Raw genomic sequence first — 144,179 nt, 5'->3', positions numbered from 1 at the left:
TGAAGCCAACGAATTCAGACCGGACGGGATTTCTTGGCATGATCTAGCCTGGTTCGATGTGCAAGCACCTGCACATCGGAAAGCCTCGGGAACCAGGCTACCCCCATAAAAAATTAATACAGAACGAACGATTTATCCAAAATATGTGATTTCTTGGTTCTATGTTTATTTTTTTTCATTGTGTGGGGTGGGTTATCTGAAGTGAGCTTTTCTGATCGCCTGTTGTCCGTCGTCTGTTTGTCTGTAAACTTTTTACATGTTATGACTTCTTTTCCAGAACCACTGGACCGCGTCTGCAAAGGGGTGGCGGTCGCCGCCCCAATAATTTTGCAAAAAATGAAATAAAATAAAATGAATAAAAATAAATAAAAACAAAATACAAAATTAAAGATTTTTAACGACGATATCTACTCATTGTCCAGAGCGGCGAGTATAACGGCGATCTGTGGTCAATGGAGCTCCAAGTGTGAAAGCTAACTACACATACCAAATGGGATGTACATGTATGTATGTATGTATGTATACCTGTACCTGGCCCCTGGCGAGTGTAAACAATAAAAGGGACTTCCTTGCTGTAAGTGCGGGTGTGCTACAAATTGTTCATTGGTCGATCGATATTTGGAAGCTATAATGATATTAGGTTGTAAGTAATTAGATAGAAAATTATCGAAAAATATTAGGAATGTATGAGCATATTTATAACTCAAAGGAAAATACTGAAAATTAGTTAAAATTTAACGTCTAAAACAACTTGTTGAGATATTTTTTTTTCTTTTACCTTTGTCACACATATTCCTGCATTTCAATTTAAAAAAATGGATGGATTAACAAGTATCAATAAACCTGTTTATCTTAATTTCCTTGTCTCGGCAAGAGGAATCCAGAATTGCGTTCTTTCAACACCTCTTGGTTCCATACGTTCTGTATGGTACGAATGGTCACATTATGACGAAGTATCAAAATATTACATTATGTCTACTCTATGATATTTTAAAAGGAAACAAATCTGATTTATTACATGTATTGTTTCAGGTAAGCTTAATTCAAAATCTGAATATTGCGATAAAATGATTGACAAGTCAATGATTCCAAAATGGATGAAATTGTTATTCAATATTGCTTCTTCAATTTCTAGTGTCTGCACATTAAGAGTTTCAGTTAAAAAATAATGAAGTCTGAGTTGTTACATGATACTGGGATCTGGCTTATAAGTATTCCAGGTGGTGTCTTTACGACATTGACAGAATGGGGGAAAGGGTATATCAAGATTCAGGTGGTAATCTGAATTTAAGTCAAAATATGTTACATGTAGTTATAGACCCCTCTTTTTGATCCAGTTCGTTTCTCCAGTGTCAAATACTTGCCGACGCCCCTGAATTATAATCAAACTTGGCCAGAAGCATCCTTGGGTGAAGGGCTTTCAAGTTTGTTTAAATGAGGGGTCATGCTCCCTTCAAAGGGGAAATAATCACAAAAATGCAAAAAATAGGGTGGGGTCATTTAAAAATCTTCTCAAGAACCACTGGGCCAGAAGAGCTGAAATTGACAAGACAGTTTCCTGACATAGTGCAGATTCAAGTTTGTTAACATCATGGCCCCCGGGGGTAGGATTGGGCCACAATTGGGGATCAAAGTTTTACATACAAATATATTGGAAAAATCTTTTAAAATCTTCTTGTCAAGAACCAATGAGCCAGAAGAGCTGAGAATTCCTTGAAAGCTTTCTGACATAGTACAGATTTAAGTTTGTCCAAATCATGGCCCCCGGGGGTAGGATGGGGCCATAATAGTGGATCAAAGTTTTTCATACAAAGATATATCGGAAAAATCTTTAAAAATATTCCTCTCAAGAACCAATGAGCCAGAAGAGCTGACATCCTGACATAGTGCAAATTAAAGTTTGATAAAATCATGCCCCCGGGGGTAGATTGGGGCAACAATAGGGGATCAAAGTTTTACATAGAAATATATAGGGAAAATCTTTAAAATCTTCTTCTCAAGAACCAATGAAGTTGACATTTAAATACATGAAAGTTTTCTGACATAGTGCAGATTCAAGTTTTTTAAAAATCATGGCCTCCAGGGATAGGTTGGGGATTGGGGCCACGATAGGGACTAAGGTTTTCTGTGCAAATATATGGATACGGAAATATATATATATATATATATATATATATATATATGCATGAATTTCAGAGAGCGATACAAAAAATGTGGACATTTTTCTAACGTAAACTCCACATAGCATTTTCAAACTAACCCATAATGCAATTCAATTCATTTAGTTAAATGGTCAGATAGCAAGTCACATGGGTACTTCAGTTAGCATGCATTCTACTGTCAGAGAACATAGTTTTCTCAACCTCATAATTAAATATTTATATCACGTGATCACTCATATAAAATATTACTTTGTTAAACACTATTTTGATTCTAGGCACATATACCTACATTGATTTAGGTTTTAAATTTATAATTAAACGATGCTAGAGACCCTCATTATACCTCCATGCAACGAGCTGCGGAGTGTATAATGATTTTGACCCGTCAGTCATGTTCGTATCGGCGCTACTCATCTAAAGCCGATGAACAGAATTTCATGAAACTTTGTAGTTCATAAGGACATACTGTGTAGATGTGGATTTCGATTTGATTTTTGTTCTGGAAGTTATATATGCTCCCTTTGAACATAGAAATGTTTGCCTCCGCCAATCCTGTTCCGGTCAGCATAACTGCTCTGCCTGAGACCACTTCACAGAATTTTACAAAAAAAACTGATTCATGCAAGTGACGGTAGTACATGTAACTTCTAGGTAAGGGACCGGTCAATATTTATTGGGGGTTGGGACCGGTACATTCCATATTAATATTTCTAAGAAACCCTGTATCCTATCTTCTAAGAATACAAAACAGTTGCTGTCGTATATCAGATGTGGTTTGTTCAGTTTGTCTAGTGAGGTTAAATCTCTTTATTTTCATCTTATTTTTGTTAAATTGTTTAAAGTGCTACATTTTGCATATTCTTTAACTACCGTTTTACTGAATTCTTGTCTCAGGTACTTTCAAGTATTTTGCACATCTCAGTATTCTCTATAAAAGGTGAAGATAACGAACAGTGATCAATCTCATAACTCCTATAAGTAATACAAAATAGAGAGTTTGGCAAAACATGGACCCCTGGATATACCAGAGCTGGGATCAGGTGCCTAAAAAGAGTAAGCATCCCCTGTTGATCGGTCACACCCACCGTTAGCCCCTATCTTGATCAGGTAAACGAAGTTATCCGTAGTCAAAATCAAAATTTATTGAAACCACATGTCCAATCAGTGAGTGGCATTTACATTCTCGATCAAGCGAGGTGACGCGCTTAAAATTATTGGAATGATAGTGTCATGAAACAACAGAACAAATTACTGTGTGCGAAAAGGTGAAGAAAACGAACAGTGATCAACCTCACAACTCCTATAAGGAATGCAAAATCAAGAGTTGGGTAACCACGGACCCCTGGACACACCAGAAGTGGGATCAGGTGACTGTGAGTAAGCATCCCTTGTCGACCGGCCATACCCCCTGTGAGCCTTATATCTTAATCAGGTAAACGGAGTAATCTGTAGTCAAAAGCAGTGTGTAAAATAGCCTAACAATTGGTATGAAACACGTCAGACAGCACTTGACCCAATGACAGGTTGCAATGGCAAATTAAATCGGTATAACGACCATAGAATTTGCGAAATGCCGACTTAAACGAAACTGTTGAAACCCCTGTAACGTCAAGTTGTTTGTCAGTAACCTACCTCAATTTAAAAACTGACCATACACAGAACAAGCTCTAAACACCATTTGAAGTTGATGATGGAATACTGCTACATAAATATTAAAAGTTGACGATGGAAAAGCTGAAGTTATCCCGTTGAGTTGTTAGTTTGCCGTTAACATTTAATTTCAATTAAGCACATAAGTATGAAACAGATGTGGTTAAACCCCTAGATTTCAACTTAGAGAAGGACTACATGACTGGAGTGTTATGTCATCTTTACGGAATAAATTCTTAAATACGCGAGGTCCTTTGATCATTGCCAATTGCAAGAAAGAATGTGTTACACAATCGTCAGCTTGGAATTATGATGGAAGAACAGTATCTACTATTATTGGATTCTTGGAACATTGTATACAATCAAAATACAGACCTTCACTATTTAACACCAATCTTTGAATCAAAATTGAATCCCCTTCACCCAAGGATTCTTTGTGCCAAGTTTTGTTGAAATTGGCCATGTGGTTCTGGAGAAGATCAAAATATGAAAAGTTTACTTCAACACCAAACAATTTTGGATCACAAAATCTCACTTGAGCCATCACGCTAACAATACATATTTGAGTACTCCTCTTATTTGATAAGGTGAAGAACACTGGATTAAAACACTAGGCATTGTGTAAATGAAATGTGGATTCTAAAAAATTTCAAAGAAATTTAGTAAATTGGAAATCACAAAACTTTCAAAACTCTATTTCAAATGTTTATTTCTGTCATTATTTTTGGTACATATTGTTATTAAATATCAAATTTACAAGATGTATTAAATCCATTTTATAATATCATGATTAATGATTGAAGAATATTTCAGTATTTATACTGTATTGTATAACAAAGACTGGTGTCACACCACATGGTGAGTATTTTATGAATCAATATTATGGAACTCAATGAAAACTGTTTCCCAGCTCTTGGTTTGGATTGAAAGTAACAGGACGTGATTTTCTTAAAATAAGACACATGTACATCAAAACTGTAGAGAGGAAATCCAGTATGCCTCAAATGTAAATATACAACTGGTATCAAAATGGTATAATAAATGTAAATAGATGAGGTACACTTATCATAAATGGAAATGTTGAATATCATCAGAGAAAGTTAAAACATCCAAGTATAGAATTTAAACTCTCTTAATGCTGGACAAAATCCTGTAGAAAATAAATACAAAACATAACACATATTATGGGACTAAAAAATGCTACCGGACTTGAATATCTAAACGAATGAAATATGCACTTTGCAGCTTGCCAATAAATTAATTTAATGCTCCATGCCATTGGTTAACGTTTGTATCTAGAATGTCTATATCATGTCTGACACACTGACACCTGATGTTTAACTTTTACTGAAATTCTCACTTTATATCTACCTAGACACTAACACTGGACACACACTACACAGTCCAGAATGTCCTGCTTCTGAACTCCAGTGAAACTGCCCTGTCACAATGCTGTTTTAGATTTGTCAAATAAACATCTCTTGGATTCTTGTAATTACATAAAGTTAGGAATAAAAAAATTTGTGTTTATGCAAAATATCTAATTCATTGTGAACCTTGCTGCATATGAAGAAATTGGACATTCTTGTGCATATGGTATTGAAACACTTTGATCACCAAATTATGGTCTCCAATGACTTAGACCTCTGAAGATGGGACAAAGGTTTCCGTTTCCGAGGTGGTGTTTTAGCACCCATGATTGGTAATGGTAATGAATCAATATCTGTTTCCAGAAATTCTTTCTGGAGCTTTGATTTAGGATTTCCAGAACCATCCGCAGACAAAGTGACTTTCTCGCCCATTCCTAATCTTGATTCTGAAATTGCAGGATGCTGTTCTCCCTTTCTCCTCTGCTTTACTTTCTCCAATTGTCTATTTGCTGGATCGACACTGCTGGTGTCTTTATTATCTTTCCCTCTGGGTTGTTTGTTTTCTTCTATCACAAAGTTCCGAACATTATGGAGGCCATTCCTAATTGTCATGGTAACTCTGAAATCATTTCGAAGTTTTGGAATATTTCTTGGCATTATCTCTGGCTTTTCCTTTTGGTTACTGTTTTTATTTTCTAAAGATGGAAATTCATCTTGTTGTTCCAAACATCTCTTTAATGGAACAGGCTCTTTGCTATTTTCAGACATAAGCATCTTTTTCTTCGGTGTAGCAGCACGCTTTTCAGGTGTTATTAAGTACTTGCTGAAAGAAAATCGATTCTCCCTCGTTGTTTGTAAATTTTCAAAATCTACAGGTTTCACCTCTGAATCTGGAGCAATGGTTGGTGAGTCACTTTGAAGCTTTGCGCTGCATGTGTGTAATTTATCAGCCGATGCTGTGGAGAAATGATCATCAATCTCTAGATCTCTTGTTGATTCTTTGTCTACAGCAGATTTCATTTCAAGTGAGTCAATTTCTGCATAAATTTGTTCTTGAGGAAAGAAAGTTTTCCGAATTTTGACTGGTGGACTAAAAGGCTTTCCCACAATGGGGCTATGCCATCCATTTTCTTTTGAGATTCGATGTCCCACTGTATTGTCCTTATCCACCTCCATAACACTACAAGTTTCAGACACACCAAGTCTGCTACAAGTCTCCTGCCCGCAGTCGTTTATATTTCCTGGCTGTGAAACAGTTTTTGTCTCACTGGCTTGTTGGTTTTGAGCAGTTTGTTGTATTACTTCATTTTCTTCCCCACTCTGATATGATTTTGGGGGAACAGGTGGTGGGGGTGGGGAGATATCGGTTTTGTCGACAACAGGAGGCTTCTTCCTGGGTGTAGGTTTGGGTTTCCATGGCACAGCATAAACAGGGGACTTCTCCAGAACAGATGATGTTGGTGTACCTGGCAGTTCACCTGCAGGAAACTGCTGAATCCCATGGTTACTATAAAACGGAGATAAGATTGTGAAATATTCTAAACATGCATACAAATGTTATATTCATACACCCATTAACTAGCAGCAAGAAAACTGTGTTCAAAGTTCATTTCTTAATGTGATATCTCATTTTATCGATGGTATATAGTCTAACATCCCTCTCGAGAATCTTTCACTCATGTGGAGACGTTGAGAACTTGAAGGTCAGCGATTACACAAAATCAGAACAAAGACCTACATGTATGTTATCACATTTTAAAATCATAAATACCCAAAATATATTAATCTCATGGGAATCAATGAGGGGATAGTTCTATTGCACGCAACATATGATGATTCAGTTTCGGGTCATAATGCAAGAGTAACAATGGATTCAAGAAGAAAAGTTTGACAGATTTGTGTTTTAACAATACAAAATCCTGTACAGACCACAGGACCTCCCAATATTTAAATACCCTTAATCAATAAATTATTGTACTTATATCAAGAGTACTCAGATGTTCGGAGGGCCTGTGGTGCAAATTATTTCACAAACATAGAAGAAAAGCTACAAACTGACTTGCATATTACCTGCTCTCAGACCTCAGTACAGATTGTCCAGCATTTGCCATTGGTAATGCATTTTTTGGTGTTTGGTAGTCTCCAAGTTCCTGTCAAAATTATTTGTTAAATTGCATTGACATTTTATACCTGTGCATGGTATCCATGATATGTTATCAAGCATGGGGTTCTTTGCATGCAAATTACAACCCAAAAAACAAGAGGCCCATCAGTCACAACACTCATGAGTCACAGACTCATCATAAGCTTTAATCTGTAGCCCTAGCTGTGGTCCCAAAGTAAACAATTAACTATTATTGGACAAATTGCTTAAATATAGATATATGATGTTAGCTAAGGTTTTAATAATAAAAGATCTAACACAAAAAGATCCCCCAAATCTTTCAAGTCCCCACCATCTTTCAAATTTCATACAAATCTGGTTTTTCAATGTAGCCAAAATATTAACAAACACCATTTATCATAATCATGAACTAGGAAAAAATATTTAGCATTGATATATGTGCATCTGTAAAGGGGAATTTCCACATTAAAGAGGAGGGAAAAAAAACGTCTGTAGAAAAAAAAGAATACACAAAAATTTAACACCAAACACATACATGTACACAACAATCTCAAGATTCTGATTCTTTCAAAACTTGTACAACATATAAGCATACCAAAGAGGACTGTGACTCAAACAAAGATAGGTTTGATGTCTGTAGATTTTTAGGTGGTGTCTTCCCAAAAGTGGAGAATGGTGAATCTGGTGGTCCCCATGGTTCAATGGACAACCGCTTAGACTTGGGACGTGTGAAACTAACAACCTCTTCCGTATCAAAGCTGAAAGTTCTCGTAGGATGGGCGGGGCATGGACTTTGGATCTCTGCACTCCCTCTGTAATATTTCTATTTGTCCAAAAAAGTTAAAAGATTGTTGTAAATGTACCTATTTGGCACAGTGTCTAATCAAGATATATAGCAAAATTTCAATTATAGGCATTTTAGCACAATCCTAAATTCACAACACATTTGAAAAGATGCATTGATATACAGTGTATATGTTAACTATTTTTTAGTGTATATGCAGTAATATGTTTTTTTAAAAAATTAGTTTGTATAGTAACCATGTTCATCTGATGTTCTAAAAATACATATTGAATTAGATATTTCTTTAATGTTCACTTTCTTTGCGACTGTTTCGTTATCATTAGGATAAATGTTCTGTCTTTATAAAAACTAAATCTAAGTATACTACATGTATATGTACCTTTATGTTTGATGTTAAATGTTAATAGTAGAAAGTAAATACAATAAAATTCATGATGGCCATAATTTGTAAAGATATAGGATGTAAGTTCTTGAAAGTTTTAATTACATAAAACATAACTTCATTTTGTAGTAATATAGGTTGTATATATACACATATAAAGGCCAAAGGGTGTCCCTAAATTTGTAGAACAAGACTAGTATCATATGAGAAAAAAAGAAAAGAAAGATCACTGCTCAAATAAATTGAAGTGATCGTGGCGATGAATAGAACATACAAAAAATGTACATGTGTACAAGACATTAATTATTAGTACACTAAAACTGATTGACTTTAGACTTGTACAAAAACTTTAATAATCTTAGAATCACATCTTGTATACATTTTTCATAAGATATTACCTGTAACTTTACATTAAGATGGCCACAGTATATGACAAAATCTTACAGCTTGATCTCAGAGTTTGTTGAGCATTTACCTGTGGCAGTTTTCTTTTGTTCCAAAGCTTTAGGAAAGTTTTGAAGTAGGCTTTCCTCTTTGGTGAAGACATCTCCTTGGAGTTTTTGTGTTTCTGTGGCAATAAATAAGACATGGCTGAATCATAACCAATTCCTATTATTGAAAATGAGACCGCAAACCTGGTAACATTTTATATTTTCAAACAAGGTTTCTAATTACAAATTCTAAGCTGTCGACCAAAACTATTTTTAATCATATCTATCTATCTATCTATATATATATACACACACACATACATATATACACACATATGCAACACTGAGATAGATATTATTCTTTTAATTTCACTCAAATTTCTCCACTAATTCTCCTTCGAATTTGATGAAGTACTAAAAATAAATTTGGTTTGTATATAGTTCATTGAAATTCAGGTATATTGATAAGCATTCAAGGAACCGTTTAAGTACCTCTGATGATAAAAGGCAGTTGTAGTAATGCAATAGCAAATTGTTGCAGTAGTCTTAACATTGAGGTAAGCTCCAATAATTCATATCCCCATGATGCATTAAGTCTCAAAATATGTGATTTTTAAAAATGTCATTGCACATTTTCTCATAAAATCAGATAAATATCTCTGTAATGATAGTGAAAATGGGGCTTTACGTAGTAAATTTTCACAGGTTATTGATTTTAATTTTGACTAGATCAATTAATCTGAGAAGATACTGAAAAATTATTGAAATGGTGTCCATTGCCTATATTTTGAATGAATTTTATACTGAAATTAATTTCAGAGACAGCTTGAAAGTACTACGAAGTAATGTTAATATTAAGTTTTCACTGATTTTCCAAGGAAGGTAACTCTTCCATGCCCACAACTCTTTTCAGTGATTAGAACCTTCATATGATGTAGACATTTCTGTATTGAAGTCCCCTATATTACGATTTCACAAAGTATGAGGAAAATTCATCCACATATAATATTTTCATAACACTACCCTGCCTATCCTTAAAACCACCTATTTTCTGAAAGAAGGGGACTTGTTTTAACCAGACTTGTACTTGCAATTCGTATGTTTTTATAAGGTCTCATGAGTTATCCTTAGTTAAAAATCCACATCTAGCCTACCTCTTCTTCAAGCCATGTGATAAACTCTATTTGTTTACTCAAGAAATCATCCATTGACAATTTGTCTGCAATGGAAAATATATTTTATATACACTATACAAAAAGCAAAAGCAACCATTACACAAACTTCTTCAGTTCAGAGTCAATATACTACTACTTAGTTCTACATGTGTACATGATCCGTTACACATTACTGTAATTATATCCGCTTCTACTGGTGAAAAAACAACATATCAAATGATTTTTCTGTTAACAATAATTGTGCTCCAATTGGATTTATGTATATATGCATCACTTTTCTCTTTTCTCTCTTGTTTTTCTTTTTCTTTCTTCTTGTCTCTTCTGATTGACTTCTTAGCAATAGACTGGAGTTTACGGCTTGCTTTATGAACATCATCACAGGATGACCCAGACACTAGGTAGAAAAATGACATAAATCTCCTTGTAAAGAAAATCATTATCTTTCACAAGCTATAATTCAATAAAATTTGACATAGTAATGATTTATCAACTTATATCATGTTTTAAATCTAATCATGATGTTCGTAGAGAATTTCAGATTGCACATCAATAAAGTATGACAACTTTCAGATTTAATGATACACTGTACATGTATTCTAGATATTGTACCTGCTGTCTCGGGTTCCGAGGTGTACGGTAACTTTCTGTTTTACAGTTTTAGTGATATTCTAGATAATGTACCTGCTGTCTCGGGTTCTGAGGTGTACAATAACTTTCTGTTTTACAGTTTTAGTGATATTCTAGATATTGTACCTGCTGTCTCGGGTTCCGAGGTGTACAATAACTTTCTGTTTTACAGTTTTAGTGATATTCTAGATATTGTACCTGCTGTCTCGGGTTCTGTGGTGTATGGTAACTTTGTGATATTCTAGATATTGTACCTGCTGTCTCGGGTTCTGAGGTGTACGGTAACTTTCTGTTTTACAATTTTAGTGATATTCTAGATATTGTACCTGCTGTCTCGGGTTCCGAGGTGTACGGTAACTTTCTGTTTTACAGTTTTAGTGATATTCTAGATATTGTACCTGCTGTCTCGGGTTCCGAGGTGTACGGTAACTTTCTGTTTTACAGTTTTAGTGATATTCTAGATATTGTACCTGCTGTCTCTGGTTCTGAGGTGCTCTGTCCAGATGTATCTCCCTGTCCCACTTCATCATCGGTCTCTCCATCCGAATCAACACCGACTTTGTTCAAGTCTATTTTTTCCCCCTCGAAATTCCTGCACTCTGATTTTTCTCCCTTGAGGTAAATAAACTCATGTTTGTCTCCCTTATTCCGTTTTTTGTCACCTGATGAGCTCAAGGAATTGGAGATAGCAAAGAAGCCTCTTTTCTTTGCCCTGTTTCAAATATTTAAAATATATGAAATTCATGTGTACATATCATTATACTTAAAGGGGTATGGACACGATTTGAGCTGATATCTTTAAAAAATTATATTTCTGTATAATTATTGTTTACAATGCTTAACAAAAGTATCTCTTTTGGTCAATCAAAATTTGAATATCAGTTGTTGAGTTACATCACTCACAATTCTTTGTTATGTAAACAAGGCTCGTACCATGTTTTTGTTTACAAATATTATTTAATAGAAAAATACCATGTTACAAAACAACATGAGATGTGCCAAACACAAGAAACTATTTCATTGTACAGAATTAACTTGTAATTTTAAAAATCTGCTTTAAACGAAACTTTTACTAATATATCTAACATATGCAAACAAAAACATGACACGAGGCTTGTTTACATTTCAAAGAATTGTGGACTCTGTATCCCCTATGTACCTTGACAACTGACATTCAAATCCTTGCAGAAAACTAGAAATACCTTAGTTAAGCATTATAAACACTAAAAATGGAAAAATAGAATTAGAAATTTTTCAGCTGAAATTGTGTCCATGCCCCTTTAATCGTGAACATGAGGAACACACATAACTTGTCAAACTTATTTCCTGAACCAAATTAATCATCATGAAAATGCATGCAACTTGTTACAGCTAAATACAGATTGGAGTTGCACCATTACAAATTTAGTGCATGTTCAATTCCATGAAAATTAGATCCTTTAATCTGCTCATCTACTATCGCTAGACATAGACCATGTGTTGCAAAAGTAGATGAGCGGATCAAAGAATCTAATCTTAATTAGATTGAGTGCATGTTTTATTTAAATGATGCAAGAAAACAAAATCATTAAATGCCTGGACTGAATTGGCACAGTTCAAAAGAAAAAATTTGATGCTCAGCCTACCCCATCATCAGTTCATATTCCACTGAGAAAGAATTTGATACAAATACGCTGATAGGCTACAAGTTGTTTGTAATTGTAGATAAAACTTATCAGACAAACTGTCCAATAATAACAATTACTTTTTATAACACAGTACTATCATGACTATCACTTGTGATGAATGTATGCTCACATAAAAGCATATAAATTTCATAGCCAATTAGACTTATATATTAAAGGTGCAAAACTCTAAATCCCTTTACGCCCAAGGGCATAGAATGATCAGGTAAATTACCATAAAGCAATTGCTAGATTTGATGGACAGGTGCAGTGTTTGTTTCAGACTACATTTTTTATTTCAAACATCGAAAGGTATGATTGCACTACCAAAAACAAAACCATAACTTGTCAGAATGTTATTCCTATAATGATATTTTGTATAAATATTAATTTCTTTTCTTTTTAAAATCTCACTTACCCTTAATTACTATACCAGGATGAGTTTGAATTTAGAAGAAAAGGGGAAGAAAAAAAATTCAGTGGTACATTACCCTTACAGCTGTTAAGACACAATTCCAGAACTTGATGAATAAATTTCTATCATGGTCAATTCAATGGTCATGAATTCAAAGTAAATGCCTGGAAAAATTCAGAAAGAAGAATAGTTTTCGATACTTTTGAAAGTCATGGATATCAGGATGTTGAATTTCTTTGGCCCTCGGGCTGATATCATATGGAGCCACTCGAGCTGATATGACATACGATATGGATATTAGCATGTATTAATATTCTCTCTTTAAATTAATGAATGAAATAGATAACTCGAAATTTAATATTTATTTAAAGTGGATATACTTTCGTAGATGCATGGAAATTTTTAATTAATACTATTTTGAATGTAATTCGCTTATCACATTCCTGAAAAGTGCACAAAATCCTGTTCTTGAAAATACCTAAAGACAATAAATATCTTCTTAGGTAGCTTCACACCTTCCCCATGAATAATCTAACTGTGTCTCAGGACAGGCCCTCACCATAGGACATTATCATTTTAACGATAGAACATTCTATCTAGGTATCACCCTGAACCGAGAATGGGAGCCCAAGGTGGCCCTCATCATAGTTCATGCCTCGGCTGATAATGTTTGGCCTCTTAGGGCCACTATCCCAACAAACCCATTATCCAAAGTCATGAGTCTGCCCAGGCAAAGGCTGATAGTGATACCGGACACTGCAGCTGCACACAAAATAATCGTGTATCCTGCTTTATTATATAGCTAATAAATAGTCTATCATAAAATCTGCGTAAAATCTAGAGAAAGTTAGCGTTCAATATCCTGAGAATTTATTGAACGCTAACTTTGCATTGCGTAAATTGTATGCGCCCGAAACATTCCAAGTATGAGCGTTCAATATTGACGTTACCGTAACGACGTAAACAAGCCAAAATGGCAGACGGCGGTCCTCCGAATCTGACAGAGCCGGTATTTGATATTTACTTAAGCAAATGTTTTACTGTACATAAATTATAATGTCCCCATTCACAAAATCATTTTGCTTCATGCATTAATGACGGATTAAATATTGAACAGTTAAGAAATGCATGCCGATATTGCACACCTTCACCTTAGATGCCAATATTGATGAATTCTCGTCTATTTTGGAGTAGTTTGAGTGAAAAGGGATATAATTTAACAACTAAACACTTTAGCTATATAATAAAAGGGTTATTGAACTTATATAGGTGAATATTGACACTCGTTGGCTGTCAAAATGCACTCGCAAGCTCGTGCATTTTGACAGCCAACTCGTGCCAATATTCACCAATATAAGTTCAATAACCCTATATTACTGAAGAAAAACAATCCACTGCACCTCTATCATATTTTGGTGTAGGCAAAAGAAAAGCACTGTGTATTAAATATAAACAAACAAAACCTCTGAATAAGGAGACTCCAAACCGTTATATATGTGTATGTAGTATTTTTTTTTTCTCGATCTCCTTTTACAGTTTAAAAACAGATATTGGGACCAAAATGTCGCAAAGCTATCTAAGTCGATATATATCGTGGGATGTTGTACCATAAAGTCTACCTGAATTTGTCCATGTTTAAATCAAATACGTATACGATAACTAGCTAAGTAACATTCCATTCAATCCCTAGAGCTCTTTTATTCCTTTGAAAATTTTGATTCCGCCGCCCAGTCTTACTCAAACTTCGGCGCGACGGGCCGATATCGATATTCGTAGTCACAAACGCTTGAAAGACGTAAAGACATATGGAATGCAGAATTACCAAAATTTGCAAAAGAAAATCTTTCTGTAAAAAAAAAATGTATATTTATTGCTTATTAGATAAAATCATGATAAAATAAAAAGAAAATTAGGCCTAATGAAGTAATTTAATTCTCTGTCAAACGACATTCACATGATCAGTAAATGCGCAAGGTGAAGGTCATTTTCTTACTAGTTAACAACTAGCAACTGGGCTGTGTATAGGATATAGATCTTCAAGTTCGTATCTATACCCACAATCATTATAAACTAAATGAATATGTTTTCGAAATGGAGAACTTTACACAAAATAATCGGGAATCAGTGTGCTGTTCATAAAATTAAATGCAAAAACCTATCCGGATATGGAGGCAGAAAGTATGGAAGTACGCTTGTGTCACCATTAAAGAAAACTCCAACTGTGACAGATTCCGCCAAAGTTAGGGAGATCATAGACTCCTACGACACTTTTCTGTTAGATTTGGACGGTACATTGTGGGCGACTGACCACTACAACTCTATCCCAGGAATTCCAAGAGCCATTGAATTTTTAAGGAAACTGGGAAAGCAGATTCTTTTTGTAACCAACAATAGCTTTCACTCAAATTCTCATTACCTTCACAAATTCAAGACTCAAGGCTTTGAGGCAGAGGAAGATGAAGTCTTTGGAGTGGCATATGTTGCGGCCTTGTACCTTAAAGATATTCTTAACATTACAGGCCAAGTCTATATGATGGGAACACACGGCATGGCAAATGAAATGGATAAAATTGGACTGAAATATTTTGGTTTAGGACCCGATCCTGATATCTCAAGTTTGCATGTTGATGACCTTCTTAACATGGAATTCAGAGAAAATGTCCAGGCAGTCCTAATGGGATTTGATAAGGACTTCCATTACAACAAAATTTACAAATCGGCAAGTTACTTAACAGACAAAAACTGTCATTTCGTTGCGACCAATGACGCAGAGATTGCTGTCAAAATTGCCCCCAACAGACTACAGCCGACAACTGGAAGTCTTATTCAGTCTGTAGCAGTGGCATCCAAACGAAATCCCAAAGTTGTTGGTAAACCTCACACTCTGATGTTTGAATGTATTTTGGGAAAGTACCCCGGAACGGACAAGAAGAGGACTCTTTTTGTAGGGGACAGTTTGAAAGCCGACATTAGATTTGCGAATAATGTTGGGATTGATTCTGCCCTTGTACTGACTGGTGCAAACAAAGTGAAAGATATACAGAACTATCCAGATGCCGTTCCAACATATGTCATGCCATCTTTTGCAGATCTTTATATACGTTAAACATATACATGTAATAATCAAATTGGGTTGGGTTTGATTTGTTTTGGTGCTGTTAGAGATATAGTGACTTTTCACTCTGATGTCATCATTTCCCATAAGCAATGTTTGCTTTCTCTTGAACCTAATTATTCGGGCTACACAATATGTTCCATCTAATTTAATGCATATCAATTCTTGATCACAATATGTGATCTGTCTTTGTGACTCTGATAGAACCTGAAACATTGCATTTTAAAAATATTAATGATTACAATTATATAAATACAGGGCAACAAATGTTGTAAATGCATTAAATGGTACATGTATGATCAGGAAAATGAGACATTGCACCGAATGGTTGTATCAGGAGGTGCTATTTTTTTTTAAAGAGTTTACAACCATCAGCTAATAGATCCATCAACAGGGTACCAATCTATGTATGAATGAGTACATTGCTTCTTTGCAGGCTATTGTCAATTACTTTTCATGGATATCTGCTAAGAATATTTTTTGTTTTGTATCTTGCTTCTAGTTTTCAGCAAGCTTTCATCCACTGTGTACACTGTATCACATGACATAAACTGAGACTAATACACACATGTATTTATTTTTATTGAACTAATAGCACTGTAATCTCGATAACACTAAACATGCTAAACAAGCAGTTTTGTTTGTAATAATAATGCTTTAAATTCGTCAGTAAAGAAAGTGATGGCTACTTCTGACATTTGTTCTGTAATGGATCTAAGCAGATGAAGATCTGTCCATTGTAACAAATATTTTTGTCATGTAAATGCCCACAATATACCTGTTGTAGTAAGTAAAACTAAAAACAATCGCATGAAGTATATATATTACAAATCAATCATCAAATACAGAACCAAATGTTCTGCTCGACAAGTCCATATACTTGTCAACATCCTAATTGTTGCCTTATAAAGAAAAATTACAGCAATAGTATATACAAAAAGTAACATATGGTACATCTAGAATTATCATATTTTATCACTAATTTGTGTCAAAGTCCAATTTTTATTTCATAAGACAAACTTGCTATTTTGTTGAAATAGATTGATTTTACTCTGAATACACATTGATATTAATTTAATGGAGAGAAAAATTCCTTTAGCAGTACAATACGCTTAATATAATCCATGTGTGAATCTAGCGGGAGTTGGGACCCCCACCCCCTGCAGGGTATATACTTGTATCATCATGATTTAAGAAATGAAAAAAAAATTAGTATTACAGTTGTGTGCTAAGTATTAAATAAGGACAGAACCAATCACAATATTATCATACAATAATCATATACGAAGTATTTTCAAAGGAATGCACACTGAAATAATTTGTTTGATATTAATTTTTTCATTTACAATTTACATCATTACCAGTGATTGATATAACAATTTTATACAATTCATGCTCAAATGATCTATGTTTAAACAAAGTTAGGATTCAACATATTAATAATTTACACCTTTCACTATTTTGACAAAGACAAACTTCTGGACAATTTAAGCCTTTGACTAACAGCATTATATGCTATTTATTGCATTATAATTAATAAGTAACTTTAGCACAGTTAAACTCTCAAGTCTTCGTTCATCATTGGCAAAATCATTTATCAGGCAGGGAAACCAAAGATTATATAATGAAGGCTCTGAATCGAATTCATGCACTAAAGCCCCCCCCCCCCCCCCCCCCCCCCCCCCCCCCCCCCAGCTTTGGGTTTAATTAAACTCCTGACAAAAAGTTCAACAACATGCACTCTGAGAAAAAAAATCCTGGATCCACCCATCAAAGTATATACAGTACATGATATGGTCAATTTCTGCATTCATTATAATATACAGTCTTTTAAAATAATAGCTTCTGTTTATAACGCATACCGGTACATGTATTGTGAAAAATCACATTAAGAAAATAAATTTCATTTATGCTAGGAATAATATAAATAATAAAAAAAAACCAAACAAATTTAATTCAAAATGTGCATGTAATGTGTGCATGACAGTTTGATCACTTAGTCTACATGTAGTACATGTGTACAGTTTTGGATTCATATTATATCACAGTTCAATATTTCCAGTGATAAAAAAATTAACAAATCTCATAAAGTTATGGGAGATTTACTGCCTTCAAGTTCCTTTAAAACACGTATATTTATTCAATTTTACTCACTGGACTTTCTTGTGATTATATGCCTGGTAATGGAAAAAGAACAAAAATAATAATTGTGTTTTTGTCAACATCTAAGACAATACTAATTACCTCTAATACATAAGTACAGGAATTAATTACAAAACAATGTTTATTCAAAAATCTCTTAATAAACTATTTGAAATAATTTTAGGGTACTGGGTATAATTTGGAATAGATTGGGTTAGCAGAGATACAATTTTCATTCTACGTTCTAGGACAGATTACCAGTACAAATCTCAACACTGGGTATATATTCAAAAGCATAACCAACAAACGATGAAAATATGTGCAATGTCATGTATTACAAACTAAAGAATACATTGTGTGCGAAATTCAAACCTGATCACAGAGATGAAAGCTACTTGAAAAAAATATTAAAAATCTTCTAAATTTGTGATGATGTCAGACTTGCATATATACATGTAAAACTGTAATTAATACTAACACACATAAATTATGCATCTCGTATAAATGTTGGCATAAGTTAATGTACAAAAATTGAGTACCTTCTTACAAAATTTTGGTGTAACAGCTACAATAACCTAGAGTAATAAATTACATTTAATGGGCGAGAACTTTTTGAAATGCGTCACTAAGTGTAGTGCACACATTTTCAATTTCATCATTTGAGAGTTGACTGTTTACAGAAATTCTGATGCTTGGCACAGGAAGTTTGTGTTCTTCCTCACTCAAGTACCGAGCTAAAGTTACGGCTACTTTGTTTTCTCTGGAGAGATCGGCCACCTTCTGCAAAATCTGAACATCAAAATCACGATCAGTGCTTGGTTCGGCCAATCTTATATGCTTGATCGGTGACAACGCCTCTCCAACTATAAGGACTCCATTTATCTCTTTCAGCTTCTCGTGGATTTTTTCACAGTTCTCTCGCAACTGAATCAACATGGTTGGTTGATTGTCAATCAAATGCAATGACTGGATGGCTGCTGTGGCCAGCATTGGAGGTAAAGAGGCAGAAAAACAGTACCCCAACCCTGAGAGTCGTTGATGATCCACAATATATTTCTTTCCACAGCAGAAACCTCCAGTTGATCCAATAGCATTTTCTAACGCTGCTGCTATTAAGTCAATTTCATCTTGGGGGATGTTGAAATGTTCAGTCACGCCTTTTCCTGTAGCACCAAGAACTCCAAATGATAAACTTTCTTCAATGAAGAGACGGACTTTGTACTTCCACTTTAGTTCCACTAATTTTGGAAGTGGGCACAAGTCTCCATAGTTTACATAGAGTCCTTCCACAACCAGAAATCTTCTTGTCACTTTGGCTTTCTTGGGGTTTTTCTTATCTTCTTTCGCTTGTTCCAGAAGGAGACGTTCTAGATCATCCATATCATTGTGCTTGAACCACTTGATTTTGCTTCTTGAGGCAATTAGTCCTTTCTGAATAGCAAAGCACACACCCTCATCTGCGAAAATGACATCACCTCGTTTCGAGTAAGCGGGTATGGCACTTGCTATTGTAGCAAATCCAAATGCATACAGAATGGCTTCCTCACAGTTCATGAACTTGGCTATCTTGTCCTCTAGTTCTAAATGGACATCCATAGTGCCATAGAACCCTCTAGGTCCACATGAGCCAACGCCATACTTTTTCAGAGTCTCAATTGCTGCAGACTCAACTGAAGGGTCACCAGCCATACCTAAAAAGTTCAATGTTGCCATATTTATACACGACTTTCCGTTAATTGTGACATATTTCCCTGGCTTTCCAGTTATTATGTTATTCTCCATGGCCTGTAGGACCGGGTGATCCTCTGGAATTTCGGGTGCTAAAGGTTCCGGCTGCCATTCCGCAATCAACTCCTCCTTTTCCTTTTCAGTCAGGACAGATTCTGGGGCATACGCCTTTGAGAAAAACAGTAATTTGAAAATCCAGATAATTAGCAGTGCTTCGAAGAAAAGATGATACGATGGAGCCTGTAGCAGGGCCTGGAACATATCGTACATTTCCCATGTTTGTGGAATGAACGTTGACGCCATGGCGTGATACTAATACTGGTACTCGTCAAGGGAGAACTAGTTTATGTTATGTAAGAAACTAAGGAAACAATTTCACCTGTAAAATGTTTAAAAAGTGTGTTGTGATGTTCAATGGTTACATTAGTATCAGTATCTTATATAAGTTTAAAATATTTAATGCGATTTTATATACTAAAATAAAAACAATTAATATAAAGTCGGGATCGGAATACCACATGAACTTCCTTATTCCAGAAGACGCAATATTTTGATATTGACGTAGTTCACTAAATTGTTATCATGACCGCGATCAATTACAGTAAATGGGACCATATTGAGGTAAATGATGAAGAGGAAATATAATGTCTTAGTTGATCTCTATTTTAGGTTACAAATTGAACGAGAATGAAACTTGGAACAGGTTAAAAGTGATGTTTTCTTTTCAGAATGTTCCAGAAAATGAACATTTTTCAAAAAAGGGGATGATCGTGACTAGGGTTAGAGTTAGGCGACATACATGTTGGCGCCATATTTATAGGTACCAGCATATTAGTAGTAGAAATGTTGGAGCATGTAGAATGTTATCTATGCAGTTTTGTGACTGGGCAGAGGCAACAGTCCAAAATATCCAGCCTCGATGAATAGTAGGTTGTAAGTTTGAGCCTGCTTCTGCCATTGCTGCATTAAGCTAAGATGTAAAAGTAGGTTTAAGAGAGTGTTTTTTCGCCAAACGCTCAGCAGTGAGCATCTAAAAATGAGAGTTGTGGGTCCCTCTGAATTCAGACATGCCCTTTAAAATCAGAAGTCTCTTGTTGCAGCAGGAGTTGGCATGGTTAACTACAGGACTCTGCAGTTTTATGTGTAAAGGCAGGCCCAGCCACAATGTAAACAACAACCAGTGCACTGAGGTTTCTCAGCTGCTTACATTGTAAACCTTTACAGATAAAACTGCCGACTCCTTTGGTTTGTCTAAAGAACCCACACTGCTACAACCTAGAACACAAAGCATAATTCTAAATTTGTAGTACTTCAACTACAGCTGGTGAGTATATTACTGTAAAAGGGATGCATAAAAAAAGGAAGTAACCAAAAAAAAAAAAACCCCACCAAACTAACATATATACGGTAACCCAAAAAATTAACATATATAAGATGTTGCTCTATAAAAAGAATAATTCAATAGGCCTGTCTTTCGAGAAACTGTATTATGGTAGGAATTTTTTCGTCTGTCTGTCTGTCACTCTTTTTAGTGTAGGTCATATCTTTCATACTTCAGAGTTGTACATGTAGGACCATTAAGTTTGATTAGCTGATACATCTTGAGGGAGAGGTGTGTCGTTACCCCAAAATGTGTCACTGTGGCCTCCTGGAATTTTATGGCTACACATAATATGTTACTATGGCCCCATTTAAAAATTTTATGACAACATATTCAGTTTGTATCTGGACTTTATCTTGAGCACTGTGAGGCCTAGGACCATAAAACTTGCTTAGTTGATGCATCTTTTTGGGGAAAGTGTATTGTTACCCAAATTTAGGTCAATGTGGCTTCATTTTGAATTTTTTTTAGCTTTATATAGTGAAAATGATCGTGTCTTACACACATGTAGTTCCAGATGGATATATCATGTACCATAGCTGTGCACTTCATTTTTATTTAGAAGTACATAATTTACCATAAAATGAAAAAAGTATTGAATGCACATACATGTATTATAAACCTTTTTTTCTGAATTGAGGGCTTAAGTGAGATGCAATATTAAGATTCACTTTATTAGTAATTTAACAAAATTTCTTAGACTCAGTCTCTCTCTGTTTTAATAAATTCGATCTTGGTGATATTGGGCATTGCTACTATGCTGATCTGGACATTAGTCCAAATACGTGTACAATGTGTCACCTCCAAGCAACTAAGTTGAATCTTATTAAATTCGGTTAAGTTGACAGTGCTACTATTGGTGCAAGTAAAGTACTTACTTTGCCTGATACATGGTGAACAATTAGATGATTTCATCTTCCATTAGATCCACTAGTTCATCAATTACACCTAATTTGGTATCAAAATGGTTGAAAATCTGTGTACTCAAGTTGGACAGTGATTTCATGTATCTATGATATCCAATTATATTTTTGTGAATGTCTACTCACGTACACCACAAAATATGACATCAGAAAATGATGTATTATAGAAAAAAAACACTGCTTTGATTGTTATACCCACGCTGTATGATTTATCTGTATTAATTGTATGACTGACTGTAGTGAAAATTGTAGGATGATTTCATGAATCTGTATTAAATGAATTTTATTCAATCTATGTGAGCTCTAATACTGAAAAAGAACAAGGAATTCTAACTTTTTTAGATGCATGTATATCAATATGATGCATGATCAATACCCAATGTATTCTGAAATCACATTTCAATAACTAGTCGGAGAGAAATTCAGAAACCTGAAAAGATCTTATTTTAGCATCCACTATGTCATATGAATTAATTTCAGAATATGTTCTTTTCATTATATTGATGTGGTGCTGTAATATTCTGTATATTATTTGCATGTGTGTAGCATATCATTGTCAGAAACCCACGGTCAGTCGCACTCTGTTCACCTCACGGAGTGCAACCCACTGTGGGCTTCCGACGATTGTAGCCCATCTTTTGTAGAAATACACTGCCCGTAATAGTAATAGCAAAATCAAGTATAAATATTTGCATGCACTGATCCAGATTGACCAGGACAAAACATCTATGCTATCATTCTCATCCTACCAGGCCTATGCCCATGTTTTGCTGTAACAGATGTGAAAAAATTGAGTTAGGAGAGTTTTAGATTAATTTTTTTAAAGGATTTTTATTTACTTTTTGATTTTTTTGGCATGAAATTAGATCTCGGACGATGAAGATGACACACATCCCAATGTTGACACAGCTAGTCTCTTCAGATGGCGACATCAGGCAAGAATGGAAAGAATGGAGCAATCAAAGAAGGAAAAAGAAGACTTTGAGAAAGGCTATGCAGAGTGAGTTTTCTTTTTTGAGAGAGAGACAGAATATTTGTAGTACAAAGATTATTATTTCATATTAGGAACAGTTTTGATAGTATATATAAGTGCCAAGACATGCATGCACGAGATATTTGAAATTATATACATATTTATTGTGACATTTTCAGACATCAACAGAAAATGAATGAAATCAAGCAGAAATTAAAAGAGGCAGATTTGGTAGGTACTTTAAAAAGTCTTGTATAATACAACATTGATGTTTTATTGTGTGTCCCAGAAATGATTGCATTTACAGGCATTGTGAATAGATTAAACTATGTCATGTTAGCCTGTTTAATAAGGAACTACTTGAATTTTGAGAAATACCCTAAGATGAATGAAATTGACTGATGAATATGTCTTATTAGTTATTACTGTTATGGTTTTGTGTCATGAAAGTTAACCAAAAGGAAACTCTGTTGCATGTGCACACGTTCTGCATAATAGTGTACTGTAGCGAGAGGAGTGTGTCATGTATTTACAGAGCAGTGATAAAGATGCAAAAACCAAACTCTCTGAATTAGAGGACCAAGAGAAGAAATGGAGAGAAAAAGAAGAAGAATTGAAGAAAAAAGAAAAGGTAGTAAATTAGTGTTGTATTGAGTTAGTGCCTAAGAATTGTGAGTTAATGAATTGATGTTTGTAGGAAAGATATTATATGCATGCAGTTGCAATATTACATTTTAAAGATGTTGAATGACTTTAATCACAATTCCAGTCACTGAATTAGCAATAACTGCCTGTGAAATTTTCTGGTTAATTCAATTGATTGCATTTTATGCCTCTGTTCAAATGGGGGCATGTTGATTTGCATCTGTTGGTCAGTTGGTAGAGAAAGTATTGTCTGCTTATATCTAGAGAACCCTTTGCTTGATCGACATCGAACTTGTTATCCTGGTTTAGGATTTACTTTGACTAAAGGAAGATATTGTCCCCTCAGAATCTTGAGAACCCCTGTTTTGACATTGCATGATGGCTAGTTTTCAATTTGAATCCACAATGTTATAAATGAATTCACTGTCGATACTGCATATTTTTCACCATCATTACAGATACTGAATTTTAAGTTAATCCTTTTCAAAATTGTCACACTGGGAGCATATGTATGTTTCTAAAACATTTCTTGTTCTGAGTTTTGTTGAAAGTATATGACCTTTAGGTCTGAAACCTAATCCATAGACAAAACTTAATATTGAATGCTCAAAATGACGTTGACTTTTGACATAAACTTGTAAGGTACCATGTTTAACAGTTTGACATGCTACAGATTCCATACTTAGGCAATAGGCACACATCACTGAAACCTGCATTTGCCCTTGACCTTGAGACATAGTAAGCATTTGCTTAGTTTATCTTTCACTATTGAGGTGTAGCACGATAAAGATCCCTTCCTGCTCAAAGCCACAAGTGCCAAGCATAGGCCTAAATCTTGCAGCTCTTCACTGGCAATGGTGACATCTCCATAAGGGTGAAAAAATAGTGAGAGGGACGTTAAACAATATACAATCAATGTTTCACTATTTGACATACGCTTTGCAAACTGGGTCCACCAATAAACCTCATTGAAACATAATATTTATAGGACCTCAGATCAGAGAGCTCTATCAATCATCTTCACAGTGTTATCGTGTGTCTTTTGTGTATATGATAATCATTGAAATTGTTATAGAGCAATAAAACACTGATTCCTATGTTTGCAGCTAACTCCATTAAATATTGACACCATATGCCACGATGGAAAATCAAAAACTGTGAGTATTTTAATCAATGATTATACATACAACTGTATATTTTAAAACAGTATACATCAATAGAGTTGATTATTAGGTACAGTTTCTTGGGAGTTTTTTGTTTGTTTATCAGCTTGGTATGTACAGATGTGTATAATGTTTAACACATGTATCATATTTCTTAACAAATCAGGTCATGTTGAATTTTACATTTTGACAAAGGTAAAAATTGAAAATGTTTCAACATGGGGAAGGCTTAGTTTTCGTAATGTTGAAACAGTAACTGACATTTGTTGTATTACTGATTTAATTATTACAGGTGATAAATAAACCAATACCAAAAAAAGAATTAACAGAGGAAGAGAAAAGTCAGAAACATGTACGTACAATCAAGTTAAAAATGTCATTTATAATGACCATTCAGTCCATTGGGAATGAAGCTGTTTAGTTGTATGCATTTTGTATTATATTACCTACCCCTGAATTATCTGAATAGAAGACAAGCCGTGGGTATCGGACGGTGCCCTTTAGTATAGAGAAAAAGAATGCAAGTATTTCAGTTAAATTTGTGTATTTTGACATATTTGCAGAAAGAGTTTGTAGAGAAACATAAAGCAGATGCAAAAAAGTTTGGGATGTTGCGTCGGTTTGAGGATAGCCAGCAGTTCTTGATTGACAACCCTGATTTGGTCTGTGAGGAAACGGCCAATGTCCTGGTCATCTGGTGTATAGATCTTGCTATGGAGGAGGTAAGGGCACTCAACTCCTGATCCACAGACTAAACTCTGCTTACTAGGCCTTCAGTGGGATGTGATGTTTAAAATATTTTTTGATTGTTTTATATATATATACTTAATCTATATATTTTGATGCCTATGCTCTGTAAAATGACCATGTGCAGATCCAGAATTTTTTCCTGGGGGAGATTAGAGGTGGGGTATATGGTGGATTCACCCCATGCAGTTTTTTTTAGGGAGCTCCAACCTATACCATATATGGGTCTACTGTATATTTTTTTGTTTCTGAATATGCATAAAAGTAAGCAGATATGTGCACTTCTCACCAATCTTGGATTGGGGAAGTCAGACCCTTGTGTTTTCCTCTTTAATGATATGTGCTTGAAATTTCAGAACTCTGATTAGAACATTTTATCTTTGGTCTGAATCTATAAAGTGTGATTTATATCAGAGCATTTTGGATTTTACACAACTACTAAATGTATTTTTTTTTCTTTGTAAAGAATGTTTTTCTGTCTTTAAATTTACACTTCGAGACATTAATTCTTTGAAATTTCTTTGATAAAGTTTGAAAAGGTTGTCTAATTTCACATTACTTACTCTTTTTAAACAGAAAACTGATCTAATGAATCATGTGGCTCATCAAACAATCGTAATGAACTTCATAATGGAACTGGCAAAGCAGATGGACGTAGATCCAAGAAGCTGTGTTCGTCCTTTTTTCTCCAGGTAAAACCCTGTGTTCCTGTATAATTTAAGCTTCATCTGTTTACTGTGTGATGTTATAAGCCTTGCTAAATCCTTTGTCAAACAAGTACAACTTTTTATGCATCTATTGCAAAAATTGATCCTACAAGTTGACAAAATGTCATAAACAGTTGCATATCAAGTTTAATATATCAAAGCTCACTCAATTGATGAAAATTTTTAGATTTAATAGAAACATTTCTTGCTGGAGAATCTTGGCATCAGTGTTGTATTTATTTTCTACTTATTATATCATGATTGTCACTGTATCACAGAATCTATAATTCAGTAAAAATGTTCATGCCCTTGCAACTAAAGTGGGGTGGGGGTGGGAAGCATACTGTTTTTTGCTGCCTGTCTGTCCATCTGTACGAAACTTTAACCTTGCTTATAACTTTTGAATGGTTTTAAGACTTTCACTGTATCATAAATTCAAGTATGGCCAGATAGATCCCATAGCTTAGCAATGGGCTAGGCCACAATAAGGAGATCGATGTTTAATGGATTAATTTTTGTACCCCTTTCCCTCATTAGGAATCCTTCCATCTCTTTATCTGCAAATTTAGCATTGCTTATAAAAATTTTAAACAGTTCATACATGGTAGAATAAAAGGTCAAATCTTTGTGTCAGACTGGTAAAGGTCGGTATTATTCATCAAGATGAAGGTCAGATTAAATATGCCCCTTTTAGGGAAGGGGTGGGCAGCATGATGTTTCACAAATGCATCTTGTTTTATAAAAAAAAAAGTTGCTCTAGAGGAGCATTATAACCTTTGGGCATAATATTTAATTTATTTTTCAGGATAAAGCTTGGTGAAAAGCAATATATGGAAGCCTTCAACAGTGAACTGGATGCATTCAAAGAAAGAATTACAAAGCGAGCCCAGGAGAAATTACAGAAAGCCATGGAAGAATATGAAGAGGTATGTTTTAGAGGAGCAACTGGTCAATAACAACGATTGAAGCTATATTGACCTTATACAACTAAAATCTTTTAGAGATTGTAAACTGCTGGATACCTTGGATTGACAGTCCAGATCTTATAGCTTGTGTACATCTTGCTCTTTGCAGAATTTTCATTGATATCAGCACTTTACTTTGTGCATTATTCTGTAAGTGAGCAACTACATGACAGACAGAAACAACAACAACCCCCCCCCCCCCCCCCCCCCTTCCAAATACACAAAACTTGACTGATATTGATTTTGCATATGTTGGAATAGAATCTTCAAATTCCTTCAAATGTTTTATTGTAAGATGAGTTCTCAAGTCTTTATTTACAAACTTGATGAAAATATTTGTTTTAGCAGGATTTTTGGATGTTCATCCAATATCAAATTAAAATGAAATATTTTAAATATAAAAGTGTAAGAAATACAAAACTATAGATAGTAACTTTTTTTTAATGGTATTCATTTGCAATACATATGTATTGGGGGATGATAAAAGTATCATACAATTTATTGTAATTGGGGAAGTTCAAATCAAGGTTTGTATTAATTCTTCCTTTGTTGTCACATTTTTTATATCATTTTTTTTTTTGCTGAATATGAATTTGACTTGATATAGGAGGAGAGGCAGAAGAGGCTAGGACCAGGCGGTCTGGACCCTGTGGAAGTGTTTGAAACTTTACCAGAGGCAAGTATGAATTTATTGTCCAAGGTTTATCTCCCTTTTGGTGGTTTATGCTAGTAGGGTGATTTTACAATTTTCTAAAACAGAAACATAAACATCAAGCATTTATGAAATTTTGTAAGATTGGCTTGTAGTCCAGCTTGTTTCAGATGTGTGTATTTGTAATCCGTGTAATTTGTGTGATTATTTTTAGGTCTTACAAAAGTGTTTCGAGTCCAAAGACATTGCTTCATTACAAAAAGCTATCACAGAGTTGCCCGAGGAGGAGGCGCGCTATCACATGAAACGGTGCGTTGATTCCGGACTGTGGGTGCCCGAAGCCAACAAAGAACCCGAGGGCGCTAAGGAGGAGGAAGTATACGATGAAGTGCAAGAAAGTGAACCCCTGGTGGGGAATGACATTAACGATGTGGACTGAGGCGTGTGAAGTATACCTTTAGACTCGTGCATGCAAAGTTACTCTCATCTGATCTTCAAAGATTCATGTACAGTAAACTGCAACATTTCATGAGGTCGAGAAAGAATGAAAAAGAGATTCATTACAAAGATTCATTCAATTCTAAAATTTGAGGTTGCAAAAATGTTTTCATTTTTGTTAAGTTTGCAAGATTTAATCAGAAGGAGGAAATATCACATGTAGTTTAAAGATTATTTTTAGTAGTTTTGAATTGCTGAATCTCTGAAGAGATCTTTATGAATACAGGAACGTTTTGAAGCTGTGTGTATTTTAAGAAGATTGTGAAAATATTCATTAGATATTTCAACTTTTGAATGAGCCTTTCCATGAGGTTTCTTTGACATGTATGGTCCGACAGAGAGAAGTACAAGTTGTATCAGAATTGCTGTGTTCTTGCTCAGAACTCTATATGTGAGCAAGTCGCAACACGACAGTAAGTAGGCATGTCATAGAATTATGAGATGCGCATTGTATTTCAACAGTAATTGTCTTTTAAATCAATTTTCAGGAAAATTTTGTGTCACTGTTGTCCATTTTACGTGTATTCACATTCATTAATTCATTCTAGCTGTTTTCAGCATTTATTAAACTGATGTGAAAAAATTGTGGGTTTCTCTTTTGTTTTCCCCATTTACAATTATGTATAAAACTGAAAATGATAAATTGTAAAGACCCTTTTGTTTTTGTTTTGACATGAAAGGTGAAGATAACGAACAGTGATCAATCTTATGACTCCTACATGTACAAACTTGGAAAAGAAATTTTGTAAAATACTAATGTTTTCTATGCTAAATCTAAGGGCTATTCCAGCAAAAAAAGTATGGGGGGGGGGGGGGACGCAGTTGATATTTTTTTGGATGGGTGGGGGTGATTTGGGAAAATATATTTGCATGGGTAGTGGTGAGTTGGGGAAAATATATTTGTATGGGTAGTGGTGAGTTGGGGAAAATGTATTTGTATGGGTGGTTGTCTTCTAGGTTAAAGAAAATATGGGTGCTAGTGAATTATGATAAAAATGAAGACATTACAGAGTCTGTATCATGTTTCGAAATTTCTTTTATCATAAAAGAAGAGGAAGAAAAGCGGAGCCATCCTACATTATGTACGAAAAAAAGATTGATAAAATGGCAGATAACTCTATTCAAAGTAAATGTTTCAGTTTGGGTAGAAATGACAACAATAATAAATGAATAAATGAAAACAAAATGTTTTCTGTTGGGAGTGACATGATTAGAAGTAACACCATCTCCAGATGTGATCTATTAAGGGATATTTTTAGTGAACTCGGAAGGGAATGAGAAGAAAATATATGTACGAGTTAACAAAGAAGTTGCAGCCATAAGCCCACTGAAACGTGTTTCCACATTTTTATCAGCCAATAGCTTAGGCAATTATTGTTAGGTCTTTCAAGATAATAATGATATACACGTTCATGTAAAAAAAAAATTTAAAATGCCCAAATTTTCTCACAACGTGATGTGCCACACGTGTCTGAAACACCAACATGTATAACCTGTTTTAACACATAGGCCTATCTCAAGGGCAAGGTTCGAACCTACAACACTGCTAAAAGACCAAATGCTAAACATTAGGCCACTACGGTACTAATAATTTTGGTATGAGCGAACCTTCTGTTAACTATTAAAATCAAATGCTTTAGATGACATTACAGTTGGAGTTTGGCTAGAGAATGGATCACAAATTACAATATCAATGTTAGAATACTTATTCACACTAATGTAGTCAAAATAAATTCGGGTAATTTGTTCTTATAAATCACCACAAATTCTGACTTCTAAAAAATAGTTGCATGCACATAGGATTAAGACCAATATGAACTTGTTGAAATTGAACTCTACCTTTAAAGGAAAATCTTGATATACAAGGTGATTTCAGTATTGAATTCCTAATTCTATTTGTATGGGTGGTGGTGGCTGGGGAAAATCTATTTGTATGGGTGGTGGTATCAGAGGAAAATTTAATTGTATGGGTGGCTGTCTTAAAAATAAAGTGCCTCCCCCCCCCCATATTTTTTTTTGCTGGAATAGCCCTAATCTAATCTAAACATGACTATCAAGTAGATCCTACAGATTAAAACTGTTGATATGTGATATGCTTTTCATATATACATGAAACTCCAAAATGTCCTTATATCCTGATCTCTTTCATTCCTTATTCAAACTTGTTAAAATAATCTGGAAAATAGAATTTACAAATCTTCGTGATTATGAATATATTAAGCTTGCCTACATAATTGCCCAAAGAGCTGTTGTCATACCCCTCTATATGGCGCAAAGCTGTGCATGTATGATGTATCGCAATTTAGACGTGCATCTGACCTACATTTTCAAGAAGATTGACCAGGTTAAAGGTGTTGCAGCAGGTCCATTCCTTACTAAATAATACTGGCCATACTTCACAAGTCCATTTCTTACAAACACAATACTGGCCATACTTCATAATAAGTCCATTCCTTACTAACACAATACTGGCCATACTTCATAATAAGTCCATTTCTTACTAACACAATACTGGCCATACTTCATAATAAGTTCATTCCTTACTAACACAATATTGACCATACTTCATAATAAGTCCATTTCTTACTAACACAATACTGGCCATACTTCATAATAAGTCCATTCCTTACAAACACAATACTGGCCATACTTCATAATAAGTCCAGTCCTTACAAACACAATACTGGCCATACTTCATAATAAGTTCAGTCCTTACTAACACAATACTGTCCATACTTCATAATTAATAAGTCCATTTCTTACTAACACAATATTGACCATCCTTCATAATAAGTCCATTTCTTACTAACACAATACTGGTCATACTTCATAATAAGTCCAGTCCTTACTAACACAATACTGGCCATACTTCATAATAAGTCCATTCCTTACAAACACAATACTGACCATACTTCATAATAAGTCCATTTCTTACTAACACAATACTGGCCATACTTTATAATAAGTCCATTCGTTACTAACACAATACTGGCCATACTTCATAATAAGTCCATTTCTTACTAACACAATACTGGCCATACTTTATAATAAGTCCATTACTTACATAATACTGGCCATACTTCACAAGAATGTGAGCATTGAAGCTTGACAGACTTGCACCATATCTTATCTAAATGTATAACTTCATCCCCACATAACATGACGCTCATCAATTTATCTAAGGAGGCATTAACCTGACACATTAGCTACATTTCCTATAATTATTTTATTTACCTAGCAGGCCCTGCTGTCATCTGACAGTTCTTGGTAGTACTAGTATTTGAAGGCTGCATGATAAAGCATGCAAGTTCAATGACCAACAGAGTTTGGTGTAATTGTGTCAGGTTTTGTATTCTTGTAATTGTGTCAGATGTTGTATTTTTGTAATTGTGTCAGATGTTGTATTTTTATGCCCTGGAGTTGCAAAGATTTGGAAGCCAATTGTTTTGGCTTATCTGTCTTTATTATTGGTTGTAAGATTGAGTTATAAAAGATTTGCAGAATGTGTAATCCTTACCAAGGCCCCTCAAGTATTGCTACATCTGATGATTTCGTGCCTCTATCCTTTCCTTGGATTCAGTATCTTATATTGAAACTGAGCTTCAAGAGAACTTTGATGTAATCCCTTTGCTTTGAATTTTTGATAAAGTAGATATAATTAATATTTCTCCTAATCAAGTCTATGTGGCTTAATTCTATCTGTAAATTTTAGCTCAATGCTTAGCACTCTGTAACATGCCAGTATCATACCTTATATACATGTATATGAAAACGTGACTCTTCATTTAGTGAACTGAAGAGTATCTGTCAATCGGCTCGCCACTAATGTAGCTTCTAATTGATAAAGGTTTTATCAAAACAATGTTCAATTTATTTACAGCAAATGGAACAGGTTTTTCTAGATGTTTTAAGATCAATGGAACATGACATTTGTTTTAGTTTACATGAGGTGAAGGCCATTTGAAGTCGGCTGAACTGGTCAGAATTTGTCTACTTTTTTATCTCACCTGAGTGAAAGCTCAAGTAAGCTTTTCTGATCACATTTTTCTGACGTCCATCTGTACACTTAACATTTGTTTTTACTTCTTCTCCAGAACCTCAAGGTTAATTTGAAGGAAATTTACCATAAAACATCCTTGGGTAAAGGGAATTTAAAATTGTACAAATAACGGTATAAAGGGAAGGTGATGAAGAGATACTGAAAATAGAGCAACATCTTTTTAAAAAGACAAGTTTCCTTGACAAAAGGGGTTTCAAAATTGTTTAAACGAATTTGGCTCCACTTTTTTAGCACGCTGTTTTTGGCTATATTTAGCTCTAAAACTTCATAGTTATATCGGATTTCAAACATTTCGGTTGAGCATCACTGAAGAGACATTATTTGTCGAAATGCGCATCTGGTGCATCAAAATTGGTACGGTATAAGTTTTACATCAAGGCCCTTGGTGGTAAGGTGGGGCCACAATATGGGATACTTTTTTTACATGGGGATATTTATAGTAAATATCTTTAAAATTGTCTCAAAAACAGCAGGGTCATGATTAGTCATATCGATATGCAAGCATCCTCAGGTTATGGAACTACAAGTTTGTTCAAATCATGGTCCCTGGGGGTAGGGGGGGGGGGCAGAATAGAAAAGCAAAGTATTCATAAGGATATCTAGGAAATATTTTTTTAAAAAAATCATTTTCTCTAGAGCAAAAGATATTAATATGCAAGTATCCTCAGGTAGTGCAGATTCAAGTTTGTTCAAATCATGATCCAGGAGTGTAGGATTGGGCCACTATAGGAGATCAAGGTTTAATTGGTAATATTTGGGGGAAAGTATTCTCAAAGACCATAACCCTTGTGAGAAAAGGATATGTCCACATTATGTTAGGAAATATGTAAAAATCTTCTCCTGACTAGCAGGTCCAGGATATGTCATTAATATGCAAACATCACCATGTACTCCAGTTTCTTCCAATCATGGTGGAGGGGGTGTTTAAGATAGGGGATAAAAATGGGAATATGTATATTTTTTGAAAATTTTCTTATAAAAAACCACTGGCCATGACAGTAATATTTTGAATATGTAAGCTTTCTATTGTAGTGCATATTCATGTTTGACTTGAGTTTGGCTTCAATTGGGATTCACCATTTTACATTAGAATAAGAAATTTGAAGAAAAAAATCATGAGTAGCAGGGCCACACTAAATCATGACAATATGCAGTTATTCTCAAGTTGTGTGAAATCAATTGTTTTTATGGACCCTGGGGTTAAAATAGTGAATAAAATTTAGCATAAATATAGGGGGGTCTCTTTTCAAAATCATCTCCAGAACAACAATTTCATGTTAGTCATATTGATATTGAAGCATGCCCATGTTGTGTCAAGCCAAGTTCGGTAAAATGATAAACTCAAAGGGGTCATGCTATAAGGTTTAAATTTGCCATGGGATTAAAGAGGTTAAAAATATATCTTCTGATGAAGAACAGCAGGAGCATGCTGATTCAGGTGAGTGTTGTGGCCCGTGGACCTCTTCTCACATTTCTTTATCTATAGCTGTCAAACCACTGAGCTATTTTCAGTCGACTTGCTACTGATTATCCTTGGGTGAAGGGGATTCAGTTTTATTTTAATGAAGAATCATGTTGACTTTCTGTGTTGGTTTTATTATATTTTTTATGTGCTGCCCTGTCTCCTTGTCGTTCTGAGTAATTGTTTTAATGTATGGTTGCTAGGTGTATATCAGTGCTGTATATTTTGTGCTGCATGTTTTTGTTTTTTGTTTTTTTGTATGTCGGCAGAATTCTCAGAAGAGCTATCCATATGCCGACTTAAAAATAAAGCTTACAGTATTTAGTTAAAGCTATCCTGTCTAATGCTTATTTTAAATGATTTGCCTCCGATATATTTACAGTTATTTGCCTCTCATATATTTACAGATATTTGCCTCTGATAATTTTTCAGTTATTTGCCTCTGATAAATTTTCGTTTATTTGCCTCTGATATATTTACAGTTATTTGCCTCTCATATATTTAAAGTTATTTGGATCACATGGATTCAAAAGTGACACACTTTGGCAAGTTTACCCAAACCACGTTTAAAAAAAAAAGATTTGACAAAAATGTTTTAATGTTGAAAATTAAAATTTTAACTCATTTAATGTTGACAACCAAGCATTTGACCTTTCTTAATGCAAGGGAAAGAACAATATATTTTCGTCTTAACCACAGGCCCTTTTTTTTCTGTAAATAAGTTATGACCTCTGTATTATTATTATACAGAGGTCATAACTTATTTACAGAAACAAATGCCTGAAGTTTTAACTTTGTGTTATGTAAAGAAAACTCGAGCTATTCTTTTTTTCTTTCTTTCTTTTTTCTTTTTGTTTTGTTTACATATGTCGTAAAATGTTAAGTTTGTGAATTAAAGCATCCAAATTTTGCGCTGTCACAAATCTAAACTTTTGAATGACACGTTTTACCTAAAGGATACTTGAAATGTGATATATAATACATGGATAAACTTAGATCGATAACCATACATCTTCAGAACTTTGTATACAATAACATACCTCAATCTTTGTTTACATAACAAATGGCAAACTCTCCATAATAAATTTATGTTATGCTGTATTATATAATAAGATTTTGTGAAACCTTTTAAATACATTAATCGAGTTTGATTATTAAGAGTGAAAAACAAAGTTTTTGTGAAAATCGTGAACCAGTCCCTTTAAAATGCTTACAAATAGTGCGTTTTCTGATAAGGTTGTCAAAGTATGGGATCAATGTTTTCTGAAAGTCGAAGAGGGTTGGAAATGTGGAAGAATCCAAGTCAGTATGTCTTAGACCCCATTCACACTGGACGGAAACTGTTATTATCTAGTAAATTAGCTTCATCTTGAACGGTTTTCACAGCGTCGTGAAGATGTGCTTTAATTTGATGATTATAGCGACATAACATGAGGGGCGTTGAAGAAGTGCAGCGACAACCTGTGTTTCATAGCAAAGACGTAGGGCCCGCGTAGCCTGATCGTCAATAGTACATATTATGTATGTTTAAACCACTGACTACACTGGCTTCGATCACGCTGGAGCTACGATCCTTTCATACTTGCACTGAGACGAATGAACTCCAACTATGCTTGCTTAGTGGAGCTTCTTCCCGTCGGCTCTCTTGTTGTGATCACGAGATCTGTGGTACGCTCTCACGATTCGAATTCCACGACCATTCAACGTTGTCAACGCGACTGTGAATACTGCTTCTTGGCAAAAGTAATCGGAACCCCTCGAATGTTTCGCGCACTCAACATTCAAAGGGTTCCGAATGAGGCAAAAGTCGTGGAAATAACGTGGCGCATGCGTTATATCTGTGGTAGTAGTCTTAGCGTATTATGATATAAATCTGCACGCGTATTTGTAGCCTGGTACCTGAGGTGCACTCGGGTACTAGACTAGCGTATCTGTACCGTGACGTTCTAGACGTCAAGTAATAACGCATACTCGGAGCGTGATCTTGAAATATCACGTCGGGAACGTATTGCTTACGTACAGGGAGTGATGCAGTCGTAGAAGAACGTTTCGTGGACGCGGAAACGTCGAAAAAAATACGGTAGGAACGTCGTGTTGTTGTAAAATTTGCCTTCACAATGGAAGCAGTATATTTCCACGATCCCGCCACAATCGTGCAGTGGCGTAGCTTCCATTGAGGCAACCGAGGCAGCTGCCTCGGTAAAAAAAAAAACAAAAAAAAAAACAACCCCAAAACCCCCACCTTTTACGTTGTTAAAATGTCGATAGCTTCTCGGGGTCTGCGCTCCCCAGACCGCCTGCCTCGGTAATATTCGAACCAAAGCTACGCTTATGATCGTGTAAATCGCGGAATCTTCTTGTTGTGTGATAGGACGACATTTAGGAAGTGATCTCATAGGCGTAGCTTGGGTTCGAATGGGTCTGTGGGGCGCAGCCCCCAGAAGCTATCGGCATTTTAACAACGTAAAAGGTGTTGTTGTTTTTTTTTACCGAGGCAGCTGCCTCGGTTGCCTCAATGGAAGATACGCCACTGGATCTAGGGTTGGTAAAAGTTTTCTTACATTGACACTAGAACATACAAATCCATATTTAAAAAAACCCTGACCGATGATTTAACCCCCAAACCTGACATAACTGGGTGATATACATAGTTTTGGTAAATAAAGAGAAGAATCTGTCCAAAGCAATCCATCATGGTGATCTCCCGTGGTTTTGTTTATTGTTCATTATTGACAATGATGGATTCACCTACATGCATTTTATCTAGATGGCCTGTATTCGTTTGAGAACACCTACCGATGGTTCATTTCAAGATCTGATATGTCAGTATTCATTTACCTGATTGTATAAAAATAGAATTAAAACACACTAACTCTTTTCGTTTACATGCACAATTTTTCATCATTTATTTTGACCTAGGCATCAACAGCATGCCCCGAGAACTGGACATGCATTGGTTTGTCCGTAACAGCAGGCCTACTTTATCCGTTTCAAACTCGTACATGTATATATATTGTATGGAGTCTATTTTTTCTTCTTTTATTAACGAAATATCTTGCCTGTAAATGTCGTATCCTTGAGTAATACAAGATGGAGAGTTTATACTTGGTAAATTGACGGGGAAAAGCCTTACGTCAGGTCACGTAAAATATTTTATACCATAAGTTATAAATTGCACTGGAAAAGGTCGAGGTCATATGTCACATTCAACCTTGCTTTACTCTATAGCTAAGTCAGATTCGGAGGTCTTTGCGAACAAATCATTTGTACTATTCAATTTAGTCACTCAGGTGACCTATGGCTACATCTCTGTGTCCGCTCGTCGTCGTGCGTCGGTCGTAAGTTTTTGAACTCTTCCAGCTTCTTCTCGTGAACGACACATCAAATTCTGTCTAAATTTGTTACAGTATATAGCATCTATGGGTGAAGGGGGACAACATTTGTAGATTTCATGGTGACTGCCCTCTGGGGCCTAAAGACCATCAAAATTAATGCAATCTTCAGAAATCTTCTTTACTTCTGGACATCAAGCAGTCAAACTGTTTGCATGAATGGGCGCTATGTACACTGTTGTCAAATTCATGGCCCCTTGGTACAATAACCAGGGGGACAGGGTGGTGTTAACTTTGTCACATATTGAAACTTCTTCAAATATGTGTATCGTAGGTAAACTTCTTAACTTCTAGACATCAAGGACGTAAACTGTTTGCATTATTATAGAGCAATGAATCGCCTACTCAAGTTGTGAAATCTATGATCTCAGGGTTCAGGCTTTAGGGTGGGACTAAGTTGGTCACATATTTAAAATACTTTATATATCTTAGAACATCTTTTTCACTTCTGGACATCAAACAGCCAAATTGTTGGCATTATCGTAAAAATTGATTGATTGTTTTCCACCACAATCAACAAATTTTCAGTTATATGGTGGCGCACAGTTTTTAGTGGTGGAAGGGAGAACCCAGATACAATGTACCTGGGAAGAGACCACCGACCTTCCGAAAGTAAACTGAACTGAGAAACTTTCTCTCTTACCGGTGTGAGCAAGTTTCGAACTGTGAAATTTATGACCCCTGGGTTTAGGGTTCATGTCTCTGGGTAGGGGCAATTTAGTCATACATTGATATGCACTATATCATAGAGAACCTTCTTCTTTACTTCTGGACATTGATGAGGCGAGATGTTTCCTGGGTTATGATGAGCATTGATTTCCCAACCAAAATGGACTCCATTATCCCTGAGTTCAAGGTTCAGGTCCTAGGGCAGGACTGCAGTTGGTCACGTATTGGAAAAGCATCACATCAAAGAAAATGCTCTTTACCTCTGGAAATCAAGCAGTCAAACTGTTGACATGATTAGAATGAGCATTGAACCTTTTACCAAAATTGTGAAATTGATTACCAATGGATTCAGGTCATAGGGTGGGACTAAGTTGGTCATGTATTGAAAATGCATTCTATCTAAGAAAATATTTTCTCTTGGACATTAAGCAGTCGAACTGCTGCAATGAGTCCTATTCTAAAACTGAAATTCACGATCCCTGGATTCAGGGTTCATGCTCCAGGGTGGGGCTAAGTTAGTCATATTTTGAAAATGAATTTATTTAGATCTCCCAAAGAATTCTTCTTTACGTCTGAGCATCAAGGAGTCAAAATATTTGCATGGCTGTAATGAGCATTGAGCTCTCTACCAGAATCGTGAAATTCGTGACCCCAGGGTTCAGATGCCTGGTTGGGGCGAGATATTGTTCATATACATTATATATTGAAAATGCAAATCATCCTTACTGCTGGACATCGAGCACAGAAAGTGTATAATTATACTGAGCAGTGTGAAATTCATTATACCTCTGGCATGGGTTCCGGTCCAAGGATGGGGATTATATGGTCATACGTTAGAAATGCAACATATTTTACACTCTGTAGAAAAAAGATTACCCTTGGACATCAAGCAGTCAAACTGTTTGCATGATTACCTATAATGAGGAATGAAAACTGCAAAACATTTATTTGCCCTTTTAGAACTCAAATTAAAAAAGAAATGGCATTTTGTTGTGATGTAATAAAACTCTCCTTTACAGTGTATGGAAGAATTCCAAATTATCAAATGTGTATGATAATTATTCCAATATATCTACCATCTTACACAAAATATGAATATGGAGAAATATAAATAGCACACAGATAACACAATGATTTCTAAAGACCAAAAAATGTGCATGCCCAGGTGACCTTTAAGGCCCATGGGCCTCTTGTCTTAGTGAATTCTGAAATAATATTGAATCGAGATAGACCATATATCTGTGTGTGTGTGTGTGTGTGTTTATATTTTACAATCACTCAATAACATATATATATATACGCACTAAATAATCACAACTAGGTACTGAAAATTTTTGCCCCAGCCCGGGCTATATATAGATAGATAGATAGATACTAATATATGAATATATAATACTGTATGCATTAATTACAAGGTCGTGAGGAAATCCAATTGCATGTGTAAGTGTAGTTAATAAGACAAATGTACGTTATCCAGAATGCGTTAAATCTAATGACTTTTTAAATTTATGGCTATTAATAAAATTACTAATGGTGCCGATAAAATAGATGCGTATACATCATTTATGGCTTATATTTATATTTTGTAAATGAACTCGTTTGTTTTTATGAGATGTAGGTTTTTGTGTTTAAGTTGAAGGTCACTTGCGTGTTTATCGATTAACAAAGACAATAAAACATCAAAGGTTTATGTGTCGCTAAATATTGGTAAATGTACATATTCTTCAACAAACGCATGTATACTTGTATTAGTAAGTGCATGTATCACTATTCAGAAGTGAAAAGGCTTTAGTTCTTTCGTGTTTTGCTTGTTTGCTGGAAAATTAATATCTTTCTCTGCATTGCTTTGATCAAAATGATACACGTTTTCGCAATTAGTTGTTTAAAAATAGATTCCTCTGAAAATAAAGAATAAAAACCTTGAAAGATCTGTATTTTAATGCTATGGTGCCGCATAGATACTTGCCGTGTAATCTTCAAAAGCATCCTTATCTCCTCCAGTAATAAAAGTCAAACTGATGTAAAACGCGCTGCACTTTTTTATTCCCAAAATACATATCAGTTCATTGTCTTCTCGTTCTACAGCAAATGTAGGAAATGTGGGATTTTAACTGCAGAATTAATTAGCATGTTGGCTTTATTTGATATAAGATAATTATTCCCCAAGGAGACAATTTTACAGAGTTCGCCGTGTTCTTTATTGAAATAATTAAATCCATTAATTCTCTTACTTTCAAAAGAAAACCTTGGATATTTATCAAATTGAATAAATTTTGCATCTTTAGCAATTTCGACCTTCCACATGCAATTTGGCAACTTTTATTTATATGCATTTGAATATATCTATTTATAACCAATTGTCCCAATTAAACCAAAGTCGCAGGTACACCGTGCAGACGTATAATATCATGTGGCTCCATTTTAATCAATTTCACGTACATACATTACGTACATACATCCAATATAGCTGTTCCCGTCTCTGATACACAGAATATGCAAGCTAGAACCTATGGGATGATAGAGTCGCCCTCGCTGTTGTATTGAAGACGTCTGACCCCCGATGGAAGATAAACCGCCTCCATCTCCTGTAGTTTCCATTCACTCTGTCGACTTCTAGTTAACGAGTCCTTCAAAATCTTAATTGATGTCAGCGCCAGGGATAAACTTATAATTAGTGATAGGACTCCTCTCTGCCGTGGATATATAGTGTACCCTTACTTCAATTTTAAAAATTTTACAGATAAAGATAAGCTCTTAATTTAAAAGAAAAGACCGTTTCTAAACTATAATTAGTGACAGGACTCCTCTCTCTGCTGTGCTTTTCGTTTTATATGATATGGTGCACCTTTACTTAAATTTTAACAACAAATTAACAGATAAACTCTTAATCAATTTAAAAGAAAAGATCGTTTATTAATGGAAACACGCGATCGCTATGCATTCACTCTCGTCTATTTACATGCACATGCAGAATGATGCTCATGTGATCAAAATTGTGCTTGGTGGTCCGGAATTTGAAAGTTTGTGATTAGAGATAAGTATTTCATTTCCCATTCAGCTATAGTCTGGTTTATTAAGTATACCCAAAGACATTCTTTGATAGCACCAGTAGATAAAATTGTGCGACTGGGGATTTGGGTGCGAAATATCAAAGCACTTTGGTCTGCTTTTCCTTATACTCGTCAATGTACAGATATTTGCGCAATCATTGTATGTACTTGTGACCCGATAGTTAAACAAAACAGAAAAAATGATAGGTTGTTCCCTTGATGATTCTGGGTGACGGAGAGGAAATCCAAATAAACACTGTTAAAGGGGCTGAAACCTTATTTTGTTTCAAGTCATGGGCCCTGGGGTTAGGGTGGGGCCACAAGAGGGAATCAAAGTTTTGCATGTTGATATTAGGAAAAATCTTAGTTTTCCCACTCAGAAATGGAGACGAAGCTCCAAAAATGAAACGATAATAAATGTTGCAATCCCCGCTACCCAACCAATTAATTCTAGATCCTCCACCGGAGATGTTGATATATGAAGTCAATATATGATAATAACATTTATTTACATTTTCAGTGATTTTGCTTTGATGTTTTTATAAATTGTAATGATAGCCATTTCCCCCACGAATTCGTTACAGTTAAATGAGCGTATGAATCTTATTGATTATAGTGCATCTCTAATTCCGACAGAAAATGAAGGTAGAATAATAGTTTTGAAAGTACATGAAGTTATGAACTAAAACGTTTCATCGCTGACATACTTTAAATTTCACTGCGCTTCATGAAGAATATACAGCGAGAGGCAAACTGCGACAGTTTATACCCTCGTGTATTTTCAAAACTGAAGTTTATCAAAATTCATGTGAAATTTTAGGCAATTGTAACTGGTCTTAAATACTGTTTGGAATTCGAACTAGTCGACACTTTTATACAAGTATAAGAATTGCCCAGTAAAGACTCAGTCGGTATTGCATAATAATAGGGCGTGGATGTTGAAATTCCTGATGTAGGTCTTTGTGGTACTAGGACAACTATTTGGATTTATCAAGTTTCCATCACTGTTCTGGAGTGGGTCTGACAGAGCGAACTAAGTAACTTCAACATTGACATTAGAATATCATAACTTCCTCTATTCGGTGATTGCGAATGTAGAGCGTTGATCGGAAAATATACAGTGATAAAGATAATGTGCAGAATTATCGCCTTCCTTATCGGAATATAAATAACCTTGACTAGGTATTTATAAATGTGGTGGAATTAACAAAAAATGTAGGCAGTTTCAAATTTCAAGATTAAATGAAAATAAAGTCGTGGTATACTGTATTTTTTTTTTTAATATCGCGTCACATTATTATTTTTTTTTTTTTACACCGAGTACGTCTAAACTTATATATAGAATATATACGGTGATTTTTTAGATCCATTTTTAAAGAATAAATTTCTTAAATGTTAAAAACTCTTAGACTAAATTACCAGTAACTAGACAATCTTCCGTTAGCACCTCCTTCACCCTAGTGTTTTCCATGGGGTTAAAAAAATACATAATAAGATATTAAGGTAAAAAAACGATAATTTCACAACTGCATGAATTTATTGTATGAATATATGGAAGACTGGAAGTCTGGAATGTGGAGCACGCAAGCCTATTTAACTTTTAGTAATGAATTTCGCCAATGTAATGTCATGAAGTCAACCCAAACATCAAATAAAATGAGGAATCTTTTCTCCGTGCAGTATTTAAAAAATGAAGGCTCATGAAAAGAGGTTATTGTATCCCTACGAAGAAGGCGGTGATGTGGCCGCAAGCTCCTCCGAATCAAATTAATTTCCTTTAACATGTCAGTATCGAATTTTTACCAGCTAGGTAATAAAAGTCGACCATTTATTGAGCCAGTTCATTTAGAACTTAAACTTGATACACAGGGTAAGAAAGTTGGAAGAAATAAAAACTTTGCAGAAGTTTATTCTTGTCTTGCCTAAGTGTCATTTTGAAAAGAAAATGTATTTGGCAGCACCTTGGAAATTCTTGAATTTCATGTGACGATTCTAGAGTTTTGGTGTTAAAATTGTCTTTTGCTATTGGAATGCTAAATAAAGGTCCGTGATTGATTAACGTACACACGAATCCTCATTATTTACACATCTCAAGGTTACTAGGAAATCGAAAATAGATATCCGACAGGGTGTTATAAAACTGAATAATCCATCAGCATTTTAAATTGTCAGTATTAAATTCAAAAACATAATTGAAGGTGGCATATGCATATTTTCAAATCGTTTTGTATGTCACTTCTGACACCTTTAAACCCAGTTCACAATGAACTCTTACTCTATATTTTTATTTTTTCTCGTTTCTCCTTTTCTTGACTCTGAGATTTTTTTGTTCTCCCAGTGCAAGTCAAAATAGTACGAGTTTCAGCGTTAGAAGACGTTGAATTAATCTGCAGTATTTCTACTTGTTCTTGTGTTCATGCTTTTGAGACTTTTTGAATGATTACATTGTATGTTTCCACTTCAGGGCTCCGAGGAAGAAAAGTGCTCACACTAACCAAGTCACTAGTACTTAAGTATGGTGTCCGGATAGGGCCAATTGCAAAAGCGTGACTGCACGTTAGTCACAACACGCCGTCACGCCAACAAGCAACGCGCCTTCGCGCCAACAAGCAACGCGCCTTCGCGCAGACTAGCAACGCGCCTTTGCTGTCTCACGACAACAATTAACGCGCCTTCGCGCTTTCACGCCAACAAGCAACACACCTTCGCGTCGTCACGCCAACAATCAACACGGCACGAAGGCGTATTGCTTGTTGGTGTGACGGCGCGAAGGTGTGTTGCTTGTTGGCGTGAGAGCGCGAAGGTGCGTTGATTGTTGTCGTGAGAGCGCAAATGCGCGTTGCTTGTCTGCGCGAAGGCGAGTTGCTTGATGGTGTGAGAGCGCGAAGGCGCGTTGCTTGTTGGCGTGACGGCGCGTTGTGACTAACGCGCAGTCACGCTTTTGCAAATGGCCCTATCCGGACACCATACTTATCATTATTGGTACATGTATATAATGTGCACGTATCTTTCCGTGAGGATCCGGGTTAGAATAGGTCCTCAATACATGAACCCCTTGCTTGGCGTAAGAGGCGACTAAATGGGTCGGTCCTTCGGATGAGACCGCAAAAACCGAGGTCCCGTGTCACAGCAGGTGTGACACGATAAAGATCCCTCCCTGCTCAAAGGCTGTAAGTGCCGAGTACTGGCCTAAATTTTGCAGCCCTTTACCGGCAATGGTGACGTCTCCATAAGAGTGAAATATTATCGAGAGGGATGTTAAATAATATACAAATCAATCAATCAATCAATCAAAGTGCATGTATCGATGTTCGGAGGGACATTACAACCAACGATACTGGAAGCAGGTTCTTAAGACGTGGATCATACTCTTCGATAAATTTCTCTCGATTTTTCAATGTGAATGCAAAATATTTCCTTTTAAAGTACACATCCAGCCTGGATGTCTCGAAAAGAACTTAAGTCGAAACTTGGACTTAAGTCTGAGATTTTACTCAAAATTTGATTCCTCAAATAAAAGAAAATTCAAGCATAACCAAATTTGAGATTTTTACTGAGAAATTCAAGCCGATCTCGGATGCTTACGGGTTTGGTGCTTAAAAACCCGTGTGTGATTAATGCGATACGAAATTTCCCATATTATGAAACGCTATGGTGTAAAAGGGTGGGGGTTAATGAGAGAGGACAGGGTGGGGGAGGATGGAACAAAAAATGGGGGACATAGAAAGGGACGGAATGGAGAGAGCAGGGGACCCCCCCCCCTCCCTTGTCCTCCCCACATACTTTACATTTTATCCAAATTGTTCTGTGTTTTTTGACGTTTGGCGGGGTATTCGTTTACAAAAGTTAATATAGTATTCAACTGAATGTAAGAGAAATACAGACTTTTACGAGGGTATTAAAACTTCTTATTCTTTGTAATGGTCAATAACCGAGTAAATTACATGTGCTTGGTTTTCATTACTTGAACTATCGTTTATGTCTGCCGACTTGTAGGACATCAAATAAAAAAATGATATTTTCGTCAGAGCTATTTCGTCATCACAAGTATCATCCCTATTATATCTACAAACCCATCTTGTTATTTGCTCTTAAAACAAAATATCTTTGAAAACTAATAAACAATCTATACATCCTCTCTGATTGGTCCTAAGTGTTATGTTTCGATAGATCATGATTTGGAGTCAATTTTATCGTTTCACACAATTTACATTTTCCAAATCAGATCCATTAATCAGACACAAGCACCGCTTTTTAGTCGTGTAACCCGGTACAAACTTCTCACTTCTACCTGTCCATGAACAAACTTAACCCATTCACCCCGCAAACCCAATCTTAATTCAATTACTAGGAAGGGGTGGTATGCTGTGTTTATTTTTCCTCCCTCTTTTCACCGGCCATCTGTCCTTTGGCACCTCATCACTCCCTAGATAATATCTTTGATGCAATATATACGATTTTAGCAGTACGTTACACAAGCAGTCATCAAATGAACTTTGCCTTTCATCATCGCTGCGGGTAGTCACGAGTTATTCATTGTTTCGATATTAGTTGTGAATGAAGTATTTGGCACATTCAAAGTTCAAATATTTACTTTGCCTGGTGTTATGCAATTAATAAACAGTCGACATTTAAAATACAAAAGAATAAGGATATTAAGGGTGATTCACGTATATGCATTTCCTCTTCGTTGTACACTGTAATCCAATAATCTAAAGATCAAAGAAAGAAAAAAAATGAAGGATCTTGGTCCTATATTTAAAAACAGAAATGAAATATGCTTGTTGTGGCCGGATTCCTATATTTCATTTTAGGATTCATTGTTGTAAAGATTGAATTAGAGATACAAGAATTTCGTTGAACCTCATTTGGTAGAGGTGAAATCTGTGTGAAAATTGATTTCAATTGTAAAGCAAAGCGAGTTTCTTCAGACTTTAACCCCGAAACAAAATGACTGCTGGGTTGGTGACTGTTCCGCAAAAAGATGTGATATGCATTATACATGTTTAAAAGCTTCCTTTTTTTCCCGAATTACTATCCGGCAGGTAGATGTTTATCACAGTTTTAAATTACAGATTTACACGACTTGTAAACTGGAGAACTGGGAGATCTTTGTAGGATTTAGACTATAGAAAACAAATTTTTAAAATACAGAAATAGAAATATATATATATATATATATATATATATATATATATATATATATATATATATATATATAGGTAAAAAATAAAAATGTACTAAATGTAAAGCTTCTGAAGATTTGAAATGAAAGCGCTAAAGCTTTACTAAACGTCTTCGTGTTTCATTTTTATTTTTTACCTATACTTTTACCGATCATTGCGAAAAGTAACTATTATATATATATATATATATATATATATATATATATACATATACATGCATATTGGCACTAAGTATTTTTGCGTATTGTAGAAATTTAATTTTAAATTAATATATACAAGAAAAAAAACAAAACAATTTAACTCGTGATTTTCTAATGGGTAATGTTGCAGAAAGTGTTACACCCACGCCTTTCAAAGATTAAAAAAAATATAATCTAAAAAAATGAAACTTTTTTTTTTACTACTGTATTTCAACATCTTTACTATTTGTGTATACACAGGATTTATGTATAGAATCCCCCACTAAGTACTGCTCTAACAAATTCGTAATGCCTTATCTATTTCATGAGTAATTTATTATCGTCCACGAGATAACCAGATTTAAAATTATTATCAGGAATCTATTTTTCGAATGAAATTAAATTTACGTGCGTCCGTTTTCTGATCTTGAAAAGAAAGGACACCGCATCAGGCGAATGCCCTCGTAACTAAGTGACAGTTAAGCACTTCGCACGGGAGATTTAACAAACTTTCAAATATACAGGAAAGGTCAGTAAGATAGACAAAGATGAATACGCTGTCCTCATTATGGATTATTTGAACTGTGTGTCATATATACTCAAAGAAAAATCCTATCCTGGGTCATGTCGCCTCTCTCCATCTCTTCGTTATAAGAGGATATAGGTTTTTATGGTAGAATTATCATATCAAAGGCTCAATGTTTATTATCTTACAGAGAAGAACCCCGATATTACAGATTTGATGCAAGTTTTAGGACGGTGAAACTGAAGAAATTGTTGAACAATTTGTACAACGAGGAAGTTAAATTTATTCATCGGCATTGAGATTGATAAAAATAATACAAAACCGTACCTTTTTTTTAATTCTGGACGCGGCACGTATATTTAGAAAATGTAAACAAGGAATAGAGAGGCAATGGTATAAATGTTACGTCACATTTATTGTGATAGTCTGGGCAATATAAAGGGAATTAGCATTTTAAATAATATTAAAGGCGTTTTGCATTCTGTTCATGCGTGTGTCATAAATGTTGCATAATCGGATCCCATTGTAACTTTGACTATAGAAATTATTGCCGAATCTCTGCAATGCAATAAAAAAAGAGTTCATTAACCACAGCAAATTGTGTAGATGGTGCATCATTAGTGGTGAAAATGACCGCGGGATCTTTTCAACCTAATACACATAATTGATTCAGGTCAGTGAAACACATCACTACGCACCTGAAAGACAGCAAAACAAAAGAAAACGTAAAAGTAAGTAAATCACGAATGACCGCAGAATTTACTCAACTTCACGCCCCGATGTGACCCAGTGATACTAATGATCCCGAGACAAACCGACTGAGTGCAGTGCATGAATAGTATTTGAGGTTATCGACAGATTCTATGACGAATACAAAGGGCTCTCTTTCATACGGGCATGTTTACATTTTGGGGAAAGACTAGTCAATTTTGGCCCTGGTTCACCTGCGCGGCTTTCTATATTAAAGCACCTGTGAACACCTTTATAAGCCTAGTCTGTCTGATAGCACACACAACTAGCAGAGAAAGAGGAAAGAACACTCCGCTTATTTTAAAACATATTGATTCAAAGGATCGGTTAGAAAAAAACCTTGACGTGCTACGCATTAGGTGCATTTGTAAAGGATAAGTTGAGTGAACTTGGTTTTTTTTCCTTACATAAGCTATGTATGTAACAGACATAAGGTATAATACGCCGGCTCACGGAAACCCGAGGAGTCATTGATGCTACGAGGTGTGCGTGGATGCAGCGTGTTCAGAGATTTTTTTTATGGATGAGAGCCAGGCTTGTGGCTTTATGAATTAATAACTAAGTTCGCGTAAGATAGAGCGAAAAATCATCAATTATTGAACCCTCTGTCAAAAAATAGACACCAGCTTTACAGACTTTTTTTTTTTTTTACAAGTTGGAGTATATATACGCAAACTGTTTACAAACGATGTAGGCCTTCTTACTGACTGAGAACGGTGGATCTTGGATATTTCTTTAATACATATAGTGAACTTTATGCATTTTGTTTGGATTGAAAGGACTATTTCCTAATGAAGACCACTATGACTGCATCATTGAGAGTGGTAGTCCTAGGGGCAGAAAAATCGGGAAAGTCAGGTGAGTTTATTTTTCTATTCTCACAGTCAGCTTGTAGAAACTTGCGTCAATGATTTCCCAAAACTTTTCATTACTTCATTGAAATATTTTCTTTAAAAAAAAAAATCATATTTGTAGTGGCTGTTGTTTGATTGTGAATTTAAATTAGTAGGAGTAAAACACCAAAACAGTGTAATTTTTCACAATTAATTTCATTATTGGATTTAATGTGAAACGTGCGTTTTGTCTACACTTATCATAACAATGCTGGACAGGCCTATCATTTGAAACAGAGACTGCACATCATATGAAGATTTAGAAATAAACCCTCGCGTACATAAGAATTGCTGGGGATAAATTGCACCAATATTTAGATTTGGCTTTATCCTCCCTAACCATCTGTTCTTCCGACGTATAACCACAGCTTTGTAGATAAATTAACTTTTTTAATTCCAAAAACAGCTTATCATGTGTTTAACTTTCGGATAAGACAAACTAAACAGAGTTTGTATTTTACGTTCAGTTTGTAAATACCGCCTACTCTTGTAAGTCCCCAAAATGAAAGATGTTGTTTTAACGTTTAGCTGTACACAAATCCATTTGAACATCAAACATTCAAGAGTATACTGACCGTACAATGGGGCTATTTTTGCAGAGAGACCTTATCGCAGAATTTTATTGAAATACTGGTTACGAAATTCGGACTGTTTATTGTATTTTCACACATTTCAAGTACAATTGGAGACGTAACCTCTTTTAAATGAACAAACGTTATAGCTTGACACGTGAAAAACAGAATTAAAAATTAAAGAGGATTGCAGTTTAAAGAAAGTCTTGACTTGCAATTTTCAATACGAATTTGTCTATTCACAGAGAAAAGTTATTTCCCTAATAACACACTGTTCAAGGTCCATATACCACTAAAACAGGCTAGATGGCAATGTTTTTATTAGATGGTCAAAACTTAAATGTTCAACAAATTATTTGAACTGGCCATTTAGTCATTAAATGAGATCTTTGCTTCCATTAACTTACTTTTACAAAGTTAAACGCTTTTATACCAAGTCCAGCATTTATTTTACAAGCAACAGGAGAATTTTCTTTACATATGTTAATTCCTTGTTATTGCTAAGGACCTTGCTGAACAATATAAACGTACATCAAAGAAATATGTGGATAATTCGAGCCCCAGACGAAGGTTCCTAGTCATTTCGTGGTCTAGTGCTTTTGTCAGCAAAGTGCTAAACAGAACAGACACGACCCTACTGCATTTTGTCTTGTTTTTCGTGACAATAAATGAGGAAATACGCCGATGAAACATTATTGTAGGACAGTAAATGAAATGTATGGTTCTAATAGGTAATCAAATACCTAGGCAAGGAACGTATTGCCAACTTAAAAAATATATATAAAAAAGACCAATTGCTGATCAGAAAAATGCATATGTATGCACTAAGTTTACAGACAAACCCGCTCATTAAAGATTAAACGAAAAGTTAAAGTCAGACAAAGGCAGGTGTTCTACAACCCATTTATAATTATTGTATACTTGGTTTACTTCCGTTGCTAAGGATAATTGGTTTTGCAGAAGATGATCCTTAATGCAGTGAACAGATAATGCGTGCAGACACTTCATAGGTTCTCACGGATACATCTATTTTGAATATTCGTTCATAGAAATCGTAAAAGAGAATCACATAGGTATAAATCTTAGTCTGCAAGTTTTTTTGGCATCGATATCGCCTCACAGGAGCAAATGCACGTGCGAACCCCCCCAACGCTTGATTACGCAACATTTAACAAAAATAATTTATCTCAGATATCTCTTATTAAATATAACCGATAATCATAGAGTACAGTTCCACGGCGTGATAGGCTGCTGAGGATGGAAAAGGTTGAAAAGTGTAAGAAAAAAAAGTTCACACGCGGATAGATAAAGCAATCCATTCACTGTATTTCTGCAGGAATCATAAAACGAAAACAAAGTTATATGGAAAGATGTCAAGATATGATCTCTGAGATACAAGAGGATAAAAAAGGTGTTCAGTGATCTCGGTTAATCTTCAATTTCATCTGTATAAATATCATTAATAGGATATTGATATTCCGAAAAATATCGGACGGGAGGTCATTTGTTTTAGACATTCAACAATTTTTGCACTGATAACATCTTCGCCTAAACATGCTAAATAGTGTTTTTTAAAGGTTATATAATTAGTCCTTGGGACACCGACACATTGAAATCCGTTATATATACCTATTGAGTATTCATTAATTAGGGTTTTTATCTTTAATGAATTGGAATCTGACGCTGGTCGTAGGCCTTCTGTCGAGAGTATTTCATTGATGATTTGAAAACTAGACACTGGCATTCCCGGATAATCTTATGTATACACAGAGTTTTCTTTGAGGTGACTTAAAATGTCTTTTTTGTGTATTAAGTTTTCACCCAGTTTTCACAAATTGGACAACGTTTAAACAGTTTTCCTTTCAAGAGACGAGACAGTAATCTCCAACGTAAGAAATTAACATTCTTGCATCAAATGCAGACGTTAAAATTATTAGCGCCCAGAAAACTACAATAGATAAATAAAACGATAGGTAGGCAACCCCACGCCAAATTTAACAAAGGACGCCTTACCCTCAACTTACATTAAAACAATATTTGTCAACGAAGTGTAATCCTAAAGTCTCTCGACATTGGTCTCTTAAATCTTTTATTTCATGACATATAAAAAGGAAAGAAAAATGGGGCTTGACATCTCATGTATATAACTACAAGGGGGCTATTTGCTCTAAATATTTCTACAAAGAGTGGTTCTTCAGGTATATACAGTGTGCCATGCCTCTGACATATATACACAGCACTAGACCTTGAAAAATGGGAGGCCTTCTCCGGTAGACATCAAAGCTAGCAGTGATATTTGGTCCCCAGAACGTAATTTTGTTACGATCGTTTATAGTGGTAAACTTTGAAGGTTATTCTATAAATGAAATTTGCACTTTTGGGGGTCAAAAACAATTTCTGTAATCTACAAATAGATTTGGCTTTCACTCGCACTGAGATTTCGCATTTCGATATGATTTATCTGTAAAATGTATTTTTCGTTAATTTGACATTTTTTTACGTCGTACATGTATTTTTTTTTACCTTTCAGCTGTCACAGTGAGATTTTTAACCAAAAGATTCATTGGAGAATACAATTCAAATATAGGTGAGTACTGGACCGTTATCCACCCCACCTCCACCCACCTTCCTAATTCTTTACCTCTTTTAAAGTCAAATACATGTACGTTTATTAGTTTTTAGACACTTCGTGTGATCATTCGTCTAAATGGTGATGCGTTTTTTCTTCCAGATTTGCTATATAAATCCTGCATCAAGCAAGAAGATTATCTGACAGACATTGAAATCTTAGACACTTGCAGTAAAAAGGTAAATCTTATTTTCAAACCACTCAAGTTTCTGGTACTTTATGAGTCCTTTTCGGAATGTTTGAATGACGAAAACTCAAGTTTCCGGACAACAACAACATGTCTTTGATGATTATTCGTGATTGCAGCGTGGAAAGCACACGCAATCACAATAAACATATGAATTATCCTTACGCAACTTTTCGAGGAAAACCTATATATGCTAGGTACTCTTCATCACCAGATTGTTTTGACGAGGAAGCCCAAGGATGTAAACATGAACAGCACATCAACATTCTTGGGGGATCGGATTTTGTCTTTTTCCCTTTGGAATTTAGTAACCCTGAACTAAATCCACACAATTATTATTAACTGGTTTAGTTCATAATTATTTAAACCTGCTGGGACTGTATTTGCGTTGGCCTAACTTCGACCCGAAAAATGTGTAAATTTGAAAAGCTTTTGCTATTGGTAGTGTTGACACGGGATACTATTACGGAGAATTATGCATTGAATTTAATTTCTATCTGACTTATCTATTGAATTCGTGCTAACATTCGATTGTATGTAAACATTTAATACAATTCCATATCGTATATAGGTCACCTGGAAAGTTTTGTAAATACACCAAAGCCGAAAATCTTTCTGTCTTGTCTATATTTAACTTTTTTTTGAAATAAAATATATCTTTATGTTATTCAAGTGCAGGAGGATAAAAAACAACTTATGTTAATATCGATGAACGCAGTTATTGTATGCATTTTCTATTTTTCAGAGCAACTCAACTTCACCAAATGCGGAGCCACAACTAAATTGGGCCGATGCCTATGTGATAGTGTACAGCATATGTGATACTTATTCATTTGACAGAGCTAAGACTCTGTTGGAGACCATCAGCAAAGTTCGTTCAAATTCTTACATTCCAGCCCTTCTTCTGGGAAACAAAACTGACCTCGAACACAGAAGAGCTGTTGGTGTCGAAGAAGGCCATCAGGCAGCGCTCGAGTATAATTGCCAATATTACGAAGTTTCCGCAGCGGAAAATTACGTCACGATTAACATTGCATTCCAAGCTTTGCTTAGAGACGCAAAAATGAATCAACAACAAAAATCCATGCTGAAACGAAGGAGAACTTCTTTAGTGAATGTTTCAAAGAAACTAGGTGCCATGTTTAGCGGAAAGAAGGACTGTGAATTTGACAAGCGACGGACCTCAGTTGATGTGAATTCATCGCTCAGACTCGCGTGAAATTGAACCTTTAAAAAAGGAGTCAACTTTCCAAAAACACATATCTCACCGTGATATTTTGAAGCTTTGAAAATATCTAATATTAGCTCTAAACTGTGAACGATGATAGTATGAGGTATAGAAATCCAACAACACCGGAATCGCTGTAGAAACACAGTGTGGTTTTGATATACTTTGCTCTTTGATGAATTAAAGTGCCTCTTAATAGGCAGACAATGAACATTGCCTGTGATGTTTAACGAGAAGAAAAATGATGAAATCATTGCTCATTTACAGAATTTGCCAGTGCATTATAAATGGAGACAGAGTCCATTACCAAGCATTGAATGCTTCGTTGTTTTGTTACATTTGTTTCTTTTATGTTATTGTGATGATCTTTGTATGTATATATAAATAAACAAGCTTTTTGCAAATTTAGTTTTTATTTGTTATCACATTCAGAAGAAAAAAAATGTAAACGAAAATGAATTCGGTTTATCAAACATGCCCTGTTTCTAGATCGACCTTTGCTGACAACATGGAGAAGGTTGCTATAAAAAAGAATATTGATTTTGGCAAGGAGATAAAAGTTTCGTTATTGACATGTTTACACGGGCTGACAACCTGTTACTTAAGTTGACATCGTGTAGATTGGAAACCTTGATATGCAGTGCAGTGGTTTTGAAAATCATGTACGTGTTCCATCAAACTTCGGGCAAGTGTACCTGAACACAAGACTGCTTGAAAATACCAACTGTATTTTCTTATTTCGCAAGATTGATATTTTTATCCCATTCACTTCGTTCACACAATATGATAGCCATTTACTCATGAATATGATGCAGAAGTGAATGATGTGCGTATGAATCTTGAAAGATATAGTTCGTTTATCATAACGGCTAAGAACTCCGACAGAAATAAATGTAGAATGTAAATATAAAAAATAAATTTCATTTCTGACAAAACACGAGGGTATGAAATGCAACGCTTTATGCCATATTTCTAAAGCGCTTTAAGAAGTATGCTGACTTAAAGCGCCGCAGTTCCTGCCCTCATGTATTCTCAAAAATAAAAATTATTTCTTGTGTACACTCATCATTTTAAATTTTAATGTTGATTTGTTCCTCCTAGTCACGATGTTGTCGATTATTGATTGATTGATTTTTTTTAACTTCATGTTATCTAGTAGTACACAGATATTAGCACTTCACCTAAATCTTTTATCCACTCCTCAAAAACCGGGTTACGTAAGCCGGAGGGATGTTAAATTTTCTAAAGTTAGAAAGTACTTAAGACTTCCGTTTGAAAAACTGAAAATTTAATGTATTTAATGGATTTGTCAATGTTTACGCCAGCCACAGGCGGCAGTAGTTCACAAAACGCATTGATTTATAATAATAAATCAAACACGAAATTACGTAACAGGGCATTGAAACAGTTCTTTTCCACATGGGTTTGTTGTCCAAGTAAGTTATTCAAGGTCGGTTAAAGAAGTATGTCAAACATCAATAAAGAAATAAAATCTTATGTTTTGAAATTGTTACCTGGAAAACTTGTTCAAAATCGGACGTAGGTTTTCAACAATTTACATTAAACTATTTTTATCAGATACACGCAATGAATTCTTTAGAATTCTAGTAATTATGTTCAAAACAAAGTTTGTAAATTATGAAAATGGAAAGAACATTCAGATGATCGATGGAACTCAAGAGACATACCATTTCTCACCCTGTGTGACCTATTGTCCTTTAACATTTAGCCTAAAAACTCTTCATGTAAAATTTTATTGAATGCTAACGGTCAAATAAGACAAAAGATGTATTTCAAAAACAAAAAAGATTTGTCATTGATGGAGAATCGGCAAGTGAAATTTCATTGCTGAAACTCAAAAATGTAGCTAAGCATTTCTTAACACGCAGATTTAACCTTGATCTTTGCCATTTTGACATAACATAGAGAACATTCACGCAAAGTTTCAACGCTAAAGTACAAAAGGTATTTGAGATATTATCTGAAGAAAAATGCATTACAGACATAAACTGGACAGACCCAAAAAGCAGGAGAGAAGAAGGTCATGGCTAAAAAGATTTTAGTCATAGACAGATTGTTTTACGAAGAATCAAGATAAAGCAGGTGGCGGATGGTAGGAAAAGATTTTTATACATTGCACTTAACACGTGCGACGAAATATCGTGTCGTCTTCACGCAGGTTCAAATAAGAAATTATTCAAAAACATTCTCCAGTTTTGATCAAGAGGGACCAGCTTCATCAATGGTACAGTTTGTTATTCTACAAAGTGAAAAAAATCAGATTATGACTGATATCAAAGGTCACAAACTTAAAGACACTGCAATGAAACAGTTGACGAACTTCACAGAGAAGACAAGTCGTCTCCACAGCTCGACTCTAGACAGACAAGCAAACAAACAGAGGAAGACAACCCCTGATGTCTGCTCTGCTTCACCGACAACAGGAATAAGGATGACTGGGTAATTATCGTGAAAATTGTCAGTACCATTCCGACACGTGATACAAACATTGAGTTGATAGACTGCAATATAACTTTGTAAGTTTTGAATTACTCGGATTGTGAATGCCATTTTGTCATTTCGTTTCTCAATGGAAAAAACAACAACAACCCAACAACACCAAATGTTGATTTCAGCTGAAAGATTTGTGTAACCATTTATCTTGTAAAAAAAATATAAATTCGTGAAAATGGAGTAATCTGTTTTCACTTGGAGCCAAACGACGTGAAAAATGAGGCAGTAGGTTCTAGCTTTACCGACTAACTTTTATATTAATCTAACACTGCCGATTACCCGTGATATTGATGTCTGGTGGTGCCGGTATAGGAAGCTGAGCTCACTAAAACATTAATCACACATTGATTACGTCCCCCACACTTTCTCTACGGGGCTCGTCAATCCTGTTAAAAAAAAGGTGACGGAGTATCTCTAGTCCCAGTCTCTAGACAAACTGTCCTCCTCCTCCTCCTATTCACCTGGGTCCTTGACTGTATTTTGTGAACATAGAGTTAATTAGTTAATTAATTAGTTCCTGTGTGCTGTTGGATATACAGATCACCTGCGAACGGTGTTGGCAAAGAGACGTAAGACGATCAGGGGAATCGGCACTTTTGTGATCATCCTCCCACAGTGTCGGTAATAGTCAGTACACGTCACTCTCTGATTTGAGGGACATGTTTGTTAAGCCTTGGATATTGTAAGAATAACTGAAGGACAAAACTATTGGAAGGAGGGAATGTAATTGAACTAGAGGAGACTTCACAAGACGAAACCATTTGTCACTGGACACCGTTTTCTTTAACCGTTTTCAAGGAACGTAGTGAAACAGTTTTCATGACACGCGACACAAAAGGAAAGAAGTCTCTGATGGAAAGAACCAAATTCACTAACAGTCTAATTTGGCCTTAAATCTGGCCGTCGATTTAATCTACATCAGAAACAGGAGTGTTCATTTAAATATTCTGTTAATTAGGTGCCCGCATATTTTTAAAGTGATTATAAGTTTGCAATACACAACCTCACAAATAGTTAAGTGTATTTACCGTCATTTTCAAATGGACACAATACGTTTTTCACTTTGCAAAAATAGATGTCGACAACATGTAGTTTAAAACAACGATATTCATTGCCTTCTCACAATGCTGACTGTATGGGAAGGATGATGGTCGATGCATAAAAGGTGAAGATAACGAACAGTAATCAATTTCATAACTCCTATAAGCAATACAAAATAGAATTGGGCAAACACGGACCCTTGGATATACCATAGGACCCTTGGATATACCATAGGTGGGATCAGGTGCCTAGGAGGAGTAAGCATCTCCTGTCGACCAATCACACCCGTCATGAGCCCTATATCTTGATTAGCGATTTCTCTTCGAACAATTGGATGGAAAGTTATTATTTTGGATAAATTTCGAGGAAAATGTTAAACGTCAATAACTTTGTGACTTCATCAGTTGTAGAGCAATGATTTGAAATACAAGGCCGGGAAGGGACGTGGTCGCACCAAGTCTCTTGATTTGGAATCATTACGCGTACTTTTCTTGTGATGGTTTGATATTTGTCGATTTCATGATTGCAAATATAATCATGTCACAAATAACTCTTGAAATTAATAGGTAAAAGTTAGGAAACTTTCCTTGCTAAAACCTACCCACGAATTTATGTCCCCGTAGAATACTGAAACACACGAAAATAGATGACTCCCAACATTAGAGACAGTTCACGTAATTCATGAAAACAGTCGACTAAGAAGACACATGTAGAATAATAGCAATGCTATAATTTAGTTACTCTGACAATCGAACACCCTGTAATCATTTAAAGAAGACACGTTCTTGTAATATTGTGTAATTCTGGATAGACTTTCCAAATTCAAAATAAAATAACAAGTAGCTATAAATAAATCTAGTTAATGGCCTTGAAACACCAATGTTAACATGACCTTGCTTTGACCTCTGCCAAAGAAAACTTACATTGTTTCAATACAAATACATCATTGGTCAATGACTGATGCCATCATTAGGCTCCTATGCATGAGGGAAAAAAATACAACAATAACAGAAGTATCTCTGTAATTAGAGGTTGTTCACCAGCTCTTTATCCATCCCAGGTGTCTACCGCCATTGTTATACGTGTACTTAAAATTGCCTCCGATTTCTGCCCGCAGTTTTTGGGACTTTTGGCTGTTCGTCTAATTCCATTAACTTTGTTGTGCTCAAGGTGCAAAACAATTTGGTTAATGTTGAAACATTATGTTTCGCGTCTTGAAGCACCTGTTGATGTTAATATGACATTAATGGTTGTAACTGTCTACATCTGCAGGGGAGTGCAAATTTTACTATAATGTTCTGTGCATCATTTCAGGAAAACGCATCTGTAATTAAAACGAAACCTTGAGGTCTAACTATAGAACCTGAAACAATCAAAGAAGAAATTACATCATCGATACATGTATCAGATAAAGTCAAACACTGAATGTTTCTAAAATTATTTTATGGTTGCAGTATGTAATATATATCTATGAAGCCTTTTCTACAGGTCACTTCTATACTGTCGAGTGTAAGAAACACAAATACTAGTATTACTAGTATTCCATGTCTTTTATTTCACAATAGCCGATGATTTCAGATGGCGTCAACTGTTTAAGTCTGGCAAGTAACATTTCAAAATCTTCGGAATAGAGAAATTCCATCGAATCAACCCCCAGTACAAAACACTTTGCATCGACTGTTTTAGATCTGTAAAGACTCCCCCAACTCTTCTGGATATTGTCAGTAGGATTTCATTCGTTCCTGTCGAGTTTTAGATTCGTAGAGTAATAACAGATTAGGACACTGTATTCCTTATACATGTACCGGAGCCTAGGGTCTTTCATACTCTTAAAGATATGGCAATTACATGGATCGTATTGAAGAGCAACTTTAATCACCGCTTCGCATCCTGATTTGGGAGCACATCAGTGAAATCGGATTAGACCTCTGTATATTGGAAATGTGTGCTTCAACAGAAAACAAGAGAACATCTGTTTGGAATAGAAAGCAATACACAATATGGAGATTACCTAAGATAAGATAACGTACTTTTTCCATCCATTGTTACGTAATACTTCAAGTTCATGTATACAGTTAGGAAATATTTTTTCAGATGAATGTCTTCACTTCAATTAGCAATACCTGATCCTATGAGTCTTTACAACAAAAGAGAGAAAGGGGCGATTCCATATTACTTAATTCTAACCCTCTCCGTACCGCAGTATTCCGTGGGGGATCCGGGTTAGAATAGGTCCTCAGTACACCTTGCTTGTCGTAAGAGACTAAATGGGACGGTCCTTCGGATGAGACCGCAAAAAAACAACTGAAGTCCCTTGTCATAGCAGATGTGTAGCAATAAAGATCCCTCTCTGCTCAAAGGCTGTAATCGTCGAGCATAGGCCTAAATTTTGCAGCCCTTTACCGGGAATGGTGACGTCTCCATAAGAGGGGAAAATTCTAGAGTAAGACGTTAAATAATATATAATCAATCAACCAATCGTACCGCAGTACGTGTAGCCTTGACTACCTGTGCCCGCCACTCCCCTCTGTCAGTAGTCTTCTGCTGTAGTTCTCCCCATGTTTTACCCATCTCTTCCACTTCCCTCTGTCAGTAGTCTTCTGCTGTAGTTCTCACCATGTTTTTACCCATCTCTTTCATTTCACTCTCCAACAACCGTCGCCAGGTCATTTTGATATGCTTCTCCTTTCTTCATCTGGTCTTTAAGGGCTACTTTTATTTTGATATGCTTCTCCTTTCTTCATCTGGTCTTTAAGGGCTACTTTTGTGATATCGTAATTTGCTTTACTCAGCACATCCCCAGTCCATCTGCAATTTTTTGTTTTATTTTTAGCTCAATACGAAGTATTGACATATCTCAAAATTATAGAACATATCATGGAGCTGCATTGCTTAAATGTTCCAAAATTTCAGAATGTTCTGGGACGGTCCTACGATTTATTGCTTAGATTTATCAGATGCTGAGGGATGTATAATATTTATTTTGGGAGTACACAGGGGAAAGAGACCACCAATTCGTATTTCATGAACATGATACTTTCAAAAGTTTTGCTGACATTGTATAAAACACATGCATTTAAGAAATGCATTTAGAATCATTGCACCCCGACGACCTGAAAACCATGTAATGCATCAATAAAATAGAAAAGATAGACGATGCATTAATGAACCGAGTGACTTCTTTTATTTAAATTTACTAATTGACCGAAAAAAACCTACATGCAAATGATACCTGTGGGAGCATGGGACCACCAGGTGCTGATAGTGAAATAAATGTTATTGTTTTTTGGTGAGGTCTAGTATTAACTTTAATATTGCATGCTTTTGACTTCATGCTGTGCTAGTTTATATATATACAACATTCGATGTAGGAAGCATTAGTTATGGTAAGAAACAAATTCAGCTTTCATTTTCTTTAATTCTTTTTATCACTTATTGACTGCCAGTGGCGAAAAATAATTTGCACGTGCAAAATTTCAAAGTGTGCTTTCTTTGAGGCAATTGAATTTCATATATCAAAAATGATAATGGAAAGCTGACACATGCATATGTAGTGTAATACAATGAAAACGGACTATTTGGTATCAATTACACTATCAAATTAAGAAAGATAGACAGATATACTAATATGAAATTATGTAACTAATATTACAAATGTGGTCGATGTCATACTGGTACCGTATAGCCAGTTTTTGACGGGTATGCAAGGTTAGCCTATTTTGGCGATTTCCAAAGACTCGCAAAAATAAAAATAAAAGTACATCACTTGACATTTACATTGTATAAATGAATAAAAATCCTAAATCAGTTGTTGATGTTCTTCCACATATGTACTACATGTAAAACTTATACGGTACCAATTTTGATGCACCAGATGCGCATTTCGACAAATAATGTCTCTTCAGTGGTGCTCAACCGAAATGTTTGAAATCCGAAATAACTATGAAGTTTTAGAGCTAAACATAGCCAAAAACAGCGTGCCAAAAAGTGGAGCCAAATTCGTCCAAGGATAAGAGCTATGCATGAGGGAGATAATCCTTAATTTTGAAATGAATTTCTAAATTTTATAACAGCAATTAAATATACATCCGTATTTTCAAGCTAGTAACGAGGTACTTAGCTACTGGGCTGTAGAGATCCTCGGGGACTAACAGTCCACCAGCAGAGGCCTCGACCCAGGGGTCATAATGTATTTACATGTACATTGCTCTAATGGATTCTGCTGAGCATATAAAGTTGTCATTAAACAGAAATAAGTAGTACTATTGAGTGAAAAAGCGAAGATTACGAACAGTAATCAATCTCACCAATCCCATAAAGAATACAAAATTAAAAGTAGGGCAAACACGGACCCCTGAACACAACTGAGGTGGGATCAGGTGCAAAAGAGGAGTAAACATCCCACGTTGACCAGTCGCAACCACCGGGAGCCCTCTATTTTGATAAGGCATATTGATTAATTCGTGGTCAATTCAGTATGTAAAGAACAACCTAACAAACGGTAGGAAGCATGACAGACAGAATGTGACCCAATGACAGGTTGCATTGGCAAACTAATTCATTATAACGAGCACAGAATTTGCGAAATGCTGACTTTAAACGAGACTGATGAAACCTCTGTAACATCAGCTTATTTTGTCAGTAACTTGTATCGATTAAAAAGGATCATACGCAGAACACCCTCTTGCATATCGAATTAATGCTATACAGAAAACGCATATGCAGATGAGAATGTTAATACCGCTTTAAAAATAGGAAAAGTTGACGACCGAGAAGCTGAAGTTTGTCATAAAGTTGAGTTGTTAGTTTAGTGTTAAAGTCTATGTTCATGAAAAAAACGCCGTGAAAAAGAAGTGGAAGATTCTGCTGTGTCTATTATTTCGAGGTCATTGGGATACATTGAATCGGTATATGAATGAAAACGAATATTGTTAATAGATAAAACCTCATCGATGTATTTAAACGTTGAGTTTAAGGCCACAACAAAATATTTCTTCTTCTCAAATGCCTCATAAGAATACCAAGAAATTCTTTCAAATAATAAATTTGTGCCCATGGAAAATCCAACAGGCTGCTGGAAGACCTGGTCTCTATAGACTACATGGATATGGTCATGTGGAACTCCAGCATCTCTCTAACATTAACTTCAGTGTAGTTGTGTGTAGCATGAGAGTAATACTTAAAAGTTTAAGTGTCAATAAAAGCAAGTTTTGGATGGCTGATCACAAGATATGAATATTTGTACTATGAAGCAGCTGTTTATGATAAAGAGAGGACGACGAACAGTGATCACTATTATAAATCCAGTAAAGAACACAAAATTGGGAGTAGGGCAAACACCAGCCCTTGGACACACCAGATGTTTGACCTAGTGACTAAGAGTAAGCATCCCCACTTCACCGGTCACATCCATCGTGAGCCCCTTATTTTCACAAGGTAAACGGAGTAATTCGTAGTCATAATCAGAGTATAAAGAACGGCCTAACAGTTGGTTTGAACACGCCAGACTGCATTCAACGTAATGACGGGTTGTATTTGCAAATTAGATCTTTATGTAGAAATATCCATTGCCACCTGCATATGGTGTTTAAATCTCAGGTCTTCCAACAGTCTGTTGGAATTCCCGTGGACACGAATTGTACTCCTTTATTTGCTAAGTCAAAAATATCTTGCTGTGGTCTTCAATTCGACAGTTAGATATATCGACGACGTTTTATCTATTTACAATAATAACTTTCATTCATATATCGATTCCATATATCCCTGTGAGCTCGAAATAAAATACTCCACAGAGTCGTTCACTTTTGCTTCATACTTAGATATTATATTGAAAGTAGATATCAACGACAAACTAACAATTCAACTTTATGACAAACAGGATGATTTCAGCTTCTCCACCATCAACTTCCCATATTTAAGTAGCAATATTCCATTATCACCTGCATAATGGTGTGTATATCTCAAATGATTCGATACACAAGAGCTTGTTCTGTGTATGGTCAGCTTTTAAATCGAGGCAAGCTACTGACAAACAGGTTGATGGTATAGGGGTTTCAACAGTCTCGTTTAAAGTCAACATTCCACAAATTCTTCGGTCATTATAATGATATAGTTTGCCAATTCAACCTATCATTGGGTCAAATGCTGTCTAATGTGTTTAACGCCGATTGTTATTGATTTTGACTACGGATAACTCCGTTTACCTGATCAAGATGTAGGGCTCACGGCGGGTGTGACCGGTCGACAGGGAATGCTTACTCCTCCTAGGCACCCGATCCCACTTCTGGTGTGTCCAGGTGTCCGTGTTTGCCCAACTATCTATTTTGTATTGCTTACAGGAGTTATGAGATTGATCATTGTTCGTTATCTTCACCTTTCATATCTCAACTAATTCAATACACGAGAAACTTTCCTGCGTCTGATCAATTTTCAAATCGAGGCAAGCTACTGACAAATAAGTTGATATTACAGGGGTTTCAATAGTCTCGTTTGAAGTCGACATTTTGCAAACTTTATGGTTGCTATGATAATTTCCTCCCCGAATACAGCCTGTGGGTAGGTGAAATGCTGTCTGACGTGTTTCATATCAATTGTTAGACAGTTCTTAAAACACTGCTTTAGACTACATACATTGTATTACTATGTTTACCTGATCAAGATAGAGAGTTCATGGCGGGTGTGACTGGTCAACAGGGGATATTTACTCCTCCTAGGCATCTGATCCCACATCATCTGTGCCCAGTGTATACTCTATTCTTAATTTTGCATTGTACGTAGAATCAGAGAGTACTTTTTAGATGACTGATCACAAGATATGAATATTTCGGACTTCCAATTCTATGATATTCAGCACTGCTAGTAATCTTTACGTTTCATCTTATAACGATGATGAAATTTGCCGTTGTCATAAACTTCCCATGTTCATTTAACAATATTCCACTATCACCGTCATGTTGTATTTATGTTTCTCAGCTGATTCGATACGCAAGAGCTTGTTCGGGGTATGGTCAGTTTTATGAAATCAAGGCAGGCTACTGACAAATACGTTGACATTAGAAGGGTTTCAACAATCTCGTTAAAGTCAGCACTTCGCAAATTTTATGGTCATCATAACGATCCAAGTTACCAATACAGCCTGTCAAATGTAAAATGCTGTCCGAGATGTTTTATACCAATTGAGATCGTTCTTTACATACCGATTTTGATCGCTCGTGCCATGGCCAAGTTAAACCTAAGACGTTAAAATACGTAGTGATTGCTCCTTCGCCAAACGCTCGGCAATTAGAAGTGAGAGTCACGGGTCTTTCAGATATGACCTTAAGAACGGAGGCCCTGTATCGCGGCATGCGTTGGCACGATAAAAACCTTCACAGCTACGGTCCTGAGCGCTAAGCTTCGGTTTGAATTTGTGGTACTTCACCTACTGCTGGTGACGTCTCGATATGAGTGAAAACTTCTCGACAAGACGTAAAAACAATAAATCAACCATTCAATCTAAAATAATGTTGTAATAATAATTTTTATAAACGAAGACAATGTTGTAACAAGTTTTGTCAGCTGGAACCAGAGCTTAATCCTTATGTAAGGTATCCTATCTAATTCTTTCATCACTCTTCTGGTTTACTAAACATAGGAGGATGGTACAGATTCGTCTTTTAGTATGTTTAATACGAGTAATAATCCTCGTCTATCCTTTGTTCATTCTGACAAAGTGTCAAGGTCTGCCTCCTCATACCGAGCCCATTCTCTGGTATAATTTTCAACAGAATTCAGAATAGAGATGTAGTTCTTTGCCATTTGAAAGATCTGTGCTCCCCGAATTTCTTTCCTTTTAAAATTAACGATTTTAGGTAGGGATGTGAAAATGAGTAAAATTCTTAATCGATTATTTGATAGATTCAGTAGAAGAATATTAGACTTTTCGAATTATTTTTAGCCATTGTGATGTTCCTTTGTACAATATATACACATGTAATATATTGTTCAGTATAACCTACTCACGTATTTACGTGCCTGTACCAACAACCAGATACGTGTAATACAAGCTACTTCAAAGTATATTGATGTTGGTTGGTTGTATATTGTTTAACGCCCCTTTTTAGTATTTCACTCATATGGAGACGTCATTATTGCCGGTGAAGGGCTGTAAATTAAATGTAAGCCTATGCTCAGCACTTACGGCCTTTGAGCAGGGAGGGATCTTCATCGTGCCACACCTGCTGTGACAGGGGGCTTCGGTTCCGAAGGACTGCCCCATTTAGTCGCCTCTTACGACAAGCAGAGGAGTACCGAGGACGTATTCTACCCCGGATCCCCTACGGAATATTAAATCTAAATTTAACTTTAAAAATGTTTTAAAATAAATGAATAAATTTGTCATGTCAAGACGCTGTATGGGATGAGCATAATAAATTCCCTGATTGTCCATAAGAACAAGATCAGTGAGATGTACATTTCCACTGATTAGTGCTTAGTTAACCGTAGACGTTCAGTAGACCCTTTGTAAATATCCATAAGGACAATTAATTAAGACAACATGCTTGACTATCTATTTATTTCAAATCAAACGACATTTTGAACACCTTCACTAACTGGGACTAAATAAACATTTAGGAAGAACATAATTGTTAACTGTGCTTTTGATACACTTAATAGCGAGTTTTTTCTTCACCACCCCCCCCCCTAAAAAAAAAAAAAAACAAAAAAAAACAAAACAAAAAACCAAACAAGAAACCCATTATGCACTGCAGACGATTGCTTAGTCTTGATACAAATAAACCTGCAAACAACTTTTTTCCCCATGCGAATGAAAAAAATTAGTCGAACGTCGATGGTACCGAAGAATATTCGAATAGATGAATATTCGTTGACATCCCTAATTTTAGGTCATCATTTTCACTGAACTATAATTGAAAGAAGAAGTATAGGATGATTTTTACAGTCTGTATGATATTTTGGTTTGTACTGTACATCTTGAAGGGGCTACATGTATACCTGAAATGATCCGCTGATCCTGTGTACGGGATCGTGCCGAATAAAATCGATATATTTCTGCAAAATTTGTTGAAACTACCTGGAGACTAATGTGCGATAACAAGTACACAATTTCATTGGACGCTGAAGGATGCACAAGGTACGAGGGAGTCACCCTTGCAAAAAGACCAAGGTTCAGGGCGAATGGATTTTGTAGACATTTAAAAAGACCATCCGAAAATAACGCCTTGTAGCTGTTTTAAGAAAACCTAATGCATAATCATTCGAAAATTACGAAAAAGAACTCGACGACTTCCTTGTTTCATATACACTAATTGACCTGAAATACATATATACATGCAAATAATACCTCTAAGAGAATGTGACCACCAGGTGCTGATCATCAATAAATTTAGATATATATTTACTTCTCTCCGAAAGTTCTTTTAACTCTTTCCATGAAATTGTCTTCAAGCTGTGCAAGTTTATACGATATTCGATATACATGAAGCATTCGTTATTGAAATAAACATATTTTTCTGTCATTTTACTTACCTCGTTTCATCGCTTATTGACCACCTACAGCGAAAAAGTAATTTGCACGTGCAATTCCATGGTTTACGCAACTTTTAAGCATATCTAGATCCATGTATCAGAGATGATAATGGATCGTTGATGGATGCAATGAAAGACAACGAAAACAAGCTAGTATACACCAATTTAACAAACAACACTATCAAAGCAGGGAAGAGACATTTATGCATAGTATGATTTGATTTATTAATAATAATGATGATATGCTCAGTCAATGCCCACTTACTTAATTACGGAAATCTCATCAAGATTTACTGGTACCTTGGTGAATAATTGTCAAGTGATCTAGAATTAATGGGAGACATTTCAGGATGCTTCCCGATTTGTTATATGTGATGCAGCCTTAACGTTCTGGAATTTTTCATGGAGCATCGGAAATGTATATTCAAGGCAATAAATATTGATATTACTTTACAAATTAAGACCAGTTACAGTGTAGTTGTACATACGTTGAGGAAAATGTTATTTCACATATTTCCTCTTAATTTCCGACGAACGCAGTTTCACTATCTAATAAAAATGAATGACCTTGACATATAAACACGAGTCGCAGTCACTACACATTCGCCAAGTATAGACTTTACAGATGCGATGAATCCGTTCACAAAACTTGATTATGAGATTGACACAAAGCTAGAATGACCTTGGATGTTTGACCTCACTTGAATCAATGGCACTATGCAACCTTGGAAAATTAACACACATATTTATGCGAATTATGATATATTCATATTCAAGGGATACACATAAAAGGACTCTCAATCCAAGAATAAAAATTTGAATATTGCCTTAACAGGTATATACATGTACATGTAATTATGAGAATCATTCGTACCTGTACATAATGTAGTTTTAGTTTTACAATACGTTCAGATCATGAATCAGTTTTAAACATGTAGTGATCTCGAGTGAATGTTGTACAACAGTGTGGATTATATATACAGTGTACATTGTAAGTACGTAACAAGAGACATTTGGTCAATATATTGAATGTTATTTACTGGATCAGGGGGCAACATTAATAATCGGACCATAATTTTGCTCTATATAGACTCCAAGCTTAGATTTAATATAATACTTACATGTAATTGGACGACTTTTATTTTGTAGCATTGACAGTTATTAAAAAACATTGAATTACCAACAATGTTGGTATATTTCCCCCCGAATATTTATTTCATGCATACATCACACCGGTCCTGTGACGATTTACCGCAGATCCGGCCCATACCGTGTCTTTATGACTGTTTATGGTGCATAATTCTTGTCCAGTGATTTTTGTACGTAGTGTAGTAGTGATGTCTGTAATATAATCAATGATCCATCAAATTTTCAAAAGGGGTTTGCGACCCCCCCCCCCCGCGCCTCAAAAACAAAAATAAAGAATACCCCAAAATGGCAAAAGAAGATAATAGTCAACCAAAGGGGTTGCAACCCGAATAACCCCCTCTAGATCCGCCACTGATATAATGAATGACTTCACCATATTTTTATTTTGATTATATCATTTTCACTCCAGCATAGAGGTCTATTCCACGTGTCCCATTTCACTACAGAGGAACAGCAATATACTCTGTACTTGGTTTGAAATTGAAAGTTATATTTAAGTACGAAGTGCGCAAGGTTTCTCGACTGTCTGCAATACATGTGAAACTTTATTGTAAATACTTGAAATCACGTTATTTTTCTACTTGTTGCTTTATGACATTCTTAGAGTTTGTTTGAAGTATATAAAGGTACTCACTTTGAACACGCAACGTAAGCAGACACCATAGATCTGTTTATTTCTGACATAAAGGACTTCTTTACACGATCTTTAAACATCAAAATCATCCAACGAAGTCAAGGGCGCCAAATCATTTATGTAAAGGTTGCACTTGAGCATGTAGGTGAAATCAAAGAATTGGTTGTATTTGAACAGGACATTAGGTTTCGCGAATTTCCCACTTCTTCTTATCGATGTGTTTCCCCTGTATCATTGTAACAGTCGTCTCTTGTTAATTAGCTGTATACATATTTACACACCACACGCACTGTATGAACCACATGAAAGGCTAAACACGTAAACTCTGTATATATTTAAACTTAGTTTTCAACAGTCGTATTTATTTAATTGAATTAAAGGGAATAACAGAAATACCCGCTGTTTTAATGTAATTTCCGAAGACTTATTGATCGACTTTCTTTGTTTTGGAATGTACAGAAAATATTTATGTTATGGTTCACGTGGAACACTATCAAGTTTTCATGTAAAGCCATGAAATAATTCTTTAAAGCCTTTATATATATATATATATATATATATATATATATATATATATATATATATATATATATAATCCAAATTCACTTATATTTCACAGTGTCAGGCAATAAATAGAACAAGTTTTAAACAATTTACGTTTTACTAGTGTTGTCATTTGTAAAAACTTATCATATGACACCTAGCAAAATTTTCAAAAAATTAAGTTACAATGAATGAAGAAGAAGTAAATTTGTGGAATTACAATCGAGATTTTTTTCTTCTTCAAATCTTGTGTCCAGTTCGCTTTAGGATGTTTTGATAATTTTCAGGCAATGCCAAACTTTAACATAAATGCACTAGGCAGGTTTATCAGAAGTCTCTGCGGAACTCCCCCTGTACTTTTATACAAGTTCACATGGAAAGTGTTATTGGAGTGCGGTTTCAATAATGTTTAAAAGTCATGCAGATGTAGTGATGCCAAGTATCTGAAGTGACAATGATTGATAATGTTAAACAGGCTTGTTATGATGAAAATGCTACATTTACTGCTGAAGAGCACCTAATGAGATGCAGAAAAGTTAATTATAGTTCGTGATTTTTGTGTATTTCCTTCAGAATTACATTAATGCACATTAATTGGTGATGAATTGGATTCCTTTAGATATTGATAATTTGAACACTCAAATGCCAAACAAAGATTGAAAACATACACGCAATACTGTTAAAGTACTAGTGTACTAGTAGATCTCCGAAGACTTATACAGTTGTTCACATAAGATAGTGCTGTTATGTTCGTTTGTCTATAAGTACCCGTATTACACACGGTAGACAGTGGCGGATCTAAGGGGGGGGGGGGGGGGGCGCAGCCGGCGCCCTCCCTAAAATTTTCAAATTTAAGGTAAATCGTGGTATGTTGTTTAGAAAACTGTGCTAATCGATAAAAGAAGCAATATCTTCTTCCACTCCCGGAGATATTAATTACAAAATCTCTTGATTTCTTGAATTACTTTATTGGGAGAACTTAACTTTTCCTTAAAACCCTTAAAATTTGCGTCATTTTACTAATTTCACCTTATTAAAAATAATAGAAAATAGTACAATTGACTTAAATAGGAAACATATTTCAAGCCTTATAAGATCTATAAAACCCATGAGCTTCCGGGGGCTTCGTCACCTGCACCCCCCCACCCGGGGTTCGCCCTGGACCCAATGGGGGCCTCAAGGCGGCCCCCAGACCCCATGCCTCATAAAGTGGCGCTCCCCGTAACCACAATTCCTGGATCCGTCCCTGGTGGATATTGTCATCATGATAATCTGTGTACAGGTATTACACACGGTAGATAATGACATTATGATAATCTGTGTACAGGTATTACACACGGTAGATAATGACATTATGATAATCTGTGTACAGGTGTTACACACGGTAGATAATGACATTATGATAGTCTGTGTACAGGTATTACACACGGTAGATAATGTCATTATGATAATCTGTGTACAGGTATTACACACGGTAGATAATGTCATTATGATAATCTATGTACAGGTATTACACATGGTAGATAATGTCATTATGATAATCTGTGTACAGGTGTTACACACGGTAGATAATGTCATTATGATAATCTGTGTACAGTTATTACACACGGTAGATAATGTCATTATGATAATCTGTGTACAGGTGTTACACACGGTAGATAATGTCATTATGAAAATCTGTGTACAGGTGTTACACACGGTAGATAATGTCATTATGATAATCTGTGTACAGTTATTACACACGGTAGATAATGTCATTATGATAATCTGTGTACAGGTGTTACACACGGTAGATAATGTCATTATGATAATCTGTGTACAGGTATTACACACGGTAGATAATGACATTATGATAATCTGTGTACAGGTATTACACACGGTAGATAATGTCATCATGATAATCTGTGTGCAGGAATTACACACGGTAGATAATGTCATCATGATAATCTGTGTGCAGGAATTACACACGGTAGATAATGTCATTATGATAATCTGTGTACAGGTATTACACACGGTAGATAATGACATTATGATAATCTGTGTATAGGTATTAAACACGGTAAATAATGTCAAGATAACGTCATTATGATAGTCTGTGTACAGGTATTACACACGGTAAATAATGACATTATGATAATCTGTGTACAGGTATTACACACGATAGATAATGACATTATGATAATCTGTGTACAGGTATTACACACGATAGATAATGACATTATGATAATCTGTGTACAGGTGTTACACACGGTAGATAATGTCATTATGGTAATCTGTGTACAGGTATTACACACGGTAGATAATGTCATTATGGTAATCTGTGTACAGGTATTACACACGGTAGATAATGTCATTATGATAATCTATGTACAGGTGTTACACACGGTAGATAACGATATTATGATAATCTGTGTACAGGTATTATACACGGTAGATAACGATATTATGATAATCTGTGTACAGGTATTACACACGGTAGATAATGTCATCATGATAATCTGTGTACAGGTATTACACACGGTAGATAATGTCATTATGATAGTCTTTGTACAGGTATTACACACTGTAGATAATGACATCATTTAAGAAATAAGATATCAATTTTGAATGTTGTTGGGATATGACATGAAGTTGGTCACGTGATCAAATCCTATAACGCCCAAAGGGCGTTATAGTAGATTTGATCACGTACCAACTTCATGTCATATCCCAATAACATTCAAAAATGATATTTTATTTCTTATATTTATATTTTCTATTTTGATTTGTGTTCTTACCGAGCTTCCATGATTATGTAGCAGATGACCAAAATAACGATCGTAGAACACAAAATATAGTTTGTAAGAGTTTTATCGAATAAAAAATTAGGAACAATATCAAAGAGAATAGAAGATATAGAAATTTAATTGAAAATTTGAAAAAAAGAGTGAAGATGTGTAAAAATAAAGGTAATTTAGAGCGTAAAGTTAACTGAAATGACGACAAGAAGAGCGGAGTAAACTACATCCGTGGTGTGATTTGGTCGCGATCAGCCATGGAGAAACTAGCGTCGGTCTAGCTTACTAAGTTGAAAACGCAATTGTTGATCACAGATTTCGACAGAAATTCAAAGGATCTGAGAGAATTAATGGTGGATTTGATGGGTCAAGTTAATGTTAAGCTCTTAGTCAGGTTTTTGGAAAGAAACAACGGTATGTTCATCGTTAGGACTCGTGGTTGTAGCCATGCAGGATACGATTCAAGACAGTAGGACATATTTAGACCAAGTGCAGGTAGGTTGCGTCTTTTATTTACCTTCAGTGTGTGTAAAATAAAATAAAAACGAACTGACGGAGTTTTTGTTCACTTGAGAGATTTCTGTTGTAGGATTTTAATGAAGACTCGCACCGGTACCCTGACATGAACATGTAAATTTTTCGAGCCTCGAAACCAGCCTCGCTTATGATCATGCCGAGTCATAGCCGTGATGGAAGTTGCCAGGAAACAACAGGTTAACTTAATCATCATGAAGTAAATACATGTAGGCTTATAACTCTGCCTACATGTTTTCGCTTCCAATATCAGAACTTCTTTTTTTTTTTTATAAATTCGCCATGCAGAAGTTGCAGACGGTATTTAAAACTGTATAAAATGAAACAACAGAACGATATATGTTTAATGTTTCTCTTTTATAAATTGGTGTAATTCTTGTTTGTTTACAAAATAAACTGTATAAATATCCTGCTGCGTTTATTTCTGTTATGATGTCATTCCAGTGGCGAATCCAGGGTTCGTGAAAGTCAAGTATTAGCCAAAATGCTTAGCCATTTTTGGTGCCCATTTGGAATTTTACTCACATTATTTCTATTATTTAAATTTGAGGCGAGAGGGGGGGGGGGATCTAAATCCCCCACTGCATTGCATAAGCAAGAAGCCAGGTGAAAATACAGGAACTGACTTTTGAAGCGGTGATTGTATTCATACGCAAGAACAAACTGATCACATGACCAAATTCATGTTACACGAAATTGAACATCAATTTCAATAGTACTGTCATATAAGGAAGTGCATTGGCAAATGTAAATATGATAATCTGTGTGCAGGTATTACATACGGGACATAACGTCATTATGTTAATCTATGTATAGGTAATACACAGGTAGATAATGTCATTATGATAATTTGTGTACAGGTATTACACACGGTAGATAATGTCATTATGATAATCTGTGTACAGGTGTTACACACGGTAGGTAATGCCATTATGATAATCTGTGTACAGGTATTACACACGGTAGATAATGTCATTATGATAATCTGTGTACAGGTATTACACACGGTAGGTAATGTCATTATGATAATCTGTGTACAGGTATTACACACGGTAGATAACGTCATTATGATAATCTGTGTACAGGTATTACACACGGGACATAACATCATTATGATAATCTGTGTACAGGTATTACACACGGTAGATAATGACATGATAATCTGTGTACAGGTATTATACACGGTAGATAACGATATTATGATAATCTGTGTACAGGTGTTACACACGGTAGATAATGTCATTATGATAATCTGTGTACAGGTATTATACACGGTAGATAACGATATTATGATAATCTGTGTACAAGTATTACACACGGTAGATAACGATATTATGATAATCTGTGTACAGGTATTAAACACGGTAGATAACGTCATTATGATAATCTGTGTACAGGTATTAAACACGGTAGATAATGTCATTATGCTAATCTGTGTACAGGTATTACACACGGAACATAACGTCATTATGATAATCTGTGTAGAGGTATTACAAACGGTAGATAATGTCATTATGATAATCTGTGTACAGGTATTACACACGGTAGATAATGTAATTATGATAATCTGTGTATATGTATCAAACAAGGGAGATAATGTCATTATGATAATGGTTATTTGTATAATACTATTATGTACGGTAGTTTTAGTATGGTTACTTGTATAATACTATTATGTACGGTAGTTTTAGTATGGTTACTTGTATAATATTATTATGTACGATAGTTTTAGTATGATTACTTGTATGATATTATTATGTACGCTAGTTTTAGTATGGTTACTTGTATAATATTATTATGTACGCTAGTTTTAGTATGGTTACTTGTATAATATTATTATGTATGGTAGTTTTAGTATCGTTACTTGTATAATATTATTATGTATGGTAGTTTTAGTATGGTTACTTGTATAATATTATTATGTATGGTAGTTTTAGTATCGTTACTTGTATTATTCTATTATGTACGGTAGTTTTAGTATGATTACTTGTATAATATTATTATGTACGGTAGTTGTAGTATGATTACTTGTATAATATTGTTATGTACGGTAGTTTTAGTATCGTTACTTGTATAATATTATTATGTAGGGTAGTTTTAGTATGGTTACTTGTATAATATTATTATATACGTTAGTTTTAGTATGATTACTTGTATAATACTATTATGTATGGTAGTTTTAGTATTATTAGTTGTTTAATATTATTATGTTTGATAGTTTTAGTATGGTTACTTGTATAATACTATTATGTACGTTAGTTTTAGTATGGTTACTTGTATAATACTATTATGTTGGGTAGTTTTTGTATGGCTACTTGTATAATAATATTATGTACGGTAGTTTAAGTATGATTACTTGTTTAATATTATTATGTAGGGTAGTTTTTGTATGGTTAATTGTATAATACTATTATGTACGATAGTTTTAGTATGATTACTTGTATAATATTATTATGTACGGTAGTTTTAGTGTGACTATTTGTATACTATTATTATGTACGGTAGTTTTAGTATCGTTTCTTGTATAATACTATGATATACGATAGTTTTAGTATGATTACTTGTATAATATTATTATATAGGGTAGTTTTTGTATGGTTACTTGTAGAATACTATTATGTACGATAGTTTTAGTATGATTACTTGTATAATATTATTATGTACGGTAGTTTTAGTGTGACTATTTGTATACTATTATTATGTACGGTAGTTTTAGTATCGTTTCTTGTATAATACTATGATATACGGTAGTTTTAGTATGATTACTTGTATAATATTATTATAAAGGGTAGTTTTTGTATGGTTACTTGTAGAATACTATTATGTACGATAGTTTTAGTATGATTACTTGTATAATACTATTATGTACGGTAGTTTTAGCATGGTTTCTTGTATAATACTATTATGTACGGTAGTTTTAGTATGGTTACTTGTATAATACTATTATGTACGGTAGTTTTAGGATGGTTACTTTTATAATACTATTATGTTGGGTAGTTTTTGTATGGTTACTTGTATAATAATATTATGTACGGTAGTTTAAGTATGATTACTTGTTTAATATTATTATGTAAGGTAGTTTTAGTATGGTTACTTGTATAATAGTATTATATACGGTAGTTTTAGTATGATTACTTGTATAATATTATTATATAGGGTAGTTTTTGTATGGTTACTTGTAGAATACTATTATGTACGATAGTTTTAGTATGATTACTTGTATAATATTATTATGTACGGTAGTTTTAGTGTGACTATTTGTATACTATTATTATGTACGGTAGTTTTAGTATCGTTTCTTGTATAATACTATGATATACGGTAGTTTTAGTATGATTACTTGTATAATATTATTATATAGGGTAGTTTTTGTATGGTTACTTGTAGAATACTATTATGTACGATAGTTTTAGTATGATTACTTGTATATTACTATTATGTACGGTAGTTTTAGCATGGTTTCTTGTATAATACTATTATGTACGGTAGTTTTAGTATGGTTACTTGTATAATACTATTATGTACGGTAGTTTTAGGATGGTTACTTTTATAATACTATTATGTTGGGTAGTTTTTGTATGGTTACTTGTATAATAATATTATGTACGGTAGTTTAAGTATGATTACTTGTTTAATATTATTATGTAAGGTAGTTTTAGTATGGTTACTTGTATAATAGTATTATATACGGTAGTTTTAGTATGATTACTTGTATAATATTATTATGTAGAGTAGTTTTTGTATGGTTACTTGTATAATGCTATTATGTACGATAGTTTTTGTATGGTTACTTGTATAATACTATTATGTACGGTAGTTTTAGCATGGTTACTTGTATAATATTATTATGTACGGTAGTTTTAGTATGATTACTTGTATAATACTATTTTGTACGGTAGTTTTAGTATGGTTACTTGTATAATATTATTATGTAGGGTAGTTTTAGCATGGTTACTTGTATAATATTATTATGTACGGTAGTTTTAGTATGATTACTTGTATAATACTATTATGTATGATAGTTTTAGTATGGTTACTTATATAATACTATTATGTACGGTAGTTTTAATATGATTACTTGTATAATACTATTATGTACGATAGTTTTAGTATGATTACTTGTATGATATTATTATGTACGGTAGTTTTAGTATGATTACTTGTATAATATTATTATGTACGGTAGATTTAGTATGATTACTTGTATAATACTATTATGTACGATAGTTTTAGTATGGTTACTTGTATAATATTATTATGTAGGGTAGTTTTTGTATGGTTACTTGTATTATACTATTATGTACGGTAGTTTTAGTATGGTTACTTGTATAATACTATTATGTACGATAGTTTTAGTATGATTACTTGTATAATACTATTATGTACGATAGTTTTAGTATGATTACTTGTATAATACTATTATGTACGGTAGTTTTAGTATTGTTACTTGTATAATATTATTATGTAGGGTAGTTTTAGTATGGTTACTTGTATAATACTATTATGTACGGTAGTTTTAGTATGGTTACTTGTATAATACTATTATGTACGATAGTTTTAGTATGGTTACTTGTATAATACTATTATGTACGGTAGTTTTAGTATGATTACTTGTATGATATTATTATGTGCGGTAGTTTTAGTGTGACTATTTGTATAATACTATTAATGTACGGTAGTTTTAGTATGGTTTCTTGTATAATACTATTATATACGTTAGTTTTAGTATGATTACTTGTATAATATTATTATGTACGATAGTTTTAGTATGATTACTTGTATAATATTATTATATACGGTAGTTTTAGTATGATTACTTGTATAATATTATTATGTACGGTAGTTTTAGTATGATTACTTGTATAGTATTATTATGTACGGTAGTTTGGTAAAGTAAGGTATTTCAACATCCCCTCCCGGTCTATATTTCTTTAGATGCCAGCGCTAAAACTGCATGAATTATTGAAGTTGTTGTCATTTCGATGATCAGATCTGACGTTGTTTTTGCGTATTTACAGCACAATGTCTTCTAAACGTTTACGATGGAGTAAATGAACATTCAGGCAGGAACTCCAAATACAGTACAATGTTGATGTTAAACTTTAAAATAGGTCGAGAAGATTCTCCGATTTAAGACGACATGCAGATAGGATAAAGCTTAGCTTTAAATTTCACTGCATGTTTACCGAACGTTAGGGGAAGCCAGTATAACATTACTCCAGAGGAGCATGGAAGTCGTTGTACATTCAAACTGTTATAGGCGTCCGCTTTTATTCTGGGGGATGTTTGCACGGGAAAACATCATTAGTTCGTTTGTTTAATAAGTAAACTGAAGCTACTGTATAAATGTAACTGCGCCTTTGGACAGGGATATAAGTACACTTCAGGGTTCTTGTTAATCGGAGGAAAACGAGGGCACAGAGTATCGATTTCAGGGGGGAGTGGGGTTAAGAAGTTAACCTAAAAAATGCTCAGAATCATAAATCGTGAGGGAGAAGGGGGTTGGGGTGGTGCAGGATTTTCGGTTTAATTCATCTATTCATTATACATACATTTTCACTACTATTCACAACAAACGTTTTAAAAGGGGGCAACAAGCCTATAGATCGAACTTTGCCCGTAAAAGTAACCACATTCTGTATGTAATGATAACGCGGAAATAGTGCGTTATTGAAAAATGTGGGGTAGGGGGTGCTTCCCCCCTCTCTGTTGCCACGTGCCTCTCACCGTACAGTTTAAAAACTGTATAGAGAACACTAAAGAAAGGTTCAAGCAAAAAATTCACGTCCACAAAATTCGGACAAGGACCTTATTTTTAAGGATGATAAATAGGTCAATATTCATCTAAGTGGATGCTAATGAAAATTGTTTATAATAAGGCGTTATCCTGTGTTAGTTACAAGTTAGAAACTTTTCTTCTTTAGAGTACATCTTCGTATTTCCGCTCCGTTAATCGCTAAACTTTGTAAAATATCTTCGGAAATAACTGCATGATGTAAAACATGTTGATTGGAGGAAAAGGATAGTTATAAAATTGATTAGAGGAAAGAGATTGTTATAAAATGGTTAACCCCCAAAGATCAGTTATCATAATGCAATTAAATTTATCAATGGCATCGACCTACAGATTTCATTCACGAACTACACTTATATAGTACAACTTGCAATTTTGGGAACCGAAATGGTGATATTCCGCCGTAGCTGACCAGAAAAATAGATGATTTTGATGGGTGCATAAAGTTCAAAGTACAAAATCGATCCTGCATGAGTAAGGAAACACAAATTATATGATTCACTGTTTTAAAAAATGCCATAACTTGTCAAAAAATTAAAACCAGTGAGTCACTCCTCTCGTTCTCTTCAACAAGTTTTAATTAATGACATATTTCATTAACCTCTTTTATGCGAAATCGAATTATCGTATTTTTATAGAGTTGATAGGAGGCTCAAGGTCTTAAAAACCTATCACGGCAATATCAATACGTTCTGTTCATCTGCTCACACCCCGCCGCCTCACAGATGGATATAATATCATCCGTATACAGGTCCAATGCACTCCTTCAAACAGGAAGTTGAAAATTATGCAACGAGGATTAGCAGGTGCGTGTATCTGCAAGCGTGCGATGAATTAACACGAAATGGTGTTTCCCGGCCGCTTAAGATCTTGTACATGCCCTTTTTAAAGACGACACAGAGACCGATTTTTTCCCCTCATAAATGTTATTACTAAATAGCAGGTTTCTAAATCAATCAATAAATCGAAAAATAAATATCAATAACCCTCTCCTAAAAAAAAAATACCAACAAAAACAAAAAAACATCAACAAAAAAAAAAAACAAAACAAAAAAAAAAACACCCAAAAAACAACTCCCTAACAAACCCACATTTAATCAATCACTGATTTCACTTTTTCAAAATGATTTAGATTCAAGTTTTACGTATTTTTCCTATAACTGTTATGACCTGCTCAGAAGAGCGGATCTTCAAGATGAAGCTGTTTTGGCACAATGGCTAGCGGGGTCAAAACATGTACCGTCAAGGTCCACACACACATGGAGAGGTGAATGCCTGTGAATAACCTGAGATCCCAGTGGTTATCTATTTAGAAAATACAACATATCCCATGTTTCAGGAGAGGGAATTTTGTATGTTTGGCGTTGTTAGCATAGAATTCCCTACATATAGTATTTTTCTCGGCAAAAATGTGCTCAGGTCAGATTTTGGGAGAAAGTGTCCAATTATAGAATATCCCCCATGCCCAAAATAAGAAAACTTTTCCCACATGTCGAAACCTCGCCTTGGACTAGTCCTCCTGATTTGCATTGAGCTTGCGCTATTGATACATTGCCCCGCCATATAATTGTCTTCCAAATTAGTTATATATAAGATCTCGAACTCAGACGCACTGGTTCACAGACAGACAGTCGTCAAAAATAAACTTTTCCACATTTATCTTAACTTCAAAAAACTCTTAGAGAATAATCAAAGGGCAGATTTCGGCTCTTGGGATCATAGAATCCGAGTACAATCATTTTTCCAAATTAGAAGAAAAAAAAATACATTGCTGTATAGTAATATATTTTTAAACATTTAGTGGATGCTGACTTATCAACACACAGACAAAGAATGCGAATGCACATAGCCATTCAACGGCCGGAGATTTTGAAGAATGTTTCTCTGGCGGAAAGATGGGGGGGGGGGGGGGGGGTAGGGGTAGGAAAAGTCGTTTAGAAATATGAATCGGTCCTCTAGCATCTAAAGGTGACGACGCAATGGTCACTCCGACAAAAAGGATGGACGATTTTTAAAAAAAAAAACACCTGCTTTCACGGTTTACATTGCGGAAATGGCCGGGTAGTTACGATTGACGTCTTTCTTCAAAAGAAAAAAAAACCCCATTTTGAACTAGCCAATCATGCAGCATCTCTATCAGAATTTTGATAAGCCTCACTAGAGTCCAGGTTTGGTTTAGTTACCCTTCCAGGTTAAGAATTATAAACTGTACACTCTTTCATGCATTGCATCAACTGAATTGTTTGTTTAACATTGTGTATATGTATATCTTCTCTATGCTGTTTTGTGCAATATGAGAATAAATTGAATAGAAAAAATTGAATTGGAGGTTATAAAACTTTTACCGTACTCATAATCAAACTCAGTCATGTTTGTTTTGAGTACAACTCTGAGCAAGCTCCAAAGCATGTTCGAAAACTCGAGAGTATAATTATACTCCATTTGAGTATGAGAATGATTTTATAAAAGTTTTATATCCTTCACTTTTGAGTATGAGTACGATTTAGAGTTCAGGGTTTGAGTATAAAAACATGCTCAAAAAAGTTTTATAATCTCCAGGCCAGACGTTGGTGGGAAATGATCGAGACTAAATTTTTGAAGGGTATGAGAATTCCGGGAAAAAAATACTTTAATGAAACTCCTATACCTATTCCGTATTTGAGGCTCTATGAAATTAGACAGAATGAAGGCAGAACTTTGCAATTTTAACTACCGATAGGATGTAAAGTCTGAATACGATTCATGTCAAATGAGTTATTAAATCCTCACCTGGAGCCCAGCTCAGGGGTCACAAATCTCTATTTTTGGTCATTACGTACACGTATCTCTAAGCTAAGGATGTGGAAAGGATGCATATAAATCCTGTTGAACCAGTGGCGGATTTAAGGTGGCGCCCCCCCCCCCCCCCATAAAATTTTCAAATTTAAGGAATATCGTAGTATCTTGTTTAGAAAAAATGTTCGGTTGCGGAAAAATATATCGTTATTCATGGGGAAAATCTTTTCTGGGACTGTTTTTCATGGGTGAAAGTTGGACCTGAGTTAATTTTTTCCGAGTGAAAAAGTAACACGTGTTCGTCGTCAATAGCGATCAAAGAGCGATAACTCCAGTTTTCCTAGTCGCATAATATACACGTAGACAGACACAGCCAACCTCGACATTTATGAATTTATACGGCATACGTCATTTATTGTAGGTTAATTTTCATACTCGAAATCATACGGCTTTTAATTACATAATCAATACACCAGAGATGATGTTTGTCATGTTGTATGTAAAATTGAGAATGTACGGAATAAAGAATAATGCATTCAATAACAAATGTTGAAATATATAATATTTAAGATATGGATCTTACCAAGAGTCTAATATTATTTATAAATACCTATTTAATGTCTTGTACATTTTTTCCCTTTGAATTCATGTTTCTGAAACAAGCACACCACGTGTTACATATTAAATTAACACTTAGGGACCGGTCAATTGTTATTGGGGGTTGGGGCTGGTGCATTCCATATTACGTCATATTAAAAAAAGAAAGTAATTAAAAAAAAAAAAATTAATCAAAAATTGCTGTCCTATATCAAATGTGTAATAAAAAAAGGTGTGTGTCCTATGTAATAGATAAATATATATGGATGATTAAGCAACAATTTTAGTTCATAATCATTATTACAGATCATACACGGTAATTTGTCATTATACATGTACTATATCTGAGCCGTTGCAGAATAAAGTTCTTGTTTTCGTGTATGATGCTGGATAACCTCCTTGGTCTCGAGATGGTGTTAGAAATATAAAAGCCTCGACTAACGCCTCGGTTTTTATATTTCATAAACAACATTTCTTGACCTTGTAGGACCTTGCTACATACATGAAAACCACAGGTGCTTGTGGACAGGACTTCCGGTACCCCCCCCCCTTCTTGTATTTTTAAATGTTCAATTCCTTGGGTATTTCGGACGTATTTTTGATAAAATATGCAACTTCAGAGTTTATATATTTCAATGAAATACACAAATCTCGCATAAGAACCGCTTTTAAAAATATCATAAATACAAGAAGGGTGTAACGGAAGTCCTGTCCTCAAGCACCTGTGACGAAAACGCGATCATTATTTCTTAAATCTATATTTTTGTACATTGTATATATGTAGTGCATTTAAAATGAAAACGCCACTGTGTTTTCATAGATCAGTCTTAACATGTCCGCTTGATTTTATAACATTCGTCACCGTGCAGTTCTTTACACTCATAACAGGACCTATGTGCACGTACCACATGCGTATCTATATAGTGGTAGAATAACATGCAAAGGCAGGTTTCCCGTTATACATGAAAATGTTAACTCGTTTGCCTCACACTGACAATATTAGCTTTATGGTAATACTAGCCTATCGTTTACAATGGGGCTGGACGTACGTTCTTAAAATCCCAAACAATATGTTACGGAGATGAGTAGAATAATTTGAATACTGATACGCATTGATAACTATTCATTGTCCCTTCCTAACAGAGTTGCAGAGGGACACACTGAATTCACTTGCCCGTTCGATTGTTCGTTTGTGTTTGTTAGTTCAACCTTGTGTACCATGATTAAATTTCAAGTTTAAATATTGAAGTTCATGGGTACAGGAATGGGACTGTTAGCGATTTTTTAAAATTTCGTTTGCAAGAATACTATCTTACAATACAATGGTATATGCGACAGGAACCCACCTTGCGGAACCCATGCAGAAATTTATGAAAACGTTTACTCTATGTGATTGGAAGGGGAATTCTGAAATTCCTTGTGGATATGATTCAATATATATTCCTAATCCAACTCGTTATCAAGCTTTCAGGAATGAAACATTTCATTTTTAGTCGAATTTTGTCCGGCTTGACAGAAATTTAAAGGTATCTTGCATAACGACACATTTTCCTATTGATGTCCACGCTCACATCTACATGAGAAGTTAAGGTTATTAAAAGGAGAATGACTTATTTACAAGACATGTACTATAGTTTGTGGTAAGCCTTGTCATGGCTGAAGAAATGTACCTCATGTATTTTCGCATCGGTTTTCATTGTTAGATATTATTTGTCTACAATATTGAAGTACATATTTCACGCAGTTAGGAAATGTGTAAGGGGGTGTAGATTACAGGGAGACGTGTGTTTTAAATTTAAATGTACAATTCTTATAAAATGTATTGGGCCTGTAGATATGTCTACTCTCTTGAAGGACATTCCATTCCTTGCATCTAATGATATGGCAAATGATATATGAGAGGTTTAGCCACTATCAAGATCTCTAAGAGTTTTAACACCTGGGATGATTGATGAACTCACAAATAGACATTTTCCTGTTCGGCTTCAATACAGCCGCGGGGATTCAGGACATATACTGGCAGATAATTCGGTAGTTGTAAGAGACACCTGTTTTCCAATGTAGTAGACGAATGAATTTTGGGCTGGGTAAGGTGTTTAAAATGATGTTATAGTTCACAATGGTGAAAGTCGTTCGAGCAGCGAGTGATATTTTTGATATATCGACTTGCCAGATTGTTTTAACCTTTCAAATTAATTAATAAAATTAAACCATGTTACAATTTTCAGCTTTGTGAAGAAGAGTCGATACATATGTATGGTGCATTTTCAATTCATATTCCCCTATACGTGTTTGGATTGTACATGTAACTACAAAATGAAGAGGTACATGTACAATTCAAAGCATCTTTAACATAACGCTTATTTAAAACACAGCAATTTAACTTTTTATTTTCTTTAAATTCAAATACTTATCAATAAGGAATGTGATTTTGAAATGCATGTCAAATGTAAGTAAACATTGGCCTATATACTGGGTACTGTTGAGCCCTAGATGTGTAGAAATATCGGCATCATTACACTTCAGTGATTGTACTGTAAGTGACTTTTCTAATGTACAATTACGTTACATTGATTGAATGTATACGTCCCATTGATAATCTCTATATTGTAGACACGCCAACTGTAGGTGAAATGCAATCTGACTAAAGTACAGACCTATATATATAATAATATAGGTCTGTACTTTAGTCAGATTGGGTGAAATGTAACATGTTTTACCTGCGATAGGTGTTTTGTCAATTTCTTTATCGCGCCAACAACTGCTCCATCCATTTCAAGTGCCACGTGCTCAGCGAGGGAATAGTGGCTACCTTTCATATCAAATATCAAAACAACTCAGTTCCGTCGCGGTCAGAGCGCGAACCTGCACTATAACCCAACCCCCCCCCCCCCCCGACTTTTCTACCACTGAACATTCGAGTACATTATGTTAAAAGAAATATACAAATCACATAATAGTCATCAGCATCATGTTTGAGGGCCAGCCTTAGTTAATGACTTGATTTCTATCTACATTGTACGTGGTTTAGCTCGTTTCCAACCATCTACAAATCACCATCTTATGCATGATAATGTTTGTCATATCATGTAAAGAAAAGCATGTGAAAGTCAATGTGACGCTAATACTATACCTTTTAATTAATGAAAACTATATCAAAACAAATGTAATGCTCAAATTGTTCAGAATATGAAACGAATTTTTAAATGTCCTTCACTACATGAAATCAGGTTTTTTAAAAATTGAAGATGAAAAAAATGGAAGACATATCAGTTATGTTTTGTACATGCCTTTTGAAACATAAATGTGATAACTGAAAATGAGAACTATTAAGTCGGATGAGACCGCAAAAAACCACGAGGCCCCATGTCACAACAGGTGTGGCACAATAAAGACCCCTCCCTGCTAGAGGACCGCAAACGCCGAGCATAGGCCTAAATCATGCAACCCTTCACCGACAACGGTGACGTCTCCATATGAACGAAAGATTCTCGGGCGTCCCGCGAACAATTTGAGCATTACATTTGTTTTGATATAGTTAAACAATATACAATCAATCAAACCAAGTAACTGTGATGTCTGCAAGTTTACCATTTCCTTGATTAAAGCAGAACATGTATAATCTTCTGTAGATGTTTCGAAGTTATGTTCTCGTATATCCAATGCTTGTTTCATTTAATTTGACATACAAAACTATGTAAACTATCGTAGAGTATTATAGATCATGTTAAATGAGCGCTGTCCACATAGAAGTTTTACTATTACGTACATGTACTGAAACCAAACACGTCAAATGCTTTAGGTCATTGAAAGGTCAGCAGAGTAGACTATGTAGGATTTTATATAAAAGCTTGAACAGACATTATTGACCGTGTAACATATGGCTGGGATGCCTGCTCGCTATGAAGTAAACATTTTCTTCTGCTAGAGTTACGACCCTTGCAAACAATTTGTGACGTGCTATTTAGTCCACTTGATAAATACCTTTATATTTATATGGTGATTAAGTTAAAATTAGTTGATTGTTTACCGACCAGTTCCGCAAGGAAGCATTGGAGTTGTCCATTCTTGATTTCCAAAGTAATAATGAGACTTTAGTGAAAGTCATTCAACTGGAATCCACGCAATATCATGGATATGGTGTAAACATTTTCTTCCAGGTGTCTCCTGTCTTTCCATTGGCATTATAATAGTACATGTAGAATTCAGGGGGGGGGGGGGGGGTGCTCTACTAACTTAGCTTATAGAACTCGTCTAACCGCCACACACCACAACATGTATTTACCCTATTACACAATATACAAATTTGCATATTTACTAATTTGGGAATGTCCCTCTGTATTTTCATAGCTCTCTGGACAAGTAATGCGAAAATAGGAGAGAAAAGTAAGCACACCATGCCACACCTCCTCATGATCAGTTGTGATTGGGACCACACCCACCCCCCATTTCGTGGATGAGTATGGAGTTCGATGCGAGATGTCACAGATGTTACCCGTCACTGATCAGTGTCTCCATTCGTCATATTCTAGCATTATATTTTGTATGTTTCCCACGGCCATACTTGGATCTATAGAGAAAAACAATGATGTATGAATCCAGAATTTGTTTCCCAGGAGATCTACCCTGGTGATTTATTCGGGGGGGGGGGGGTGTCTAACCTATTGTCATATTGTAAATTTTGAATTCCTTAATTCATTTAACATAATCTATTTATTTTTGTATTGACCCCTACCCAGTAAATAATAAAAAAAAAATCAACATGACATTATACCTGGAAGCTTGCATCTAATCGGTTTGGAAGGAAGGGGAGGGGGGGGGGGGTGTCTCTGAGTCTATATTCTAATTAGCAGATCCTGCAGAACAATAATTGCCAACAATGCAATTAAACACAGAGCTGGCAAAATATTTTTCATTCTTAAACAGGTAAAAAGCATATATTTCACACACTACCTTGTTTAAAAGAAAGGGGTAAGTCAGATTAAACAGCTTGAATTGTTTCTAATCCCTATCCATTGAATATTTTTCAATGAACCGCACGCTTATTGTATGGATATTGAATCTTAATTCTGATTGCATGGGCTGTTTTTGTATTTCACACATACTGAACAGGTGTTCAAACTTTCATAATTTCTAACCACAGCATGATGCAATCATTTCCTTTTCGAGTGAAAATATGATGAAATCATTAACTGTCCTAATTACTACATGTAGTTCACATGTTGAGAGAGGTGTGCGACAGCCGACCAATGAAATCGCTCCATTTAGTCAACAATGTCAAGTTCGTCAACCAGTGATTATAAACACTAAGAACAAGTCCGGATTGAAATTCTGCCCGTGATCGATACCTAGCTGCAATGGATAATGGAATTTCTCCTGCGAAAAAGCAGAAAGTGGCAAACGGAACCAACGTGAGTAACATATGTCGCGTGTTTTATCATCATAATTCTCAATTTTTACGAAACATGCAATGTATACCGTTACTTAAAACGCTATATGTATGCGTACAGTGAACAGGATCTTTAACTACTGGATGGCGTCCAATTCATTGATTATTTGTATAATAACATGTTCTGATTATCGCGGCCTACTGTTAGGACAATGTTCCTCTCCTGATTTGAGTTTACATGTTCGGTCAACTAAATAGTGTTTTCAATGGAAGCGATCTTTTCTATACTCCAGAGCAGTCTAGACTTTATCAATACAAAACATTTAAAATCCATGTTCCCAATCGATGGAGAATGGTAGTACATGTCAACACATACATAAGAATTAATTGTAGGATTAAGGTGGAATAGCACTTCGTCATAATAGTTCTTAAGGAAATGCGTCACTAATACTAAGCTAAACATTAGCACTATATATTCTTTATTCCTTGGGGAATTTCCTATCTAGTCATTTTCGCGTGCCAAGGGTCCCGCTTTTCCACTTTTTTATAGAGAGGAAAAGAGCGGATCGTACGTCTTTGGCGTGCGAAAATGCTATCTCTAACAATTCCAAAGAATTTTAGTAACATGTTCTGTATATCATGGGTTCGATTTCTACAGAGGCGTTGATTATTCACGCAATGAATTTAAATAAGGTATATCATTCAAACATTTGTCATTTCGTTGAGATCATTAGTCTACGAACAATTTTCATCCATAGAAATCTTCCTAGATAGGCTATTCGTCCTTAAATTGGAAGCGTTTGAGAAGAAGAGTTTAATCAAAATACAATATCTGAGACTACAAGAAGAGAACAATTTATTAATGGATTAATGATTTGTGCATTAAATAATTTACCCCAACGTGAGAATTAAAACTTATTTCGTCGAATTTAATGAGTACGCAAAAAAAATGAAATAATAGTTTAAAGACGTATCGTTGAACTCACTCCAAAATTAATTTCAATTTCATTTGAATTAGAAGTGTTACCAAGCTAAAGAATGAATTGCAAATACCGACAACGCAGTACCACTCGCTTATCTCATTCAGCTGTCTAGTTTGTCAGAATAATACATATATGTGTTATTTATTATTACTTGGTTATAATGTTTGTCTGAAAGCACTGACCCCATTTCTGGCCACGAAATTAGCTGTGTGAATGCCATCACGCATGTACGGCCGTGCTTATGAGCATGTTCACTTCTATTTGTATGTAAACATATAAACACAATCTAATTTTGTTTTTCATATTGTATGTCATTTAGGAGCTTGTAAACACGTTACTGTTTTAAACTCAAATTAAAATTCCATTGCATTGAAAATAACAAAAAAATATAGATAAAACAAACAATATTTATGTACTCGGCTGAAAACTATACAGACGCGATGTTCTTTTTTCCGGAAAGATAATTAGGCTCATGGATTTATGTTATTTACCACGTACACAGTGTACCTTAGCATTATTTACAGAGGCATTAGCTGTGAAAATGGTGGCAACCATTTATTGTCAAAATCTCTCAATGACACAGACATATAATGTTAATGACTAATAAAAACATCTAGTTTGTACAAAAGACAAGAGAAACCTAAGAAAACTACGTTAGATAACGGCTTTTAGTGTTAAGACAATAATTATGTAATCACCAAATTACACATTCATGTGCAAGTTCTGGGGTTAAAAGTGATTGAAACAATTAAATACTGGTGTTGTTACTGTAATATATAATATAGAGCAATTTGCATTGACTTCAATTTTTGGTGACAAAATGACAGCTAATGCTCCTTTAAGATTCGAACACAAGATCTCACAACTCGTTGTGTTTTCATTTATATAAAAAGAAAATACCTAGATTCCCGCAAAAGTCTGACGCGTACCGTAAAGCGCAAAAGCACCTACACATTTGTCATACGTTAATGACCGCCAGTCTAATGAGTTGAAAGTTTTTTATAGTAAAGAAAAGAGGATTATTATCTACCCTTGCCCCATGATCCCCTGAATTTAGGTATCGGGAATCCTAATAAAGATGAGGGGATAAATTATGGCAGTTTTCATAAACCAGAAAATCCAATTCACTGACAGCCTTTTCTCAGAGTTAAAAAAAAATAACCAAACTTCCCAAATGACCAAAAAAGAAGACATAAGTTAAATCGTGAATATTTATGATGTGTTTTTGATTTGACAAGCTTAAAAGAAGAGCTATTAATAACAACTGTGACTAGTTTACAGCACGGACAGTTAAATAAATCCCTCCATCAAAAGTATTGTTTCTCTCCCCTTTAGCCATCCACCAGTTTAACGCAGGGTAAATAGTACACATATTTCATTTGTTTAGCAAGAGATATGAACATTTGAAAGATTGGACATTCGATCGGCAAATCATTTTAACCGAGTGTTTAAACTGGATGTTCCCATATTGGCATTGAAGTCATCAGGCACAAGAAAAAACATCTGCTTTAAAAAAAAACAACAAGAAAGAGTTTATGAGTCCGCACATTTCTCAGGGTCGGTCGAGAAAAAACCCAAACGAAAGTCTGATATAGGCCCAATACACACATGAACATTGCATGATTGAACCGAATGATAAGTCATTGTCAATAACAATGTCTGATGCATGCGAATATTCGGAGTCGGAAGTATTTCCAGAATGTATGGTAAAACTGAAAAAAAAATCACCGGTCAATTCCGAATTGAAGAAACCTGGGGTATTTAATTGTTTTGGTAACCTGCGAAGAATACCGACGGTTAGGGATCACATCTTGCCCTTCGTCTACTTGACGTCGGGCCCATTAAGCTTATAAGACAAGCCCGCTTTTGATGTAAGTCTCACTTTTAAAGCAACATACAGTGACATGTGAGACTTAGATCACAGGTGAGCTAGTCTAAGTTCTATGGCCCGGGAATCTGTCTCGATAATCATAAGCTGAGAACAGAATTAAGTAAATTTCAAGTAGATCTCATTCATGAAATATTGACATTTACGATAAATCAATGCAATTTATTTTGAAATGGATTTTAGTATGCATGATTCAAAATGTCCACAAAAAGTATTGGTGTAATCTTAGCAAGGTAAGGGTATATGTACAAATTCACAATTCTGACCTGAATATGTTATCAGTTTATGGTCATGAAGCCAGAGTTTGCGTTGTATCCTTTTTATGTAAGATAGTACATTGCATTTATTAAGAGCGGAGATCCAAAACAAATCTGAGAGAGTATAAGCGCTTTTAGGCACGTAGCGTCGTTTTTCAGAGGGGTGGGGTGGGGTGGGGGTGGGGGTTGGGTGTCAACCGATACATCCAACGTTGCATGTGAAAATAACAGAATGTAAACGCTGTCAAAAACGCCCTCCCACGTTACTACACAAAACGTGCCTGGCTTTAAATGAAACCAAACACAAGCGTTTACAATACAACAAAGAAAAATCTGAATAAATGTACATGTATAGTGAATGTATATAAGTGCTAACAAAACTGAGTATTTTTCAGAACGATGCAAAGTCGGAGAAGAATAGTGGTTACCTGAAGGTACAGAAAGACCCGGAAAACAGCGTCAGTTTACTGTTCTCTCTCCCCGAGAAAGTCGGCGCACTGGCCCAGGTTCTGAAAATCTTTGAGGTATGTTTTACTCTTTAAAGAATAAGAATCGAATCCTGCGCAGGAGTACAGAGAAAAATATCCTCTAGGCGATATGTGAATAAGAGACATTAATAAAAATTTACATTCTCAATGTTTTTGCCTTTAATATCTCTACAACTTGCAATGATAGCCATTTCCTCATGAATGCGATGCAGTTGTGAAAATTAATTTCATTTTTGAGAAGACATGAGTATGAACAGCAACGCTCCACGACAGAATATTTATCATGAAGCGTTAACACGTTTCATGAAGTATGCAGACTTAAAGCATCGCAGTTCATGCTCTCATGTATTTTCATTCTTAAATGAAATACAACACTTCATGCCAGCATGATTTTCATGAAGTGCTAATGCGCCTCTTTCTAAATATGCCGGCGTGAAGCGTCGCAGTTCATGCTCTCATGTATCAGGCCCGTATCCAGACTTTTTCAATGGGGGGTGCATAAATTTACGGCGAACGGTTTGGGGGTCCAGGGCGAAGCCCGGTGGGGGGTCCTGGGGAAGCCCCCCGGAAGCAGAAGCGAAATAGAGAAAAACAAGGGTAAAAATGCTCTATCCTGGATGCAATTTTTGCTTTTTATTTACTTATTTAATACTCATAAATATGAAAGAGGAAACATACTAAAATTGGTCATCGCATAGGCAATATGTATTGAATTTATTTCGTGATATTCCTTACTGTGAAAGTAAAAGCTAGGGATTTTAGAAAATATTTGACTTTAATAGTGCTTGATGATTTACACAGCCGACTTTAATAGTGCTTAATGGTTTTCACAGGGGGGTGCGTTTGCACCCCCCGCACCCCCCCCCCTCGGTACGGGCCTGTGTATCCCCTACCCCAAAAAAATCTTAAATAACTGTGGAAGAAACCATATATATATGTTGTTGGTTGGTTGTTTTTCAATAATAATAATAAAAAAAAACAACAAAAAAAACAAAAAAAACAAAAAACAAAAACAAACAATGAAAAACAAGTTATGAAAATAAAAGTAGATAAAATGCGATAATTACTTTTACTTTGTCCTTTACTACACCCGACCTTCACAGTAACTGTATGTATTTATCCAAGAGAGAATTATAAGCAAACCGTACATAATAATAATACCATATTTATATAGCACCCTTTTCATACACTATGTACGCTCAAAGGTGCTTAAATGTAGATATTCTGTAGATTCTCTCCTTGTTTCTGAAATTGATTTACAGAAATACATGCATTAGATTTAGAAAAGACCCACAACAAACGCAACCTCTGACATGAATTAGTTCATTGATCGCCAATAGGTACATCAAGTTAACCTACATCACATTGAATCCCGGCCTTCCAAACAAAGCAGCACCGAGTTTGAGTTCTTCGTGAGCTGTGACAACAAGACTGGCGGTCTGAAGGAAACATTGGACGAAGTGAAAGGGATTGCCAAAACATTCCGGGTCTATTCAAGGAAGACTGGTGAATATCCTTCGGAAGATGTCGGTAGGTGGCGCGGCGTATTGTTTGTGTTAAGTTCATTATTCTTAGCTGGACGAGATGGGTCTCCAATAATGTAGGACAATTATCTCCGAAACATGCAAATACACCTCAAACCAATGTATTCAATATGTCCAAGGATATTAAAACCCATTAAACTAAATAATGTACTTTTGTTGAGGTGCTAGGCTATCAATATGTTTTAGAGGTAATGTTTCTCTGATAAAGAAAGGTGAGCTGAAGCGCAGAACTCCTTTAATACTCATGTGGCGATAGTATATAAACTGATGATCACATTGGGAGATGCTTTGCTTAGTTTGAGACGAAGAACTAATGCTAATGACTAAAACCCCACAACAATCTAGTAATATTTAAACTTGAAACATAGGAAAAGAATCAATATAAATGTGATATGATATTAAAAATAGATCAAGTATAATCTAATTCTAAGAAATGACGCTATGAATACGTAAAGCACGGATGAAGTACCAGTAAATTTGATAGTTGTAAATGGCTACAAATAACGCATCAAATCACTGTTTCCTATAAGCCATATATATCACAAGGGATTTATTCAAATATTCACGGCACGCGGTTGTGACCGGTCAACAGGGGGTGCTTACTCGTCCTAGACACTTGATCCCTATGGAGAGCCAAAGAGTTCAATATTCTATCTTTGTAATTATGTATTTGTTGTTACTAAATGCGCCATTGGTTCAATGTAAAATAGAAAAATGTTAATCGTTATCTTGACATTTGTAGTACATAACGGTATATTCGTTATTTGAATGGCGTAAGATGTAAAGGAATGTAATGTCTGTGTAGATGCGTAACAAGTGAATGCATTATTCATTCAATGTAAGTTTGAAATTAGATCTTCGTCATCCGTATTTGAGCATTTGCACATTGCAGTTGCGAGTTACAGTAAAAAAATTTGGTAATCCGTCCGATGATAGTTCGACATTCGAATTTGCTCATTCGTTTACTGCATTTCAACATTTGTTCGTTGTTTTACCATTATGACGACAGAGGGCGCGCGCTACATCGAATCTTTTGGGAAAAAGATTATAGAATCATATTGGAGGACCAGTTTATGTGACATTCCCTCGGAGCTATTATTTTCCCGGCCTTTCGAAGTCCGAGGTAAATTATTTTATTTTGTGCAAGGAAAATATTTTGATAAGCAAATTCATACCATATTTTTACTATGAGTTTCATTCCTTCTGTTTATCATAAGTAGAGTTTCTTCTCCGATGATGTACTGATTAATAGAAAAATTCGATTATCTAATCGAAATGGCCCCGATTATAGATAATCTATTAAAATTTTTGATAATCGATTAATCAAAATTTAACTTAAAGTAATTTATTCTCATGCTTTCTTGATTTATTTTATGTGAATGTAACTAATTCATAAGTATTAATTTGATAAATGAATCCAATGATAAAAAAAATACATCAAAAATGCATTTCAGAATTCACCCCAAATTCTTTACCAATTCATTCTTCATTCAATAATAAACAAATTTAATACTTGAAATTAATCGATTATTAATCAATTATAGTGCGTCCGATTATACTGATAATCAATCATGAAAAAGTATATATTCCGATGGTTCATCACTACGACTGTTTAAAAGGTTGGACACAATTCCCTAACAGGGCAATTGTTACACTAAAAATGGAATTGTTACTCTTTTTTAGTGTAATTAACTGTATCCTGGGATTTTCAGTTGTTTCCCCTCTATTCTCGCGTTTGTTTTGAGTAAAAAATTAAGTGCAAGAATACTTCTACATCCTCTAAATATTTAGAGTCTAGGAAGCATATATTTACATATATGTACAAGGACTCTATATGTGGCCAACAAGGTTTATAAATAACCTCTAACAGCTAGACTATGAAAGATAATGTTTCTTTCTCTGCTTTAAACAGACAAAATGAGTGGTTTACAATAAAGAGGCTTGTCAGAGGACAACTGGAACAATTTGTTTGACAAGAGAAAAGTATCTCAAATTAAACTATATCAAAATACCCCCGGTAATGTTGATTAATGATACATTTTTAACAAAAATATAGGAGTTTTGAAATTGGGGTGTCTGAAATTGAGTTAGCTATCTTGTGGAGAGAAAAAGAAGGGGGTGATCAGATACGAAACAAGTGCTTGTGGAAAATGTAAAATTCAAATCTAGGCCATGGCTTAGGCTACTGGTTTTATGGCCTGGCCTAGTAAAAATTATGGAAAAATAGCCCGGCTGGTCTATTACATAAAAACTTTAAATATGTTACATTCAAGGTTGGCTGTCGTTTAATGAAAACAACTGGTAAATGGTAACTGATTCACTTTGTTTACAAATATAAAACCCATAGGCGTCGGAACCGGGGGGGGGGGGGGGGGGGGGGGGGGAGGGGGGGGGGGGCTAGGGAGGGGCTTAGCCCCCCTCCACTTTTTTTTGCAAAGATAGACATAATGGACATAATAACACCCCCCCAAACGACGTAGAATTTTTGTTGTTGGTTTACCCCTCCCCCACTTTCCGACACCTATGAAACCAGAATAGTTTTTGTGTGTTTTAAAATTCTTACCCAATGTACATATTAACTATTTAATATTGTGAATTACGTATTTCAGTGACAGCAATGCAAAAATGGTGGGGAAGGGGCGCGAAAACGAAAATCAATCCCAATCAAAGCAAATATGTACAAGAGTTCTTGGTCTCGCACAAATAAATGTAACGTCCCTGGTGGTATATGGTTACTAAATGGCATATACTGTTTGTTTAAAGTAAACTCATGGAAAAAATCAGTCCAGTCATCTATATTGATGCTTACAACAATGTTCTACATCAAGTCTCTGATCAAACTACTTCAGCAACACCTTTTCAACGACTTTTAGCGCCAACCGGTTAATGTTGAGTGTGCTAGACACCCAAGTAGTCCCGAGTGTTAACTGGTCCTCCTATATGATTCTATAGTCTGTTTCCCAAAAGATACGATGTAGCGCGCGCCCTCTGTCGTCATAATGGTAGAACAATTTACAAATGTTGAATTGCGCAAATGCGAATGTCGAACTAACATCGGACGCATTACCAAAACACATTTACCACAACTCGCATAGGCTTAACAAACTACAATGTGCAAATGCTCAACTACGGATGACGAAGATCCAATTACAAATTTACATTAAAAAAAATAATGCATTCACTTGTTACGCATCTACACAAACATATATTCCATTTACATCTTACGTAATTCAAATGACGAATATACCGTTATGCACTACAAATGTCAAGATAACGATAAACATTTTTCTATTTACATTGAACCGATGGCGCATTTAGGAACAACAAATACATAATTACAAAGATAGAATATTGAACCCTTTGGCTTTCCATAGATCCCACCTCTGTCATGTCCAGTGGTCCATGTGTTTCTTTCCTTAATTTCATACTCTTTATAAGGATAATGAGATTGATCTTCACTCATTCATGATAGCTTGGTGTATATGAGTTTATGATTATTGTACAATGTACATTAGCACAATAAATTGATATAATTAATTTGTTTTATTTTTGCACAGACAAAACCAATACAGGTAATATTAAGTCTGTCGTGATTTGGGATCACCATTTACTCTCTCACGGCTCACATCAATTATTTCTATATATCTATCCATTTAGTTCAGACGTTTGTATTTTGTATATCAAAATTAGACTAGAAAGAATCACTGGTGAGTTTAGCCTGAGAATGTAGAGTTGTGGGGAAAAGAAAATATGTGTTTGATAATTGAATTGTTATAGACTGTTAATTCATAACAACAACAATATTTTGTGAAAATTGTTTGTTTTGTTATCAGACTCCGCTATTCTAAGAAAAATTGAGACATTAAACTAAATGAAATAAATACATGATTATATCTTGTTCGGCTTATGTAGTCAATATCAGGATAACCTATAAAAGTTTCTAATTAGGTCCTCATTCTGAGGAGATACTGGCAGGAGGGAGGGGGTGTCATTATTGTGTAAAGTACCTGGTAAGCACGAGAAAACCCATGTGTCTGAGTATGCGACCACGACACTGTCTCGTATTCCCCCACCCACTGCGCTACGCGGACCAAAATTCCAGATCCCTAAATGAGACTAGAGGTAACACGAAGGACAAATCGTGCTCACTATTCCCATGCATGCGCACATCGCTGTCAAAATTTAATCAGTCTATAAGAAAGCGTATTATAATTTTTTTTTATCTAATAGGTTTTTATGTGATTTTGTGCACTCACTACTACACACACACACACACACACACACAAACAGGACATATTATGACTATAGCTAACATTGTTTTGTACAATTAATCATCATGCGTTTGATATTTCAAAGTCGTGTAAATATAACACACATTCTAATGCTTTGTGTCCTGATCGAATTGAAAATTTGGGGAAAATATAAAAATCCCTTTCTTATAAGAGATATGTCGAGACCGAAGTATGTTCTTAAGGTATTGACAAAGACAGCGTTTTAACATGCCCGCTATACTAGAATCTATTAATGAACTTCTGATATATCTATCTTGATGTATAATAAATGAATATGGATCTATGAATGTTCCAAATATGTATTATAATTTAAAATGTGATAAAATGAACTAAATACTACCTTGTACTGTATTGACTGCAAGATGCAAATATTTAAGTTCATGTCTATTTCCCAAACCCATCTGACCTTCGGGCTGTGTACCTTCCCTTCTGTATTAACCTGATGATACATGTAATTTTTCTCCCTTTATAATCCACAATACAAACCTGTGATTATCTTGCAATCTTACCAAGAATCTGAGAAGTCCACCGTAGTCTAACAATATTAAAACAGAAGTCGACCTTTGGCATTCTGAAAGTATGAAATGGCTGTACAATTTGCAAGAGACAGAGAAATCTAAAATCACCAACATTAATTTTGTAAGCGCAATACAGAGAGGGGGCGTGGTGTCGTGGTGTTTAGTAGTCAGGTGCACGTGTGATTTCCTATACAAATGATTTCTAGAGATCCTCAATGTATTGATTGATTTATTATGGGTTTACGCCGTTTTGGGAATATTTCAGCCATTTTACTGCAGGTTAGAATATTAAGTTTTATATCATGTTTATTTCACAGAGCCTAAGATATACATGCATACTTTTTACATATATGATAGAAACCAATAATTTTGACAAAATAAGGATGCCCCAAATGTTAGAAAAACAGTGTGCACTAGCTAGCTAATATATACATGTATGTGTGTTACGTGTGAATCATGATTTTATCTACATACTGCTCTAAGTAAATTGTTTAAATTCCCCTGTAGAATCATTCATTACAAACAATGTCTTTACTACATTTTATTTTAAAACACTTTCTCTGTAGGGCAGACTCGGTTGTAGACAATATTAGTTGCTGTTGTGTCTTAGGACTGTCTTGTCCACACACATCTTCATTTTAATGCACGTGTAAAGTTGTGAATTTCTACATAGATATTTACATCCTACTGTTGTTGATGTCAAGGATACAGTATGCCATTTACTTCAACACGTTTGTGTATTCTCATGGACGCAATGTGACGAGAATCAATTGTCTGTGGCATATACAGTACAACATTTTTTTTTTGTTTTACCATGGATTAGAAAACCCAGAACAGTGTTCAAAATGAATTTGTAAATGTTCGTGATACAATTATCTGTCCAGAGCTGGGCAGGGTGATACGTGAAAAGTATCAGGGTGCATACCACGTGATCTATTGCCAAGTATAAATGTATCACCCCATAAATCCACAAATCTAGATATTTAGAAAAAAAAGTTACACACAATAAAATTAATGAATGACATTACAATATGCATACATGCTTACGTAAAATCTATCAGGGTTTATAATCAGATTTGGTACACATTTCTTATTTTTTCATTGATAATTTCAGTTCCATTTACTCTTACTACATGTATAAAGAAAGGGTTACCAAACTTATAAAGCAAGAAATGGTCTCTAGGCCTCACATTTATAGGTTCGTACATTAGTCTGTAATTTCAGAAAATAGTTGACAAAATAAGCGATATTTAAAACAAATATATTATAGATTGTACAGAAGAAGGTTATTACCATGATTACCTGTATACAGGGTATTTATATCCTCATTTATTTATAGTTTTATCTATATTTATCATATTTTTATGAATGTGAAATCATTCAAATATTTTTAAGGCTGTGCACATACATAAGGGTCGAGAGAAACACGTTCGCTCTAAAAGTATTGTCGTTGTTCAACTCGATAAAACCCGAACGAGGAGTTGAGCTACGGTATCGCGTGTCTAGAGACACACTTGACAGCAGTGGCGTGATATCACGATTTATTCTTACTTTATTTTTTTTTTTAGAATTAGCCGACTTACAACGACATTTGGATATTGAGTACAAGAGTGTGTATGATAATATTTGTCCACAAACGACTTGATTATATTGTTAAAACACAGTATATTTTGGCTGTGGTGTAGATGCAGCGTGTACAGTAATGGGACAATGCTAATATATGCAAATGTATGAATTCTATTTCAATATCTCAGCGAAAGTAAACTTCCATTTCCTGATGATAGGTGTAGTTTTTCAATTTTGATTTTCGTTAACTACTCATTATACAATTTTCATAATTAACATTATAATTACAATAAGTCATTGACTATATCACTATATACTGAATGTTGCTACGAATATTTTTTCCACAAACCATTTTAACGACAGATATCTTCAACTTGCAATTAATATTCTGAATGCATATATACTTGTTAGTCAAATGCGGAATTGTTTAGCGACAGTATAAATCTGATTTCAATTGTTTATAAATAGTGCTAAACAATACATTAGTGCAGATAGCAACCTTCATCAAATGTACAGGAAATATACAAATTGTAGAACTATCAATAATTCATGTAAAAAGTAGAAATAAGGAATCGAACCTGAGACCAGAAGGCCATGTAAATAAACATGAAAATTTAGATGGATTAATCTACGAGAAAAACAAGTTTTTGTTTTATAAATCAGTATACACTGTTATTATACATGTTGCATTGGCTGAATGGTTTCCACAACATACGTTTAATATTCTTGACTTGACCTATTCTAGTTCCCTGGTTTCCGAAGAAAATCTGCGAACTGGACAGATTTGCCAACCAGATACTGAGCTATGGATCAGAATTGGATGCAGACCATCCTGTAAGTATACTAGTATTTGAACGCAGAAGATTACCATTATCAATCAATGTCTTTCAAATATTGTTGCAAACAAATGAAAAATTGAAACATCTCAAACTTTATGGACTCTGTGGCAATGAGTAAAAAGACGAAACCAATCACGAGAATCCAACGCTGATGTACATGTAGAAGTGTAATTACTAATTTCCTAGAATTTGATAGTGTTTTTATGGTCAAACTATTGAACAAAGAAAGGTGTCTTTTCTTCAATATTTGAGTTATACCCAATTAAAGTCGGTACATATAAAACCACGTGAGATGTTTCTGTGTTGAGATATGTGAAAGTGTTGGTGAAAGCATGAGCGAATCCTTGATCGCTGGACTCTTCTGCTGACTGCACAGTAACACTGTGCACATATTAAAAGAGAAATAAAATCACCATTTGATCTACACTAAATTTTAATGAATTTTGATGTTCAACTTCTGATGATACATGTCTCACAGAGCAGTGTATTTCACTGAAAGTCGATAAGTTGATATTTCAAAGATGTATATTGCAAACAAAACGTTCATTGCATGGATAGGTGTATAGTTCTTGCAAAAGGGAAAGAAACACACCTTTTTAAGATGGGGAAGTACATGTTAAGGTGGAGAAGTACCTTTTAAAATGGAGGGTCTTTGGGATTTTATGGATTATGACAAGTTCAACAATGTAATTGGAATTTGTTACGCGAGAGAGGAAATGCAAATATGCCCAAATCACAAAAGATTTAAAAACAAAATATTTGCTACATGTATATTAACTAACCAGTGCTGAGTCCTTACTCTGTTATCGTCATCAGTGATGTAATCGTCATCGTCGCAAGCCACGCCTATTGTCTCCGTTAACACTACGTCAGTGAGGTAGGATAAGTACTACCGGACTCAGTCACGGTGGCTAGCGACGATGTGTAATCGTTTGTGTTTCATTTCTTACCCTGTAATCGTCATCAGTAGTGTAATCGCGCGTGTTTCATTTCTTACACTGTAATCGTCATCAGTAGTGTAATCGTCATCAGTACTATAATCGTGGGTATTTTATATATTTTCACTTTATATAACAGGGATTCACTGACACCGTGTACAGAGCCCGAAGGAAGGAGCTTGCAGACATTGCATTTCACTACAAGCAGTGAGTACACTCTCTGTTCAGTTCGCGATAGAAAAAAATGTTAGCATTAGTTAGCTGTATGAGGTACTTTGTTACTCCATAGCTACACTGTAATTATATGATAAATTCGTATTATACTACATGTACTTTATATCATGTCACTGTCACTATGTTGTAGCTGTAATTGTATTTAGGTGGTTATTTCTATGTTGGTAGACCTATATGTAGAAATATTCGGATTTTGTATTATTGGTGTGGTCAGTTTGTATCAATGTCTCCATGTATCTGTTTATATACTGGTACATCTGCACTAACTAACTTTCTACTTGCTTTGTGTAGTGGACAGGAAATTCCCAGGGTGGAGTATACAGAGGCCGAGATCAACACATGGTAAGGAAGCAAAATTAAAAAAAGTACCTAATATTCAGATGAAATCAATAATAGCTTAAAGCAGCAGACAACATTAACATAGACAGTAATATCAACATAAAACAATAATAGCTTAAAGCAGCAGAAAGCATTGCACTAGACAGTTGGTCTTTTCCAGGAGAACAATCTACAATGAGTTAAAAAAGCTGTATCCAACACATGCTTGTAAACAGTTCAACCATGTTTTCCCACTACTCCAAGATAACTGCGGATACAATGCTGATAACATCCCGCAGTTGGAGGACGTATCCAGGTTTCTGCAAGGTACAGATTATTACAGAAGTGTAAAATGTTAAGGTTTCTGCAAGGTTAAGTTTAAATCTTATGTACTGGATACTGTATGCAGTCAAAGAATTTCTGTTTGTAGCGAAATATTCCTTAAGAAATCCACAAATAAGTGGGTTCTGAATAATCCGGTGTAAACGAGTTTTATTGTATTGTATTTTAAATTCGTATTGAAAAAAATGTTTAATTTACACAAGTCTCATTGCTGATATAGTATTCTAGGTACGAGATAATTTCACTAACTACTCATCGTTTGTTTAAACTTGTTACTTTGTAAAATACGTAACGTGAACTAGATATCTGCAGTCATACAAACAAGCTTGATAGACGAAGTTGTTGATTTCTTAAGATCTTTTATTGTTCTATGAAATTGGAGACATGCACAGGGAGTGCTTACTTTTCCAATGCACCTAATCATAATTTGGTTTTTCAATGGGTCCGAGTTTGTCCTACTCTCAATTTTGCATCTTTTAAAATAGGATTTTTGAAATAGGTTACTGTTCATTATATTCACATTTTTTCATACAACAGGTCATCGAAAGGATAAATCTTTTTCCGATGACATTATCTTGCACATTTAAAGACTGCTTCCAAACTTGAAATGACAATGATTCGAAATTTCTCTGCAGATTGCACAGGATTCCGCCTTAGACCAGTAGCTGGTTTGATGTCATCACGTGACTTTTTATCGGGACTCGCCTTCCGCACTTTTCACTCCACACAGTATATTCGCCATAGCTCCAGACCAATGTACACCCCGGAGCCGTGAGTACTCATTCAATCACACTTTTCATTGACACTGGTTCACTGTGCACATCAGGCTACTTTTGCAATCACCTCAATTCACTTTGTTGGGATTGTGTGTGGATTTCATTTGAAGGACCTCATCATCTAGATATTTACTGACTCGTACACATACGTCATCATCATCTAGACAAAAGTATTCTATCTAATTTTGTTGTAGCCATATCCGCTAATAATGTCTCCGATTTTCTGCACTGAGCTCTTTGCATTTTTTGCTCATCATTAACCGGTACAGGGATAGACATTGTGGTTGTTTGCTCTTATTACACCTCGGCACATACCGTTCCCCATCGTCGTAAGCCTCGCCTATTGTCTCCGTAGGGTAAGTACTACCGGACTCAGTAACGTGGCTAGCGACGATGACCATTCCCATCACTTAAACCCTGATATTATATCTCCAGTAGTTTCATATTTACTGATGACACAAATGCAATATGGAGATAACGAACAGTGATCAATCTCATAATTCCTATAAGCAATGAGAGATATCTTGATTTTTTTGTTTTGTTTCAGAGACGTTTGTCACGAACTACTGGGGCATGTGCCCCTCTTTGCTGATCCAGCATTTGCTCAGTTTTCACAAGAGATCGGATTGGCAAGTCTCGGTGCCCCGGATGACTATATAAAAAAATTAGCAACGGTAATTGAATTGTAATTAATGTCACGTACAAGGTATTATATTCTGAATCATAAATGAAAACAAAACAACCCATTATGAATGAAAAAGAGATAGATAATAGTAGTGAAAATAATTCTCATCCATTCCTTCTAGTTCTGTTGGAAGTTGAAATAGGTAAATATTTCTAAAAGGTATATGTAATACATAAAAACTTCTGTTCACGGTTTCTTTGTACTGCGTTTAGTGCTATTGGTTCACTGTGGAGTTCGGTATGTGTAAGCAGGGGAATGATTTGAAGGCCTACGGAGCTGGACTGTTGTCTTCATTTGGGGAATTAGAGGTATATTGTTTTTCTAATTTTTATATCAATGTTGTTGAGTTTGATATTTGTTTACCTTTTGTTTCTCACCTTTTGTTTACTATTTTTGTTATTTGGAGTGATAATAAGTTTAAAAGGCCTTTCGCAAACAATAATCGTTCATGTATTCACTGAAAAAAGATGGTTTGTTAAACATGTGAATGTATATACATGTATATAGTTGAAATATGATAATTTTTGTTATTATTAAGAGGTGAAATTGAGAAAATGTATTTTTATCATCTAGTATTGTTTGACGGACGCTGCAGATAAGAAACCGTTTGACCCCGTGGTGACCTGTGAGCAGGAATATCCGATTACTTCTTACCAACCGCTCTACTTTGTGTCGGAAAGTTTTGAGAAAGCAAAAGAGAAAATGAGGTTCGGACTAAAACATGCTGTTCTGTATAACTAACATTACCTAGATAAATTAAAAGGAATCATAATATCTTAGATTAGTGTAGAAAGGATATGTTAGTGAATGCTTTAGGGAGATATTTAGTTACATAGTTAAATATTTTGTACACTGTATGGTTTTATCCAGGTACTTATATATTTAGTGACAAAATAAAAGCTAGTCTTTTTTATATTCTAAAGTCCCTAAAAGCAAAGAAAATATCAATATCTGATATGCATTTATTGTGTATTACCAATCGATGTTCCCTGGTTGGATAGCTATACAAGCACTACTTTTATGATATGATGGTATTCATTTTTCATTCACAGAGAATATGCCAAGACAATTCCCCGACCGTTCAGCGTCCGCTACAACCCTTACACCCAGAGTGTGGAAGTGATTGACAATAAAAACCAAATTATCAACCTTACACAGGCCATTAAAGGTCAGATTTCAAACAAAGGATCATTCCAACTATCATCGATGTATATGTATGCCCCCTTTGAACTTAGAAGTTTGGTCTTGTCAGTTTGTTCTTGTCACCGAAATTCCCCTGAAACAGCTGAACAGATTTTTACGAAACGTTTTGATTGATAAGGACTTACTGTGTAAATGTTAGACTTGCTCAAGTCTCTATGTTGTTTTTATTACTTTATCATTTCATCCAAATTTTATTGTTTCAGAAGTCTAAATATCTGCTCTCTACAATGTTGGGCATTATCAAAAAGTATTAAAGAGAGCACTGATTATTAAACATAGAGACTTGAGCAAGTCTTTGTAAATGTGCATATTCGCAGGATATCCTGATTCAATATTTCTTGTGAGTTATTCCCCTTTGAACATAGAATTGTGGCCAAAATATACTATTTAGTACTCCTCTGAAACTGCTGAACAGAATTTCTATAACTGTGTATTTGATATGGAAATACTTCGTAGATGTACATGTTTACAGGAAATTCTGATTTATTTTCTGAAAGTTATGCCCATTTTGAACTTGGGCGTTTTGTGAAAATACACTAGTATTTGGTGTAATTTGAAACCGGTCTTCAAGTCAAATGTAATCAAAATATTTCTGTTTTAAGATTTTACACAATTTACATTTCTAAACAGTATTACATTGCATGTGACTTGAGTATTGCTATCAAGTTACATGCGTGAAAATAGTCCAGTATAGCACAGAGGCATTTGGATTTGTTGTATTTTATGAATAACATTATTTGTAAATGTCATTCATTTTTGGGCGTAGAGTACGTGAGCTTGCTAACCTTTTCTTTATTTTTGAAATGTTATTTTATTATGCAAATGAATCCCTTTTGTCATCTCGGGGATAGAATACCGTGGAATAATTAGATTTCTATGGGGTTTCAATCTTAATGAATTTTGTAAGTACCTCTATTTTCATGAATTTTAAACCACAATGAATGTTTTCAATGAACATAAACCCTATCAGTAAATCAAATCCTGACTAAATTGTGAAACCTCTTCAATCCACTGAAACTGAACCCACGAATATGATTGATTCCACATCGTATTGTGCAAAAGGGTTCCCACAGGCATGTTATCGCATAGTATTATTTTACCAATAAAAAAAGGAATAAAAAAGAATAGCTCCTACTGTCGTCTGGTTATAGAAAATCATACAATTTTGTAAATCATCGCTATTATCATCTAATTTAAGAATATCATGTTATTGTGTAAATAATCCCAATTTTCATCTAATTGTAGGCGATCTTACCTTATTGGAGGATGCTCTATCAAAAGTGGGAGGGATGTAAACAATTTCAGACGATGAATAGCTACACAGAAGAAACCAGAGTGCTGTGTTTTTCTATTTGAGAACTGCTTTTCATTTTTATTGTGTGTATTTTAGAATCATAACTGTGTGGGTTTTCTTTGAGACGTATCATTCAGTTTCACCATTGGAATGCTATATGTGTCTGAACCACATACAGAAACACAGCACGGAGGACGAAATGCTCGGTTAATGTGAGAAGTACGTGTAATACACATGTAACTTTAGTGAAGGTCACTGGATGTACAAACTCCCGTAATCAAATCACCTGTAAATAGTTTGTAAAAATTGTTATGAATTTATATTTACATTTGAGTCATAAAATGGTAAAAGACCGCGTTTATTCAATTAAAAATACAAAAATGAAATGAGTAGATGTTAATGTTTTAAAGGTTCTTAATGATAAAAATAGTCTTTTATATTTGCGATATGAGTGTCGTCCCAATAGATGCAAGGTGAAGATGACGAACAGTGATCAATCTCATAACTCCTACAAGCAATACAAAATAGATAGTTGGGCAAACACGGACCCCTGGACACACCAGAGGTGGGATCAGGTGCCTAGGAGGAGTAAGCATCCCCTGTTGACCGGTCACACCCGCCGTGAGCCCCATATCCTGATCAGGTAAACGGAGTTATCCGCAGTCAAAATCAGTGTGCCAAGAACGGCTTAACAATCGGTATGAAACACGTCAGACAGCATTTGATTGTTAATAGATCTATCGTAACCTGCCATTACATATATTTATTACGAATGAAAAGGTGGAAGTAACAAACAGCGATCAATCTCATAACTCCTATGAGGAATACCAAATTAAGAATTAGGTAAACACATATCCCTTGACGTACTAGAAATAGAATCAAGTGGCTAGGAGGAGTATAAATCCCCTGTCGACCGGTCACACCCGCCGTGAGCCCTATATCTTGATCAGATAAACGGAGAAATCCGTAATCAAAATCAGTGTGCCAAGAACTGCTTAACAATCGGTATGAAATACATCAGAGGGCATTTGCCCCAATGACAGGTTGTTTTTGACAAACTAGATTGTAATAACGACCACAGAATTTGCGAAGTGTTGACTTTAAACGAGAATGTTGAAACCCCTGTAACATCAAGTTGTTTGTCAGTATCCTGATTCGATTTAAAAACTAATCATACGCAGAACAAACTCTTGCGTATCGAATCAGTTGAGTGATATAAACACCATATGCAGGTTATCTAAATGTCGCATTGAAGGCCAAGCAAAAGGTAATTTCTTCTCACGTAGAAAGTTTTGAATAAATCTGCTTCATAAGAATATAAAAACAGGTATACCAACAAAGGAGCATAATTCGTGCCCATGGGAACTGTAACAGACTGTTGGAAGATCTGATCACCAGAGACTACGAAGATATTGTCAATGAGGAATTCCAACATATTTATTAAGTTCAACTTCAGAGTGCTTGTGGGTGGAATGAGTGTTGTTTAACAAAGTGATTATATGGATGACTAATCACTAGATATGAATGTTTCCGTTTTCCAAAAAAAAAGCACGTTTTATGAGTCTTCTATTTGCAAAGCGAACGACCCGGACCTAAACACAAGGGTGCCGCAATGTTTGGATTGGAAAGTTGGTGTTTGTAGTTTCAATTTATTTTGAATATAGACGTCAAAACACCAAGTCGAACCCTTTCTTGGAAATCTATATGGGTGACGTCGGTTCATACTCAAGTTAATAGGGTAAATATTACAATTCTCCTTTTTACACCCATGTATAACGCTCCAACTAATCACATCCATTGTGTGAATATTGACACATGTTGCTACGAAGCTAAACTTCGGGAAAGGCAGGGTTACTTTGGTAAAGTTCAAATTTCACAAGACGTCATTTAAAAGTTGAAACTCTCTTATAGATTGCAACTTGTGTAACCCGCGTTCGTACATAGATAAGAACGGAAATCGCCTATATGATATACTATTTTGTTATTATATGCATGTATTACACACCAAATCTGTACAAGACAATAACAGTTTGACTTCAACGATAGCTGGTTTAGGTATCATAGAGATAGAAATATTTACATATTGACAAGAATAGCACATTATAGTTGACTGCAAAATATGAAACTAAACTTATTCTGTTTTGATTACATGTACTTTAATGTTTTGTGAGAGAGTTCATTTAATTTTGCATTGGTAAATTACAATACATAATATAAGAACTCATTTAATAAATCTTTTAATGTCTGCAGCTGCTTCTCTGTTGGTAAGACAGTTATAACAAGCAGACATTGATTCACTGTAGATGACGTTAGTAAATGACGTCACTCTATCATCTGGTAGATACCTCAGGAAGTTCTCCGGGGTGACACCTGGTTCACAGGTATGGATCACCACTAACATAATCTTCGGTTTTCCTACAAGTAAATAACAATAATATCAATATAATCATTATGATGTTTACAATAACAGATAGAACGAAAATTTTATAAATGAATCTCTCTCTCTCTCTCTCTCTCTCTCTCTCTCTCTCTCTCTCTCTCTCCATTCATCCATCTATGATTTGAACTAACAGAAAACTCTTGTCAATTACCCAGGATATTTAGGTGGTTAAGAGTAGCTTGTATATCATCTTGAAGTCTTGAAATCTTAGCACAAATGACAATTGTTTTGCCGTTGACCGTATTCAATACGTCCCAATTTAGGCTGTGCCTGATAGAACTCAAATATATTTGCGAGAAGGAGTCCAAAATGCGTCGACACAGTTGTTGTTGATAGGAAGCTATTACTGAAATAATAAGACAATGGAATGTATGATTTTAGAAGAGATATAGTTGCACTTTCCAACAATTTTTATTTATTTATTTAATGCATTTGATTCAATATCGATATTGTAAGGCCACAATAGTGGCTGTGTATCGTGACGATTTGGAATAGAAAACAACGTCTAGTGTTGTAAAATATTAACCTCTCTTGTGACTTCATCAACTATCTATATATATATCTATCTATCTATATTGCTATTATTTTTAGCTCACCTGAGCTGAAAGCTCAAGTGAGCATTTCTGATCACCTGTAGTCCAGCGTCCGTCTGTCTGTCTGTCTGTCCGTCCGTCCGTCTGTCCGTCTGTAAACTTTTAACATTTTTGACTTCTTCTCAAAACCCACTGGGCCAATTTCAACCAAAGTTGGGACAGATCATCCTTAGGTAAAGGGAATTCTAAATTGTTAAAATAAAAGGCCAGGTCACCTTTCAAGGGGAGATAATCAAGAAAAGGTAAAAATAGAGAAGGGTCATTTAAAAATCTTCTTCTGAAGAACCACTGGACCAGAAGAGCTGAAATGTACATGAAAGCTTTCTGACATAGTGCAGATTCTAAATTGTGCAACTCATTGCCCCCGGGGGTTGGATGGGACCACAATAGGGGATCAAAGTTTTACATACAAATATATCGGAAAAATCTTTAAAATCTTCTCAAGAACCACTCAGCCAGAAAAGCTGATATTTACATGAAAGCTTCCTAACATTGTGTATATTCAAGTTTATTTATATCATGGCCCCTGGGGGTAAGATGGGGCGCCCCCACAAGGGGGATCAAAGTTTTACATACAAATATATTGGAAAAATCTTTATAAATCTTTTTCTCAAGAACCTCTGAACCAGAAAAGCTGATATTTACATGAAAGTTTTTTGACATAGTGGAGATTCAAGTTTGTTGAAATTTTTGCCCCCGGGGGTAAAATGGGGCCACTATAGGGGATCAAAGTTTTACATACAAATATATAGGGAACATCTTTAAACATCTTCTCAAGAACAACTGAGCCAGAAAAGCTGATATTTACATGAAAAGCTTTCTGACATAGTGCAGATTCAAGTTTAATCAAATCATGGCCCCCGAGGGTAGGATGGGGCCACAATAGGGGATCAAAGTTTTAAATACAAATACAGGGAACATCTTTAAAATCTTCTTCTCAAGAACCATTGGGCCAAAGAAGTTAACATTTACATGAAAACTTTCTGACAGTGTACGTTCAAGTTTGCAAAAATCATGGCCTCCAGGGGTAGGTTGGGACGATAATGGGGACTAAGGTTTTACATGCAAACGTATATGGAAAGTCTTTAGTTATGGGCGAAGGTGACTCAGGTGAGCGATGTGGCCCATGGACCTCTTTTTTCTTCGTCTTTTTGATGAAGTTAGATGTTGGAAGTTTAATTTGTGAGCAATGGTCAAAGGATTCCCTATTTATGCATGGTAAGTGAACAAATTAAAGCATACGAAAAGTGTCCGTAAGAGACAAACTAAACTCATTCTATGATTTAGTAATTAGTCAGTTGATCGCAAAGTATCTTTTGATAAACAATGAATAATTGTGAATTTTTGCTCTACGATTGATTGCTTTCGTATAAATGTAGGAGTATTTAACATGTACACTAATGGTGTTTATTTATTCCGCGTGATTTACCTTTATGCATGTAATTTTCCAAAATAAGTTTTAGGCATACCTTTTAACAAATTTCTAATAACTATGTAAGTAAACTTTCTAACCCGTATAAGAGGCCCATGTGCCACATCACTAACCTGAGTCAAATAGGCCCAGCTATTGTTCAACTGTTATAATTTTTAAGACAATTTTTATCAATCTTCATTTCCATGAAAATGTTTGACCCCATATTGTGGTCCTAACCTATCCCCAAAGGATCAGAACATAATTAAAATGAATTCACATAACACAGAAATGCCCCAACACCAATATGACTAACATGATCTTGCTGTTACGTATTAGACCAAGGCCAACGATCGTGTTATAATACGAAAGACGTTGCTATAAGAAATCTATATCCAAAATATGAAAGCTCTATTTTAAATGCTTCAGGAGATATTTAATAGGTAAAAGTTTTATTGAAAGTAGGTCTAACTTCGAGGTCAAAGTGACAAAAGTCAAACACTGAAGTTAATCATTGTCTTTGCCATTAAAATCTATTGACAAATATGAAACCTCTTCCTTAATAGTTCAGGAGATATTAATTAGGTAAGGTTTTCTAAGAAAGTAGGTCAAGATTACAAGATTAAATATGATTTTATCATCTTGTTATATATAATCTATATACAAAATATGAAAGCCCTATCTAGAATACTTCTAAAAATATCTAAAGATTACTTTTCCTTAAAAGTAGGTCAAATTTAAAAGCTACAAGTTCAAATGTTATGGTATGAAATAAAAGGTATTGCCATAAGAAATTTATATACAAAATAGGAAATATCTATCTTAAATAGTTCAGAAGATAGTGAATAGTCAGGGTTCTTTGAAAGAATGTCCAACTTCCAGGTGAAGATCAAAATATAGGTCAAACTACGTCACAAAATAAAGTCTGCATTATGTAAGAAAGCTGGTATATAAGTTTGAACTTTTCTTGCCAGTGGTTTTTAAGATTCTTGTTTAAAAAAAGGTATTCCCCAGGATTTTGTATGGAAAACTTATTTCCTATTTTGGCCACACCCTACCCCCGTGAGCTATGGTTTTAGGAAACTTGAATTTGCACTATGTCAGGAAGCATTCATGAGAATTTGAACTTTTCTGGCCAAATGATTCTTGAGAAGAATACCCAATTTTTGCAGTTTCGTGTTGATCTCCCCTCTGAAGGGGACATGGTCTTCCTTTTAAACAAACGTGAATCCTACTCACCCATGGATGATTTATACCAAGTTTGACTGATATTGCCCCGGTCGTTCTGGAGAAGATGAAACGATAGACAAAAGACGAGCAGAATAGCTTACTTGAGCTTTCAACCCAAGTGATCTATAAATTTTCCCCCTACTTTTGCAAACAACGAAATAAGCCCAGAGAAATATGTTTCCGTTAAAAGCAACAGTAGATTCTCATCAAATTAACAAATTTCAAAAATGATATATTATCATCTTTGTGGATTATAAAAAAAAACCACGTACCTGAAACAATTTCTATGCTGTTGTATTTACATTCCACTCATTTCACATTTCTTGATTTGAAAAATTCTGACTTACCACTGGTCGAATGTGCGAGAAGTTGGCCATTCTCTCTATTGTCTAAAAATATACATGAATTTACCCAACAAAGTGAATAAAACTACATAACGATAGAATTTCAAAAGATAAACAATATGGTGAAGTGGTTTCGCGGAGTGATTAATTTAGTCCTTTACATTGATGGACTTGAAATCTACCTGACCCGTGTGGAGCCCCTCGATAATGCTGGGCAGGTGAGAACCGGGACTAATATAGGTTCTGAAAATCACATTTCCAGGGCGAATTGATAGCTGATATTTGGTACGATTGCTTGTTGTATCCTACTTAATCCATCTATAGGTTCAATTATTCATGTGTAATAATTTTGAAGGAGTTTTTATGAACTTCCGGTTTCTGGTTTTTTGTTTACCTGCACAAAATTCACTCAGGTGTAACGAAACTCTCAGTTGTAAAGGGGTCACACTCGATGGATTTAGAAATACAGGTTTGGCCAAAAGTTATATGCAGTATAGCAAACACATTCTAAACCACGAAAAATCCAAAGAAATCAAAACACGAAGGAAGGAAATGCAAATAAGAGTAATGATGACAATGATGACAATGTCTACAGTACCCAAGCCTCAGAGGAAATTGAAAGTGAGATATACACTGAAATTAGAGAACAGTTTGGTCAATATGATAAGGACACGTTCGTGCAGAACCTCATTGAAAAATATGATGACAACCCTGAACATATCAATGAGATACGGAAAGGTATATGCGAGTATGCAAAAGCAAATTTTGAAGAATTTCCACCAGGATATTTGACTGAACGTAGAAAAGTAAGAACAGGAAAATCCCTTTCAGAGAAGTATGCTACAGATATATATTATATCTACGCATTTGGAGAAGGTATTGTCTCAACATGCGAGTTTCAAAAGGAAGTCATGAGTAGGTACAGACTTAAAAACAGTGTATGTATACAGGAGACCAGTTTACATACAGGTGACAAACAAGTGAACAGTGACGCAACAAGCTTTTTGTTTTCGGATATTGTGGAAATTCTGGAATCTGAGCTACATCCAATAAAAGAACAATTATCGGAAATCACAAAGGTTTTCGTTGCAGAGCTGAAGTCGATGAACAGTGAATTACGACTCCTCCGAACAGAAAATCAGCGACTTCAAGCAGAGATATAATCATTCAACGAAGAAAAGTGCCGTCTAGCTAACTCAGAATCCCAACTGAAGTCGGAAATAAAGTACCTGAAACAAGAACTGAAAAACAGTGAAGAAGATAAAGGACTTAAGTCAGATATTATGAGAAAAATTAAGAAAATTCAAAGAAACCAACATACGACTCGGAAAATATCAAGTCTTGCAGCTGAAGCGAAGTCTACGAACCATGCGGACATGCAAGCATATCCTATACAACTCTCTTGGGACAGCAACAAAGACACCGCGCCTACATGCAGTAGGGAAAATACACAGGATGATTGCGATACCAACATGGATACCAACATGGATCATTCAAAGACTGGGACTAATTATACATTCCAGTCTGCACCTACAATAGACCCAAACGATTATTTTCCAGCGTCAAACTCTGACGATAGCATTGATGATAGCAATCTTCAGAATCAGCGAAGTACATATGCAAGCGTTGCATCCTCAAAGGGAGTAGAAAGTGCACAAAATTACTACAAAAAAGAAAACATCAACCGGGTACATAAAAAACAAGAAAACTCCAGATCTAAATCAACGTTTACGGGTTATACATTCGTTCGAGGAAAACGGAAAAGCAGACGTATTGTTTTGGCAAATATCAAGGCAAGAGGAACATCTTATGAAAAGGTGAAAGATGACATAAAGGAATGGTGTGATCATCGAGACGTAAACATTTATGGTATTTACCTCCTTGCACATCATTCAAAGAGGAAATTTCCAACCTTCGTTATCCGTGCCAACATAGATGAGGACGATTATGATAAAACTCAGGAATCTGACTTTTGGCCTGAAACAATCTCTGTTAGAGATTGGATTGCCCGCCAGGAAAACAACGATCATGCAGACATGGGACGTTCAGAAGACTGACTATGAATCCGTTTTTTCAAATAATAACTTTCATGATATTATCTTGTTGGAATGTACACGGTGTATTTAGCTGTTTACCTGAGTTAACAGAAGTAGCGTCTTTTTCAGACATAGTCTTTATTTCCGAGCATTGACTTTGTAAGGACAACTTATCAATTCTAAATACATCTTTCCCAAACTCCATATACAGTATTGCTACTCCTGGTATTTCTAAAAACAACATTACAAGAGGAGGAATCGCCTTTTTAATTCGCAAATCCACTGAATTCAATATTCAGGGTGTAAGGTCATATAGTGAAAGAATTATGAGTATTAAGCTCGCTTATCGTGCAAATGAACTGTTTATAATTGGATGCCTTCTGCCATCTACAAATGTACATTTCGAAGAATACAAAAATGTATTATCAGAAGTCTTCGATTTATTTGATGAACTGTGTGACATTGGACCTGTACTTATTTGCGGTGACTTTATAAACAAAACCACAAGCTCAAATTCAAAGCTTCTTACAGAACTAATGCATGACAGAAACTTGTGGAGTATATTCAAGATGGAAAATCAATACACATTTCAAACAAAAGACAAAACTTCCAAATCTAACATAGATTACATTTTAGTTCCTGAATGGCTAGAGTGTGAAGTAAAGTACAAGGAAATCTTTAACGACTTCAAATATGAAATATCAGACCATTCACCTCTACTTTGTGAAATAAATACCTCAAATATTTTTCAACTTCTGCCACCTGATATGTCAAGAAATATTTCTAAATGGTCATCTGCTGATCCCAAAAACCTTAAGAACTTTACAGAAACAACCCAACATCTTTTGAATAAATTCAACGTGACTAATCTTTCCACAGATGATATTGACCAACACCTTGTTCACATTACTGCCCCACTTCTATCTGCCGCAGACCAACATATACCATATGGAAGATTTAGATCCCATCTCAAACCCTACTGGAAAAGATCAAACCTACAAATTGTTCATTATGAAATGAGGTGTGCGCGACGAATATGGAAATCAGAAGGATCTCCCAGAAATAAAGACAGCACATCTTATGTAAATTACAAAACCCCAAAAAAGGATTTTTAGACAACAACACAGACAAGCAAGAAAAGTCTGGAATCTTTCAATATTTGATGAAATAGACAAAGCTGCAGAAATTGACATAGGAACATTCTATAAAACAGCATGGAGAGACACAAAACGTACTTCAACAGCAATTCCACAAAAATTAACTTACAACAATAATACAGCAGACGATGTCAAAAGCATATGTAACTTATGGAGAGACTATTACTCTGACCTTGCTGAGGAAAAATATGTACCAGATAAATTTGATGACGATTTCAAGCAAAACATTGATAATGATATTGAGCGCATAGAAAAGGATATCAACCTTCAAAATAAACCTTATCCAAAAGAAGATCACATAACTCGAAATGATATTATGGACCAAGTGAAACACCTCTCTAAAGGCAAGGCTCCTGGACCTGACTTCTTAACAAACGAAGATCTTATACACGGAGGAAACAAATTGATTGAACATTTATGCATACTCTTCAATAATATATTGGAGTGTAAATATGTACCTGAAATGTTTAGAGTAGGTAAAATTATATCGATATACAAAGGTAAAAACAAGGATAAATGTAATCCTACAAGCTATAGAGGTATCACACTTACTTCTGTAATTAGCAAATTGTTTGAAAAAATACTTTTGTCAAGAGTTGAACGAAGTTTTACACATAATAATTTGACTTTTCCACACGATTTACAGTTTGGTTTTAGATGCGAATATGGAGCGATTCCAGCTTGCTTTGTTTTGAAAGAAGCCTTGAATTATTATATCTCAAGAGGTTCACCGGTTTTCTGTGCATTTTTAGACAATGAAAAGGCTTTCGACCGAATATGGCATAATGGCCTTCTGATTAAATTGTATTATCTGAATATTGACAGTAGATTTGGGCAAATTTTAAAGTACTGGTATAATGATAGCAAATGTTTTGTATCTTTTGGAGGTCTTAATTCAAGCCTGTTTAAAATATCTCAAGGTGTAGGACAAGGAAGAGTGCTGAGTGCTTTTATGTTTCTTGTATATATAAATGATCTCTTGCATGAACTGTGTAAATATAAACTTGGAGATGTACATATCCCGGGTATTTTATTAGCTGATGATACTGCACTTACTAGTTATTCACCAAAGGTCTTACAAAATATGTTAAATATTGTTGAAGAATATGCCTACAAATGGAGGCTACATTACAATCCATCTAAAAGTGTTTTTGTTACATTCAGTAAATCACAAAAAAAAAAAAAAAAAGAATACTGTATTACTCTTTTTGGTAATGATATTCCTCAGAGTGACTCAAATGTATACGCTGGATGCCTTTCACAAGGAAATGTGAAAAATGATAAATTAACAGAACGTGTATGTAAAACTGCGAGATGCAAAATACATTCGTTATATTCAATCGGAGTCAACAAAAATGGATTACACCCAGCTGTATCTGCTAAAACATGGAAAAGGATCGTTTTGCCTTCTGCCTTCTATTCTTGTGAACTCTGGCCGACTTTATCAAATACTGAAATTCAAAAGCTTGAATATATCCAAAAACACTTCTCTAGGATCGTGCAAGGTTTTTCGAACTTCTCACCTTCACTTGCAAGTATATCGAACCTTGGACTTTGGACTATACAAGGCTGTATAGATAAATGCCAACTGCTCTTTCTTGGCAGACTCTTGAGAGCGGACCATTCCTCTATTTTTTCCCAAATATATCGATTTATTACTGACACTCCTGTATCTTCAACGTTTTCACCAACTAAGACTTTATTAAAAACAGCAGAAAAATATCAACTCTCTGACACTATGAATTCCGCAACTGTCTTCAACAAAAAAGAATTTTCAAAAATCGTTGTGAAAACTATATGGTCAGCAGAGGAAAGACAATGGAGAGGTGCATTATCTGCTGATCCATCTCTGTCTACATTTGGAAAAATCCACACAAGACTATGTCCAAACAAACTCTGGCACCTGGTGAAAGAAGATCCGTCGAAACGGTTGCTATTTAATTTTCTCATGCAGCTTTCATCTATGAAAATCGTTTCTAAATTGTGCTCATTCTGTGACAAATATTCGGATAACTATAACTTGCACATTCTCCTCGAAGGCTTTTACACATTAGATGATAGACAATGTCTTTTAGAAATGATATTAGATATTATTGATGTTCATGAATATGTTCTTTTTGAAAATCAGGATACAGAAAAACAATATCTATCGTTATTGGGTTGTATTGATGAAAGTAGTTTTAATGACATATCCTTTTGTAAATGGAAAGAAAGAATGCTGTGTGTTGCAACGATAATATACAGAATAAGAAGTTGCTTTATTGTAGATTGCCGAAAGTTCTAGATGATTTGTTACCTAAATATATGGTTATATATATTATAGACATGTTACTTATATTCTCCACTATGTAAATATGTTCTATGTTTGATACATGTAATTTCCACAAACTCTCCGTTAAGTCGGAGGAAATAAAGAATATCTTATCTTATCTTAACATAGAAATGCTCCAACACCAATATGACTAACATGATCTTGCTGTTCCGTATTAAACCAAGGTCAAAGATCGTGTTATAATACGAAAGACGTAGCTATAAGAAATCTATATCCAAAATATGAAAGCTCTATTTTAAATGGTTCAGGAGATATTGAATAGGTAAGATTTTTATTAAAAGTAGGTCTAACTTCGAGGTCAAAGTGACAAAAGTCAAACACTGAAGTTAATCATTGTCTTTGCCATTAAAATCTATTGACAAATATGAAACCTCTTCCTTAATAGTTCAGGAGATATTAATTAGGTAAGGTTTTCTAAGAAAGTAGGTCAAGATTACAAGATTAAATATGATTTTATCGATTTTATCATCTTGTTATATATAATCTATATACAAAATATGAAAGCCCTATCTAGAATACTTCTAAAAATATCTAAAGATTACTTTTCCTTAAAAGTAGGTCAAATTTAAAAGCTACAAGTTCAAATGTTATGGTATGAAATAAAAGGTATTGCCATAAGAAATTTATATACAAAATAGGAAATATCTATCTTAAATAGTTCAGAAGATAGTGAATAGTCAGGGTTCTTTGAAAGAATGTCCAACTTCCAGGTGAAGATCAAAATATAGGTCAAACTACGTCACAAAATAAAGTCTGCATTATGTAAGAAAGCTGGTATATAAGTTTGAACTTTTCTTGCCAGTGGTTTTTAAGATTCTTGTTTAAAAAAAGGTATTCCCCAGGATTTTGTATGGAAAACTTATTTCCTATTTTGGCCACACCCTACCCCCGTGAGCTATGATTTTAGGAAACTTGAATTTACACTATGTCAGGAAGCATTCATGAGAATTTGAACTTTTCTGGCCAAATGATTCTTGAGAAGAATACCCAATTTTTGCAGTTTCGTGTTGATCTCCCCTCTGAAGGGGACATGGTCTTCCTTTTAAACAAACGTGAATCCTACTCTCCCATGGATGATTTATACCAAGTTTGACTGATATTGCCCCGGTCGTTCTGGAGAAGATGAAACGATAGACAAAAGACGAGCAGAATAGCTTACTTGAGCTTTCAACCCAAGTGATCTATAAATTTTCCCCCCTACTTTTGCAAACAACGAAATAAGCCCAGAGAAATATGTTTCCGTTAAAAGCAACAAATTTAAAAAATGATATGTCATCATCTTTGTGGATTATAAAAAAACCCACGTACTTGAAAACAATTTCTATGCTGTTGTATTTACATTCTACTCATTTCACATTTCTTGATTTGAAAAATTCTGACTTACCACTGGTCGAATGTGCGAGAAGTTGGCCATTCTCTCTATTGTCTAAAAATATACATGAATTTACCCAACAAAGTGAACAAAACTACATAACGATAGAATTTCAAAAGATAAACAATATGGTGAAGTGGTTTCGCGGAGTGATTCATTTAGTCCTCTACATTGATGGACTTGAAACCTACCTGCTGCCAACTAGATTATAGAGGTAGTTTACATGCAATGTTTTATCATCTATTTTGTATGTTCCTATTCAAATTATATGTATATTGTATAGTATATTGTTCATTGACAGAAACACTTTTACAATGGTATATTGTAGTGTGCTTTCAACAATGTGAACTGATCTTCCTGACAATCTTACATGGGATAAAATGTCTCATATGAGAGGCGAATATAACAAACAGTGATCAATCTCAAAACTACCATAAGCAGACAAAATAGAGAGTTGGGCAAACACGGACTCTTGGGTACACCAGAGGTGGGGACATGTGCCTAGGAGGAGTATGCATCTGTCGACCAGTCACATATTTTAAAACAAAAGAGTTTAATTTTTAACTGTAATTGACCTTTACTGCCTAATCATGTTAGAGTAAACCTTCTGATATTGATGAATTGTATAATTTCAAACAAATCAAAGTATTAACTTTGATCAAAAACAATTTTCAACATAGTATGTGGTTGGTGTTATGCCTACCATGGAGGAATGGGGAGGCATAAACAATATATAAATGAAATACTTTTAATAGTTGAGTCGATTTTGTCAATTAAGAAGCATATATATTATTAGTTTTCATTCATTGAATTAATATATTGATATATGAGATTATTGATTACCTTCACAAAGACATGGACAACAAGCAGATACACAAGAACATAACGTCTGCCAACAGTTCCGACAGCGATCATAAATCACTGTGTAGATCGTTGAAAGAATACTCAGGAAATATCGTGGGATACAAGGCATCGCATTGGTTCTTCAGAAAAAAGAAGATTATGAATATGCACATGTATCAAAATCAATGGAAAATAATTGTGTATACATGCATTGATATCGACTGTATTTTGACACCATTTATTTTATTGTTGTGAATTTTGAATCATTATCTAATTCCAAAATATTGATCTTTAAACCTGTCTTACTTGGAAAAAAAAACCTCTACACTATTCACCAAATCATCATTCTCTTATCCAGAGTGGAATGTTCTTTGTTTTCCAAAACCCTTTGCTTAAATGTACAGATTTACGCATTTCTTGAATATTGTTGTAAGAAATCTGCGGAAGAGTAAGCCAATATGCAATACACCAGATCAAGGAAATGTGAATCCAACGCATTTTATTTTTATAGGATTTATAAGTTTGAATACTTCACATTTTAAATCGAAATAAGTTATTGACAAATAAGTTGATGTTTTGGAGTTTCAACGACAGGGATATGCAATACATTGTTGAAGTGCACGAGAGAGATATTCAACAAAATGAATCAAGTGATGCAGGTTATTAAAGGGGCATGGACACGATTTGAGCTTAATGTTTTAAAATTTTATTTTCCGATCTTTAATGTTTAGAATGCTTATTCAAAATATTTCTACTGGTCAGCAAACATTTGAATGACAGTTGCCGATGTATATTGGAGATACAGAGCTCACAATTCTTTGTTCAGTAAACAAGGCTCGTGCCATGTTTTTGTTTACATAGGCTAAATATACGAATAAAAGTTCGTTTAAAGCAGATTTTTAAATTCATAAGTTAATTTTAAACACAATTAAATAGTTTCTAGTGTTTAGCACAGTTCATTTTCTTTTGAAATTGTATTTTCTATTAAGCAATCTATATGTAAATAAAAGCATGGCACAGCCTTGTTTACATTACTAAGAATTGTGAGCTTTCTATCCCACTTATAACCCAACAAATTGTATTCAAATTTTGGTTGACCATTAGAAATACTTTAGTTAAGCATTGTAAACAACAAAAATGGAAAAAATAAAATGATCAGCTCAATCTTGTCCATGCCCCTTTAAGAGGAAGGGTTTCTGAATCAAAGCACTTTTGTTCACAACAATATCATTTGAAGTCAAGTATTACGCAAATTCTACGGTCATGATAAAGATCCTATTCCTGTCGTTAGGTCGAATGCTGTTTGAAGTTTTATATCAATTGTTTGGCCGTTCCTTGTATTTTGATTTTGACTACGGATAACTCTGCTTACTTGATTAAGATAGATGGCTCACAGCGGGTATGCCCGATCAAGAGGGAATGTTGGTACTCCTCATAGACACTTGCTGTCAACTTTGGCGTGTCCAGGGATCAGTGTTTACCGTATTCTTAATTTTGTATTCTTTGTGGAATTTAGAAGGATGATCGTTGTCATCTTCACTTTTTCACCCATGCATCGTATGTTGACAAATAGTTCTATCGTTATGCAAGGACCAATAATTAAATTGTACTTCGCAGAAAACTTAAATTTATTACCGGGATCATTGTGAATGGTTAAACATGTTAGAAATAACATTCTACAGACTAACTGATATGCATCAATTAAAATTGTCTGATCATTTATTTGCTTATTCAAAAGATACAACTTGTATTTCTAGGTAAACTATTAGAAAAATATAATTCCTATATAGAACATTGGAAAGTTCTTTCCAGTCCTTTGAGTCATAGTTTGAGTAAATTCAAACGACAATATCATGTATAGATTACATAATGAAAGGTGAAGATAATGAACAATGATATATCTCATAAATCCCATAAGCAATACAAAATAGATAGTTGGGTAAACACGTTTTGTTTATCACATGGTTACTCCTTTATATAGTGGAGATCACCCAATATATATATATATATATATAATTGCTAGGCCTTTCGGTAAACCCTTGAAAATGTGATGTGGGTGACAGCTGGATGGCATTGAATTGAATTTGATCTCCATACCAAACCGACCGACGCCCATTTATATCTAATAAGAAGGAAAAAAATGTATTGACCTTGAAGACTAGTATGTTATTAATATATCATCTTAAAACCTCTAAACTATGGTAAAACATTATTCTAAATCAACATAAGTTCGGATTCTCATAGCTCTTTATGTTGCGATATCAGAATTTTACCTTGAAAAGTAATACTGAATCTTTTTCCTTAGACTTCTTTCCCATTCACCTATTCGATTGTTGATTTTAATGCTAGATCTGTGTCTTTTGATTGACCTTGTTTGTTGTTTAATCGTGTTCTTCTGGCAATCATTATTTTTCGCTGTTCCCCATATCCGAATCATCAATGGTACGGACTACCTAATAATGTTTTGAACTTAATCACTCCATATCATTATCTTCCCACCATTTTATTCCATAATCACATTGTTTTGTAAGTTTTTCCTCTAAATTTATCTGATTTCTGTAATTTTCAAGAATAATTCTATTTTCATCCCGACCCGACCATGGTACAAACTCTCTAAACCATAGTCAGTAAACACGCTTTACAACGAAACCACTACGATTTTTATTACTGAGTACAACAGTGTATCACTCTTGTCACCAATGTAGTTTATCGATACTTGCCGTTTTTGCGTGTTATGTGTTTATGTAATATATGTCTCTTGATAAAGACGAGGGTTGCGGCAAAAATTTGAGTTTTAAATAATCAACAGTGTCGTGGCCTTTTCAGTGCTTTTATAAATTTCTTTATTGGCCTTGTATCTTCTCAGATCCGACACTTTAAGAAAGTAGTGTGTTGTTGGGTTTTTGTGCTTTTATATATATATATATATATATATATATATATATATATATATATATATAAACGCTACTTATACACACTGATGCAATCTCACACAGTCGCTGTGTCAATCAGTGTTTAAGATATTTTATAAGGAGAGTGGATCTCTCGATGCAATTGTATAGAATATTTAATATAAAGCACAAACAAACAATTATAAAGGTGTGAGATTGCATCAGTGTGTATAAGTAGCGCTTTAGGAGCATAACAAAACTTCCTTTTTAGGGAAGTCGTTGTGGCCGAATGGACTTACGCACTGGGTTGACAGTCTTGCTAGGCGGTGGGTGTCATACGTCGCTGGTTTGACCCCGGGCTGGGGCGAAAATTTTCAGTACCTAGTTGTGATTATTTAGTGCTTTATATATTAATTAATTGATTATCACATGTATGTTTAGATCCTTGGGGTAAACGTAAGGTTGGGTGTTATAATTGTTTGTTTGTGCTTTATATTAAATATTCTATACAATTGCATCGAGAGATCCACTCGCCTTATAAAATATCTTAAACACTGAATGACACAGCGACTGTGTGAGATTGCATCAGTGTGTATAAGTAGCGCTTTAGGAGCATAACAAAACTTCCTTTTTAGGGAAGTCGTTGTGGCCGAGTGGACTTACGCACTGGTTTGACAGTCTTGCTAGGCGGTGGGTGCCGTATGTCGCTGGTTCGACCCCGGGCTGTGGCGAAAATTTTCAGTACCTAGTTGTGATTATTTAGTGCTTTATATATCAATTAATTGATTATCACATGTATCGTTTAGATCCTAGAGGTAAACGTAAGGTTGGGTGTTATAATTGTTTATATATATATATATATATATATATATATATATATATATATATATATATATAAATTAGTACACTATGCTTTCCAACGCCGTTTGTGACGTCACAAACAAACAAACATCAATACTATTGTTTGTGTATATGTGTTAATGCAGGTCCACAATGGAAACTAGCTATATGCTAATTTGTGTTATCCTGGATAAATAAAGGCTATTATTATCATTATTACTACTACTTAGCCTGTTTACAAAATATTTATAGTGACGTAGCTACGTGTAGAGGATGTTATGCAGTTTTGAAGGCCGAGCAGTAACGTAAATAAAATCGGAGGTGGGAGTTAACATGCGATAAAAAGTTTTTTCAATGGTTTGTGGTTTGATATGCTTTTTATTCAACTTGCAGTGTTTTCTATCCCCTTGCCAAGGATAGGGGATAGAAAACACACAACTCGTTGAATATAAATCCTATCACACAACAAACCATGGGAGATCCTATATTTCTTCCATTGCATAATTCTAACTCATCAAGAGTCGTCACCAGTTTGAGATAAAGAGATATATTTGTTTAAATTATGCATGGTGCTAAAGGTCACACCAATAAGGGTCATGTCAATGTTCAGTGTGACTCGTGGCTCTGCTTTTCATGTCTTATGAAAGGTGAAGATAACAAACAGCGATCAATCGCGTAACTCCTATAAACAATACAAAACTGAGAGTCGGGCAAACATGAACCCATTGATATACCATAGGTGGGATCAGGTGACCAGAAGGTGTAAGCATCCCCTGTCAACGGGTGACACCCGCTGTGAGCCCTATATCTTTATCAGGTAAACGGAGCTATCAGTAGTTAAAATCAGTGTGCCAAGAACGGCATAATCGATATCAAACAAATCAGGCAGCATTTGACCCAATGCTAGGTTGCATTGGCAAACTAGGTCGTTATAACGAACATAGAATTTGCGAAATGCTGACTTTAAACGAGACTGTTGAAACCCCTGCACAATCAACTTGTTTGTCAGTACATATGTAGCCTGCCTCGATTTAAAGAAATACTATACACAGAACAAGCTCTTGCGTAACGTTAACTTCTAATGCAGCGCTTTCAAGGAAAGGAATAGTCACTGCCTGTTTTCCACGGAGACAGGATGGAGAATCGCTCTCCTCTTTGCTAAGTCAGCGGCAGAACCACTGGCTTACCGTTACCGGTCACTATAACGAGCGCAGCGAGGTCTAATGGTAACACTTGTATAAGTGAGAATTTCTCAAAATAAACAATGAGGGTTCGTGTACAATCACGAAAGCAGTCTTTTGTCCTATCCTGGGGGCCACCATCTCATCCCATCTCGTGAAGTCTTTGCAGACTTTGACATTTGCGTACGTTGTCAAGATCTTCGATGATTATGATTATTGAAAGACAAATTATACGGCATCACAATTCATTATGTACACCAGATACGTTAATTTCTCAAGTTCAGTGAATAGGCGAGTGAAATGTTGCAAGAAGTTAAAACAACCGTGCTTAGACGTCCTAGTGATTTAGGAATTTTCCGATTCTATGTGTCTGTAATAAATAAAACTATACATGTAAAAGAATACACTGTCTGAGTTCGACCCAACGATAGCATCGTACATATACTAATGTTCAAGAGTATAGTGATTTAAATATGACATATTATTCATTTCAAAATCAAGGACTATCTCCCTCATGCATAGCTCTTATTCTTAGACGAATTTGATTCCACTTTTTGGCACTCTATTTCCCCCTAAAATAGCTCTACAAAATTTATCGTTATATCGGATTTCAAACATTTCGGTTGAGCATCATTGAAGAGACACTGTTTGTCGAAATGAGCATCTGTTGTACCAAAATTGGTACCGTATAAGTTTTACATTATGACCCTTCGGTCGAGGCCTCTGCTGGTGGACTGTTAGTCCCCGAGGGTCTCTACAGCACAGTAGCTAAGTACTTAGTTACTAGCTTGAAAATACGGATGTGTATTTAATTGCCGTGATAAAATTTGGAAAATCATTTAAACATTAAGGATTATCTCTCTCATTCATAGCTCTTATCTTTAGACGAATTTGACTCCACATTTTGGCACTCTGTTTTCCCCTAAAATAGCTCTAGCAAATTTATCGTTATTTCGAATTTCAAACATTTCGGTTGAGCATCACTGAAGAGACATTATTTGTCGAAATGCGCATCTGGTGCATCAAAATTGGAACCGTATAAGTTTTACATCATTATGATTCCTGTCATTTTGCACCAACTTCCTATTATCGCAGAGTGCACGGTTATTCCTTAATGTTCATAATCACTTTACTGTTGATTCCAATGCTGAACAGGTCACAGAAACACGGTATAATGAGATGCATAATTTTTAATGTTAGAGAAATAAAGAGGCAATATCTTACGAGGCAAAATCAGTAAACATCAAGTATTTTGTGAAAAATTTGGAACGTTGTATAAAAATAGATTTTAATGAAACTCATATAAAATGTTCATGATACATAGTCTAATAAAATATTCAACCAAAATTTCATTTTCCACATTACTATCATGGAAATCACTTGTCTTTTAGACAGCATGTTATGTATTTAAGTATAACATAAAGATTTCTCGTTATGTAAACACATATTTATTACTTGTTACAGAGTAATGTATCATGAAACACTTTTGATTTGATTTTTAATAAAACATACACTGCTTTGATAATTGAAATTCATTTCACCCCTTGATAATCATACTGGTTTTCTGGAGCTAATTTTGCTTAAGAAAAACCCAGTAATTTTAATAGACTTAAAAAGTCTACAACCACGTCAAGGTGTATTAACTCATTTTACACATAATGTGGCATTTGTTTTACAATTATCAAGAAAAAATACATTGGCAAGTTACACATTTATACATAAAACAGTTTATTCCCGTGATATATGACCAATTTTACTGTCAAATTATCTCCCTTGAAAACTCTTCAGATTTAGGAGGTAAAAACGGTAGATCCTTCATATATTTACATTTTCGGTTTTATCACGGTGAATAGCAACTATTACATGTTATCTATATTCAAGATATATTGTTTTCATAATTGATGAATTCATTCAATAAACTTTAAAAATACAGTTTAATTAATTAGGCCTAGTACAGTGACATTGATGAGTAGTGAAAAGATTGAAGTTAGCTATTTTGCAATGAAAAATATCATTCAGGCCTATTCTAAATGTATGTAAGATCTATAGCGAATTCACATGCTGTAGTGCATGAAAAATATTTATTTGAAAGGATGGGGATGTTTTACAATTTTAAACAATATGACAGATGACCTATAGCTGCCAATCAATACGATGAGTGCATGTTAAATCTTTTCCTGGGGGGAACTATCACCACATACAATTTTTTTTGTTATTCCATTCTTGCAAATGATACTTAGTATCTTACATCTGGAAGTGTGCATAAGTTCTTAATGTATAGGAATAGGTAAGTAATACTTATTTTCTACCAAGCTGGGAGGGGTGGTGCTCCTTCCCTGTGCGTCTAACATAGCCTCTTCCAATGAAATAAGGGTGCTTAAAAGACAGCAATGGAGTTTTTGCACTTTTATAAAGATCACACTATAGATTAAATAAAATCTTCATATATACAATGTTTTTAAGGTGGTGATATTCTTAATCTTATGTAATAATCTCCATGTATTGTACGTAGCACTGATAAAATGATCATATATAGGGGAAATCAGAACAATATCATTGTACAGAATCCCTATATTTAACGTAAGGATTAAAGATATCAGTGCCCTGTAAATAAAATATCTAATGCATATTCAAGTTTGCTACATGTTACCCACCTTACCCTTTTATTTAAATTAACAAAAATACATTGCATATCATCCATTAAAAAACTGATCATGTAATTTGATGTCAAGCATACTGCTGTATCTTTTCATAAACATAAGTACAATTTCCCTGTGAGTGAAGGTGCATTTATTAGGTAATAGATTTATTATATATTCTACACTAAACTAACCCTAAAACGGAACTGGGGAATATCACCAGCATTTACATCACTGGGTGGGGTATATCAAGTACCAGGGAATGGAAACTTGGCCTGAGAGGTTGCTATTCTAAATTAAAAAACAACAACCCAGAAGTTTGTAGTTGCACAAAACAAGCTCGTAAATTAATTAGATCCGCCATTGTTTCAGTTGTAGCATGACGTCAAACATGACGTCTTACGTGTCATTTTTGGTCATTTTAGAACAGGTACTTTCCAAAATGACAGTATAAACATGATAAATGGTAACATTTACAAGTTATGTTTTGTGTTTTAAAAAAACCGTTCTGTTGAGGGTTCTTACTTTTTGCTAAGTAAAACGATTCAAAGTACCTTCTTAATTTTCCAAATTTTGTTGTCTTTTATCAATGCACACAGGACACATATACATCTTAAAATCTTATATGGTAAGCATTGTAAGTGTCAGGCCATAATGACTTGCAATTAATCATCCTACTCGGCGTCTTTCCATAATCACTGAACACCCGAGGACAGATTTTGTAATAAAAATATTGTTTATTATGGGTGCTGTTTAACAACTGAAAACAATTTTCATTGAATTTCTAGCACTACGCTTAGACTGAATGGCGTTTGAAAATCAGTGATTTTTGCCAATTTCTTCAAAGTCTGGAAATTTGTTACCTCTATATACGCTCTTTAAGAGAGTTACAAAATTTGGGGAGTGAGTAACAAAATGACAAACCATTCCATATTTTAAAATAACATAGATTTTTTAAAAGTGGGAAAATTGGTTGGCTATTTTCAATACACAATGTAATTTCAAAACACAAATATTATACTTTTAGTTACACTGGAATGTCCCTGAATACATGTCTATAATGCCTGAACAATCTCTCTCTCTCTCTCTCTCTCTCTCTCTCTCTCTCTCTCTCTCTCTCTCTACAATCAACAATAAGTACAAAGTAGATATGTAATTATTGGAACATATATGAATTATATTCTTATAAATTTTGTAATTAATCAGTTTCCCCCTCATCCCGTAAACGAAATGTTTTGAAATACAAGCTTTACATACATTTGAACCTTTGATACCTTGTGTGTACTTAAATTGCCAACCAATTTTATTTTACACATATAATATATAGGTCCCCTAACAAGAATATAAATTTCATTTTTCCAAGGACAGTTGTAGATTTTAATTATATAACGATAAACGTCCGTTACTTTTGAAAAGCAGTAAGTGTTAAAATTCAATTTTTTATCCGTTGTCATGACAACAATTACCTGGAAAAATTGAGCGTTTGTTATTTTTTAAAAATGGGCAAAACCATTAGAATATTCACTTACATGAATTCCCCCCCCCCCCTAAGATAGCTATAAATAATTGATTTTCACAGGAATTTGTGCACCGGTTGCTAAGGAAATAAATGTCCTTGGATACCAGATCCGTAATGCGTCCAAACTCATTTTTAAATTTGTTTTTTGTATTAAGTGGTATGAAATCAAATGTATATCAGCAGCCTTTGAAAAAGAAAATTTTTGACTTTCCATGAAATGCTTGATGCTCTTTGGATTCTACTCTTAATGTCTTTCAGGCGTTAATTTGCCAATAACAATTGCGTTATCTCCTGTATTTGATTTCTGGAAAGAATATCAAACGTATTTTGCAAAGTTTCATTAACAAAATGGTATTAAAAATCACAATGTAAGCATTGCGTCTGAATAGGATTTTATTTCAACAGAAATGCCGAGATTACATTAATCTCATTCTTGTCAACAGTTTCAAAGTGTAGCAGTGTACAGTGTAAAGTAGGATTCTGATATTAGTACATAACATCCACGTCTAAGACTTGAACCATGAACTCAATTTTGAAATTGCGCTCTTGTTTTCTGGACAGTCATAGCAACCACAATTCTCGCTATACACAATGTGAGCAACATCTATTCTAGAATCTCGCGACAAGAACGAAGTATCCACTTCTATACCTGGTTCAACCGTATGTATAATGACGAGGAAAATTGTTTCAGCATCTAGAAAACAGACAATTTGTAAACTTAATCATGATCTTTCGTATGATAAAGATGATGGGCAGATTGATAAAATACAATTGATAACAAATGTAGTAATTCACAAGACACAAAAAAGTAAGACTTACCTGAAAGATCGACCATTTTTATAGCATCTGTTATGTCATCTGTCAAACGGGATATTTTCAAGCAAACCAGAACACCTTTCTTAACATCCCTGACATCCTGGGCATTGGATACCCATTGGAGCTCATTTGAAACAGAATATCTATTCTTGAAATCCATCAATACTTTCTTGCATGTTGTAACTTTACGATTGCAAAGTATCACTAAATCGTTGAATGGAAACGAATGCTCTGAACTTTTCATCTGTGCACCTGTTTTGAAAATTTATTTGATTTGAAAAAAATCATTGTTTCTAATTTCTATACTCCATTCCATTATCATTAATTGCATATCTACATTCATTTATAGAGAAAGTTTAAAAGTGAAATTGAATTATTAACGTGAATTTAATATAAAATAATTTTAGTATTATTTACAAACAGTACAGATTGATCACTGTTCACTATCTTCGCTTTTCATTGCGGTGTTCAAGACCCGCCTATGTCAATCAAATATGATTGTTTGAGATCAATTTCATCTCACTAAGTGTAAATAATGAAAAATAATCATCCAAATGCTTTACATTTACCAAGATTTGGTGTGAAACTTCTAATCTCTGATTGAACCATTTCATTAAACATTGATAGATGCAAGATAAGATTCTTTCATAGGAAAGTCTGATTGAATTCTTGTAAGAAAAGTTATTGTAAGATTTGTTTGTGTTTTAAATTTTTAATTAATTACATTTTTGCTTCATTGAACATTAGGGTCTTTCATGTACATGTTTGAAAACAAGATTTCAGGGAGTACTTCCGTCTTAAACCATAAAGAAAAATATGATTACATCCATTTCATGGACGTTTCGCAATTGTCTTGATAAATTAAATAACACAACAATGGAGTTTTAAAATGCTGAAAGTAATTTATGTGTTCATAAAATGAGGTCATAGATTTTATACAACTTTTCATATCGGTTTCACTCAACCAAATGCATGTATTTTCCCAACAAGTTTCTGATATGCATATTGTGATCATTATTTCTAGTTTGTAAGCAATTTATTAAGCAGCTTTAATCATAAGCAAAATAAAAAATGCAAATGGTCATAATATTGATTTGAAGAATAATACCTGGATTTTGAACAGTTGTTGAAAGTTTTGTGTCCTTCCTAGAAATGTTAGAAGGATCTTGAAATATCTCAACTGGAAATACAAAAGATCAATTATGATGTGATTAAAGCGAAGGCAGTATATCAATCTTGAGACATGTCACACATATGCACTACCATATGTCAGATAAATGTTATAATTATTTTATAAAATAAGATAAAGTTATCGTGATGAAAATAACTTTAAAGTTAAAGGCTTGATATTCTTACGTTTTTGATTAAAATCATGTACAATGAATTCAAGGCAATGATATCAAAGCAAACAATGTATCTTTTCTTACAACTAAGATACATGCATACATGATTTTATGGGAAAAGACTTTTAGGTATAACTTCGTTTAAAATAAAAGAAGATATACTATACATGGTTTTGAATTATTTTCTATAAATCAATGGAATATGTTTGCAACATTCGGAAATTGAAATAAAATAACAAGGGGCACATGGGCCACATTGCTCGCCTGAGTCACCTTGGCCCTGATTTTGGTCAGCTGTTGTGATTTTTAAAAGATTGTTTAAATCTTTATTCCCATGAAAAAAAATCAGATATTGCGGCCCCAACCTAGCACCAACGGATTACAACATAACTGAAAATGAATTTACAAAAGAACACCAATATGCCAACATGTTCTTGCTGTTCTCGATAAGACCAATATCTCAAGGTCATATATCATGATATGGTATGAAAACCTTGTGATATTTTTCTGGCGCAGTGGTTCTTGAGAACATTTTAATGTAAAACTTTGATTCCCTTTTGTTGACTCACTCTACCCCGGCGGTTTGGCTTAAGCAATACAAAATAGAAAGTTGGACAAACATGAACCCCTGGATATACCAGAGGAGGGATTAGGTTTATAGGATTAAGCATTCCCTGTGGACCGGTCACACCCGCCGTGAGCCCTACATTTTGATCAGGTACATGGAGTAATCTGTAGTCAAAATCAGTGTGTAAAGAACGGCCTAACCATAGGAACGAAATAAGTCAGACGACATTTGATCCAAGTACAAGTTGTATTGGCAAACTAGATTGTTATAACGACCATATAATTAACGAAATGTTGGCTTTAAACAGGACTGTTGATAGCTCTGTAACATCAACTTGTTTGTCAGTAGCCGCGTGCTTCAATTTGAAAAAAAATCATACACAGAAGAAGCTATTGGGTATCGAATCGGTTGGAAGAAATTAACACCATATGCAAGTGATAATGGAATATTGCTACATAGATATGGGAAGTTGACGATGGGGGAAGCTGAAGTCATCTTCTTTCTCAAAGAGTTGAACTGTTTGTTTGCATTCATCATCTATTTTGAATAAAATATCTCAGTACAAAGCAGATGTGGAATGCATACATAAGGTGATGTGGTGTTTTCATTTCGAGTTCACTTGGATGTAAAACTTATACGGTACCAATTTTGATGCACCAGATGCGCATTTCGACAAATAATGTCTCTTCAGTGATGCTCAACCGCAATCTCTGAAATCCGAAATAACTATGAAGTTTTAGAGCTAAATATAGCCAAAAACAGCGTGCCAAAAAGTGGAGGCAAATTCGTCCAAGGATAAGAGCTATGCATGAGGGAGATAATCCTTAATTTTGAAATGAATTTCTAAATTTTATAACAACAATTAAATATACATCCGTATTTTCAAGCTAGTAACGAAGTACTTAGCTACTGGGCTGTAGAGACCCTCGGGGACTAACAGTCCACCAGCAGATATATCGAATCGACATATGGATGAAAATTATTATTGTTAGCTGAAAAAAAAACAACCCATTATCGATATATGTATCTAATTTCGAGTTGAAGGCCACAACTTGATATTGTTTTCTTCGAATGTAGAAGCTTTTGAATAAATTCTGCCTTGTAAGAATATACGGAAATATCTTCTAAAATATAACAAAAATTCGATCCTATGGAAATTTAAAAACTGTTGGAAGACCTGATCACCATCAACCATAGGATTGGCACCTTAAAGGAGACACTTGTAACATCAACTTTATTGCTCATAGACTGTCTCTATTTAAAAACCGATTAAAACAGAACAAACGTTTGTGTATAGAGTCAGTTAAGAGAATAAACAACGTACACAGTTAACAATGGGATGCTCCTACATAAAACATGGGAAGTTGACGATAACGAAGCTTATGTTATTCCGTTTGTCACCAAGTTGAGTTGTTAATTTTCCGTTATTATCTGTGTTCAATAAATTGTCTAATTATGAAGCAGATATGGAAAACTGTTGTGTCTTATACTTGGAGTTCACTTAACATCTAACACCCTCTGCATTGAAAATAGCCTTAAATCTAAATTTTCCTCGAAATATAGAAATGTACACTTGAACAGGGGGAGACAACTTCAACTGGATGATCACGCCATGGAAAGCGTTGATAATTGCGACAAGTGACCAAAATATGTACTTTATAATGTCTAAAGCAATGATTACGAGGTATACAAAAGTTTATAATTCATTGACTTATGCTTCTTTTACATTCAACCTATGATTATATCAAGTTTTTCTCTACAACAGGTATGCCCAAACTACATTCTTGCTAAGTCTATGCAATGGGCTTTACGTTTTCCCACTTCGATCAATAGGTTCAAAAATAGTTCTTGTAGTGTGGTGTCTACATCCGTTTACGCTGTTAAAGGGGCATGGACATGATTTGAGCTGAAAATTTGCAAATTCTATTTTTCCAATTTTATTGTTTACAATGCTTAACTAAAGTCATTCTAATGCTCGACCAAAATTTGGATATAGGTTTTTGAGTTACAAGTGAGATACAGCACTCGGAATTCTTTGTTATGTAAACAATGCTCGTGCCATGTTTTTGTTTACATTAGACTGTTTAATTGAAAATAGAGTGTTTAAAACAAAATGAGATGTGCCAAACACAAGAAAATATTTAATTGTGTTAAGAAGTTTAAACGAAACTTGTACTAGTTTATTTAACCTATGTATACAAAAACATTGCACGAGCCTTGTTTGCATAACAAGGACTCGTGACCTCTGTATCTGCCATGTACCTTGACTACTGACATTCAAATTTTTGCTGATCATTAGTAATACCTTTGTTAAGCATTCTAAACATCAAAAATGAAAATAAAAAACAAGATAGAATTTGAAAATTTTCAGCTCAAATCGTGTCCATGTCCCTTTAAATCGACTGATGATATTGCAGTCCGTGCAAGATCGTGGCAATAACGCGACACAGAAATGATACTCGGTACCGCACACGGTAATATATCAGAGACGTACTTCCTACATACAAGCTTGGCACAAGCTTAAAAGTACATCCTAGTGAATCGGAAACCAGAATTTAAAATGGCGATTTACCCATTTTTCCAAGATTCCATCAATATTGCATAATCAGTGGAATCATCCTTCAGTGGAAAGAAGCCTTATAGTAAAGTGCTTCTAAACTGTGTTTCAAATGATCGCTCAGTCGTTATTGAAAGCATTGACGATTAATTGTATAGCTATCAGGAAATAATTTCTTGAACTTAACGTTAGTTAATTCTTAGATTAAAAAAACAAGCAATATGTGTCTCGATACTATTTAATGGATTTAATCAGGAGCAAAACCAAAGCAAAATCATGATCGATATTGATATCATACCTTTAACCTTTTTTGAAGACGCTGACTCCGGCCAAGGAAATTGAAAATATCTTCGATGTTTCGGAACTGTAAATGCACAAGTTTGCAAAATATTAGCTATAATTTAAAAGAAAATAAAAAATGTGAAAAAACCCCGAGTTATCTATGAAAGGTGAAGATAACGAACAGTGATAAATCTCATAATCTCTATTAGCAATACAAAATAGAAAGTTGGACACATACGGTCACCTGGATATGCCAGAGGTTGGATCAGGTAGCTAGGAGGAGTAAGCATCCCCTGTCAACCGGTCACACCCGCCGTGAGCACTAAATCTTGATATGTAGTCAAAATCAATGTGCCAAGAACGGCCTAACAATCGGTATGAAACACATCAGAGAGCATTTAACCCAATAATAGGTTGTATAGCAAACTAGATCATTATAACGATCACAAGATTTGCGAAATGCTGATTTTAAACGAGATTGTTGAAACCCATGCACCATCAGCTTTTTTTGTCAGTAGCCTGCCTCGATGACTGATCATATACAGAACAAGTTCTTGTGTATCGAATCAGTTGAAATATATACACACCATATGGAGATGGTCATGGAATATTGCTACAGAAATATGGGAAGTTGACGATGGAGACACTTAAGTCATCCCTTTTGTCATAAAGTTGAGTTGTTAGAGTGCCTTTAATATATTTTTTCAATAAAATATATCAAATGATATAAAGAATACAACATTTTAAAACAGGACAAACACATCCCTGTGCACAGTAAAGGTGAGATCAGGCCTTACACAAGTAAACAACGACTGCCAACCTATCACAATAACCATGAGTCCTATAGTTAGACGGTAGTCGGCTGTCAAAAACTCATTATAGGGAATGCCTAACAAATGATATCAAACATGTCAGACAAAATTCAATCAAACGAGTGGCTGTGTTTGCACAAAAAAAAAAAATCATTTTATTAACCATATAATCCGCAAAATGCTGACTTAAAACAAGAATGTTGAAATTTTGGTTTTACCACTTTATTTGTGAGTACATGTAACTTATTGATAATATATTTCACTTAGTACGTTTCAAATCCATTGGGAGGCATTAACGCGAGATACAGGTGTTAGAGGGACAATACTACATGGAGATGGAGAAGATGAAGTAATCCTATTTGACATAAAGTTAAGTTGATAGTTTGCTATTAACGTCTATGTAAATTTCCAAGAGATAATTTAGACTCTGTAGTGTTTTTTTTTAATGAGCCAGAGTCACAAAGTACTAAAATTGGCCCTTTCGGCAAAATAAACGAGACTTTCACAGTTGATGATCTAAGATTTATAGGTTATAGAACAATTTATTTTATAACTATATCTTTTCTAGTTTCCGTTTTACAGTCTTTAAACTTTGTGCTGTTTTTGAAGAGGAAAACTATATAACGAAAAATTACGAAAAATGTCCCAAACCCCCTGCTTACAAATATTTCAAACCTAGCTACGCCACTGTATTTGTGCGACTATTTTAAAAGACTGACATTTATATTAGTGCACCACATGTCTCTTAATGTATAACTTTTATTGTAATTAAGAATTTTAGATGATTTAGATCCGCTGTCTACATGTTTACAGGTAGTGTAGAAACATCACAAAGTGTACAGTTGACAACGATTGAATAGGACGGTTTTTTGTTTATTCAGTGACTCACGAACTTATCCGTCTTCTGAATGAAAGTTGTAAAACAAGCATACTCTTTTTGGTCAGTTATAACACCCGAAAACGGGGGTAAAATCATCTTTGCTTGCCATGGGTTTTGGGTCTATTATGCTCTTTGTGGACTGAACACATTTTGCTAGTGAAGATGGGAAAAATAATTTTAAAAATGCTTAGATTGTCCGCATGCATAAACATATATTACGGTGGTAAAAAAATCTAGAAAATCCAATGAAGCCGTAGTAATATAGATTTTGTATTTATTCTATTTTTGAAGGAGCTAGGCACGTAACATCGTTTAAGAAAGGGGGAGGGGCAGTCATAACTCGCGCCAACCAAAAACTTTAACACGGGGAAAAAGGGGACAAAATATATCAGATTGAAGTGGAATGGTTAATTGATAAGAAGAATATTGTACATTTTAAAGATTTGATTAAACTTCCCGTATCTGTATTGATGCTCTCTCTCTCTCTCTCTCTCTCTCTCTCTCTCTTTCTCTCTCTCTCTCTCACGATCTCACGATCTCTCTCTCTCTCTCTCTCACGATCTCTCTCTCTCTCTCACGATGTTACTGCTGTATAACGTGTGTGAATAGAAGCGACTATATTGCAAATCGTCAAATCATTTTGTTTATATTTTTTCGTGAACTAGGCCTAGTTGCATTTGATACCGAGATTTCAAAACATCCTTTCAGTGACTTGGATGGGTGCATGTGGCGACCTATCCACTGCACACTTAAAGAAATTGAATTCGGGAGGGGGGATTGGGACAGTTTGAGTGGATGAAGACCACCACCCACCACTGCCAGCAAACACATGTACAAAATTTAAGGTTTTGAAGATTGGACAATTTAAGCACCATTTCCTGTTGTTATTGGAAGCTGGATTATCAAATTAAGATATATTTATTGGCACAACACATGCCCAGTTTATTAATTGGCAAAACACATAAACTATAGCATTCAGTCCGTCTGTCATAATTTAATTCTACTTGTAACACTCAATTTGATTTGTTAGCACGCTGAATTTTTTTTAATATTGTATAAATGTAACTTCGTATGGGGACACACCTCTTTGACAACCAACACGACACTACTTTTCTAATTTTACATTGGACAATGGAGCACTGATACGTTGATAGACTTTCGAACTAGGCCTGTGAAATTGAAAATCAACAGAATTAAAAGTTACATAAAAAAAACCCCCAAAAAACAACGCTTTACATGTACAACGGTATCATATGTGAAATAAAAAAACAACAACGGTATATCAAGTATTTGCAAAATTGCTATTTCATATAAGGGTTACTTGATCCGCCTATCGAAGCATAAATTGTCTTACAACAGATGACGTCATGTCTCATCGATAACATGTGGATTGCTATCTATGAATTGCTTACATAATTTACTGTGTCGGATTTAATTGGCGCCAATGCTGCGTGCTATGGTAAGTCATATTGTAGTTTAAATCTTTTATTTTGAATTCCTTTTTTCCTGACCAGGTCATGCTAATAAATCATAGAAGGACTTACTCCCGTTAAAAAAAATTGTAAACAATGTACGGAAAGTTAGGTTACATAAAACAGTTATTTCGAATGTTAACAGTCTAAAGCTGCGTAGTAACAATTTTGTAAGACAAATAAAGCAAAATTATTCGATATGATATCAGTACCATACAAGAATACTTGCGTGAAGCCTGAATATTTTCCGATATATATATATATCCCAAAGTGAAAGAAGACTCCATGTACATTTCAGTCACTAGGCCTAACAGTTTCGGTAACTGTCGTTTCGTTTAATGATAATATTTATGATTATAATGTAAAACTACCATAATTGTATACAGTTTTTTAAGCAACGATGCAATGATGATGCTATGTGAACGACTTTAAAAGATGAAAACAACTAGGTATTGAAAATGAACATCTACAATAAAAGGGCAAAACAAGCTGCAACCGAAAGCTACAGTTGTATTATTAGACGAGGGAACTTCCCTTGCTTTAAAAATAAACACCAAACTAAAATGACCTATACATGACATGAAATAAAAAAAACAACAACCGTAGTTTGTTTCTCCATAAGATAATTAAATCAGTCATATTATCTGTAAAATTCAAGTTTACCACCACCAGCGCCTTATAACCGTATTATTTTTCAGCAATCCGGAATATAGTTTTTTTTTTGAAAAATAAAAATAGTGCTCCTAGCTCGCCCTAAAATATTTTTGCATTTATCGGCAATGGAAAAGGTGTATATTATAAAAATACTTTAAATAGTTAAGGCGAGATGAAACCAGTATGGCAAAACCCTTACAAAATAGCCAGTTTTGGGTGAAAATGACAAAATTACGGTGCCATATCCGGTTCTAATATGTTTACAGCTTTAGTTGTGCTCCTATTTTAAAAATCTAACATGTTTTTTTTTAAATCCCAGATTCTGATACATATTTATGATACCAATACTCCTATTCAATATTTACTTTCATTTTTATACATTTTAAGTCCGTATTTTGGAGTTTATGAATCAGGTTCTTTCGAGTTAAGTGGGATTTATCGAATCGACATATGACATTAGTATCTAGGTCCATAACAGGATAAAAAATATCCCGAAATGTTAGCTCCTAACGTGCGAGGACAGAGGTAATCAAAGTATTCTAACTTTAGACATTTTAATCCGCCTATTCATTGAACGCGGGAAACGTTATGCAACTGATGTAAATAGTGAATTGTGACGTCATATTCAGCGTCGGTGTTTAGCAAACACACAAACATAGGCGACATTGTAGAATCGCGTTCATCGAGGAGTGATTATGTATAATCAAGGAAATAAGATTTACATGCTTTTACGGATATTATGTAACATCTCAAAACGACGGGAACTTGGGTACACGAGATTCAAAATGGAGAAATACATGTCCACGCGCTAGTATTCGAATCGACGCCATTGGGACCAAAATTTTCAACTTCGATAGGTATGGTTTAATTTTTCATTGGTTTCTACATATTCCTTTTAAACATGTAAATACATGTTACCTATAGAGATAAAGAATAAAAAGGTCGCTGTACCTAAATGCCAAATTTAGTGTCACAGCAGGAGAATAAAGGATAGCTAGTAAAAGAGCATAATTTGTGCCCATGCAAATTCCAGAAGACTGTTTGAAGACCCGATTTCCACAGACTACCAAGATATCGTCAATGAGGAACCATCTTTTTGGAGTACATTTTTGTATATCTTAAACAGTGTTAATCTATGACTGATCACAAAATTAGGATATTTCCGAGTTCCATTTAATTAGTCCCCCACCGGTGAAATCTAAGTAAGTTATGTTTCCTCTTCGTTTGTCAATCTTCCATTTTGTCTGTTCATGTGTCCATCTGTTTCTTTTTTCCCAAATTTTTATTATACCTTGATTGAGGACACTCAAATTAAGTATATGATTTACGACTGTATGTATATAGATCCCGTTTTAATTTTTCTTAAAAGTGATTAATTTTACGAGATTTATGAGACTTTGTATAGTTTTCTGGACTTCAATTATTATGCTTTAAGTTTGGAACCTGACATTTGCTGTATGGTTACCTAAAGGGAGGATACATGTCAAGTTTACCTTTTGTTACGGTTGAACGTTTGAAATTAATGTCATCCGGACATTTGTGAAACTATGCTTTCATCTTTGAAAGGTAACATTAGAAAGAACAAGGAAAGTGCTTCTAAAGCTTTGCAAAGGAGTAGTCACTACATATGTTAAACGTATATTGTTTGAACCTGGTTATGAAACGAAAGGTTATTGAATCGCAGTTCTTATTACATTGTTTTAAAGTATAGTTGTATGTGTTAGGTTAGGAAAATTAAAACAAAATTTTTGCAAAAGATATAGTCACACATTTTCCGAAACACACTATACTCGTATCCAACATTTACACGAATATTCATATGCTGAAATATCTAAATATTGACTATTCCTACTTTTAACTAGAAACGTTCCGAACGAGAGACACACTTGATGTCATTGTTGTTCCAGGCATCCGTGTTTGTCCTATTCGCAATTTTGTACGCTTCATAGGATTTGTGAGATTAATCAGTGTTCGTTATCTATACTTTTCATAATTTGTGTTACAAATTTCGAAAGGACGCATTGAACATAAAAACATAATGTTATAAAATGTGTTCATGTAGTATAATTTTTTTATCTAATCACAATTACTGTAGCCTCGTCAACATGATAAAACTGAATTCATTCACTAAGGTTACCTTTCACATTTTACTATTAAACAGACATTCAAACTCTAAAAATACAAAATGTATTAACATTTACTTTAATTTTCTGTCAGACTTTACTATGCAAGGTGAAGATAACGAACAGTGATCAATCTCATAACTCCTACAAGCAATACAAAATAGAAAGTTGGGCAAACACGGACCCCTGGACACACCAGAGGTGGGATCAGGTGCCTAGGAGGAGTAAGCATCCCCTGTTGACCGGTCACACCCGCCGTGATCCCCATATCCTGATCAGGTAAACGGAGTTATCCGCAGTCAAAATTAGTATGCCAAGAACGGCTGAACAATCGGTATGAAACACGTCAGACAGCATTTGACCCAATGCGAGGTCGTATTGACGAACTAGATCGTTATAACGACCATAGAATTTGCGAAATGCTGACTTCAATCGAGACTGTTGAAATCCCTGTACCATCAACTTGTTTGTCAGTAGCTTACCTCGATTTAAAAACTGACTATATACTGAACAAGCTCTTGCATATCGAATCAGTTGAGATATATAAACACCATATGCAGGTGATAATGGAATATTGCTACATAAATGTGGGAAGTTGACGATGGAGAAGCTGAAATCATCCGTTTGTCATACAGTTGAGTTGTCAGTTTGCCATTAATGTCTACTTTCAATAAAATATCTAAGTATGAAGCAGACGTGGACGACTCTATGGTATCCTTTATTTCGAGCTCACAGGGATATATCAAATCAACATATGAATGAAAGCTATCATTGTTAATAGACAAAACGTCATCGATATATCTAAAAGTCGAATTGAAGGTCACAGCGAGATATTTTTTCTTCTCACGTAGAAGTTTTTGAATAAATTCTGCTTCATATGAATATAAAAACAGGTCAGCTAACAAAGGAGCACAATTCGTGCCCATGGGAATTCCAACAGACTGTTGGAAGACCTGATCACCAAAGACCACGAAGATATTGTCAATGAGGAACTCTAGCATATTTTTTATTTCAACTTCAGAGTACCTGTGCGTAGAATCAGAGTGGTGTTTAACAAAGTAAGTTTTTGAATGACTGACCACTAGATATGAGTATTTCCGTTTTCCGTTTTTGTTGAAGAAGCAACTGTCTATGATGTCAAAAAGTCTAGTCTTTAATTTATCGTGAGGAATGGTCGTGTATAGTGTTGAAACGTCATTGGTTTTAATGCTATGGATTTGGGAAAAATTCTGTGATTTCAAGTTTATTAAAAGTTCTTTAGAATTTTTTAGAATCCACATTTGATTAGCACCACTTCTGGCATATGTAGTCGCACAGTAAGTTTGAAGTTTCTCGTTCACAACTGTTAACATTTTCGTGAGGAGGAAAGATAGGGGCTTGGTAGAGCACTTACTGGATCCAGCAATGTATCTTTGTTTGTAAGGGTTTTTATGTAGTTTAGGAATCCAGTATAGGTACGGTAACTCATATTCGTTCGACCCATTGACTGGAATATTAAATGTGTCTAAAACTGAAGCATGGTTTTGAAGAATTTCGTCTTTTGAAAGGGCAGTTGGAGTATAAGTATGATTACCAAAAGTGGAATTAATGCCAAGTTCGTTTAAAATACAGTTGTAATAATGAACCTTACAAACAAAGGCAATGTTGTTACCAGCTTTGTCAGCTGGAACAAAACGATATTCCTCATGTAACCTATCTAATTCTTTTATTACTTCTGGTTTACTAAACACAGAAGGATAGATGGTACGTACTTTTGTTTTCATGTGTCTAATGCGGGATTTTAATATCCCTCTTATGCTTTTAGCCCATTCTGACAATGTATCAAGTTCTTTTTCATATTTAGCCCATCGTCTGGCATAATCTTCGACAGAACTCATAATAGAGATGAAGTTCTGTCGCCAATTAAAAGACCGAGGTTCTCTGTATTTAGGACCTTTAAGAATAAGTGATTTGAGGTCCTCATTTTCAACTATATCAACATCACCAGTAATGACATGTCCAGCTGCACTATAGTTGAAAGAAGATGAAGAACAAGAACATGTTGGTGGATTACGTATAAGATGGTCTATATCTAAGCACTGCAAAGTTTGTTTATAATTAAAACGTTTGGATGCAATAGTAGAAGTATAGCTGTAGGAAATACAGGGTGTAGACTTGAACTTGAAATAAGTTGGAATACACGACCGAACCTTTTTATGACGAAGAATGTTGCTTATGTTGACGGCATCTATTTCTTTGTTTGTAAATTTGAGCTTAATGAACTGACGGCATGATTTGGAAGGAATATCATCCATGGTCCGCGCTGGTTTATAGAGCCTGTGATAGGTAACATCCATAATCATAGTGTTCAGTCTATATTCAGGTGTTGAAAAATCCAAGTATAGACTAGCCATAGCTTCTTCAAATAACGTGTGTAAAACCCTCAATGGAATAGAGTAAAGTTTTGTACGAATATGATGTGGACCAAATTGTCTGTTGACGTGAGGCAAAAGTGAATCAAACGTGACATCATTTATACTTGGTCTTCTACATGAACGATGTCCGTGACTGCGTTTTCGTCTTTGGGTATTGGGAAAGAGTCCCATCACATTAACGTTATTTCCTTGTGGACTAGTCAAATTTCCCACATCATATACATTATCATTGCATCCATATGGAAATGCAGAGCCTAGGGTCCTGATCGAGTGATCTTCTCGTTGTCTACGAAAAGGGGTGCTTAATGTAGGATTGTTTGTGTGATGGTAAATTTTTTCAAAAATCCTTACCCTCATGGACAAGATAGAGTGGTCCGGTGCATTAAAATGCTTGTAAAGAAGTTGGTTACCACCATTATCAATTTGAAATATGTGCCCCGATATTCTTTTATTAAGTGAACCCTTGGTTTCTCCCACATAAATTAAGCCACACAGGTTACACTCAATGGCGTAGACAACGTTAGAAGATTTAGTCAGATTTTCAAACGTTTTGGTACAGAAACTACGTCCAGTTAGATTACTACTAAATGAATTTTTAGTGATCAGTATATCACAAGTTTTGCAATTTTTTGCAGAACATTTTGTGGTTGAACACATATGGTCTGAAATGGAATTATCAAATATATCTCTTAAAGGAACATAACAGTCTTTAATTTGGGTATAAGAATTTTGGTTTCTGTACCAAAGCTGACAATCTAACGATTGTACATACGACAAATCTTTGATATCTCGAAGGATAATGCGAGGGACACCAACCGATCTGTAGGAGCCTGTGTCCCTTATAGACTCCACAGAGTGACACCTTTTTATACTGGGTGACGTGTCAGCCAGTATTCTTTTGTTATTGTGTATATTCATGAAGGAACATATATCGAGCGACAAGTATCATCGGGGACAGACTGTCCACCAGCAGAGATACAAACTCGATGGTTAAATGCAAGGTGAAGATAACGAACAGTGATCAATTTCATAACTCCTACAAGCAATACAAAATAGATAGTTGGGCAAACACGGACCCCTGGACACACCAGAGGTGGGATCAGGTGCCTAGGAGGAGTAAGCATCCCCTGTTGACCGGTCACACCCGCCGTGAGCCCCATATCCTGATCAGGTAAACGGAGTTATCCGCAGTCAAAATCAGTGTGCCAAGAACGGCTTAATAATCGGTAAGAAACACGTCAGACAGCATTTGACCCAATACGAGGTCGTATTGACGAACTAGATCGTTATAACGATCATAGAATTTGCGAAATGCTTACCATTTGAATTGACGTTGCTTAGTGTAGTGTTAATATTCTCACTGATTGCAGGACTGTCGAGGAATACGACTATTGAAGATTTTGATAAAACTATTTCTTTTTCATTCTTTTCCTGTACATTTTGAAGTAGGTCATCTTTTTGGAGCGATGTCAAAAAGTTTTTTTTTTAAATTTCCTGGCACACAGAGTCGTTGGTTGCGCAAATGATGTCGATATCGTCTGAAATTAATGAAATATATAAAGCATTAAATTGAGTGATGACAACCTGAAATGTAGTGTATATTAAGCAAAGGATTTTATAATACATTTCGATATTTGCTCAAATTATGCATCCATTTTAATTTATGCTTTCTAGAAAACATATTCATGTCAGCTTTTCAAGAACGTGCATACATAAGAATAATAAAAAAAAAACCCTATCAGGAATCTTTCCATAGATGTGATTCTATGTTCTGGATTTTGGAAGTGTAACATTTGAGAATTGATAATACATTAAAATACATACCCATATTTTTTGATTTCTGGAACTTCTATTCAGTGACATCAATTTCGTTTGCTGGTATAACATGCAAATACAGTACCGATTTGAGTGAATAATTGTACTTCAATTTCCAGCCACTCGTGGATTTCTATCGTTTGATTAACATTATTCATAATGGAATGCGAAAAGAAATATCGAATTTGACTACTGCAGATATATATTAAAACTGTCATTCAGGCACACAAAGGTTCTTGATTACGGCTAGATAAAGGTGTTGTTGATGCAGGATCCTTTTTAGCTGCGATAATGTAATCATCTGAGTTTTTTCGCGTAAAATAAGATATGGAAAAGAATGGTGATAATAATAATAATGAAAAATCAAAACAAATAAAGAACAAACAGCAAAGACAAAATCATATGTAATTTAAGAAAGCAATGAAATTGTCTTAAGTTAAAGCAAATTCACTCGATTTCAGAGAAAACATCACTGAGATTGCTCATAATTATGATTTATAAACAAAATCAGTTATCATAAGTATTCTTTGTGGTAGTGTGTAAAAGATTGGCATAATAAAGGTATGAATTAAATATCATACTCATGCCGGATTATCTGGCCCGTACAATTCACAATCAACTTAAGTCACAATTAAGCTGGTGACATTTTAAATGAGTGAGAAAAATCAGAAAGAGCTCGGCAGTGTAAAAAGTAGAAGTTGGACGTGTCTATCTTCAAAACATTTTAGTCAAAAACAATTTGTTTTAATGAATTAACATATTATTTGTAAATTAAATGTCGTTGCTTTCTCTATACGCAGAGTGTTTGCCCATGTCCAATTCTCAATAGAAAAACCCTTACTAGGCACAATGTAAAAAAGAGGGAATTGAAATAAACGGAATTACAATCGCAAAAAAGGTTCTTTCAATTAATGAGAAGAGATTCATACCTGCAGTTTTTTTTAAAG

General features: G+C 34.8%; 8 protein-coding genes and 1 long non-coding RNA gene across 13 annotated transcripts; 5 read left to right on the top strand and 4 right to left on the bottom strand.

Annotated features, from left to right (window-relative positions):
• Positions 1–4,501: 4,501 nt before the first annotated feature.
• On the bottom strand, positions 4,502–14,573 carry LOC125677014 (uncharacterized protein DDB_G0284459-like). The gene is made up of 8 exons (XM_048914921.2): positions 14,426–14,573; positions 11,198–11,439; positions 10,375–10,494; positions 10,080–10,144; positions 8,970–9,062; positions 7,903–8,130; positions 7,253–7,332; positions 4,502–6,689 (listed from the first exon to the last, which is right to left on the bottom strand). The coding sequence occupies exons 1-8, from the start codon at positions 14,437–14,439 to the stop codon at positions 5,426–5,428; spliced, it is 2,106 nt and encodes a 701-aa protein (XP_048770878.2). The 5' UTR covers positions 14,440–14,573; the 3' UTR covers positions 4,502–5,425.
• Positions 14,574–14,760: 187 nt separating this feature from the next.
• LOC125674081 (uncharacterized) lies at positions 14,761–16,609 on the top strand. The gene has a single exon (XM_048911121.2). The coding sequence runs from the start codon at positions 14,881–14,883 to the stop codon at positions 15,910–15,912; it is 1,032 nt and encodes a 343-aa protein (XP_048767078.1). The 5' UTR covers positions 14,761–14,880; the 3' UTR covers positions 15,913–16,609.
• A 1,222-nt stretch (positions 16,610–17,831) lies between these two features.
• On the bottom strand, positions 17,832–20,094 carry LOC125674079 (serine palmitoyltransferase 1-like). The gene has a single exon (XM_048911118.2). The coding sequence runs from the start codon at positions 20,092–20,094 to the stop codon at positions 18,658–18,660; it is 1,437 nt and encodes a 478-aa protein (XP_048767075.1). The 3' UTR covers positions 17,832–18,657.
• Positions 19,727–29,095, top strand: LOC125674080 (hsp90 co-chaperone Cdc37-like). 2 transcript variants are annotated; one of them, XM_048911119.2, is made up of 11 exons: positions 19,727–20,412; positions 22,962–23,095; positions 23,248–23,299; positions 23,604–23,699; positions 24,820–24,870; positions 25,169–25,228; positions 25,440–25,598; positions 26,200–26,315; positions 27,136–27,256; positions 27,903–27,971; positions 28,162–29,095. In XM_048911119.2, exons 1-11 carry the CDS (start codon positions 20,374–20,376, stop codon positions 28,384–28,386), a joined length of 1,122 nt encoding a protein of 373 aa, XP_048767076.1. In that variant the 5' UTR covers positions 19,727–20,373; the 3' UTR covers positions 28,387–29,095. The 2 variants fall into 2 exon arrangements, with proteins under 2 accessions (XP_048767076.1, XP_048767077.1); XM_048911120.2 differs by lacking the exon at positions 19,727–20,412 and adding an exon at positions 20,539–20,611.
• Positions 29,096–46,812: 17,717 nt separating this feature from the next.
• LOC125673209 (ras-related and estrogen-regulated growth inhibitor-like protein) lies at positions 46,813–53,632 on the top strand. Its single transcript, XM_048909672.2, has 4 exons — positions 46,813–48,577; positions 51,715–51,771; positions 51,916–51,992; positions 52,746–53,632. Exons 1-4 carry the CDS (start codon positions 48,511–48,513, stop codon positions 53,217–53,219), a joined length of 675 nt encoding a protein of 224 aa, XP_048765629.2. The 5' UTR covers positions 46,813–48,510; the 3' UTR covers positions 53,220–53,632.
• Positions 53,633–71,622: 17,990 nt separating this feature from the next.
• On the top strand, positions 71,623–72,357 carry LOC130052785 (uncharacterized). Its single transcript, XR_008801177.1, has 2 exons — positions 71,623–71,909; positions 72,004–72,357. It is a non-coding gene; the product is annotated as an uncharacterized LOC130052785 (long non-coding RNA).
• Positions 72,358–86,295: 13,938 nt separating this feature from the next.
• On the top strand, positions 86,296–105,054 carry LOC125673201 (phenylalanine-4-hydroxylase-like). Of its 4 annotated transcripts, XM_056158722.1 has the most exons (14): positions 86,372–86,525; positions 90,027–90,155; positions 91,460–91,649; positions 95,221–95,235; positions 98,785–98,873; positions 99,956–100,023; positions 100,342–100,392; positions 100,550–100,695; positions 101,346–101,481; positions 102,034–102,160; positions 102,384–102,479; positions 102,745–102,878; positions 103,224–103,339; positions 104,620–105,054. In XM_056158722.1, exons 1-14 carry the CDS (start codon positions 86,472–86,474, stop codon positions 104,667–104,669), a joined length of 1,401 nt encoding a protein of 466 aa, XP_056014697.1. In that variant the 5' UTR covers positions 86,372–86,471; the 3' UTR covers positions 104,670–105,054. The 4 variants fall into 4 exon arrangements, with proteins under 4 accessions (XP_056014698.1, XP_056014697.1, XP_056014695.1 ...); XM_056158723.1 differs by lacking the exon at positions 95,221–95,235 and having other exon boundaries at positions 86,296–86,525; XM_056158720.1 differs by having other exon boundaries at positions 103,224–105,054.
• Positions 105,055–106,632: 1,578 nt separating this feature from the next.
• LOC125673212 (uncharacterized) lies at positions 106,633–119,885 on the bottom strand. Its single transcript, XM_056158753.1, has 6 exons — positions 119,799–119,885; positions 118,427–118,566; positions 117,596–117,637; positions 110,690–110,731; positions 107,260–107,454; positions 106,633–107,083 (listed from the first exon to the last, which is right to left on the bottom strand). Exons 2-6 carry the CDS (start codon positions 118,554–118,556, stop codon positions 106,890–106,892), a joined length of 603 nt encoding a protein of 200 aa, XP_056014728.1. The 5' UTR covers positions 118,557–118,566; positions 119,799–119,885; the 3' UTR covers positions 106,633–106,889.
• Positions 119,886–127,871: 7,986 nt separating this feature from the next.
• Positions 127,872–133,367, bottom strand: LOC125673215 (uncharacterized). The gene is made up of 5 exons (XM_048909687.2): positions 133,307–133,367; positions 133,079–133,144; positions 129,421–129,492; positions 128,316–128,564; positions 127,872–128,190 (listed from the first exon to the last, which is right to left on the bottom strand). Exons 1-5 carry the CDS (start codon positions 133,350–133,352, stop codon positions 128,003–128,005), a joined length of 621 nt encoding a protein of 206 aa, XP_048765644.2. The 5' UTR covers positions 133,353–133,367; the 3' UTR covers positions 127,872–128,002.
• Between the last annotated feature and the right edge of the window lie 10,812 nt (positions 133,368–144,179).

This window comes from Ostrea edulis, chromosome 3, assembly GCF_947568905.1.
Source record: "Ostrea edulis chromosome 3, xbOstEdul1.1, whole genome shotgun sequence".
Lineage (NCBI taxonomy): Eukaryota > Metazoa > Mollusca > Bivalvia > Ostreida > Ostreidae > Ostrea > Ostrea edulis.
Note: the sequence above shows the minus strand (reverse complement) of the source record. Positions and strands in the feature narration are given on the sequence as shown.

Bases quoted from the DNA above. Each gene is read 5' to 3' on its own strand.
- LOC125677014 (XM_048914921.2), bottom strand. The intron at 10,495-11,197 runs GTACAATATCTA...TTTTCTACCTAG, and splicing joins CTCAGAACCAGAGACAGCAG to TGTCTGGGTCATCCTGTGAT. The intron at 10,145-10,374 runs GTGATGCATATA...TTTCCATTGCAG, and splicing joins ACAAGAGAGAAAAGAGAAAA to ACAAATTGTCAATGGATGAT.
- LOC125674081 (XM_048911121.2), top strand. From the start codon at position 14,881: ATGAATATGTTTTCGAAATGGAGAACTTTACACAAAATAATCGGGAAT.
- LOC125674079 (XM_048911118.2), bottom strand. From the start codon at position 20,094: ATGGCGTCAACGTTCATTCCACAAACATGGGAAATGTACGATATGTTC.
- LOC125674080 (XM_048911119.2), top strand. From the start codon at position 20,374: ATGACCGCGATCAATTACAGTAAATGGGACCATATTGAG. The intron at 20,413-22,961 runs GTAAATGATGAA...GCATGAAATTAG, and splicing joins GTAAATGGGACCATATTGAG to ATCTCGGACGATGAAGATGA. The intron at 25,229-25,439 runs GTACGTACAATC...ACATATTTGCAG, and splicing joins AAGAGAAAAGTCAGAAACAT to AAAGAGTTTGTAGAGAAACA.
- LOC125673209 (XM_048909672.2), top strand. From the start codon at position 48,511: ATGAAGACCACTATGACTGCATCATTGAGAGTGGTAGTCCTAGGGGCA. The intron at 51,772-51,915 runs GTGAGTACTGGA...TTTTTCTTCCAG, and splicing joins AGAATACAATTCAAATATAG to ATTTGCTATATAAATCCTGC. The intron at 51,993-52,745 runs GTAAATCTTATT...TCTATTTTTCAG, and splicing joins TAGACACTTGCAGTAAAAAG to AGCAACTCAACTTCACCAAA.
- LOC125673201 (XM_056158720.1), top strand. From the start codon at position 86,472: ATGGATAATGGAATTTCTCCTGCGAAAAAGCAGAAAGTGGCAAACGGA. The intron at 101,482-102,033 runs GTGAGTACTCAT...GTTTTGTTTCAG, and splicing joins CCAATGTACACCCCGGAGCC to AGACGTTTGTCACGAACTAC. The intron at 102,480-102,744 runs GTATATTGTTTT...TTTATCATCTAG, and splicing joins CTTCATTTGGGGAATTAGAG to TATTGTTTGACGGACGCTGC.
- LOC125673212 (XM_056158753.1), bottom strand. From the start codon at position 118,556: ATGCCTTGTATCCCACGATATTTCCTGAGTATTCTTTCAACGATCTAC. The intron at 107,455-110,689 runs GTAAGTCAGAAT...TTATTATTTCAG, and splicing joins TCTCGCACATTCGACCAGTG to TAATAGCTTCCTATCAACAA. The intron at 107,084-107,259 runs GTAATTGACAAG...ATTTACTTGTAG, and splicing joins TAACCACCTAAATATCCTGG to GAAAACCGAAGATTATGTTA.
- LOC125673215 (XM_048909687.2), bottom strand. From the start codon at position 133,352: ATGCTTACTCCTCCTAGCTACCTGATCCAACCTCTGGCATATCCAG. The intron at 133,145-133,306 runs GTGACCGTATGT...GTGCATTTACAG, and splicing joins CCAACCTCTGGCATATCCAG to TTCCGAAACATCGAAGATAT. The intron at 128,565-129,420 runs GTATTATTCTTC...TTTTCAAAACAG, and splicing joins AACAACTGTTCAAAATCCAG to GTGCACAGATGAAAAGTTCA.